At 41.6% G+C, this 107,749-nt stretch overlaps 4 protein-coding genes across 5 annotated transcripts; all 4 read left to right on the top strand.

The window, feature by feature from the left end:
• The first annotated feature begins 1,978 nt into the window (after positions 1 to 1,978).
• TBCEL (tubulin folding cofactor E like) lies at positions 1,979 to 25,039 on the top strand. The gene is made up of 10 exons (XM_083368636.1): positions 1,979 to 2,086; positions 6,255 to 6,390; positions 7,498 to 7,686; positions 9,059 to 9,198; positions 10,615 to 10,796; positions 12,306 to 12,562; positions 13,279 to 13,405; positions 15,313 to 15,429; positions 19,362 to 20,047; positions 24,935 to 25,039. The coding sequence occupies exons 3-9, from the start codon at positions 7,554 to 7,556 to the stop codon at positions 19,678 to 19,680; spliced, it is 1,275 nt and encodes a 424-aa protein (XP_083224762.1). The 5' UTR covers positions 1,979 to 2,086; positions 6,255 to 6,390; positions 7,498 to 7,553; the 3' UTR covers positions 19,681 to 20,047; positions 24,935 to 25,039.
• Positions 25,040 to 27,829: 2,790 nt separating this feature from the next.
• Positions 27,830 to 68,902, top strand: LOC310643935 (alpha-tectorin-like). The gene is made up of 23 exons (XM_083368635.1): positions 27,830 to 28,241; positions 30,253 to 30,386; positions 31,635 to 31,922; positions 37,397 to 37,534; positions 38,538 to 38,703; positions 43,389 to 43,801; positions 45,668 to 46,241; positions 47,060 to 47,652; positions 50,706 to 51,279; positions 53,941 to 54,551; positions 55,050 to 55,611; positions 57,446 to 57,645; positions 62,005 to 62,388; positions 62,664 to 62,950; positions 64,270 to 64,550; positions 64,966 to 65,076; positions 65,155 to 65,357; positions 65,875 to 66,038; positions 66,645 to 66,893; positions 67,000 to 67,162; positions 67,587 to 67,674; positions 67,824 to 67,940; positions 68,464 to 68,902. The coding sequence occupies exons 1-23, from the start codon at positions 28,178 to 28,180 to the stop codon at positions 68,562 to 68,564; spliced, it is 6,465 nt and encodes a 2,154-aa protein (XP_083224761.1). The 5' UTR covers positions 27,830 to 28,177; the 3' UTR covers positions 68,565 to 68,902.
• A 1,574-nt stretch (positions 68,903 to 70,476) lies between these two features.
• On the top strand, positions 70,477 to 82,581 carry LOC310643711 (lathosterol oxidase-like). 2 transcript variants are annotated; one of them, XM_083368232.1, is made up of 6 exons: positions 70,477 to 70,637; positions 75,569 to 75,680; positions 78,439 to 78,685; positions 79,319 to 79,451; positions 80,854 to 80,954; positions 81,291 to 82,581. In XM_083368232.1, the coding sequence occupies exons 3-6, from the start codon at positions 78,476 to 78,478 to the stop codon at positions 81,717 to 81,719; spliced, it is 873 nt and encodes a 290-aa protein (XP_083224358.1). In that variant the 5' UTR covers positions 70,477 to 70,637; positions 75,569 to 75,680; positions 78,439 to 78,475; the 3' UTR covers positions 81,720 to 82,581. The 2 variants fall into 2 exon arrangements, with proteins under 2 accessions (XP_083224358.1, XP_083224359.1); XM_083368233.1 differs by having other exon boundaries at positions 70,522 to 70,599.
• A 10,685-nt stretch (positions 82,582 to 93,266) lies between these two features.
• LOC310643712 (lathosterol oxidase-like) lies at positions 93,267 to 101,237 on the top strand (the record flags this gene model as incomplete). Its single annotated transcript, XM_083368234.1, has 4 exons — positions 93,267 to 93,476; positions 94,222 to 94,354; positions 99,455 to 99,555; positions 99,892 to 101,237. 4 exons carry the CDS (start codon positions 93,267 to 93,269, stop codon positions 100,318 to 100,320), a joined length of 873 nt encoding a protein of 290 aa, XP_083224360.1. The 3' UTR covers positions 100,321 to 101,237.
• Positions 101,238 to 107,749: the final 6,512 nt, after the last annotated feature.

Genomic DNA, 107,749 nt, shown 5'->3' with positions numbered 1-107,749 from the left:
TAGTCAACATTTACTCTTTTCAAAGAAAAATTGGAAGTGGGGCTCTATTCCTATGCCTTTTAGAAATTGAAAAACCAGGAAGGAAATATGGCTTATCCATCCATAGTTTATAAGTCTGGATCAATTATTGGAAGAAAAGTAAAGAAAGCCCAAGACCAGTTGTAAGACAGGTATAAATAATTTGAAGACTTTTGTGAATTTGAATACATACTGAATATCTTAGCTATTCATGCTTTGAAATTAGCAGAACTCCATCTATGTACTAATAAAACTCTCATTTCTGGTACTGGATGAAATGCTGCATAGTAGGGCAAAACATTTTCAACAAAGTTACTTCAAATGCATTGTAAGAATGCTGTAAGTTAACAAATTCAGAATAGGACTCAAGGGAATGAAATCTGGGGATTGTTTGCTTCGTCAGCACTACCGGGCTGTTGCTGTTCAGTGCCACTGTTGTGTTGTTGTGTGATCCTCATTTCCAACATTCCTGACAATTTCCCACAAGTCAAGGGGGAATCCAGGAGGAACTGAAATGGTTACCAACACTCCTATGCTCCTTCCCATTAACAAAGTCTTTGTTTCTGGGAAGCTTAGAAGGAGAAAGTCAATGGAGAAATGGCCCATTCCCTTTGCGGTAGCACCAACATTGGCCATTCACATAGTCCTTTGCTCACTCCTGCAGGGACAGAAAGAGAGGGAGGGAGGGAAGGAAGATAAAATGGGAGGGAGGGAGGGAGGAAGGGAAAATGGGAGGAAGAAAGGAAGGTACTTGGTGGAGAATTCTGAGTTGAAGTCTACCCAATTTAGTTTCCAATATTGAGAAACACCGGTTTAAGACACCTCGAATGTAGTGAAAGCATTAATTCATCTCATTCCAGGGTTAGTTAAACAAAAGCCAGTGATCAAAGTGTTGAAAGAAAAATCTTCATCAGGGTCCAGTCCAAGCCGGGAATAAACAAAAACGGAGGCTGTTTGGAAAGAAGGTTCTCTTTATTGAAGAGCAGAACCACAATGGGAGAAGGGCGGTATATAAATAAAATTAAATAAATAAAAATAAATAAACAGCATGTGACTCTGAAGCAGCCAATCATAGGGAGCTGGGAGCGGTGGGCTTTTATACCTCCTTTGGGCTTTGTATTTGAGCTACTTCCTGTTCCATATATTTTGACCTGAAGTTGAGTGTGCCCTTTTGGTATTCTAGTTCTGGTGGGTTAATCCTACTTATGTCCCAAAGGTCATGTTTCCTGTCCTTGGACTCTTTTGTTTTTCTAATCCCCTCAGCTCCAGCCTTCCTGCCCCCAAATTTCCTGAATGGATGATCAAATCTGCATTTCTAAGAGCTGGCCTCCTGAGTTTCCACTTGGGGGAAGACTGGGCCGTTTCTGCCTCTTAAGACATCCCTCCCACTCATTCCTTTGGCAAAAGACAATCTTCTGTCCTTTTTTAAATATCCCCCAAAATATTTCCTTCTGGGGGGGTGGGGGCTGACTTCCAACAAAGGTAACACTGCAGAATATTTAGGGGCAGCCAGGGCAAACGTTTTTGACCTTAACTAGGCCACTCGAGGCCAGCCAACTTTGTGGTTTACCACGTCTAGTCCAACAAATCATGGTTTCAGCAAGCCAGGAGACTTTCAAGAAAGTCTGAACCGGAACGACCGTTGTTTTCCCGCTTCTCCCTTCCCCTCCCCTCCCCCCCCAGCCCGCTCGCTCAGGGCGTGGCGCGGAGAAAAGGCGGGAAAAGCCGTTGGGTCGCGCGCGGCGGCCGTTAGAGAGGGAGGCCCGAGGGCGCATGCGCGCTCCTCCCGCAGCCCTTTCCCGGCGCCGCTGCGTCTCCCGGGCAACCGCGCCTCGCGCCCGCCTCTCACGTGAGCGGCCAGGCGAGGGAAGTCACGTGAGGTTTGTTTTCTATATTTTTTTTTCCTCCCTCCCCTTTCCCTTCTCGTTTCTCGCGCTCTCCCTCCTCCTCTCCGGTCGGTCGCGCGCTGCCTCGCTCCTTCCTCCTCATCCCGGGCGAGCCAGCGAGCTGTTTCCGGGTCAAGGCAGGACGCGGCCGCCGGACGGGGAGCGCGAAGCGGCGGGGCCCGGTGAGGAGAGAGAAAGGAGGGTCCCGTCCCCCTCCCGCCAAGGCGGCGACGGCAGGAGACGCCTCCCAGCCTGGTGCTGACAGGGTTGACGATGGCGGGGGGAGCGGGGAAGAAGAAGGAGGAAGAGGAGGAGGAGGAGGAGGGGAGAGAAACGAGAGAAATTGCCGTCCAGGTGGAGCCTCCTTGTGCGGCAGCAGTCTGGTTTGACCTCGGAAGCGCTGGGGACGACCCCCGGAGGAGGGAGGGAGGGGAGGGGAGGGGAGGGCCCAGTAAGGGGCAGTAGTGAAGGAGGAGGCTTTGCCAGGCAGAGTCTTGGGGGGGAGGGGAGACAAGCCTTGAGGGTGGGGGAGGAGAGAGAGAGATGCTGGTGGCTTTGGGAAAAAGAGTGGGGGGTCCTGATGGAAGCAGCCAGCAGTTGCAGCCGGGCCTCTCCATAATAATAATAATAATTAATTTAATTTAATTTAATTTATTAGATTTATATACCGCCCTTTCCCGAAGGACTCAGGGCGGTTTACAGGGTGTGTAAAATCAAACCAATACAAAATACAAAAGTTAAAAATAATTAAAAAGATTAAATTATCCCTGAAAATAAAACCCCCAGTTTTTAACCCCATCACTGCCCAGAAAGTGATACACTGGCTAAATAATAATAATAATAATAATAATAATAATAATAATAATAATAATAATAATAATAATAATCCTTTATTGTCAAAGTACAACATGTGTACATTGAGATTAGCTGAGCCTCCCCCCCCCCGCTCTCTCCCCCCAACACACAGATGTGCTTTAGAAGCACCAGAGGTGGCATTGGGTCCTTCCCAGGCCGGCTTCTGTCTCTTTGGAGGCTGCTGGTGGGAAGAGGAGAGGTCAGCATCCTAATAGTAGCAGTGGGTGAAAAAGAGGACTGGAACTGGGGGGGGAGGCTGGGAACAGGGGGGCTCAAAGAGGCCGTGTCAAATGCCAGGGCTGCAGCGGGTGAGAAACAACGGTGGCCTCAAATGCCTGCTTTCGTTTGCATTTTCACACATAACCACGGCTTCCAATACTTGATTATTGGAGGAAAACAAAACCCTCATAGAGATGTTCTTTTTTTTCCAAAAAACAAACACTTGATTGATTTAGGTACCCTGCCATTGATCTTCATTTTTGGTTTATTAACCTCTGAAGGCCTTTATGAGACTATTATTAAATTAATGCTTTTCCATAGGCCTTTCAGATAAAATAATATTGATATATAGATAAAATAATATTTTCTTTGGGGACAGACTGAGGCTGTCACATGTCGGTGACAGAAAATCGGGCTGATGCCTCTGGCCCCTCTAGTCTGAAGCAAGGTCTTCTAGGATTTGCAAAAACACTATAATACACAATCAAAATAGAGCTGGAAGGGATCTTGGGGGTCTTCTAGTACAGCCCCCTGCTCAAGCAGGAGAACATATACCATTTCAGACAAGTGGCTATCTAGTCTCTTCTTAAAAACCTCAAGTGATGAAGCACTTACAATGTCTGAAGGCAAGCTGTTCCCCTGGTTAATTGTCCTTGCTGTTAGGATGTTTCTCCTTAATCCCAGGTTGCTTCTCTCCTTGATTAGTTTCCATCCATTGTTTCTTGTCTTGCCTTCTGGTGCTTTGGAAAATAAATTGACCCCCTACTCCTTGGGGTAGCCTCTCAAATACTGGAATAATACTATCATGTCCCCTCTAGTCCTTCTTTTGTCTAGACGGGCCATTCCCAAATCCTGCAACCATTCTTCATATGTTTACATGCTTCTGTATTTCCTAGTGATGAATCACATGGCTGTGGTTTCCTTTCCATCTATGTTCAAATTGTTAATTTCCTTGAAGAAATAAATATTAAGAGCATGACTGATAGCATGTATTTGAATAATTTGGTGAGTTATTAGTATGTACCTTCAGCAATGTGAGAGGAGTTGCAGAAGTCTCGGGGGAAAAAAGCACAAGTCTCCTATTGTGTCATCCAAGGACCATCTGGTCCATCATTCTGTTTCTGTATGTAGAACATGGCATCTGGTTTTCAGAAGTATACAACCTCTGTTCTCAGGAAAGGCAGTACCTTAATGCTACCAAGCTTTTAGCATTTAAATGAGTCAAGTATAATTTTTTCCATATTGCCATTTATAAAAAGCAAGCTTATTGATGAGCTCTTTGCATTGCATGAAGGATGTCTTATGTTGAATTCTTCCATATGCTGCTTAGAAAAATTAGAGGTAACAGGAAATTCTTTTGTTAAAAATGCTCCTTTTCAGAAGAACAAAGGTTACTCTGTTTCCACATTTTAGAATTATTTTCTGTTGATGTTTTGAAGTATGGTTACTTTGATAAATCCAGTGATCAATACAACACGCCTTTCTAATGCTCAGAAGCTATTGTTAAAGTTCAGTCTATGGAATGCTTCCATGTTAAATGCTACTTTATGGACCTTTTAGAAATTTATGTCTGCAATAGACTGAAATAAACTGTTAGACTAGAATCCTTTTTTGAAAAGGTTTGATTTTAAAAGCATTTTGTTTCAAGCTTATATACTGCAAGCCCGCATACTATACAGCCTAGAGGCTACATGTGACCGGCCAAGCAGCCTTTAAAAAATAACTACTATAATAAAATTAGAGCTGTTACTGCAGCCCACTCTAGTGCTTCCTCTGCCATGGAACAGCTGATTGATATATCTGAAGCACATAAGAATTTTCAATATTACCAATGTAGCCCTTTTTCCATCAATGAGTTGTGTAGGTGTAACCAACATCTTAATATATAGCAGTTTATCTTTCTTCAGAAAAGCATCCAAAATCTACGTTTTAGATCCTACGGAATTATTTCATGAACCTTTAAAGTGGTTATCAACATCCTTGGGCTATTCAAATTGTGAATTCAGTTTTAAAACTAGGAAAGGATTTCCCTTTAAGTTTATATTCTAGTTCAGGGGAGTCTCAATTAGATCTGCATTCTTTTATGTTGGCTTTCCCATCCAGCTAATATTTTTTTATGTTCTTATTGCACTTTTGATTTTGATTTGAAGGCAGTGGTGGATTGTATTACTATTTTGCAAACTGACATGATTTACCAGAGAAGTTGAATATTGACATCTTTTTTTCCTTGTTGGCTAATTAGAGGGGAGCATAATGGCACTGTTGTACAGTGAAACTTCATTTATTAAACCTTGATACAACTAACATTGCACACAATGGAGCAAATTTACATGGACAATTTGTGTAATGGCATCACTTAAAAGATGTAATTAGTATAATGGTATCATGTCAAGAATGTAAATCACTACAGTGACTTAATTTCTGTGAGTTCTGTGAGTAACAAATCTTCCCCCTGCCATACTAATCCCTTAAAACAAATTTCCTCCATACTTTACCTCTTTCATTATCCCTCTTTTGATCAAATAATTTTCAGTATCATACTGCCGTTCAATCAGCAAAGTAGCAATCCATCATCACCACTTAGTTGTTTTTACAGTGCATATACACCAAGCTGAACAAGTCCACACATTAAAAAAAAATTAAAAATACAGAAATCAATCCCTTCAAGCCCAAACTCTGCAGTAAAAATAAAAATAAAATGTTAACCCATCAATAATGTCAACAAAATCCATTCATGTTATGTACCAAATGCCAATTAAGGAATATGGTCTCAAGTGCATTGCAAAGTACTCAGAACACAAGATATAGCTCTGGAGGACATACTGTTCCAAAAAAGGCCCCTGCTGTGATAGATGACCTTGGTGTCCACATAACCTCTGCTGTGAAGCAGGAAGGGAACCCTAAGCCTCCAAATGTTGCCTGGGTAGGCTGGGCAGATTCTGCTTGGAGGATTAAGCTGCTAGCTATTGCAGTTTTACCTGGAATACATTTTCTACTTCCTATTCACAAAACATTGAGATTGTAGGAGAAGAGCCGTGTTGGTCTATAAAACTCTGGAAGAGTCTGTTAGAGCACTCATCCTGACTCACAAATTTTATTCAAAGGCATTAGCTCTCGTGAGTTACAGCTTATGCTTTTAATAAAGTTTGTTACTTGGAAAAGGTGCTGTCAGATTCCTGGGGGGAAAAATATGCGAGGTTAGACAGCATTGTTTGTTGAATTCACTGATGCTGTTTTAAGTTCTCTCTTTTCTTCTGTCCTCTTACCCCCTTCCAGTGCAGGGAATTACATGGATGTGTGATCTTTTCCCCACCTCCGGAAAAATAAAATGAAGGGCTAAGAAGACCCCCTGGAACTCATACATGTAACTCCCGAGAAAGCTGATGCTGAGACTAAACAATAACCATCTTGTGTAAGTGGGGAACATTCTGCACTATTTATTTTTGCAGGATCAAATAATCCACCAGTCGAAGCTTCTTACGTAAGATACCCTCCTAAGATTTAAAGATTTTGGACACTTTTTTCCTTCAGTCACCTTGTGAATGTCCAGCAGGGTTTGTTTCACGTTTCCATCACTTCATCTGCTTTAATTCCAGGAATGGAGGGAAATAACTTGGTGGCTGCTATAGTTGAGCAGTTGGGTGATCCAATTGTACATCGCTCACACATTCACCTTCCGCCCACCTCTGGGGTTGATTAATTCTTTGCTGTCTTAATTTGTGTGTTATTTCTATTCCCATCTGTAAAATATTGACATATACAAACAAATTGAAACAACACAGACATATCTTAGAGATTGAATGTTTTATGCCCAGCATCTATTCACAGTAGAAAAATGAAAAAGCAAATGGTATATATGTATGTTTATAGGCCCTACAAATCAGAAAATACATCGAGTTTTTTTATTGGTCTAGTTGGTATATTCTGTACTGATTAAGTATTGAATATATTCCACACCAGAGATTTTGTGACTGAATTCAGAAATTCACAAAGCGTTACCCTCCGTTCCTCTTTTTTCCATAAGAGGAAAAACGTTTGAATGGTTTAAAGAGCTAAATTGCACAGGCTTCATTCTGCCCATTTGGATCCCACTTACCTATCCTGACCGGCCACAATAGGATGCTTTAAAGCCTCATATAAGCTCCTCAATAGTATTGTAGACATTTCAAATGCCTTCTTTCAAGCTTGAATATCCAGGCCAGGGGTGTTCAATCTTGGCAACTTTAAGACTTGTGAACTTCAATTCCCATAATTCCCTACCCAGCGTGGCTGGCTGGGGAATTCTGGGAGTTGAAGTCCAGAGGTCTTAAAAGCTGCCAAGGTTGGACATACTTGATCTAAGCCTTCATCTCAACAACAGCTACTCTGAACAGTTCCTTCACATTTGATTTTTGAGTAAACTTTTTTCTAACACCCTCACTGTACGAGGCTTTCCAAATGTTTAGTGAATTTAACACATTCCTTCACCCAGATTAAAATGGAAGGTGCTTTGTCTAAAGATATGTTTTACGTTTGCCAGAAGAAGGAAGGCATTTGTTTCCTATCCTTTGAACCGCAGCATTTCTGGAAAGGACAATGGATCAGCCCAGTGGGAGAAGCTTCATGCAAGTTCTTTGTGAAAAATACAGCCCAGAAAACTTCCCATATCGCCGTGGTCCTGGAATGGGCGTGCATGTCCCGGCTACACCTCAGGGTTCACCTATGAAAGGTACAGGTTTTGGCTGTATTTTCCTTTTGACTTCCCTAGAGCAGGGCTTGGATTAAAATTGATTATGTTTACTCTTTGTTTTCCCTCTTCTGTGAGAGGGATGGAAGGGAAATGGAGCTTCTTTCCGGATTGCGAAGAATTTCTGGGTGAACTGACTGCCTTGACTCCTTCCACCTCAGCCCCCACCGCCAATTCTGATTTTGAATTCCTGTCAGGTTGATTTCTATCACAGGCATTCCCAAAGAGGAAATACAAGCAGGTTATTTGGGTGGAATTGACAGTAACTGAATGTGACAGAATAGAACAAAAATAAGTTGAGTCAGTCGGGGACAAAATGTATTGTATGTCACTCAGAGTTAACCTTTCCAGAGTCACCTTATTCTTCTGATTTCTTCATTCAAGTACCTCAAAAAGATGGAAAAGCTATCTTGACCCCAAGTCAAGGTTATGTTTTTATTAAAATACTTCTATCTAGCAAAATGCCACTACAGTGTATGCCGCAGCCTACTGCTTCCTTATTCAATGTGCATACCCATTGCCTTTTGCTAATTAGCAATTCCCCTAATGAAAAAGGCAAAGATAGTTTTCCTTTATGCTGACAATCATTGCAATTGTTCCAGAAAACCATACTTTATATTTATTTTATTTATTTATTTATTAAATTTGTATACCGCCCTTCTCCCGAAGGACTCAGGGCGGTGAACAGGGCAATACATATGAAAAACAACATACAAAAATTAAAAACAATTAAACAAAATGTCCACGAATAAGTTAAAACACATTAAAAGTAGGTTAAAACACATTAATAAAACCCAACCCCATCCCATCAGGCCAGGCCAGCTTGTTCGAAAAGGTAGGTTTTGAGATCGCGCCGGAAGGAGCGGAGGTCAGGCGCCATCCGGAGCTCGACCGGAAGGAATAAGATCTTCCTATATGCTTGCATCTTTCATATTGCTTCCAAAGTTACTATTATTTTTTCAGATTTTTTTTCCAGAGTAATTTGGTTGCATTGATTTCTGAAATATTAATACTACTCCTGAGGTACCTATATCCTTAGGGTTGATCATAAGAAATTGTGAAAAGGGCTCAAGGACATTGGTTGGTATTCATCAGTTGCAAATGTTGATCCTAGAGAAAGATGCATAGGAGCAATTTATCGTGTGATCACTTTTTTGATGTCATCCTGCATCAAATAATCATCTTAATAAGCTCTTAGGACATTCTAATTCAGTTTTATTTATTTAAGAATACACATACACACACACACACACACATGTGATACATTGCTCTACAAAAACGAGAGACTTCTTCTAATGGCATCCTGTCGAAACGAGAGACTTCTAATGGCATCCTGTCGGTTCTGCTTTTTCAGACCGTCTCAATCTGCCAAGCGTGCTGGTGTTGAACAGCTGTGGGATCACCTGTGCAGGAGATGAGAAGGAGATAGCTGCCTTCTGTGCTCATGTGTCTGAACTGGATCTTTCTGACAACAAACTAGAAGACTGGCATGAGGTAAAGCTGCTTATGCAAACTTCATTCTGAGTAGTAACAAGAACAGCTGTCTTTGCTACAAGTTGGCTGCTCCGGATAGATTCACATGTGCCTCTGGAATTATTGGAGCAAATGCCCTTGCCTGGGGTAATCCAAAGACTTAATATCTGGAAGGCTTAGTACTTTCTCCTTCCAGTTCTTTTCCCAAACCTCAAGCTTTCTGAAGCAGACCATCTGTTCTTTCTTGCTCGTCTCTCCTCTGAAGATTTTCTTCAGAGCTCCCATCACCCAACTTTTTGCCTTTACCCACGGCTTCCACAGTTTCCTGCTCTCAGCTACCATCCCAAGAGTGGGAGGGAAGAAGATATTCTCTGTTTTGCTGTCATTTTTCTTTCCTTGGGGCCTGTTAAGGCCTGCATTAGAATGAGGTTTGGATGGGGCCAGAGGAGATGTAGTTTCAAGCATATCCCTCATAAAACCTTGTTGGATGGCACAGACTAATTCTACTCTCTCAGCCCAGCTAACCTTATCCACAGCTTCTTGAGGAGATAAAGTGAAATGAGATCCCTGTCTAACTCACCTTAACCTATTGGAGGGAAGGCGGAATGTGATTTTAAAAATGGAAAGTTCTAGTTGTTAATAAAACTTCTTGATTCTCTTAATTTTTATAACAGACGGTAAAATAGGTTCTAGTATCAGGAAGAATTGCACAGTAAGGCTTTTGCGGCTAAGAATTCTAATAGATCCCACTGACTCTTCGCTATTGTTATCCCTTTGTTAGCCCACGTGTCTTCAAAAAACGGATTCCTGTTTGCACAAAATTCTGCATTAATTTTTCTAAATGTTTTCCAGCAGTTTGTATATGTGTTTTCCTCCACGTTTCCTTGCGGCAAGGCTTTTAATTTTAAGGAACCATTAAAAGAAAAGCTGTTTTATTGTCTTTGGGGCATCCATTTTTCATTGCCAAATGATAAAAGAATTAAAACGTTGTTTGCAGAGGGGGAAACCCAAACATTAATCAATTCTGGGAATCAAAATTCTTTAGTAGAATGGTGTTTGGTGCATACAAGATTGCAGAAAAGATGGGTAACCCTGGATAAAATGGTCCTTTGAAAAATGTTGGCACTTGTAAGTTATTTCTTTTCTATAGTTGCTGTTCTTTTCTTTAGAAGTCTGCCAGGTATCTGCCTTTTTCCCTTATCAAGTCTTTTTAAGGGTGTAATTAACTGAACCATTGAGGAGAACAAGCAATTAACCAATCAATCCAAATCATCAAATGGCTACAGTATGAATTACAGATAACTATCTTGAATGCTGTTAGAATCCTTATCATTCTTTAACTCAGTGAAGTGGACTGGAAAGGTTGCTGGGAGGTTTTAATATTATTTGAGATCTGATTACAGGGTGTTTCTTTTTCCTTCTTCCCTTCTTTCCCAGGTCAGTAAAATTGTGTCCAATGTCCCACACTTGGAGTTTCTGAATCTGAGTTCCAATCCCCTGAATTTGTCAGTTTTAGAGAGGAGGTGTGCTGGATCTTTCTCTGGTGTTCGCAAACTTGTGCTCAACAACAGCAAAGCTTCCTGGGAAACAGTCCACACTATACTGCAAGAATTACCAGAGTAAGCCTAAAGGAAGTAGGATTTTGAGTTAACTGACAAGATACTAAGGAAGGAGAAGGATCACAACAGTTAATCTCAAAACACAAATTCCAAAAAAATGAAAGTGGGCTTTCTAACTGCTTTCCTCTAGACTACTAGTGGACGGGGCCCTCAGAAATGTATGATCTGCTTGACTTTTTGAATCTTACTGAACGGCTACATTTTGCACCAGCCGACAGATTCAAATTCTCTCCAAAGGAAATCCAACCTAAAACTCTAGGTTTTAGAACTGAACCTTGAATTCATTACAAAATCTGTAGTTCAGATTTCGCTGCCTATATTCTGGTTGACCCTATTTGGCCTCCTGTCTTGATTAGTTTCCATGCATGTCTGGGTGTGTTGCTATTTTTAATTTTATACCAGTGGCTATATTTCCATCAATTTATTACTCTACAAATTAACGGAGGAGTTAAGGCACTCTGCAAAAGCTAGTGCAAGGTTTACTAGCCCATTTGGCTACCACAAATGGCTATCCTATCTGATTGCCTGGACGTGATTTTAACAAAAAGCCACAATTTCCAAATCTGTTACAGTTACTATAGCAACTTCTTGTCATTCTGTAATTGTATTTACATGTTATTGAATGGTGTTCCCAGAGGTTCAATCTCCCTTATTTAGTTGTACTCCTTTATAATGACATTAGTATGAGATGCTCATTTAAGATTATAGCTTCAGTGTGTGTGTGTGTGTGTGTGTTTGTGTGTGTGTGTGTGTGTGTGTACTGAAACTTTGATATATCTTAAATTCCATATACTGGCATTGCAGTAGATCAGGCAAAGAACTAGGTTCTGTAATACACCATTTTTCTATTTGCATTGCTTTTTTCCCCCATCAAGAAGTATTCAATAGCATATCCATCACAAAGCCACTTGTGGCTTGCGCAGATCTATCCACTTGGAAAGTTTTAGACCACATTTGGACTGTGTTTTTGAACTACTACTAAGCTGCTTGGTGCATTTATCTCTAAATTTATCAAATTAACAGATAGTGCCAGTAAGGCAGTCCATGTTCTGCCTTTCTGTTTTTCAGTTATCAGATCAAATAGCTTGCTAATGGACATGCTGGCTTTTGATTGAGACTAAAAGGGGGTGTAGAGAGAGTGCAGGACAACTTCCAGTTAAACGTTCTGTTACATATTTTATAAGGCCTCGATTGTCTGGCAGAGCCTCCGTCCAGCTTGGCAGCTCTGTTTTCCTTCGTGTGGGACCAAAGCTTATTTAATTCAACCTTCTGCTCTCAGGCTAACTAACCAAATGCAGATGCCTTCAGAAATCCAGAGACGGGATTACAAAGGCAACAGCCTTTTTCCAGTAGTTTTCCCCAAGTAGGGAATGTTTTGTCTGCTACTGCAAGCAGTAGTGATATAGCCCATCTTCTAAAGCTCATCAGCGTGTCTTTTCCTTAAAACCAACATAACTGGATTGCATAGAAATGTTGCTGCATATTTTAACTGGAATTTTCTCCCTACAGCTTGGAGGAACTTTTCCTGTGCCTTAACGACTATAATACAGTGTCTTGTTCTCCAGTTTGTTGTAATTCTCTCAAATTGCTTCACATAACTGACAATAATCTCAAAGACTGGACTGAGATCCGGAAGCTGGGAATAATGTTTCCATCACTAGATACTTTGGTTCTGGCCAATAACAATCTGTTAACCATTGAAGACTCAGAGGATTCTCTGGCAAGGCTATTCCCGAACTTGCGATCCATCAGTCTGCACAAGTCAGGTGAGTCCTTGGATGAAATATAAGGGAAGGATATAAGAGGCCTGTTGGATCAGAACAGAGGCTTAGCTGATCCAGGCTTCTGTTCCCAAACTGCTCATGTAAATATTCTGGAAAGCCCATCCAGTGATTCCACTGGATGATAAGAACAGGGTTTTACTGGTTTATTTAACTTACTACATTCGTACTGCTGGGAATACGAGAATATGCCATAAATCAAAACCTCCCAGGGGTGAGATGGGAAATCTAATCCAGTATGTATATATAAGGTTTTGTTGCATTTCTACCAAAATATATCAGTCTCTTTCAGTAATTAATCACCAGTTTCGTTGGAGCAGCAGACAAAGGTAGACATGAAATGTCATTTTTCAGAAGACGAAAGTAATTTAACAACTCCAAAAAATAATCTAACTTTTAAAGGCTGACATTTTAAAAAATACCAAAATATAATTCATGTAAGTATAAGATACGCACGGAGAAATCTGTGTTCAGATATGATTCCCCGGTAGCAGTAATTTTCTATTACATTTGAGGGATGTTTAATAGAGATAGGTTTGAAAATGTGTGCCTGCCTGCAGTCTGAGCCATTTGCTTTTCTGTTCTGTTCCTCATCTAGTTTTGGCCTGCAAATAATTTTCACACAAGCACAACTTAGACCTATAATATGTTATACCTCTTGTCTGTTTTCCTCGTCTGAGCCTTTCCTTTCTTTAAAGCAGGTCTGCATTCCTGGGAAGATGTTGACAGACTCAATTCTTTCCCTAAGCTTGAGGAAGTGAGGTTGCTGGGAATCCCTCTCCTTCAGTCGTACACCAATGAGGAGCGGAGGAAGCTGGTAATAGCCAGGTCTGGAGATTTTGTTGTAGATCCAGCCTTAATCCAATTAAAAAAATGTGTGATTTGAGTCTGAGGTGCTCAGTCTGAGGGAGGAAATTGAAAGATATTGGACTCCTGTAACTTCATAGTTTTATGAGTGAATAAAAAAAAGATAAAGGGGGGGACCTATGTTGTGAATTAAAATTGATCCATGTAATACAGGTAGTCCTTGACTTAAAACAGTTCATTTAGTGACCATTTGAAGTTACAGCAGAATAAAAAAGTGACTTATGACTATTTTTCACATGACAGTTGCACCATCCCCATGGTCACGGGATTAAAATTTAGATGCTTGTGACTGACTCATATTTATGACAGTTGCACGTTATCCCCGTTTGTAACTTTCTGACTAGCAAAGTCAATTTATTTATTTATTTATTTGATTGATTGATTGATTGATTGATTGATTGATTGATTGATTTATATACCGCCCTTCTCCTGAAGGACTCAGGGCGGTGTACAGGGCAATAAAATAAGAATACATTAGTTAAATAATTTTAAAACCCAAATCCATCAGGCCAGGCCGGCTTGTTCAATGGGGTAGCCAGAATCATTTAACAACCGTGTTAGTAACTGAACAACTACAGCGATTCATTTAACAATTGTGGCAAGAAATGTTACACCATGGGACAAAAATCACTTAACAACTGCCTAGCTTAGCAAGATAAACTTTGGACTTAGTTGTGGCCATAAGTCAAGGACTACCTTTATAAGTGGCAGTTGACTGGCAGATCTCCTTAAGTAGCCCTATTTTATAGGACTACAAGCAATAGCCGTGGAAAAATCATAGATCTATTGTATTTGGAGACTGTTGAGCCCTTGTGCGAATTTTTGCTTGATTCCCAAGCCTGCCAATTTGGTATTTTTAATGTTTGCGATACTGCAGATACTGTTTTTTATTTATTTAAAACCATTATCTGCCATTTCCTATTTTAAAAAATCTCAGTCCCCTTCTTCACATCTAGCCTGGGGCGTCAGGGAGACCAACAAGACTTCAGTAAGGCCCTAATCTCAGATGAGTCATTTAACCTGCACTTCAGTATCTCACTTTACAGCTTTGCTGGCAGGGAGATGGCTCAGCATGTCTAAGGACAGGAACTAAGATAGGTCTCTGTCAGTCAGTGGTCAAGAGAGAGGACCCTGTCAGTGGGCCCACTTGGAAGTCTTCCCCTCTGGTGTACATTTTATGTTTTGCAGCGAGAATGTGTCCATTGCATCTATGCTGCTCATCTCAACTGAAATCTCACCGAAGCCACTGATGACAGATGTAAAATTAACTGCTGATAAATTTAGAGACTGTGGCTTGAACTGTGGTCTGATATGTACTAGCTGTGCCAATTTAAAAGAAAAAAAAACTTCGATCCCATATTCTGCAGGTCCGCATTCGTTATTTTCTTTAGTATTTAAAATGCCTGAACGCTGTCCTTTCAGTCGCTGAGAGTCAGCTATTTTTCTATTCCTTGGAATGATTGAAGTGACAGACTAACCCAGGAATTACAGAAAATCAGGCACACACACAAACACACACACACACACACACACACTGCAGAATGGGAAAGCAGTGCATGGCAAATTTCGACAACCTTTTCTTAAGTTACCAACATTTCATAAAATGCCTTGGAAAGTCCTCAAGAAGGAAGGTTTTTTAGAAAATTGTCAGATATATTTATAATCAAGTCGTCATGCACAATTTTAAATCAATTCCTCTCTGTATGGAGCCCAATAAAAATGCAATTTCCCTGACAGCTATATTTTTGGGTGTCAGTTTCTGCAGGAATCTACTGAAAAGACAATATTTGCTGCTGACTACTTGGGGATTTCCCCCCCCCCCCACCTTGCTCAGCTGTTAACATATTTTCTCTTCTTCTCTTTGGCAGGCTACCATCAATCACCAAGCTGAACGGAAGTGTCATAATGGACGGAGAACGAGAAGACTCTGAAAGATTTTTCATTCGTTATTATATCGACTTTCCACAGGAAGAAGCTCCTTCCAGGTGAGGGATTACCCAGAAGTTTGTGGAATGAATTAAAAACTTTGGCTGTTCAGCATAGTTTTGAAGACATGAACTGTAAACTGAGATGCCTCCAGTTCAGAATTTTTGCTCTAAGTCCCTTGCCTCGCTGTATCTCATTTATCTTCACTATGGAGTCTCATATATATTACTGACTTATCTTGCAAGAGTGTTACAGACGCTGCAGCGCAAATGAGTAAATTACCACTTGAACAGCTACAGATATCTGTCAGCACTTCCACCCTGATGGAAGACTGTAAATAACAGGCCGAATGCTTTATTACCGATATTTGCAACCCATTGCTAATGAATAATTAAGAGTACAGTCGAGCTTTGGCTGTCAGGAAGGTTGCAGCCTGAAAGAGAGATCAGGGGAAGCCAAGGGTAGAAGGAGAAAACTGATAGATGATATTATGCACAGGTACAGCTTAATTAACTATTAGAAGGGGCAGCTAAAGCCAATGGGGCAAAGAGTCATAACTGTGGCAGACTTCGCATGCATAGGCATAGGACACAGGCAACGTTGATTGCATTTTCAGCTCTTTGACCCCCACTTGCCCTTCCTAAACCAGATATTGAGACCCTTGAATGAGTTCAACAGTGAACTGTCAGGCAATTCCAGAAAAGAAAAAAAAAATAGTAAAATGTTTGGCACAGAGAAATCTTAAAACGTGTGTGGTATCTTGAACACTCAGCACCATTGAGTTTCCTGTGATTTTTGGTTTGGTTTTGTCCCAGCAGTTTTTGGCTATCGGTTCCCGGCAGGTTAATGCAGAAGGCAAAATTGCCTTTCGTCTCCCCATTTCCCCCCCCCACACACACACACACCATCCCAGTTCATAGCCTTTGAATAACCCTGGGCTTCCCTCCCCCAGCCTGATTGTTCAATGGCCCCTTTGTCTGGATGGCCTCATCTGTGTGGGGTCTTGAAGAGACCTGTGCCCTCCATGGAGTCTGCCTTTCCAGCCCACCAAACCAGCATGCCATTTCAGGTCCCTTTGAGGGCTGTGAATAGCTGAGATGGCGTCCCCAGTGAATCAGGCTTCAGGTTCCACATCCTGCATCTTTAGTTCATGCTTGAGGTTCATTCTCTGACTTTTCCCCCAATAACTCAATTTCTTCTCCCCCCCTTTTTTTTTCCTTCTCCATGTTTCCTTTTTTCTCTTTCCTGCCCTTCCAAGATTGACATTTTAGGAACACATCTTCCAAACAATTATTATACCTGTGACTATCATGATATTAATAATATTATAGCCTAATCATACAAAAAGAAGTTATTTCCTCCCCCCCCCCTTGTTTTGCAAACTGATGAACTGCCATCCTGGTGTCCAAGGTATTGATTCATCAGATCTTTACAGCTTCTTTAAAATTTCCATACGTATTTTAGTTTCGATAGAATGTCACAAGGGTGAGATTACAAATGAAATGATCTTTTGTGTTGCTTCTGACTGGTTAAATGCACTTGTTAGATCCGGAGACAAAAAGATGTGCTTCGCAGACACAACTAGAGTAAAGATGTGCTTAAAAGTCCTGCAATTTGGGAGCTTGGATCCAGTTATAGTTAAGATGCTGAGCCAAGGGACCATAAAATTTATACAGCAGCCTTGGACCAATTACTCATTTTAACCCAACATTGTTTAACCGAATTGTACCTTTGGGGGTGAAATTAGTGACCTTGTGCATACCAACTTGTGTGTTCCCAGGCAGGACATGAACTTGATAAATGGAAACTTTTTCACTTTGGAATTCAAGTTAGCTTTTAAAAACTAAATTCCAGCAGTTTTCAATCCAGTCGAGGAAAATAGTTTTGCTGGCCTTAATAATTCTGCATTTTTCTTATCTTTGTTTGATAAGAAGAGATTGGACAACCATTTGTCTGGGATGGTATAGGTCTCCTGCTTGAGCAGGGGATTGGACTAGAGGACCTTCCAGGGTCATCTTCCAACCCTGTATCCTGTTATCTGTTACCATCTGCTGAGAATGCACAGTTTTGGCCTTCGGTGAGAAAAGAGTTGTGAAATCTCCAACGCACTTGGATAGCCTTTTGTTTTGATCACACTGGCATTTCTACCTGTCCGGTAGCAGTGTCTGCAGTCACCTGAACGGAAAAACAGGGCGTTTTCAGAGTTCTGCTGAACAAGCCATGGATCCCACGATACAAGAAGTGATGTAATGAATGGAGGTGTTGAAACCCATCTTGAAAAAGCCGCCTTTCACTTCCCACTGTCGATTTTAACTGCTGTCAGCCATCACGGCGTTCGGAGAATGTGTCTTCCTTATCTCCCAAATCATCCTTAGCCAAAATGGACCCAAGTTTTCTCTCCGTGCTAATTGCAAGGCCAAGCACAGCAACCTCTTCTCCAAACACTCGGCCTCTGTGAAAGCTGGTTTTGTCCAAACCGTAGTGCGCTCCACCAGCCACCTCATATTGCAGACAGACAGAGGCTCTGCTGTTGATGGAATATCCTTACCTTTAACACTAGTCCCCTGAGGGGGCCTCCCTCCCCAGTTGCCAGGCCCCATCTTCCCCTGACAGGAGCAATGACACAGCAGCGATCACCGTTTTGGCCTGAGCCAAGAAGGAAACAAAAGGGGCTTTCAGTCCCGGGCATCCCTTAGAGACTCTGAAACGTTACACCCCCCCCCCCTCCATTCTTAACCACTCTTTGTTTTTATCTTTTCAGCTACCTTGGACTTTGGGTTGACTTTTTGCCACTTTCCCAGCCCAGCAGAAGAGATGCTCCTTCCTCTTTATTAATGAGAGATATCTGAAAAATGCTTGGGGGGGGGAGGGGGAGAGCAGAGACAAGGAGCAAAGACAGAAATCTCTAACCAGGAGCATAAACAAGAGGATGTTTATCTCGGAGGGTGAAGAAACTTGTTGAACGGGTTCGTGGCCATCCAGACAATGCTGCCCCACTTATTTTTTTTCTCTCCCATTCAGCCTTGTCCTCCATTTGCAAATGCCAAAACGAACGAAATTCAGACCTACCTGCTGGAAGCAGCAGAAAGGCAGAAGCTGAACCAAAGTTATGTAATTAATAGCTGTAAAAATTTCAGCTTGACTCTATTCCTACAAGCTACAACAGCAGGTTTCACTTGGGTGGTGAATGAATGCTACTAGCAAAAGAGAAATGGGGGTGTCTTCCCCCCCCCACCTCCTGAGGTTGGGACATTTATCTCTGCCTCATTCAGCAGGACCGTGTTGAAAGAACTACATCTTTATTACAGGGCTACCACAATAGTTCATGTACATTGTGAGAATTTGGAATTGCAACTGCACTGTCCCTAAATGTCTGTGGTTTACACATTCGACTTTCTCTTCATTGGGGGGTTGAGAATACTAGCTGATTGAGCCTGTGATTGGACACCTTTGCCAGGTTTGGGGAAATACAGATGGTGCCATGTCCTGAGTCAAGCCATTATGGGCCAGAATTAGAGATGGTACAGGCCACTGGCTTTCAGCTGATTATGATATCCAGTATTGACTTCTTCAAAAACTCAAAGCAGTGTGGATCCAGGACACTTAAAGTAAACCACCTCTCAGTTCATTCTTTAATCTCCATTGAGGCCCTTTTTTAGTTTATAATAGCTGACCGTTGCGTTTTCTACATTGTACCTGGGTCCTGAAACTAAGTGGTGCATTCAGCCCCTTCATTGTTAATTTTCTGGCTGCAAGTACATATCATTTGCCTGAAGGAACATTTTAGGTCTTAGCTTGTACAGCCCCCAAGGAGCAGAACTGATCTTCTGGTTGCTAAAAAGTTTTAAAACGGTTGAGGTTTTTTCCAGGTGTATAGGACATTGTTAGTTGGCTTTAAAAGGTTGGCACAAAATGCCAGAAATATATATTCTAATAAAGTATTAGGTCTATTCAGCAACCTTTGCCTGTTGTCTCCACCCCATTTCCTTAGGTATCATGAACTAGTGACAAAATACGGGAAGCTGGAAAAGCTGGCGGTGGTCGACCTGAAGCCTCAGAGCAGCGTCAAGGTCGAAGTTCACTTCAAAAACCAAGTGAGGGAGATGAACATCCGCTTAGATCAGACGGTGGCGGAATTCAAGAAAGAATTGAAAACGGTGGTCCAGCTGCCCATCAGCAGCATGCTGGTCACCTACTTCGATAACGAAGATCCTTTTGGCCCTGAAGAGCTGAAGTACAACTCCAGGGCCCTGCACTCCTACGGCATCCGGGATGGAGACAAAATCTATGTGGACTCCAAAGCCAAGTAGCCTCTCTGCTCCAAGAAGGCCTGCTCCAGAGTGCACATCTGCCCCACATAACACACTCAAGGGACTTTCTGACGGGGTATTTCATTTGGGTTCATTGGTTGAGATTTGGTGTTTAGAAGTGTGTCAGATCACTTCTCTAGCCCATGTTAGCAGGTCCAGATCTGTGAGATAAGCACCAGGATTCAGCACAGATGACAGGAGGCTCCCAAGAGGCGTGACATCAAGCAGGTGTGCAGTTTCCCTCTGTTATCTCCCAGCTGCTTCAGTATACTTGTGAATGTAGCATGACAGGCCGTCTTCAAAGCCCGGAGGTCATTACAACCACTCAGCCAGGGAATTCAGGCTTCCAGCCTGCATAAGCAGTAAGGTACGTGTGAAAAAGATTCTGTGCAGGTCTTGTTCCTGTGGCAGTTGGACTCCAATTACAAATGGCTGCACTGCTGTCCTTTCACCTGGGTGGTCTGTCATTTCTTTCTTCCTGGGGGGAGGGGGGGCTTTTGGAAGGAAAGAGTTCTTCAAGTCACGTTCTACCAGAGATGGGCCTGGAGGATCTCCAGCAGCATTCTGGATTTCAGATAGCTGAAGGAGATACTCAGAGAGGTGCTTAATGTGTGTGCATGCACTGTCCTTCCCTCTCCCACACATACATAGAGACAACACACACACCTACAGCTTCCAAAGCACAGTAATGAGGACACACTACAAAACTGCATTCCTTTAGATAACCCTCCTTGTTTGCCAGATCTCCAAGGTGGCATAGATAAACTATTTCTGCACAGGGCACGTCGGAAGTTAAATGGATGGCATTTTGACATGCAGCCAATGAGTCGGGCAGCTAAGCAGAACAAATGATGGATCTGTTTGATAGAAATCATTGCCTGGTTGGTTGCCGAAGCAGACTCCTTTCGTTCAACAGTTTGCGAAAAGATCATGAATCCCTTGCAGTGCTGCTATATGTTCGGTTCGTTATTATTATGAATTGCACTTAAGGTGGCTTAAATGCTTCTCCCTCTCATTCCTGCATCCATAATTTTATTCTTAGAATAAACCTGTGGTAGGATTAGCTGAGGGATAGACACTAGTTCTTACCAACTAGAAGCCTTTCATAGCCAATTTTAACCTGAATTCCAAATTTTGTATTATAATAGCTGGATGGAAACCAAAACCTAAATACAGCTGAGTTCATTTTTAAGTCAATTTTTAAGCCAACAGAAGCATGGAAAACCATCCGTGGTCCTCCAAGAAAGTCATCCCATTGGTTGGTCATTTTTATGCATGAGTCATTATTAGTCCCTTTATACGGTCCGTGATTCGTGCAGCTGTATTGGGATGAGCTTCTGTTACCTAACTTCAAAGCAATTCTTCTGTAATCAGAACTTTGAGAGACTGCAGCGAAGACCATATTAAATGTTCCCTCCTGTTTTCATAGACTCAAGTCTCTTGTACGGTTCTGCTTGGAAATGTGCATTAAACTTGTTTACTTTGTAAATCGGGCAGGTGCTGCCTGCCCTTCCTCGTGTCGGTTTGACAAGCTGGAAGCAGTTCAATCCATCCATTTTACACATGTACATTTAAATGTCTTGTTACCTGTGAACTTTTGACCTGAGTTGGTAGCTTTTATGCTTCAAAAGCAAGATTTTTTTTCTTTCATCCCTTGATTCTGCTATTCTCTCTTGGGGCTTCATTTTTATATAATTTGCAGAGTGTGGGGGTTTCCTCCCCTCCTTTCTGATATCTGTATTGTTGGAAAGCAAAAGAAAGTCCTTTTGTTCTCTCATTGGAAAGGAGACATTACCACCCTCTGCACGTTAAAGAGGGAGAATGGCTTAGACAGAAGAGCCTTCAGATCACCATCCGGTATGAAGCTACTGTTCTCCATCAAATTATGACTATTGAACGTCACTCCAGAATAATAGTATTCTGGATTTTATAACTATAGCAAGCTGAGGTTCTTTCCTCTCCATTTACTTAGCAAAATGCCCTTATGGTACTTTGTGATGCCATCCCAAATCAGCATTTTATTTATGATCGATGCGTGTGTGTGTGTGTGTTTGTGTGTGTGTGTTTACACATGCTGTGATGGGGAATGTTCATGTCAATAAGATATTTTATTATAAAGATATATGGAAAGAGAACTGTGTAATAATATACTATTATTTTATCGGTGTTCCTACAGTATAAAATACCCTAGTAAGGGTTGACAGACTGGTTGAATGCAAAGGGCCAGCCATTGAAATTCTATTGTATTTCTTCTCTTCTCCCCACTCCAATATTGATGCCATGATAGTAGTGTTCACTATCCATGTAGTTGGTATCTTAGAAAGAAGCATTAAATGGATCGGGGAGAGAGACAGCAAAGGAATTCCACTGAAGATTCATATTTTTGTGTGTGTTGTTGAAAGAGACCCTTAAATCCTAAACCTACTTCCTTAACCTTTTGTCTCCTGTGTTGCGACTCTTACAGACTTTGGGATAGCAGTAAGTTAGGAAAAAGCTGTATTTAATTTAGAAATGTGCAGGTTGTGTAACTTAGGCAATTCAAGAGTGCTTAAGTTGTCATTCTGCTAGGTATAATTTAAAGAGAAAAGGCTACAGCAAGGCAGAGCCTTTGTGCCTATCCCTTGGATTTTCTTCAACAATTTCCACTTTTGTTTTTGTTTTGAAAAACTAAAATGCTTTGGAAGCTGAGGTCTGCCTGTAATACATTCTGTCAGCTTTCTACAATTATATAGAATTGGCACATAACTATGGGCAAAAACTGTCAGCATTGGGAGAAGCCAAGCTACATCAAATATTTAATCTTTTAATTAGGTACATTATAGTAGGATAAAAACAGCATGAAAAGAAGAGTAATGTAATGGCATTCTGTACAAATGCCCTCTTTTTGTATTGGATTGAGCTGCTAAATCTGTGGATCATCCTGGTTTGCCAGCAGCATCAAATTCACATTCTCCAACTTTTCTGTGTTGGACTCATAGCACTGATTGGTTTGCTATTTGTGCTTTTTTAAACGCTGTGTACAAAAAGGAGATGCGGTATCACACTCTTTGCCTGTTTTCAACTCTGCTTTCATCCAATGCTGATGTCACACTAGATTGGATTTTGACCATTGATGCTTTGCTTAAAAGAAAATGTTAACATTAACATTCAGTTCATTTTTGGCTATTCATATGATGAGAACTGTCATAAGCCAGATGCACAGCTGTTGGCTGTTGAACTTGTGAACTCCCCTTTATGCTAGCGCAGGGGCATTCAACTTTAGCAACTTTTAAAACCTGTGGCCTTCAACTCCCAAAATTCCCCAGCCAGCCATTCTGGCTGGGGAATTCTGGGAGTTGTAGTCCATAGGCCTTAAAGTTCCCAAGGTTGGACACTCCTGGGCTAGAGGTTTTCTCCGCAGATAGTTAAGCTGGGAGACTAAATACTGTAGATATCATTTGCATTGCCCAACCGACTGGGCCATAAATTTATCCACATCCAAAACACTGGATAGAAAGAGCAAGACGATTGACTTCCTCTGTAGTTATATCTTGAACTGCACTATCAAGTTCACAGTAGGGCACTGGACCCCATTTATATGAAACTGCGATTCTCTTCAGGAGTCTGCCTGCCAAAAAAAAAACTACATTTTTGGGATGGTGGTGGTGATGGGGGCAATGTTCTGGTCACTGGAAGGAGATTATATTCTCCCCAGTGCTCTTTCCCCAAAGACCCCAGTTTACGAAAGGTGACCCTTTTTTAAGTTAAGTGGGGTGATGTCAGAAAGTCTTCCCTTTCTCAGTCAGGTTAATCTGTAGAGTTCACTGCATTAGAAAATAGTGTAATTATCTGCCATTTTTAATGGTCTTATGCTGAAAAACCTGGGGAACTGGGAACTATTAGCTTCGGAACTTGGGGTTGTTATCCCTGGGTAGCAAGCCATAGCAAGTAATTACCAACTCATACCTGGGTCTGGCAGTTGCTTGTAGTGGACAAAAAGAAGGATCTTGGTTGGCACTACTGTGGGTGACTAAGTTCTGTGCATGTTAGACCTCAATTTAGCATTCACATTATGCAAAATATGAGATTTATAGCTAATTCTGTTTCCATGATTACGTTGAGTGAGAAACTTGTAATCCCCCCCACCTTTCCAACATGGAATGCTGGGGTGAAGAATGGACAGGGTGTGTGTGTTGTGGTGAGACCCCAGCATGATTGGAGAAATAAAAAAATAACTAGCAAAATGACATAGTCCTAGACTAGACTCTGAATTCTCTACCCTTGCTTTGGCTTTTGAACTTCGTCGGAATCCACTACAGCTGGAGTTGAAACTGTTTATCAAAGCAGACAGTCTTTGCTGAATTCCATACGCCAGTGTTTCTTAACCTTGGCCACTTTAAGAACTGAGGACTTCCAACTGGCTGGGGAATTCTGGGAGTTGAAGTCCACGGGTCTTTAAGCAGCCAAGGTTGAGAAACACTGCTATAAACTGTTGAGGATGTTTACAGGTAGGGAGTCTAGGTCTGACTAAGATGCTGTTTCCTAAGTAGCCCTCATTTGTATTAATGGCTAGCCCAGGGGTAGGCAACCTCGGCTCTTTTATGACTCACGAACTTCAACTCCCAGAATTCCTGAGTCAGCTGACTCAGGAATTCTGGGAGTTGAAGTCCGTGAGTCATAAAAGAGCCGAGGTTGCCTACCCCTGGGCTAGGTAGAGCGTACTTTCTAGAGGGAGTTGCAGCTACTTTCCAGAACACAGATGAGCACCTGGCTGTACCCTGTTTGCCACCCTAGTTATAAAGATTTGGAGTAGGCACAAGGGCTGCAACTTGGAAAAAACTATCATTAAATTCTAGAGCTAGTTTTTGATCGAAATCTCTGTGTTTGGTTACACCAATGGAGCCACTTTGATGGTATACGCAAGGCAATTGAATGTAAGTGATAGTGTAACTTCTGTGTAGAATTACCATTAGAGAGTGTCTGCTTCTGAGGAATCTCCTACTCCTGTTTTGCTCTCTTGCTGGCACAGTGAGGAAGCCCTCATCACTTACTTCACTAACCGATGTAACATCTGGCCAAGATCCTTGGCTTGGCCATTTAAAAGGGCAATACATATCAACCTTGGGAGAGTTAGTAAGGCACAATGACATGCAGCGATCTCTTATTCAAGATACACAGGGCCTGAAGATTTTTCTGCATCTATTTACCTGGAAAAATATCTGACAGGATGATTAAATACAAATCTACTAAAGTTTCACTTTTGTTTATACTCCAGTTCATGTACTTTTGTGGACGAAAGACAATATCCCTTTTCCAAGAAACAAGCATTGTATTTCAGTGTTCAAGAACTTGCTCCAAATATAAGGCAGTCAATTGAATGATATCAATAAACTATAAGTTTTGTAAAAAAAAAAAAACGTGTGAAACTACTTTATTTGCATATTTTGATTCTAAGCTATAAATTTCGATGCTCATGGTTCTTGCTGGATTAAGATTTAGTTTCTCATCTCTACTTGTTGCTGTGCTCTGGGAAAACTACAGAACTGTCCAGAAAGTCTCGCAACCTCTGGCTGTTGAAATCAGGTGGTCCATTTCTTGTAACGTTCACAAACCTGAAATAATTTTCTTCGAAAAGGAGAATCTGAAGTAAGAAATCTATGAAAACCGTAAATCCACATGAATTCCTTCCTAGACATCAATTTGGGTATTTTATAAGCTTGGAAAAAGTTAGTTTGGCCCCAGAGGTCCTTCTCTCCTCTGTGAGTTTAGTTCTTACGTTCTTTAATGCTAATTTGGTAACACTATATAGACCCGACCCTCAGTAGTACAAAGGAAGGGATGCTTGCTTTTTCTCTACTCCACCCCCCCCCCCCAAGTGAAAAGTGATTCTGATCAAAACAGTCTCATACGTAGTTCTTCCAGCCTTGACATTTCCTTTCTGGATCTCCTGGAAAGTTTTCAGTTTTCAGAAAGGGATTGCTTCAGATTTGCAGCCTATTTCTGACTCACCTTTTGATCAGCGAACATACCGTCATAGATTTGAGATGCAAAACTGATTGGTTATTAATTGAAAAGCATTTATTTAGCTTTGTCTTCAGTTGGGGGCAAAAAAAAAAAGATTTTTGGAAGCATCAATCACTGTTAGCAGTTGTTTATTGACATGCATCCTTCGCTGACATAAGTTTTCCCAGAGTTGATCAAAACGTGGTTTCAGATTTCAGGTACAATTTTGCTTCGACTGCAAACCAGGTGGGTGATTTTGTTTTCCACATATTTATATGTCTCTATTTAAAATTTGTATTTTTTTTTACAATAGTTTTTTTTTTTAAATTTGCACTGTAAACTGTCTTTTGGGGATACAAATATGTCTTTGTGATAGCGGTTTGATGTGGTTTTTTTTTTTTTTTGTAGACCAGCCTTCTAGTTTGTGTTTATTTTGTTTGATATCTCAGAAGCCACATAAAAAGCAATACATGCTCTGTAGCTCTGAATGTAGCTGATTGCGAATTGGATGTGATAAGTACTAATATCGGCTTCTGTTCCCAATTACATAGAAAAAAAACGCTTTCAGCTCCCTTGTTCACTTATCATCCCACTTAAATGCTTCTGCGAGATGAGATATAAGTCCTTAACATATTAGAATTTCTATATTTTGTAATTAATGCGTTGCTGTCATGCATTTCAGGAAAATTAAGCTGCATGTCTAATGAGGCAGCTCATCTCTTTGGGCATGCACACACACACACACACACACACACACACACGTACATAGACAGGTTTTATGCAACATGATTGAAGAGTCTTTTAAAGACTGAGCCCAGGTAAGAGATAGTGGTGCATTGCAGGTGAAAAGGTGATTGTGTGCAAATGTGAAGCGTCAGATAGACATAAAAAGGTAGTTTTGGGCGCTGACACCAGTTTGATTCCCCTCTCTTGCCAGCCTTCCTGGACAGATATATGATAGAAATGGGCAGCTGCGAGCAGGTCCTACAGTGACAAAGATGGTTACGTGTCCGTGGAGATTCTCGATCATTCAGTCATAGATGTCCCAAAGGTGCTTTTCCAAAAGGCAACTGGACTTGCTTGGGTTTTTTCTTTTTTCCTTGAAAACATTTTGCTTATCCAAGAAGCTTCTTCAGTTCTTCACAACCGAAGAAGTGAAATTTTTTCAAGGAACAAGAAAAGCCAAGGAAAGTCCAGTTGCCTTTTGAAAAAGCACCCTTGGGCTAAAGATGCTGACTTTCACATTCACGATGCCACCACTATTCATGAACGAAATCCCATAAACATATTGGGTACAGATTCTGTGGGAATGAAATTTTCCTAGCTTCCTCAATGGTTATAGAGGTTACTAGCAAGATAACATGTTGAGTTGTGTATCAGTAATGTGTTGGTGTGTGCGCGTGTTCTGATTTCCAAATCAGGTAGAAGCAGAACTTGATTTGGGAATTCTGTCGAAAAACAAACATTTTTATTACTGTACATAACCACACATAACCCACACTTCTCCTAGTTTGGAACACAAATCGGCTTCCACAATAAAATGTTAGCTCTATTTATGCTTTACTCCCTCCAAACAATTAAGTGGGATCTTGTTAAAGGTAGTTTAGTTCTGCATTTTTCAGTAGAACACACATTTTGCCTCTCCGGTACTGTAACCTTTAGATGGGGAAGGTTGGCAAATAGTGATGAAATGGTGTGTACTTTACTGTCTCTTGATGTACTCAATAATGCATGAGAACTTCCACTGCTGCCCCCCCCAATAATTAAAACATCACCTTGGATGTTTGTATTATTTATGTAATTTTGCTTTTAGCTCCTCTTCCCTTGCCCGTTCCCTCACCTAACCCACATCTCTAACCAATTCTTTGTGAGATGGGTATGCTTATGGAACAGAAGATTAGCTTCTGCATCCTTGTTTATATTTTGAATTCCCAATCAAGAAATGTTAAGTATTCTTCAGCTGGTTTTGCAAGAGGTAGAGAGGGGGGAGAAGAGGGAATTAGTTTAATCGAGGTTTAAAGTCTCTGCAACGAGAGCACTCCATGCTCAATAATTGGCTCTCATTTTAGTATACAATGAAAAGCTAATCAGCCCAAAGCTTTGTACTGGAGAGATCACGGAGAAACTGTTTGGGGTCATTAAAGGATTGAATGTTTCCTCTGAGTGATGTTCCCATTAAATCCTATTTACTGCTGACCTTGGATCCTAACCCATCGTTAGATTGCAGTTTTCATTTGAACCCGTCATATAAAACAAGCAATTTACCTCTTCTTCCTCCTTTCCAGTTAACAAGGATGTTGACAACTCCTGGCTAATTGAGAAGGGTCTTAAGATCTGCAAATGTTTTTTGGTGTTTTTTTTAAACTTCATTCCCCAAATTTCTAGACTCATCAGTCAATTTGGACATTCCTTGATTGACATTTCTTTAATGGAGAACTGATGAACAGATCCCCGTGAATCTTTATTGGTTACGCTTTTCTGTTTTTTTTGTTTGTTTGTTTCTTCCCTTCCAAGGATGAGTCATCCATCATTGTTTAGAAGCTGGGTGGCCTTTACTTTCCTACTTCTACAACAGCAAGGTTAGTATTTCAGGTTTTCAACACTGATGTGCTCTCTGTTCATTCTGACAATCTACTGCATGGAAGACTTTAGGCAGGATGCCTGACAAGCAAGGAAGGTGTCCCATCAGGAATTCTTCCCTTCCTTGGCTTTGTTTCTACGATTCTACCAAAAATATCTTCAGACGTGTCTAAGGTTGTTTTCGTTGTGGTGTGACTTTACCCTGCTAGAAATACACGTGAATGAGACCGCCCACTTAGCATTGTGGATTCTCCGGCCCAAGCAGGATGGGAAAGTGATGAATAGGGAATGTGACAGATCCCACCTTCCTGGTTCTGGAATTAGCGCAGGTTGCTTCTCCAAGTGGTTGCTAATCCCAATTCTGATTTTTTATAAGACTGTCTTACTACATCATCCATTTCCACTTTCCTTTTGTGTCTGTTTTGGCAAGGTGGGAGGGAAGGGGCAAATCATTTTTCCTTCAATTCAATCCTGTCAAATTCTCAGAGAGTGGACGGGTCCCTGCCATTTTCTTGGCAAGGTTTTTCAGAAGTGCTTCCTCGTTGCTTCCTTTCTAGGGCTGAGAGAGAGTGATTGGCACAAAGTCACCCAGCCAGCATTCATGTCTAAGGCAGGACTAGAACTCACCATCTCTTGGTTTCTAGATTGGTCCCTTTGTCCCCGCCACACACACACACCGCCCCCAGTCCATGACTACAACTTACCATAAGTATTGACAAACAGACCTAATGCCATACCTAGAAGCGGTGAAGGAACATTAAAAAAATAATCCTACGTTTTAACACCTGCGAGTTGAGATGTTGCTGCAGCTATTTTAGTAGCAGTAGAATGCTTTTTTGTTATTCGTTGTCTGTCAAAATAATCCCTGCTACAACTCGCTAACACGGTCCGCATCCATATGCAAGACAGATGCGCCATCTGCCTGGTTCTCCAATTTTTATGACACCCTCATGGGAGGTTTGCGTGAGGGCATTTTGAACAATTCTTTGGAAGCAGACAGACTCACTGAGGCCTTGCTTTAGAGTGGAAGCCTCTGCAGCTTCTGCCGTTTGCCGAAGAAAAGAAACATCCGTGTTCTGCTGTAAGCTTGCAAAAAATCAGCGGAGAAGTGCTGATGATGAAGGAGCAGAAGAAATGAACGTTCTGTGCCCCATGGAAGGCATTCAAGTGGTGACAACAAATTCAGAAGGCCATCACAGCGACCTCATAAATCAGCATGAACTATCATATTTGCATAGCAAGGGCGGGGATGTGATGTATGACTGAGCTTGGGAAACATTTTCAGCCCGTGGGGAGTGAAAGGGGACAATCCTGGAATGACTGGTGACAGTGGGGGAGCATCACAGGGAACCAAATGCCTTTCCATTTTCAGAATCCAGAATCATTCAGGTACAGATAATCCTTACAACAGTTCCTTTACTGACCGTTCAAAGTAGCAATGGCACTGGAAAAAGTGACTTAGGACCATTTTTCACACTTACGACCGTTGCAGCATCCCCGTGGTCACATGGTCAAAATTCAGATGCTTGGCAACTGGTTCACACTTATGACCGTTGCAGTGTCCCAAGGTCAGGCGATCCCCTTTTGCCACCTTCTGACAAGCAAAGTCCATGGGGAAGCCAGATTCACTTAACAACCGTTGTTGCTAACTCAACAGTTGAAAGAGGCCTTCATCCGACTTCCGCAAGCCCTCAGCCTCATTCAACACCCATTCCACCAGTCTGCATGAGATGGAAAGTGTAGATATTGCACTGGCCCATTACAAGACCAGCAACCCAAGTCCCCTCTTCACCCTTCTGTGTGTCCAGCTGATTACTAGAGTATTATTGGCTATCTAAGACTGAAATAATATTATAGAATAGATAAATAAAGGTGAGCCTGGATTGCACTTTTTGCAAACACCTGCCAGGGTGAAAAAATGGAGCAAGCTTGGAGGAAGGAACAAGGTACGGCATGGGGTATGGTTGGCACTAGAATAATTATTTCTCTCTGTGTGTTTCTTTGTTGCAGCCCAGACTATGGGCATCGTATACCCTTTTTGGCCCAATGATACCAAAACCCCCAAAGTGGATGATGGCAGCTCTCCAGAAATCAAGCTCTCCTTCCCCTTCATTTTCTTTGGTGTGCCGTACAGGACCATTTTTGTAAGTAAAGCACCACTTGGTGAAGCCAAAGGTGCTTTTCCCTGCCATTAACAGCTGCATTTTAAACACCGCTCTCCGCCAGCCTTTCTCGGAGAAGAGGAAGATTAATTGTGTCCTCCCTGCCAAGTTTCTACACGTTATGAATGAACGCGAGGCTCTATTATTAACGAAAATCATGGGTGCGCTTAGGAGGCGAGTGTGCAAGGGGCAAGATTATAAAAGCCCAGCAACATCCTTGTGCAGCTGATTAAACACTCAAACGTTGTGCAGGCTTTGGCATGTTAAACATTATCTTGCTGGCATGAAAACCAGACTATGTCAAGAAGCTGCATATATATATATATATATATATATATGTGTGTGTGTGTGTGTGTGTTTTAAATGTTTGTTAAGCATTCAGAATACACTTGCTTAGTCCCAGACACGGGACAAATCTTATTTCCTGTTTCAGCCTAGCCCAAGGCCATCTACAGGCAGTAGCCACAGCAGTGGCAGCTCATATTTGTATAAACTTTTTGGCTTGCTAACAAAGAATAAAGGGAGACCGATATGATCATTTCAAACTTATTTGTTCTCATGGCTGACTGATGAGATAAGTTTGAAATGATCATATCGGTCTCCCTTTATTCTTTGTTAGCAAGCCAAAAAATTTACAGTCAGAACACAGCCCCACCGGCAGTTGGAAGGAAAGAAACAGCCAGACCACGCATTGCTCCTGGAAGCAGCAGGAGGAACACTCCGGCCTGATGATGACGGATGGGATTCCGTCGAAACGTCGCCCCTACACCTTTAGTTCTACGTGGGGGAAAACCCGAATAACCAAAGATCCATATATATATATATATATATATATATATATATATATATATATATATATATATATATATATATATATATATATATATATATATATATATATATATATATATATATATATATATATATATACAATATATATATATATACAGTGTATATATATATATACAGTGTATATATATATATACAGTATATATATATATATATATATATATATATATATACACACATACATACATACATACATATATACACACTCACACACACACACACATTATTTTTCCAAGGCAGGATTGAGAGGCACAAACACACAGGAAGAATAAATTGCAACTTCGGAATCTGGTTTCTAAGCAGACATTTGTCCAGGCATCATTTTGAGCTGACATTTTTGCTTCCTGCTAACCTATATCACACCTTCATCCTGCCTTGCAGGTCAACAACAACGGAGTGGTTTCCTTTAATGTGCTGGTCAGCCAGTTCACCCCAGAATCCTTCCCTCTAGCTGACGGGAGGGCTTTCATCGCCCCTTATTGGGCAGATGTCCACAATGGCATCCGGGGAGAAATCTACTACCGGGAGACCACCGACCCGGTGCTGCTCAAGAAAGTCTCGAAAGATATCAGGAAATATTTCAAGAACTTGCCCTCCTTCGCCGCTGTGTCGGTTTTTATCGCTACGTGGGATGAAGTTACCTTCTACGGAGGCAGTAGCACAACCCCGGTAAGATCCCCGTCTTGGTTCCTCTGGCCTAGGACACCTAACCTCCAAATTTGTAGAAGGAGAGTTACGTTAACCTGCTGTGCCCGAAGCCCAGACGGGAGTCCAGTAGCTTCCCACAAAAATAAAATGTCATTCAAAGTCATTTCCAAACTTAGCAATTTCAGAATCCTGAGAGTTGAAGTCCACCCATCTTAAAGTTGACCAGTTTGAAAAGCACTAGCCTAAAATAGCCCTTTAGTAAAATTGTTGATCGGAAAAAAGTGCTACCAATCTCCCGAGTTTTGAATCTCCAGAATTTTTTCCCGGTGGACGAGCTTTCTTTACTCAGGATGCAGGTGTAGAATTGGGAAATTTTCCTCAACCTAACACATGGAAAGCATCTCAGTGTAGCAACTAACGCAAACTCTATAGCTAAATGAGGAGTGGGACACTGCATTACCATAGATAGAATAGTATCTGCTCAGGATGTACTCCAGGTAGGTATGGATGAGGTCTCCGTAGGCGTGGCTACTCTTTTTCGTATGCTCCACCTTCCTATCATTCAGATGAAAACTAGCCAGCATCCCTTGTGATTCCCAATTCCTAATTCACCAAGCTCAATGACTAAGGAAATGGTCCATCACAGCTATGTGCTAGAGTAGACCTAGTTGAAATGGCAGCAGATTGCTGGTAGCTTATTGCAGTTTGCACAATCCAGTCCTTGTCTTTGTTGCATGTTGTGTAAAATAAGACACCACTGGCACATGGTGTTAAACCAGACGGTAAGGCCATTTATTTAGCAGAAGTTCTGGGTGCTCTAACATTGGAGGTTTTTAAGAAGAGGTTGGACAACCATTTGTCTGAAAAGGTAGAGGCTTTCTTGCCTGAGCAGGGGGGTGGACTAGAAGACCTCCAAGGTCCCTTTCAACTTTGTTATTCTCTTAGCTATGCATCTCACAAAACCTGGCAGTTGTGCTAATCCATTTTATTTATCAAAGTTAGATGATTGTGAAGAATTCATGCTTTAGATTTAGCCTGTTGTATGATTCCCCCCAGCCGCCAAACCCTGTTTGTGTCTTCATTTGGTTGTGGCAATCTGCGCCAAAGCAGCAGCTTTTAAACTATTTTTTTTCCAGAGTAGGGCATAGGAGTAGGGCTTGTTCTTTGAGCCGGTGATGAATGAACGGTGAATGATCTCAGCTGATCCACAGAGGACAGTAAATAAAACAGAGACATCACCCTGACAGATCTATAAAAGATTTTGGGGAAAATGGGCGGGGCATAGTCGTGGTGGTGGGGTGAATCAACCTCCCTGCACCATATTGAATAAATCCAGGGCTGCCATCCCTCTCTTTCAAATCTTGCAATGTAGGATGAGAAAACTGAAGTCTGGTTTTTTTTCCCCCAAATGAAAAATATTTATGCATTTTGCTGACCTCGTTTAATCATTACCTAAGTGACATTACATGTAACCCATGTAATGATGAAGAATTGCATCGGGAGCATCGTTAAGTATCATTGGCGTGTTTAAACCATGAGTTCTCAGAAATGTGCAGAGATTTAGCACTATAATGTCCAGCCCTCATCTATGTTTGCTAGATCAGGGGTCCCCAACCCCCGGGCCGTGGACCAGTACCGGGCCGTGGCATGCCAGCAAATGGCCCGCAGAAACAAGCAAAGCCCCATCCGCTAAATGAAAATCGAGGACTATCTGTAGATTTTTTTGTTTTTAAAACGAAACATCCTAATGTCAAGAGGACTCTTATGAAGCCACTGGGATATCCCCATAGAGGTTTTACTTATAATTACGTAGACTCTGTCAATATACCTTTACTTGTCTTCCGTCACACTCTCATCAGACGCTAAATAAATATTAATAACAGGACCATGACCGAGCCAACAGGAAATAAACACATATTTGCAAAAGCCCGGTCTTCCATCCCCATCAATGTGCCTCTTTCTGAGTTCCCTTTGCTGTAAAAACCTTGTTTTATGCCTCGAATTCAAAGATGGAGCTGGAAGCAGAACAGCATCAGACACAGTTTGGCTGGTGTGTGTGTGTGTGTGTGCGCGCGCGAGTTCCGTTTTTATCTGGCCCTGCTTGCCTCTGAAATGAAAGCAGAGGAACTCAAAACCTGCCAGGGTTAGCTTCAAAGAGAAGACACGTTGCATTTTTATAGGATTATCATTGTATTGTTCTCTCATCCATTTCCTGGGTGAGAATGAGTTATTTTCCAGGGGTGATGGAAGACAGCTGCCTGTATAATAAATGCACAGTTCAGAAGGAGCAGCAGAATTATTGTAATATCCCAATTTGAAGCCCAGCCAAAAGAGCTGGGTGAGCAGTAGCCTCCCACCGCAGAGAGGCAATGGATGAATGTCTTCTTTGCCAGGCAGCTGCAATCTTCCTTGATGGAGCAGAAGTTCCAGGTCCAACCGGATTCAGCCCAGCCTGTACATCTTGGCTTGTTCAACACATGTACAGCAAAGTCTTCAACGGTGTGGTTTCTCCTGAATCTCTCCGTAGTTTTTGGTCTCCCTTGGCCTAGAAGACCTCCTAACTCAGTCATTCTGTTATCTTCTGAAGAAGCTACCAAATCTTTGGGAGGGGGGGAGGGACGGGATTTGAATATTGCCCTCCTGTGGTCCTTTCCATACTGGCTGAGAGTTTGGCCAAGGGTTAGGCTGGCCCTCATCCCAAAGAGGAGGCTGAATTTTCCTGGCTAGGCTGATGTAGAGTTGGGTGCCATATCACACAGAGCCATCTGCATAGAGTAGTAGCTTCTCATTGGGGTGTGGGGGGAAAAACAGCCCTTGAAATTTCAAAACAAACCCCCAAACCCGGCAGTTGAAAACTTATAAGCAGAAAAAGCGATAGAATTCATTCTTGTCCTGAAAGGCCTAACAAACTAGTCCTCGACTTACGATCTCAACTGAGCCCAACGTTTCTGTTGCTAAGTGAGACATCTGTTAAGTGAGTTTTGCCCCATTTTATGACCTTTTTTGCCCAGTGATTGCTAAGCGAATCACTGCAGTTGTTAAGTTAGTAACCTGGTTGTTAAGTGAATCGGGCTTCCCCGCATGGACTTTGGTTGTTAGAAGGTCGCAAGAGGGGAACACGTGACCCCCGGGACACAGCGACCGTCATGAGTTAGTTGTCAAGCATCTGAATTTTTACCACATGACCGTGGGAATGCTGACATGGCTGTAAATGTGAAAAGCGGTCGTAAGTCACTTTTTTCAATGACGACATAACTTTAAACGGTCAGTAAACAAACTGTTGTAAGCCGAGGAGTTGCCTGTATTTCATCCTGGAGTGAAGGATCACTCATCAGAACAAATGGCCCTGATTCAGCTCTACAGTTTATCTCAAGCAAGCATGCTCTTCTACGCTTTATAACCAGAGATTACACTCCGTGGATTCTCACGAACCAAACCTTAGCTAAAGCTAAACCTTAACTAAAAATGGATGGGGTTTTTAAAAGATTCAATGAGCTTCAAAAGACCTTAAGTAAAACATAAGCAGGAAATCAATTCTCATCAGCTGAAACTTCCTAGGGAAAGTGCAGGATCTTCCTTCCTCCTTTCCTCTCAACGGACAGATTGACCAGGTTGGAAAACCAAGTCACATATGAAAAACACTTTAGGATCTGTTTTTTTTAAAAAAAAGCAGACATAATCATTTCTTACTTTGCCTCCCTTAAATATAAATGAGAGAGAATAGATTCGGGAGTTATGATGCGTAGCTGCTACACCAACCTGATTTTAATTGCTCCAAATGGTCTAATAATGCTATTAAATTCAGGGTAAGTAAAACAGTTGGTCAGTAAGTGAGGAGGGGGAACCAAGCTGTTGCATCAGGTGGCTTTAATGAGATTTTTATATAAGCGCTTGTCATGGAGAGACTGTAAGCAGAAAGCTACCTTCACCCAAATGGCTCTGGACTTCTTCCAGACCATATGCAACGTCCAGATTCTGTAGAAATTGAAATCACCTTTATTTAATTCTCAGAAGTTGAGTTGTCTCAACTCTGATCGTATATCTGACTTGGAATATCATCTGTCAGACTATTTTAAGGTTCCTTGATTCTTATTTTGAACTTTTATGAGGAGACTTTAAAATAATTTTACAGACTTTGATTTGTTCTTCCCGTCATCCTGAGGCTCAGCCGGACATCCTAAGGAAGCAAGACCAGGCTGGGAGGTGTTGAGCTGCCTTTTTAGAGCACCGTGTGATCCCATCTTTAGCATACTAATAATGAAAGCTAAACACAACATCAAGGGGTTTATTTGCACCCACAGTACAATCACCGTTATCTAATGCCATTGCTTTAATTATTGAAGAAATGTTCGTTCTTGATTGTTTACTTTCTGTAGGACAAACACAAGGGAAGGAAGCACATTGGAAATGGGCAGAGGGGCTGGTTGTCCTCTGATTTATGAGGATGCAATGAAAGTGGAACCGAATATGTTTCCCTCGGCTCAGATTTTCCTATTTAGATTTAGTACAGGGATCAGCACAATTGGTTGCTTGGAAATAGCAAGAAAAAAATTTCTAGAAAAGCAGGTCAGAACCACAAGAGATGGTCAAGGACCACTCAGTTCAACAGTTTTATTGTATCGCGTCTCTGTGCATTTGTACATGTGGATAAATTGTCACTAATTATGACATCACAGAATATCAAATCTTCTGGAACAAACTGTTGATAGGTATATTCGATCTGGTGCTTTTGCTGCTTGTAGATAGATTGTTTTCCGTATAAAATCCTGTGGACTATCCTAAAAATTAGGATGGTGTTACTGCACCATCTTCAGAGAGGAAATGGCCATATAAGATAATGCTTGGATAGATAAATGTGGAAGTTCAAGCAAACTTTTATTCATGCTTTTTCCTTTCTTACTCTAACACTGCCACCTATAGGACGAGTGAGGGACAGTCATTAAATGGTGAAGCTTTCATTGAGGTGACCCTTCCAAACAAATTGATGCCATCAAGCACAAAGGCTGCCATCACTGAATAATAGGAGTTTTTTTTAATAAGTTCATACTAGATAATAAAAACTCTTTGACAGACATATCATCTATTATATGTGTGTTTCTTGTGATTTGATTTGTTGTTGGACATTTTTTATTACTTTGTTTTTCTTTCTTCTGAACTAAAACTGTTATTTCAGTAGAAGATATGTGGATAGCTAAGAGCCACAGATCTTACTCATCGGTGGGATTTAGCTGTTGTTTCCAAAATTCAGCATTATTTCCCTAATATATTTTTCCTTTCTCGTTTTAAGATCCACTTAGGTTTATTTTTAAAGGAATTAATGATTTTTTTCCTTAGAAAATAAATGTCATTCAGATTAATAAAATTGGCTTCAAATTCAGAAATAAGATGTTGAACCAAATCCTTCTAATTTTTTTATTTTTTTTAAAGTGTTTTGGAAAGTAATTTCCTTTGGAAAGAAGAGTTGACCTCTGAGTAAACAGTTGTATTTTAAACAGGTGAACACTTTCCAAGCTCTCCTTATCTCAGATGGAACAGCCTCCTTTGCCATGTTCAATTATGAAGAAATTAACTGGACCACAGGAACTGCGAGTGGAGGAGACCCTCTAACTGGTCTTGGTGGTGTGATGGCCCAGGTAGGATAATTAGATGACCATACTGGGCTTCCTTTTCACACGACAGCTCTGTATGCAGCATCCATGGGAAAAGATTACTTACATTTTACCAAGAAAATAAAGACCTAAATAGCCAATCTTGGTTTGACTGTTCTTTGGGATGATCAGGGGATAGTCAATTATCACTGTCTGAGTGTGTGTTTGCAAGAATCCAAGCATTGTAAACTTGCTTGCACTAGAGCTGTGCAAAACATTCTGAAATCAATGCACTGAAATTCAGATTATTTTCAATATCCCTGGAATGGTAGGCCATTCCGAGGAAAGAAAGTTTCAGCTTCAAAATCTTTTTCCTTTCTCTGCTGAATATTATTGACATGAAGTATTTGACACACACTATTATTGCTGGTCAGGTGTTAAAAACAACAACACTAAAATCCAAGGGAGGTTGCCTGACTCCCGTCAATAAACACAGAAGGGGTATATGTGATGGTCTGCTGGAATGACCTTGGGAGACGTAGGAAGACTCAGCCTAGGAAATGGCTTGAGAAGAAGCAGTTCAACCCACAGGTGGGGAAGAACATGGGAAACATTTCCCAAAGGACCCTCCCTAGTTTTCCAGAGACTGAAAAGAGAGGAAGGGAGAAATGTTTAGCCTTGCAAGATTCTGTTAATGTAGCATGCAATAGAGATGGTGCTAGTGATCCTGGTTATGTTCGTTGCCTGGATTTACTACCAAGGGCTAAAAATACGCCACATCTTTTTCCTGTAATTTCTGGGTCTGCGGGAGGAGAGAGCTCTTTTCCTCCCATAATTCTCAGAGCCTGAAGTGCGCATGCCATTGACTCTATGGACCCCAGGCCACTTGAGGTTTTACCGTAATACAGTGGTGAGATGTTAAGGTGTGACAGGTGTTTTGTCTTCAAAAGAACATAAGTTCATTTGGGAGGAGAAAAGCATCAAAGATGAAACTCACCAGGTGACATTCCAGATAAGTTGACGGTGACTCTCCTTTTTGGTCTTCTAGGCTGGTTTCAATGGTGGAAACAGTACCAACTATTTTAGCATTCCTGGTTCCAGAAGCCCAGACATTGTCAACATCAAAGAGACCACCAATGTCAATGTGCCAGGTCGTTGGGTATTCAAAATTGATGGGAGGGAAATTGACCCAGCCAACGGATGCAGTTTTAGAGGTAAGCAAATATAGGAAGCTGCTTGTGTCAAGATGAATCATTTAAAAAAAATTCAGACAGTTTTGCCAAGAAATGTTGCTAAAGATGGAACTGGACATTGTATGTCTAATGATTCACAATACCTCCACTTTATCTGAATGTTTCATGTGCAACATTCTTCTCACATCCTTGTTCATTAGACCACATCAGCACCCTAAATATCTCTAACATGCTTAATAGAGCTGGCACTGCCTCCTAGACGATAAAATTAATTTTAGGGCGCACTGGAGGGTTTTTTTTTCCTGTGGGTTACTCTCAAGCTGAGAAAGCAACACAGCTGCCTCTTCTCAATTTGAAGTGAGTTAATAATGATTTTAAGTGTGCTCTCCCATTTGGATTGTTTACATTTTCTCTTCTGTGGTCGCATGTCTTGATTGTCTTCGGTGTGGAAAGGCAGAATATAAATGGAACATATAACCCCTTCCTGCTATTTAGTGACAAACGCAGACAGAATTTCAAGAGCAATATGACTTTTTTCTTCAAAGAATTCCTGGGGGAAATCTGAAAATGGTAGTTCTTCGTGGGAATTCTTCCCCAAATGCAATTTGTGTGACATTGTCGTCATTTATAGCTCATTGTCGCTATGTCTTAATGTTATCCATCGGCATTGATTGTCATTAGTATAAAGTGCCATTCAGCTTTTATCTTGCTAGGCCAGATAATGAAGAACAAATCTAGCTGAGGCCGTTAAGAGCTTTTCATATATATATATTTTTAAATGGTCTTATTAAGTGCAGTGTAGAACAACAGCTAATGACCCTCTTTTACCGGTCTACTATAGAGAGCGTCCTCTCATATGGTATTGTGGTTTGGTATGCTGGTCTGACAGCCACGGACAGGAAAGTATTACAGAGGGTAGTGAGCACAGCACAAGACATTGTGGGTTGTCCCCTGACACCACTGGATGACATTGTCAGGGCTCGTTGCCTTGGAAGAGTGAGGAAGATCCTCAGGGATGACTCACACCCTGGACGGTACCTCTTTACTCTCCTACCATCCGGTAGGAGATATAGGAGTATAGCCAGCCGTACCAACAGGCTGAAAAATAGCTTTTATCCATGGGCTGTTAGACTTTTAAATGGGACATAATCTTATGCAGAATTGACTTGGGAGGCCGGTGTGTGGTGTAGTTGGCTCACATGGTGTGGTAGGATGGAGGGTTTGTTGTCACTGTGTGTTGGGGGGAGAGAGCACGGGGCGAGGCTCAGCTAATCTCAATGTACACACGTTGTACTTTGACAATAAAGGTTTATTATATTATTATTATCATTATCATTATTATTATTATTATTATTATTATTATTATTATTATTATTATTATTATTATTATTATTATTATTGTTCTCTCACTTCCTATCTGTGCTAATAGTAGTTAACAGAGGCATGGATAAACCATATTACTCTATCAGAACAAAAGGTAGCCAAGAATCTGGCAATGTTTTAATAAATGTAATGTATTGTGATATTAGCATATCGGTTTCATGGGCTGCAAGAGAGAAGGGGTTAGTGTAAGCACTGCATACCACCAGTTAGCCAAGAAACATAACCCCAATCTGATCCATTTCTCGTAGATCCAAATAAATCCAAAATCCCAATGGAATGCTGAGATACAGATTTAACAAATTCTTTGTTGTTATTATTAGTATCACCATTGTTACCATCACCTTCCATTGAATTCATGGAAGCAGACCTCATAACCACCATTCATTTTATTCTCACCACAAATCTGATTTAATTTTTCCCAACCTGGGCAATCTCCAGATGTGTGGATTTCAGTTCCCAATGTTCTTTACAATGACCAACCTGGCTACAGAATTTTGAGAGGTGAAGTTCCACCTGCTTGGAGGGCATCCTGAAACCACATCAAGTCACAACATGGAGATGGGTTGTCATAATTACAAAAAACAAAACAAACAACCCCCACCCCCCAAATGCAGGCTATGAACAGGTACAGTGACAATGAATTTGTGAAGAAGTAAATCCATTCCTTATTCTTACTGAGTCCAGTTGCAAAGTGTCCATTTCTTGTATGAGTTTTAGCTCTGTTGCTTTGTAATAGAAATTTCTCTTGGACACCAGGGATGTTGAAATACAGAGATGTCACAAAGGCAGTCTCAAAACATCCGCCTGAGCTGCCCTTAGAATCTGCAACATGCAGAGTCCTTTCAAAAGAAAATAAAGTGATTCTTTTTCATTATTGCTTGCTAGTTAAAATTTCTTGTGTTAGGTCTTTAAAATAGCCACCCGGAGAGCCTGTTCATCTTCTCTTTACAAATGCAACTGTTCAGAAAATAAAAGGAGACTTGTCTGCCTCCAGGGAGGTGGTGGAAGGATTAAAATTCCTCCCAACTTCTAAATTATGAAGTTTTACAGCATTCTAGTCCCAATGTTCAAGTTCTGGTGCGAAAGTCTGTTTGAACTCCATGCAAGAGTATTGAGATTGTTTTGGAGCTTTCAATTTCATCAAAAGAGTTCCATTAATAAGAGGATCCCAAAGCAAAAGGAGTTTTGCTATCATTGGGGAGTATCATTTGCACAACCAGATGCTTGCAAATATGAAACAAATTGAAATTATGGAGACATTTGGGATGGATCCACCGCACGGTCATTTGGAGCCCAGGTTGGCCCAAAGGCTAGGTGCCGGTTGGTGGGGCTTTAAGTGAGGATGATGGAAGAGGGGATGAAGGCAAGAAAGCAGATGGAGAAGGTGAGCAAGTGAAAAAGAGAGAAGGAAGGAGTAAGAAAAGGGAGAGATGATCAGAGCTAGCAAGTCTCGGGATCAGTCAATTTGGAGTCAAGTACAAAATGAAGCATTTTGAATGACCAAAACTCCCAGTGTTTAGGAGTCTAATTCAGGCTTTCCAAAGGCCATTGTTAAAAAATAAATGGGAACCAAAGATCCTTACTCAGCAAGTTACGGTAACCTCTATCGACACAACCTGATAGACATTTTATTCTTGCTTTGTTTTATAATGATGGTTACAGGCACAAGCAATACATTATTTTTGTGTGTGCAATAATTAGCTATGTGTAAGACAAAGAGGCAGACACCCACCTCATTAAGAGTTACAGTCAAAACCATTGTGGCTGTTGTAAAATATGAAGTCTCCAAAGTTGCACTGTTTGATGTTTAATTAGTGCTAATTCATATGGAAGGAAAAACGAGTCTAAACAGGCAATTAACACCCCTTGAGCCGCAGACGTTACTCACCCATTATTAATAGAATTAAGTTATAGCAACCGTGGCATGTTTGGGATATAATTCATGCTGCATCCACCTGGTTGTTTTTAGAAGCCAGCCAGTTGTCATTTAACTGTGGTCAGTGCCCTGTGATTTAAACATGAGATTTCTTTTTCCAATTTTACATTTAGAGAGGATGCTGGCTCAACTCCTGTGCCTGGGCCTTAACACATTGAAGCTCTACTGAGGGGAGAAAGTAGAAAACCTTGGATTAAGCTGGACCTCCGATGGATGTGGTTTTCCTGGAAGCTATTCTGATACAACCTTGCCTTTTTCCAAGATGGTTTTCTGACTTCACCAACTAGTTTATAATCTTGGGATTTCTCCCATTCATGTCCTAACCAAGTTGGTCCTTGCTTAACCTGCCAAGAGCAGCCAAGGTTAGCTAGATTCTGTCACCAACTTTAATAAAAAGCTTAGCCTAAAGGAGGGATGTCCAACCATGACAATTTTAAGACCCATGGCCTTCAACTCCCAGAATTCCTCAGCCAGCCATGCTGACTGGGGATTTCTGGGAGTTGAAGTCCACGGGTCTTAAAATTGTCATGGTTGGACACCCCTGGCCTCTAGCCTTGATGGTCACCCCTGCATTAACCAGGTTTGATTTGTTTAGCCGATCCGGTGCGTTGATGAAATCATACATATATGGGAAATATGATGATGCAAATGCAATGGAGGTAAGATGTGCCTTAATATGCCAATGGCAAGGTGACTTAATATGTCACATTACAGTTTTGTGATAGTACTTCAGTGTCAGCGATTAAAGCTACTAGTTTCTCAAATACACATCCCACACTGGAAAAAAATGCTGTCTAATGCTCTTTGGGACACTTTCCAAGCTTTTAAAGCAGATTATAATATTTAAAAAGTAGTTAAGTCAGGGCTCTCTTGCAGAGTTAATAAACCACCCTCCTCTCCTTCAGATACTTTGCACAACACCTTGTCTCACTGAAGGTATATATGGCAATGAAAATGGGAAGTATGATCCAAAACATCAGTAGACTACCCTAGGAAGCCTAAGAGTAACCCTAGTTCTGGTCATCTCTGCTTTCACTTTTTGCAAATATGGATAGGCAGCAAATCGGACTGATCAGGGTTCAGTGGACTTGTGAATAGAAATATGTGTGCTCACCCTTTCTAGAAGGAATCTAAAATTCCAGTCTTTCTTGATTTATCTTCTCATTTATACCTCGGATTCTTGCTTGGAACAGTGAAGATGACCTTGTTCCAAAGGTGCATTTTCAAAAGGCAGCTGGACTTGGTTTTTCCTCCAAGACGTTTTGCTTAGACTTCTCGGATGAGAAGTGAAACATCTTCAAGGAAAAAGAAAGACAGTCCAGTTGCCTTTTGAGAAAGCTCCTTTCCATAGACATGAAGATGACCTTGATTCTATGGTTTGTTCTAGGCCAATTTCTCCGTCAAGGGGAGATCTTCTGGGAAAGCGCTAACTGCTCCACCAAGTGCCGTTGCCTGGATTTCAACAACGAACTCTTCTGCCAGGAGGTGTCCTGTGGCCCTTATGAAATCTGCGAGGCGAAGGATAAATTCTTCCAGTGTGTGTCAATGGAGAGCAGCACCTGTGTGATCTTTGGAGACCCGCACTACCATACCTTTGATGGCTTCCTTTTCCATTTCCAAGGGTCCTGCTCCTACTTGCTTGCCAGGCAGTGTTGGCCAGGATCCAGCTTGCCCTTCTTTAGCGTGGAAGCTAAAAATGAGAATCGTGGTGGTTCTTCTGTCTCCTGGCTGAAGGACATCTCCGTTGAGATCTATTCGCACAAAATCGTCATTCCCAAGGGCAGCTTTGGGAAGATTATGGTGAGATTCGCCCTCACGTACTGAGAGGATATGTACGTGTTTCACCCTCAGGATGCGCTTGTGGGAACCACAGCTGTAGAGAAAAGCGAATTCTCTACGTCTTTGGGGGATTTTCATAGAAGAAAAAATATTCACGCAGGAAAAGGAAGAGCTGTGCCTTCTTCACTTGCCCCTGTGATGGGTCTGAATATCCCAAAAGTCATTGCCTAGATGATGTCATGACATCATTCCATTATCTGGATGTATCTGGAAAGAAATTTTAAAGGGGGAAAAAGCAGCCCACAGTAAAAACATGCAGCAGTGAGCCAGCTTAGAAAATAGAAGTTTCTGTTAATTTCTGGGATGTTTTGATTATTATTATTATTTTCATCTAATGGCAATAATATGGATAATGTCACATCACAGAATCAGCTTTTTTCCAACTAATGCCCACCGTATAGGTTGGCTTTCATCTTCTGTAATCTTCCAGGCAGGCAACCAGGGACATTAGTAAAAACCTATGCTGGAAGTAAAATCCAACATAGTTTGAATGCACATTTTCTTTCACACAGTATCCTTTCAAGGTTATTATTTGGGATAATAGAAAAGTGTGCTTGTCATCTTCAGTCTGCCAGAAGTCCAGGTTAATCCCCAGAAATAAGCATCTGCTTAGACAAATCATTCAAGCTGTGATGTCTAGCCAACAATCCCAAGCGGGGACTGGCTTTAGAGCAATTTTCTAACAGCTGATCCCAAAAAAGGTTTGCAAGAAACAATAATTCAGTAATTGGGTGTGACATGTTGTGACATTGTTCTTCAATCCTCGGTGTTACATCATATGTTTATGATAGGAAAATATAGCTACTCTTGGGAGAAACTATGGCTGAGTGCATGTGCTCCATAATTTTGTAATGGTATGTGGGAATGATGCTGAGAGACATGGGGACAAGTCATAGGCAGAGTGACAGGCAGGTAAGAGGCTGCTTAGCTCACAACAGGAATGTGGACATGGCAAACATCTCAGAAGGACCCTCCCTAGTTTCTTGGCTATGAAGGAAATGGAAGACATGTATTTTCAAATTTGCAAGATTGATGTCAGCCTTTCCAGGTAGACCAGTTAAAAAGCACACTCTGAAGAACCCTGTTCTATTTATTATAAGCCTATATAACAGAATCATGCAAGTCTGAGTGTACGGATCTCCCGCTGTCTTTTTTTAGAGCCTGATAAGTCATGAGGAAATCTTTCTGAGATTTTTTTCCTCTGCCTGTTGTTCAGTTGCTGGCTCCCCTTCCTCTTATCTGATCACAGCCTCTTATTGGACTTTTTTTATTTATTTTTTATTTTAATTCCATTTATATCCCACCCTTCTCCTTGACTGCAGTGCTTTCCTCTGTCTTCCAAGTTCATACCCACAGGCCATTACAAATTCCTTCTACTAGAGCAGAGGTCTGCAAACTCGGCAAGTTTAAAACTTGTGGACTTCAACTCCCAGGATTCCCCAGCCAGTGTGGCTGACTGGGGAATTCTGGGAGTTGAAGTCCACAAATGTTAAACTTGCCAAGTTTGGAGACCCCTGTACTAGAGGGTCCTGAGCCTACTCAATTACTGTCTGGGGAATTGAGGTCTTGTTTGATTCTCTTTTTTTCCCCTCCTCTCTAACACAGACATCGTTACTGCCTTAGGATTAGACTTAGCAATTCGAAACTTTCTTTACATTTTTTTTCTTTTTGCACTACCTCAAAAAATATCAGCTGCTTAATTTGTATTGACAGTGATAATTATAGCAGTAGAAGATTCATCTACAATGATAGTAAATAAATCCATTTTTAATCATCTCATTTTGGACAATGATGATGATAAACATTAACTTTATATCCATGTCACAGATAGATGATTTGGTCATGTCTCTGCCTGTCTTCTTGGAGCTGGGAGCCATAAAAATCTATCAGAGTGGCATGTCAACCGCTGTGGAAACTGACTTTGGCCTTTTGGTGACATATGATGGCGACCATTATGCTGCCATTTCAGTTCCTGGTTCCTACATTAATGCTACCTGCGGCCTATGTGGGAACTACAACAAGAATCCTGAAGATGACGTTCTGCGCTCCGATGGGAAACTGGCCACTTCTGTCCTGGATTTGGGAGAAAGCTGGCGGGTTTACCATCCTGAATGGAAGTGCTCGCCAGGCTGCTTAGACAACTGCAGTCTTTGTGACATGGCGATGGAGTCTCTCTACTTTGGCTCCGAGTACTGTGGCTTCATCAACAAAACTGGAGGCCCTTTGTGGGAATGTGGGGCCATTGTCGACCCCACAGCGTTTGTGCACAGCTGTGTGTATGATTTGTGCAGCATCCGTGATAATGGCACAGGAGGACTTTGCCAAGCCATTCAAGCCTACGCCTTGGTTTGCCAGGCCTTAGGGATCCCGATTGGAGACTGGAGGGGGCAGACGGGATGCGGTAAGTCACCAAGCATTTGCTTTTCAGACAGATACAGACCCAGCAAAATTTCAGGGCTCACCTGCTTCGTGCAGGGATTCCAGTCCATCAACTTTTACTTGGTCATCCTGAGTTAGGAAGGAAGGACATGTAGAAAGGACATGAAGCATATGATTATCAGAGGCTAAGGAGAGAAACCAGCTCCTGAGGAAAAGTTCCTGGCTATAATTTGGCCAAACAGTAGAAATGGGAGGTTTAGTGTCCTTGAAGGATGCTTTTGTCCATATTTGAATCACAGAAGTCCCAGAAAGAGTAACAATAAAAAGGTTTCATAATAAATTATTCATTCATGACCTGAGGGACCCTCTCTTAACTTAGCCATTCATCTGGCCATTGGTCTATATCCTTTTAAGCTTTTTTTTAAAATTGCATCATGGGTAAATTAGACTACAATTAATGGTGAACAATCTGGTCATAACTTCCTGCCTATATTTCTTTTCCTTCATCACTTTTTGTCTGCGTTTCTTTCTGGTTTGTAGTCCCTTGGAAAAAATACATGTTCAGTAAGCCTCCCTTGATTCAAACTCAACTCTTGGTGACTTCACGCATAATTTTCTTGGCAACTGTGTAGAAGTAGTTTGAGGTTGCTACCTAGGGCTTGGGTTTTTTCAAAGGGACTCACATCCAAATAGGAATGAGACATAACCTTGTATAGCTTCTTTCAAGGTCAGTCAAAGTTGACTCAGTGCTACCACCAAATTGGAAACTCAATATGTCCATCATTCTGAATCGGCAACTGCTGTATCAACTAAATCGACTGTTCTGTTTGTCTTTTTCAGCAACAGCTGTAAACTGCCCAGAATTCAGTCACTACTCCATCTGTACTAGTAGCTGCCCAGCCACCTGCTCGGTCTTAACGGCCCCCTTGAACTGCAACTCTCCTTGCACTGAAGGCTGTGAGTGCATTGAAGGCTACGTTCTCAGCACCGACACCTGTGTCCCCGTTCAAGAGTGTGGTTGCGATGTGGATGGCCGCTACCATGCCGTGGGGGAATCCTTCTGGGCTTCTGTGGATTGCACAGTGCAATGCTGGTGTGAAGAAGGAGGAGATGTCAACTGCTTCAATGCCACTTGCCAGGAAGGAGAAGTGTGTACAGTTGAGAAAGGGTATCAAGGGTGTTACCCCAAGCGGGAGACTTTGTGTTTGGTATCCCAGGATCAAGTCCTGCACACTTTTGATGGAGTTGGCTTTGTTTATCCCTTGGACAATTCTTATACCTTGGTAAAAACATGCCCAGACAGGCCCACCTACCTGGAAGTGGACATCAGCAAAAAGAAACCAGACTCAAGTTCTGACTGGCTTCGTACCTTGATGATCCAGATTGCCAATCAAGATGTTAAGATTGGGGGTGTAGACAACTCTGAAATCAAGGTAGGGATTTTCTGTGGGTGGGGGGCTTAAGTCATTGCTCTTAATAGCAGGAAACCATTTAACAGCACAGCCTTGACAAATGTTCACGAGCCAGTTATATTCAGAGGGACCTTGTTACAAATGTGCAACCATCTGTAGGTTGGAGAACTAAAATAGATCAACTGCTGGCCAAATTATTTTCTTAACCTGAAGGGGAGAGGCAAGTCACTGAAAACTGACCAATATAGGAAACAAGCAGATACTATAAGCACATGCACGGCCATCCTTCTTCCCCCAGATGGGAAAGTCTGGAGGATAGTTGATGTCAGAGAATGTCGTCTGCTGGCCCCCAGGGGGAGGTCCTTCTCTGTGGGCGCCCCAGATTTACGGAATCGGTTGCCGGTCGAGCTCCGGATGGCGCCCGACCTTCGCTCCTTCCGACGTGATCTGAAGACCCACTTATTTGAACAAGCCGGCCTGGCCTGATGGGGGATGAGTTGGGATTTTACTGTTGTTTTTAATATATCTATTTTTGTTTTAGCTGGGCATTGTGTTTAATTCTTTTTAACTTTTGTATCTTTGTATTTTTATATGTTTGCCCTGTTCACCGCCCTGAGTCCCTCGGGAGAAGGGTGGTATATAAATAAAATTATTATTATTATTATTATTAAACCAACAGATAGGAGGGAGGTGACTGAAACAAACTCAGAAGATGAAGTGCTAATGGAGAAATCAAATTTTGGGAGAGGATGGTGCAGGGAGGATGATTCATGATCAAATGGGGTATTTTGTTGCCCTTCATTGTGTCTGCTACCCGTGCTTCTTTAACCCCGGTGAAAATTCCTCTTGGTTCTTTTTTTCTAACTCTGCAGAGGCAAAGCTTCACATATGTTCAGATGTCTCATTAGCTGCATCTGGTGCTGACATTTTCATGCCACTAGACAGTTGCCTGTCAATTTTAATGCTCATAATGGAAGATACAGGAAGAGTTTAGAGACATGATCAAACAACCTCTGTTTGGCTCTGCCCTTGCTGACCATTGAAATAATTGCTTGTGTCTTCAAGTTAAAAGATACCTTTGCTTCTCGGCTTTCCCCAAATGTGAGATTCTTTGACAGAGACAGAACTTCTCTGTTCTTTACAGATGTCCAGCTTTGATTCTCTCCCACTCCCCACCCAAAGGACTAAATCTGAAATGGCTGATAGTTGCAGGAGTACAATTAAAGAACTTTTCAAAGGACGAAACTAGTAGGCCTGCCTACTCTGGTCTGACAGAGCATTGGATTGTGGGCTTTAGAGAGAGATGCGTTTTGATTTGGTCCCCCAGCTTGAAGTCTTCCAAATGGCTGTGGGCTAAAGGTCTTTTGAAAGCTGGGGAGGGGCAATCTCCATGCATCCAGAATATTTCAAATTGAGAAACATTAGCTTGGGCTTTAATAAAGAAAGAATTAAACTCTTCTTGTAGCCTGAAGCCATCTCATTGACCAGAGCTTCTATTTACATAGCCAACAAAATAATGCCAGACTTGATGGGATCAATAACTATTAGACTTGATGGCAGTGGACTGTCTCTGAAGGCCATCTGTTGGGAGCTTAGTGTGCTTCCTTGTGCAGTTGGTTGACCATTAGGCATACAGACTTTTGGACTAGTCAGGCCAGGGGTCCAATCCAGCAGGGGGCAATTTATGTTCTTATAACCTGAAAATTGCATTCATGTAATGGAGTTGGATAGAGAACCTGGGCTATCTATCTCTGCTTTCTCTCTATGTTTTGGATATCCAAGCATGTGGATAATGGTCCCTTTGTGCAGAATTTCTGATAGAATATGATAAAAGGTAAATGAGTGTAAATATACATGTTTGTCTTGCTGGAATCTAGATGGCTATTCTTACAAGCAGCTGGGTCAACATTAATATAGGGTTCCCCTACAATTGATGGAAATGCTTTTCTTTTTGGAAAAATGGTACCATGTGCAATTTGTGTAATATAAATTCATGACTGCCCACTCCTCGTCTTGCAACCTTTGTGTAGTCAATAATGCTGGTGTAGATTACTTGATTCCTCGGGAAAACCAGCAGATCCCCTCCATTGGGGGAAAAAAAAACATGGAACAAGATTGCTTTCCTTGGTTTTGCAACCTTTCAAGAAACTCAGTTCTACTCTTCTAAATGCACAGCCCTGTAGAAATGTTGCTTTCCAGTGGCCTTGTGGGTGACACTGCCACCAGGCGGATAGAAGTGCTTTACCAAAAGGAAGCAACCGAGAGTTTATTTTAAACATATTTTCCACGCCAGCAGCACTGCTGAATGTGTCTCCTGGTATGTATGAACATAACACGTGATTCGAAAGCAGAGGAAAGATGTTTTCTATTCTATTGTCTCCTCTTGCCAATCTCATGATGACATTGCATTGTAAGAAAAAAAAATAAAAACCAACAATCTTGGATAGTATCTGCTCTAATTGCCAGAATCTTTTTTGTGTGTATGCCTTCCACCCATGTCAGTTGTGTTTTATGATCTTTCCAGTAAGTCTGTCTGTCTCTACAGCAACTCTTGCTTCTCTCATATTTCTATCAAATCAAGTGTCTCCTTCTCAGCTTTGGGTCATCTATTTTCTTTTTGAATGGCTGACATCTGAAGTTTTCCTGAGTATCAAAAATCTAGTACTGTCACTCTGTGATAACGGCATGAGCTGAAGGCAAAGCTTGGCTTCCAAGAAGAGCTTGTAATTCCTTTCAGGCAGAGAAATCCATACAGATCATCATCCCAATCCAAAACAGTTGGCATTTACTCTTAAATTTAATGAAAAATTGCTATATAATGGGAAAAACTTAAAAATGTCTTCAAGTCCTGCTTTCTGGGTAGCCCAAATTTAAATGCCGATAGCTTATGTTTGGCAGAAAACCTCAGCTGTAGACATACAATTTATCTCCACATGAAGTATGCCTTCTTGTTGACTTCCATTGCTCAAATCTGCTGATGCCTCAATAATCAAAGGAAGAACAGGAAGATACCGTGGGATTCTTGAGTTTCTTCATTCATTTGTTGCCTCTTCTTTTCCCTTTTTCCTTTGCAGGTGAATGGATATGAGGCAGATCTGCCATATTTCCATCCTTCTGGGCAACTAGAAATCTACCGAACTAAAAATGGGACAGTTGTTGAATTGGATGGACTCATCCATATCCACTACTCAGACTTGGGTATCTTGGAGATACGTCTCTCCACCACATATTTCAACTGTACTGGAGGCCTCTGTGGCTATTTCAATGGAAACAGCAGTGATGAATTCTGCTTTCCCAATGGGAAATGCACAGATAATCTGGTGGTTTTTATAGATAGCTGGACAACTTTCAATGAAATCTGTAACGGGGAATGTGGTGACCTTCTCAAGGCCTGCAACAATGATTCAGAGCTTCTGAAAGACTATCGCAGCCGCTCCAAATGTGGAGTCATCAATGACCCCACAAACAGCTCGTTCCTGGAGTGCCACTCTGTGGTGAACGTGTCCACATATTACAGGACCTGCCTTTTCCGTCTGTGCCAAAGTGGAGGAAATGAGTCAGAGCTCTGCGACTCGGTAGCTCGCTATGCCAGCGCATGTAAGAACGCAGAAGTGGATGTTGGCCAGTGGAGAAGCTTAAGCTTTTGCCGTAAGTTGGGGAGTGGGAGAGATATCTATCTTCATCTTGTTTCCCATACAAAAAGCTGTTTGAGTATTGGTCAACATCATGGACCTTTTAGGTCAAAAGGCCCTAAGACTTCAATGTTATTAAATAACAACAATCATCATTCTCAGTCTAATGGGATTCCCATTTTATATAGATTAGGACTGAATCCACTAAAAGACTTCTGGGCATTTATGGGAGTTTTCTAAGTTTTATGCTCAAAAAGCATAAAGTTTGTGGAGCCATTAATGAAAGTTAGAAACACAAATCTTAGAAACACTTGCTTGGGCTTACAAAAGTCTACAGTTGGTCCTTAGAATGGTGGCCTTTGACCCAAGAGTCAGGGTTTTATGCTGTCAGATTTCAGGACATGGCTATAAGTCTCTGTTTTTTCAAAAATGTAATTTCATATTCAGGCACTAGTCAACACAAGAAACTTAAGGGTGGGTAGTGCTGAATAAGTCACTTTACTAAAGACAAGGAAGTCACACATAAACAGACATTCCTGATGCAGTATGCAGGAATCAAGGGATATGGGACTTAAGAAGTAACAACAGAGGATAACTAAAATGTGAGAAGGAAGAATTCTTTGTTTTGATCAGCTGGGATAATATTTTTGCTGCCAGTGATACAGATAAAAGGTAAGGTAAAGGTTCCCCCGCACATGCGTGCTAGTCATTTCCGACTCTAGGGGCCGGTGCTCATCTCCATTTCAAAGCCAAAGAGCCAGTGCTTGTCCGAGGACGTCTCTGTGGTCATGTGGCCGGCATGACTAGACGCCAAAGGCGCACGGAACACTGTTACCTTCCCACTGTAGTGGTCCCTATTTTTCTACTTGCATTTTTACGTGCTTTCCAACTGCTAGGTTGGCAGAAGCTGGGACGAGTAACAGGCGCTCACTCTGTTATGCGGCACTCGAGATTCGACCCGCCAAACTGCCGACCTTCTGATCGACAAGCTCAGCGTCCTTACCCACTGAGCCACCGTGTCCCTAGTGATACAGATAAGATAAAGGAAAGATTTAAAATAGCATCTTGCAAAAGCAGAAATAAGTATGGAAATTGAATTAAGTTAAAGAAAATGTAAGCAATCGAATACAATGATCCAACAGGTCATGGTTTCTGTAGAGACTCAAGTCCAGGAACTTAACCTTAAAGGAGTAATAAGAGGCATATTAATTAGGGGCTCCTTTAAAATGGAATATGCAAAAGTTTGCTTCTCCCCATCCCAGAACTCTGATATGTAAGAAGAAAATTCCTAAATCAGCACAAAATCCTCATTGTGCATCTCAATGGTCCATAAAACTCACAAGTCCAGCATAGAGGCAGTGACTTTCTCTATTCTCTGTACCTGACAGCTGGGTTTAAATTTATACTTTAGTGGGGGAAAACTTCATTAGTAACAAAGGATGAGCCTCATGGCTGTAAATGAAATTAAAAGGTTTATTGATAAGCAATGAAAAATAAAGCCATCATGGTGCAAATTTAAAGCTGCAAGGAAATTTCATTGAGGTTCAGGCAGCGTAATGTAATACAATGTATAATCAATGCAAGAAGAGTAATAAACACAGCAGGGCAGGGTTAAGAAAAAACTAAAACGCCTTTCAGCTGTTTGAATAAGTATTCAATAAACCAATAATAAAGCAAGTTGCATTTTTAAAAAATCATGCCAGCATATTGACAAGTCTCACATTGTATCTTCTGTAAGGATAAATAATAAAACTCCTTCCCTCCATCTCCCTGCTATTCAAAGATGTACGGTAATATATTAAAGGAAAGAATAATTTGTAACAATCAATCAATCCTATTTCTCACTTTGTGGAAGTCCTTCTCTATAAAGATCAGATCGTTCGTTTCACAACCATCTGTAGATCTGATTTGATAACCCTTCCTGTCTTCCTCTCAACCTGGTTGGGAATTTCTGTATGGGATGAGGGGTTAAGTATGGGTTCTCCTGATTCTAGGCGTGTCTGTGACAGATGTCAAGATGGTAGCTTGGGACCTCCTGACCAAAGTTAAGAGACCAAAGTCCTAACTCTTTTTAAGCGTGTTATGCAAAATAAGGACAGAGCTTTGATTGTGCAAATGGCTACCATCTTGAAATACCTCTATGAACGCCTCTGCTTGACTCAGGTCAAGGCGGCTTCTGCCTCACCCAGAAGATGAGCGCCTGCCCTGTGGAATCAGCTTCCCCTTGAGCTCCGGGTGGCCCCGGATCTCCGGTCCTTTCGTCGTGACCTCAAAACATTTCTTTTCCATCAGGCTGACCTGGACTGATAGGGTTTTTTTTTAAAAAAAATGTTTTTAATATTTTATCACTGGGGCTTGTTAGTTTAATCTTTTTTTAACTTTTGTATTATTGTGTTTTATTGTTGTTAGCCGCCCTGAGTCCTTCGGGAGATAGGGCGGCATATAAGTCCCAAAAATAAATAAATAAATAGATAGAGAGATAGAGAGATAGATAGAGAGAGAGATAGATAGAGAGATAGATAGAGAGATAGAGAGATAGATAGATAGATAGATAGATAGATAGATAGATAGATAATAAATAAATAAATAAATAAATAAATAAATAAATAAATAAATAAATAAATAAATAAATAAGATGGCTTCCATCTGACCACTGACTCCCTTCCTTTTCTTCCAGCTCTTGCCTGTCCTGAGAACAGTCACTTTGAGGAATGCATGTCCTGCTCTGAATCCTGTGACACCCTGAGCATGGGGCCTGTGTGCTTGGACAGTTGTGTGGAGGGCTGCCAGTGTGACAAAGGCTTTGTGCTCCGGGGCACCCAGTGCATTCTCCGTAGCGACTGCGGCTGCAGCTTTGAGGGCCACCATTTCTCCACCAACCAGTCCTTCTGGATGGACATTGATTGTCAGTACTTCTGCTACTGCAATGGCTCCGACAACAGTGTGCGCTGTGAGAACCTCCCTTGCAAAGAGGATGAATATTGCCTGGAGGACAGTGGCCTATATTATTGTCAGGTCCGCACAGATGCCTCCTGCATCATTTCTGGCTACAGCCATTATTTGACCTTTGATGGATTTGCGTTTGACTTTCAGAGCAGTTGTCCTTTGGTCCTTTGCACAACCATTGATCACCAGAGGTCAGAGAAGTCAGATACTTTCCCTCAGTTTACAGTTGTTGCCAAGAATGAGGATCGGGACCCTTCTCTGGCTCTGTGGGTGAAGCAGGTGGAAGTGGACGTTTTCAGCTACAGCATTGTTATCCATCGAGCCTACAAACATACTGTGCTTGTAAGCCAATAGAGAGTTCTTTCCTCCATTGCCTTAATCAGGATAAGCGGTTGAAACCATCCCAAACAAGTTAATTTGGGGGGTTTATGTGTGAAAGTAGAAAGTCCACCAGGTTGAAGTTGACTTTATGGCCTCCTCTTGACCATGTCCATGTCTGTGTAATTTTCTGTTTGTTATTATCTTCTAGTGGGTTTTCTTTTTAACTTTCCTATCTACTCTTAGTTTTCCCAGTGGCATTTCTTCTCGGTATTAATCAGGTCTGACCTAGCTTGGTTGTCCAGGATCAGCTAGGTGTCCAAGTACTATGAACTGAGCTGGATTTTTAACCTGACTGTGAGAAAATCCTGCAGAGATATGGAGACCTTACCAAAAATAAGTAGCAAGCTTCTCATGAGGAGTGAGGGTTTAAACCTGGATTTCCTAAGTCAGCTGGTCTTTTTTGAAGTGTGCCTCCTTCAACTGCCCTCTTTCACTGACTTTTCTTGCATCTTTTTGCAGATCAACAAGGAGCGTCTTTACCTGCCTTTGAAGCTGGGCCAAGGGAAGGTCAACATATTCACCTTCGGATTCCACATCATTATAGAGACTGATTTTGGGCTGAAGGTAGTATATGACTGGAGGACCTTCCTCTCCATCACGATTCCACGGAGCCTCCAAAATAGCACATACGGCCTTTGTGGGAGATACAATGGCAGCCCAGATGATGATCTTCAGACCTCTGGTGGCCTTGTTGTCTCCAGCATTAATGAGTTTGGCCATAGCTGGGCCAAGCGGGACCCCTTTTGCCAGGCTGGTTGTGGTGATAGGTGCCCAACTTGTCGTAAGGTAGAAGGCTTCTGGAAGCCTCAGCAGCTGTGCAGTTTGATTCCTAGCAAGAGCGGTGTCTTCTCCAGGTGCCACAGTAAGGTCAACCCAGCCTTCTTCTACAAGAACTGCTTATTTGACACCTGCATTGATGGTGGTGCAGTGCAGACAGCTTGCAGCTGGCTGCAAAATTATGCCAGCACTTGCCAAACCCAGGGGATAGCAGTCACTGGCTGGAGGAACTTCACCTCATGCTGTGAGTAGAATCTTCTTTCTCCTTCTCCTTCTCCTTCTCCTTCTCCTTCTTCTCCTTCTCCTCCTCCTCCTCTTCCCCCCTCCCCCTCCTCCTCCTGACATTTTGTCTTGATGTCTGGGTTTGCTGGGATTTTCATAGTGCTATTTATTACAGTTTGTATTACAGGCAAATCTAGACATCCTTTCCATCTTAATAAATAAGGTTCAGAAGGCTTGGTTGGGATTATCTTTCTGACTTGTAAGGAGAGATAGAAGGCAGAGCTCCTGGTTTATTTAATCGCAAAAAGAATGAACACCACTAGTTAACTGAATTCCATGCTTCAGTCAACAAACTCCATGGTTATAGTCAATAAGGCACATAAAATCAGCCCATCATCACACTGCTGATTTTGAACAGGTTCATACAAGTACAGCCTCAGTCAAAACAATAAGGTCAGATATAATTGTGGGTTGAGGCTGAGATTGCTTGGGTAACAATTCAGGAAGATCAGAGAGTTGTCCTATGTTGCTTAGTTGCCACCCAGCCTTCTTAATCCTTTCCCAAGATATCTTTGGCCTTCACCCAGTAACTAGAATCCAGATTTGATATGCATTGCTTAGGCAGATCAAAGCATGTATTTTTGGCACACTGCAGTTCTTGTCTGGAAAGATAAAGGTTTAATTTCATCTACCTAAGGCAATTCTTCATTTATCAAATGCAAATGTTATTAGTTTATGCAAGTGAGCAGGAAGCGCATCCATTTGCTGTGAAGAGCTTCTCCTGTCAATAGGTTACCATGCATTGTTCAATTATTCTTCTCACAAATGAAGACCCAGAGCATCTCAGGCAGGCCAACCGTCTGGCAAATCCATTGAAAAGTTGTTTTCCTCACTAATCAGATTTACAGATTAAATTAGTACCGTTTTCTCTCTCTGCAGATTGACAGCCTCCATCAGCCTGGCCTCCTCCACTAAGGGATTCATTAACAGCCCTGAGAAAAATGGAGGCGGGTGGAAGAGAAAAGCTTTGAAATTAGGCATTTCTCTGCTCTTGTCTTGGCCCTTTGGAAGGCTGGGCGGTTCTTCAAATTGTCTCTTTGGCTGGAGAAAGGGAAGAAGTTTTTGAGAAAGCTACAGTGATGTTTTGAGAGCAGTGTAGCATTCAAGCGTGCAGGGATTTCTGTTTTCCAGTTGTTTCTGGACGGAGGCTTTGGTTTTGATACAGCTCAGAAATTCCTTGTTCAAACACAGTGGCATTTTTTTTGGCGGTTTCAAGAAAGGAGTAAGAGTGGTCAAACCCTTGCTACCAAGTTCTCTTTCTCTACTTATCTCTCTCTTATTTTTAATCCCTGGAGTTGATGAACTGGGAAGTAAACATCACCCTCCAAAGGCAGGATTTGATTTCAGGCCTGCCACAGGAGGACAGTGAGGGCAGGCAATATGGACAACTACTTCATATTGCCACCAACTCTCTGAGAAACTTTCACTTTCTTCAAACATTGTAGATTTGGAGACATTTTCTCCAAACCAAAGACCATCTTTCTTGTTCAGGCTTAGTTTATACATAGTAGACCATCTTTTACTAAACCACAGGTAATTCTAGTTGCTCATTCTTAGCTAACCAAGTCCAGAGGAATCTTTGCCCATCACTTGTGAATGCCAGTAAATATGTTTTCCCAATTTAGCTTGGGTAGATGGTTCTCGAGACTCTCAATTACCACAACCAAGATGTTCTTGAGGATTTAAGCTCCTTGGGCATATTATGTCATATAGATGTATATGGGTTCACCACGTTAATATATGACTTCCAGACCAGGATGCACCCATGTTAAGACGTTTTGTCCCATGTGTTCTAGCGGTCAGCTGCCCTCCCAATAGCCACTATGAAAGCTGCGTGAGTGTGTGCCAACCTCGTTGTGCTGCCATCCGGCTGAAAAGTGACTGCAACCATTATTGCGTGGAAGGATGTCAGTGTGATCCAGGGTACGTCCTTAATGGCAAAAGCTGCATTCTTCCTCACAACTGCGGCTGTTACTCAGATGGCAAATATTATGAGGTAAGCCCAGGGTGTCAAAATGGGGTCTTGGGCTGTGAGGATTTTCTGAGTCAGTAACTGGAGGCCTGGGAGATAGTGTTGCCAAAGCAGAGAAGAGATGGGACATGGGTGTCCAGAAGGGTGGGAAAGGGCACGACCACAGCCATTGCACAAATGCCATGATTCAGTATTAAGCATTGCATCAGTCATAGAGATGCAAGTATGCAATGGTGGTGTTTCTGTGACAATGTCACAACGAGTATCTGTGTGTCGTTCTGGCATCATTGTGGCTTGTTTCAGACTCTCCTGGAGTAGGATATGTTTTCTGGATTAGGCATGGCTGGAATTCAACAGTAACAACATAGTTTGGTCTAGTGTGACTTAGAGGTCCAACAATTTGGTCTCATTTCTTTTTGTCTAAAAGACAATATTGGCAGTGAGGTTCTGGAAGAACGTCAGCCAAATAAAGATCTAAATACAATCAGTCTCTCTTTCTCTCTCTCTCTCGTTTTTTAAACAGGATTTCTGTAATACATTAAGGGAGAACATTTTTCTGTCCCCTGTCCTGAGTAGCTTCCATTAAGAGTGTGGGTCTACAATCTACATGAATTCTTCCTATTCTTGCAATAGATACAAAAAAGCAAGATACAAAAAAGCTATTTTTGTTTGTTTTAAAAAAGAGAGTCACTATGTGAAATTCTCCTCCAAGCCTCCTTTGCTTGGTAACGATGCTTTTCTAAACAGGCAGCTGTAAATCTGTGCAGCTTAGCGGCTGCCCCTTTCCAGTGCCCTGTTTCTTTCAGGAGAAATAAGGAGATATTTGCTTTTACACCATCATCTCTGTTTCTTGCGACCTTTAGTATCCAAATCAAGATGCTCACTTCATCTGTACTGAAGGAGCCTTCCTCATCTATATTCATCCAAACAACAATAACCACAATGAGCAAAAAAAAAGATGAGAAGCCTTGTAGAATTTGTGCAAATTATAGTTTTTTTTCCTGCCTTAAACTGCCTGTGGGATTGCTTAGTAAAGAGGTTCTAAATAGGAAGAAAGCAAAGGAAGAGAGATGGAATGTTCTTGGCCTGTTATTGTTTCAACAATAATGCTCCATAGCAGGTTGACTTTGGGGGACGTAAACACAGTTTTTTGGGGAATTGGTTCACGGAGCTTTAAAAAAGGGATTTTGTTTTTTGCAGATAATTTTCAGGGACTGAATTTTCCCCCTCCTATTCCTCTACATTGCCAGTCAATATTGCTGTCAGATTCAGTCTCCGTAGAATGACCTCATAAAGGACAATTCTGGAATAATGCACTGGGTGCTCCTAATAGCGATATAGTTCTATGCAGGATGCAGTACCATTTTAGCATCGGTTTCATCCTCACCATGCAGTGGCACCAGCTCTCAATAATGGGATGATACGTTCAGTCTTTTTTTTCAAGGGAGAGAGGGAAATATAAGAAGATAGCAGCTTTGTCATGTTCTCCGCATCCCTTGATGGACCCAGAGGAGATCCTTACCTGTCGTTTTCTGATTTCTGATTCTCCAGAATTTATTCTCTCAGATTAGTGCAGAAGAGGCCATAAATTCATAGAAAAGACATTTCATTCGCAGAGGAAAACTAATAAATGAGAAACAAAGGGGATTAATCAAAGTGAAAGATGATTGTGAGTAGGTTTTATTTTGACATGGGGATATTAAATGTTATTTCTGAGTTAGTCATCAATCTGGTGATTATTTTTCAATGGGACAAGTTGATATTTCTTGGTTCTTGTCCCAATAAATTACTTACCTTGTCTTACATCTTCTAGGGATCAATCAATAATCCGCATCAATTTTCTATGGTTTCATTCATAAAGCTTTTTCTCCATTACCCTGTCTTCTTCTCCTCTTCATTTTTTTGCCTCAGTTTATGTATATAGGTTTCCCCAATATGCACATTTTTCTTTCCTAAAATATTAATTTATATACCTATTCTAACCAAAGGTCTGCATTTTTATGTGCTTTCCAGTATGGCATTGATATATTTATTGCATCATATCAAGGATGCTGCTAATCCAAGCAAGGCAACAATGGGCCACCAACACAAATATCAGACCAAATAAGTAGTTGTTTTTTTAAAAATTCCATTTATATCCCGCCCTTCTCCGAAGACTCAGGGCGGCTTACAAGCTTATCAGTAGCCTTCATTCTATGTATATGCCTGCTTGTTAGGGCTTTCACACACACCCCAAGCGGCATTATTACAAAGTCAGCTTATTGCCCCCAACAATCTGGGTCCTCATTTTACCTACCTCGGAAGGATGGAAGGCTGAGTCAACCTTGAGCCTGGTGGGATGCGAACCTGCACTAATTGCAGACAGCCGGTGTTACTTAAGGAGGCATTAACCCACTGCTCCACCAAGGCTCTTTGGTTTTCCATGTTTGGAGAAGACAGCTTGGGTTAAAGATGAGCATATCCCTCTTTTTTATTTGTGAAATGTTAAATGGTACGAGATAGCTTAGAAATGTTGCCAAGGAATAACTAGGCTTCTTAGAAGTAGCCTTTAGCTTCTTGTCTCTTCAAAATAACAAAGTTTAAGAAAAAATCATTGGCTGTTCCCATCCAACGGATAGATAAAGCCAATGTGAAGAATCATTTCTGGTGCCAGTTTTGTCTTTCTACTTCCTGTACTTGGCTTTTTACTTCTCAAGTAAAAGAAAAAAAGTAGCTGGATTTATTTGATCAGTCTGAGCTTGCTCTCCATTATGCTATAAATCTGATAATGAAAGAATGGAATGCAATATGTGATCCTCTGCAGAGCTACACTTCAGCAGTCAAAAGGCTATTGGTATCACTGCCCTTTGGAGGAGTGGGCAGAGATGTTGCTATGGCAACTCTACCTTTGAATTTCCTCCCTTTTACAGGTCATGAGCATAACAGGTCAAGGACACCAGTCAGGAACTTTTCACAAGTCTTTTGATCTGCCAGAATTAGGTCTTCAAGACATAATATGCGTTTAAAAAAAAAAAGATCCCAAGGAGATTTTAGGAACTGTTGCTTTTAGTAGGTTGGTCACAATCATTTCTTTGTAGTAAATTGTGATTTGTGGTTACACTAAACCACAGATTGTCCTAGGATTTCAATTCTTTTAATTTTACTTTTTGGGGGCCACAGAGTGGTTTACATAAAATGTACCGTATTATGTTTGGATGCAACAGAAAACTATAGCATGCTAAACATTCAGAAATAAGTTTTCAAGTTGCATCAGTCAAAACGTGGTTGAAGAATAGAAGAAAATTAAGGCTCTACGCTTTTCTTTCACATCTTTCCAAATCACTCTCTGCTGATGCAAGCTGAACACACACTGCTTATCAGAAATGGGATGATATGCTGAACATGTGTGATCTGACCTGTTTCTAGCTTAGCTAGATATTGGTTTGCTGCTGTCACCAAATGATAAACAGAATGTTTGAATGCATTTGAATAGGGGATTGAAATGGGTTATCTTGCCCTCTAGAAAAAAAGACATTCTAAGGTTTTGTTTGGAGAGAATTATACTGATCCAAACCCCACAGATTTTCCTTTGCCCTAGAGCTTCTGACAAGAGGACATGTTAGGCTATCCACTAAGAAATGCTCTACACAGCCTCCCTCTCCTGGTGAAAAATAAAATTTTCGAGGAGCCAGCTAGTTCCTGCATGGTTCCACTCTGCAGCCAGCCTGATGAACTGCAGAAAGATTTAGTAGTTAGGCTACTGTCTGGTTCCTAAAAGAAAGAAAAAAAATCTCTATTTAGTTCACTGTGTATGGCAATTGTTTCTTGTATAGCTGAATTGCATGTATCATGTTACATTATCTAACTAAAAATGCTTTAACTCAAGTCAGGAAGAACTGTATATTGAAACACCAGCACAGTGGAATGAATGTTTATCTCATACGTCCTACAAATCAGCAGCAGACACTTGACAGGGGAGTTAAAATATACAGTATGTTCTCTGCACAGAAAAATATGTGCGTCTGTGTTTGCATGCATGAATGCTGCTTTCTCTTAAAAATAAATAAGAAATTACAATCATAAAATAAACCAGACAATCCATCCATAAGCAAATAAGTTATTATTGGACAAGGCAAAGAATTGGAATAAGTGTTCCATTGGAACAAGAAGCAAAATAAAATAAATGAAATTGCAGCAAAACAAAGAATGCCATGGACAGGTAAAGTCTCTATAGGTCAAGCCCAGCAAGAAGGCACAGAGAACAGGGCAGGAGTCTCAGAGTTGGGCTTTGGATCCTTGTTCCATTCTCCAGGGTGTTTGGAGGGGCTTTAGAGGTGTTGCTTTCGACACTTGGAACAACTGTTTGCATCCTATCTCTGCCTTTCCCTCCCCCCTTTTGTACAGCCCAAGCAGCTTTTCTGGAACAGCGACTGTACACGCCGTTGCCGTTGCTTTCGGCGCAACCTGATCCAGTGTGACCCTCGGCAGTGCAAATCAGATGAGGAGTGCGCCCTCCAGAATGGAGTTCGGGGTTGCTTCAGCATGAAGAGCTCCTACTGCATCGCTGCGGGAGGAGGGGTCTTCCGCACGTTTGATGGCGCCTTCCTCCGCTTCCCTGCCAATTGTGCCTTCGTCCTCTCCACTATCTGCCAAAAGCTCCCTGACATCTCTTTCCAGCTCATCATCAATTTTGATAAGTGGACTTATCCCAACTTGACCATAATTTCACCAGTTTACTTCTATATTAATGAGGAGCAGATTCTTATCAGCGATCGAAATACAATTAAGGTACAGTATCAAGTCATTAAGAATCTTTTGGAGCGGGGGGGGCCCTCTGGGGTGTGGATGGGCTGTAGCTGTCAGTAGCCTCCCAATTTTGCCAATCACTTTGCCGATGTTTGAGATGCCACCAAACAAAGAAGAAAAGGCCACAGAAGGAGGGTTTGGAATATGCATGACCCAAAGCCAGACTTCCAAACTTGGCTTTAGAAGGGCATCTACTCTGCTGAAAAATGGGAGGAGGAGCATCTTACAAACTAAAGTATTTTTACCTCCACAATTAGGTGAATGGCACATTAGTGAGCATTCCTTTTGTGACTGGTTTGTCAACTAAAATCTATAGCCTGGAGGGTTTCCTGGTCATAGACACAAGTCCAGATATCCAGATCCACTACAATGGATTCAACGTAATCAAAATTGCCATTAGCGAACGCTTGCAAAACAAAGTTTGTGGGCTTTGTGGAAATTTTAATGGAGATCACACTGATGACTATGTCACCCTGCGAGGGAAGCCAGTCGTCAGCAGCGTGTTCCTGGCACAGAGCTGGAAAACCAATGGCATGCAGAAGAGGTAACGAGCTGGGCCAAGTGAGTGATATGTCCAGAAGAACTTGGTCATTTTGCTGGCTGCATCAGCCACATGTTCACCCACCTGTGGGCTTCCAGGGGCCACATTTAAAAATAGCAGTTTTGTTTACAATGTACTTTTAAATAATCACTGCACAGACAAAGAAGGCATCAAGGATAGTTTGGATGGGCCTATTTGGGAAGTTGGGTGGATACATCAGTGCAAAGAATTGCTGGAAAAAGTTGGTGATGAGGGGAGTATCTTTTTTATGGCAGTTCACCAGCTAATTTTAGCAGCAAATGATTTTCCCAGCTTCTGTTATAGTTTTAGATGGACACTGAAAGACTCACAGTGGGATTGGTTCTCCTATCTTATTTTGCCAACTCTAGGAAAAGAAGAAGAATCCAAGCCTTTTGCAATAACTAGAAGAATGTGGAGAATCCAACCACTAGTTCCTTTCCCATAAATTGTTTAGGTTTTAGTTCTGCTTTCAAAGGCTAGGAAGGATATGTCAAATAGTTATGATGCTCAGTGACCTGAAAAGGCACTTCTGTGTCTGAAGGGCTGACCATTGGACAGCAGTTAATTGAAAGTCAGGAACTGGAAACCCATACAATTAGGAAAGGGTTAGAATTTAAGCAACTGACCCATGTGAGAATAATTCAGAGCTGTTCACGTCTCATCTTCGATCAAAACCTCTCTTGTCCTTTCTGATGAGAGTAGCTAATGGCCAATGGGAGTGGAAATAATTCTTTACCAGAGGGATGGTCCAAGGTAGAGTCTAACCAGGGTGGGTCACCATTTATGGTAAGAACATGTGAAATCATAACGCTGTGATTACACTGATGTTGTAAAAAGCCATGCTTTATTTAACAATAGTTTAGTGAATAAACCTAAGATAGCTGTAATGGTATTTGGAATGACCTTGGGAGATGGGGAAGAACTACAGCCAGGGCAACCAACCGATAAAAGGCAGCTTAGCCCACAGCAGGAAAGAGAAGAAACAGTCCCCAGTTTCTTGGCTGTAAACATGGCAGGGGAGAAATGTAGCTTCAGACTTGTAAGATTGATGTCAGCCTCATGAGGTAGTCCAGACAGAGTTCCTTCTAAGAAATTTGCTACATCCACATTGCTGTTGAGGGCTAAGCTGCCTCTTACCAAGTCATAGCCTTGGCTATGGCTCTTCCCTGTCTCTTAAGATTATTCTAACATACTATTACACTGGCAGAGTACAAACCACATGCTAAGTTAAAAATAATGGTTTTACAAACCATTATTGTTATATCCTTTTGGTTCTGTAATTTTTGTGTTTATGATTCCAGCTGCAATGAGCTCCAGTATTCACAATATGCTGCTGCTTGTGACAACGTTCAAATCCAAATCCTGCAGAGTGACAGCTACTGCCTGAGGCTCACTGATATGAAAGGTTTCTTCCAGCCTTGTTATGGATTGCTGGACCCATTGCCTTTTTATGAATCATGTTTTCTTGATGGCTGCTACAATCAGAAGAAGTATCAACTCTGTGGATCCTTAGCAGCATATGGGGAGGCATGTCGCTCCTTCGGGATCCTCAGTACAGAGTGGATTGAGAAGGAAAATTGCTGTAAGCAAGCTTGTCTTAGTATAGTTTAGTTCTTCTTCAGTGTCTTCATTGCATTCCCCTCAGTAGAGAATAAAAAAATGTAAATATGGGCATATTAGATGTGGAAGAGTCTTCTCCTTGCCATGGTTTTCACCATAAATGCTTCCTTGATTGCTAGCATAATAAAAGGTTTCCCCACTAGATGGTCATCAAAAGAATTTTAGAGCATTCTATGAATGCTGGAGAGATACAATGTTTTATCAGGGGAAGAAGCCTTTGAAGACATGGTAGGGAATATTTCAGTAGTTTATTTTTCTGCTTGGAGTTTGCCTCCTGTCTTTCATGGAAATCTCTCCCCCCCCCAAAAAAAAAGGAACATAAAATAAATCAGTTACCCTTGTCTGTTTCCCACCCCCACCTTTTTATCTTTTTTTAGCAGGAGTGGTTGAAGATCCCTGCATGGGAGCAGACTGTCCCAACAGAACTTGTGATGTGGACAATGATGGAGAACTGTGTGGCTGCATTGAACCTCCTGTCTATGGAAACAGTGAGTGCTTTACAAGTAGATCCTGATGAGAAATGCCCTATGAGGTTTCTGTGGTAATCCTCTTCCTTCTTCTCACAGACACACATGATATCCTAGATGCTGAGGTGACCTGCAAAGCTGCCCTAATGGAGGTGTCCATCTCAAAGTGCAAGCTATTCCAACTGGGTTTTGAAAGGGAAGGTGTCCGCATCAATGACCGCCGTTGTCCTGGCATTGAAGGTGAAGATTTCATCTCCTTCCAGATCAACAACACAAAGGGAAACTGTGGAAACATTGTGCAGGTCAGAATGTTTGAGGGACTGTGGGTTTATTTCCCCCCTTGTGGCAATTGGTTTCTTATGAAAGCTTCTGGATAAGGTTCATTTTTGTTTTCCGATGGATGTGATTTTCATCTCTCATATCAGAACATCACCACAGAAATTTAATTTTTTGGAATTTTTCCTCTATGATCAAATGAGCAGTGTGAATAGAAACTTACAATGCCAAACACATCAGTGGCAAATTTTAGACATTGCCATTAGCCCTTTATTTCTTGGACATGGATGTCTTACTCTACATGTCTGGCTTCCCTTTCTTCTTAGCTCATAGAAGACATGAAGTAGTTGGCCATCACATAGTTCCCTCCTTGAAGAATGGAGGGAACTTTTTTAACTGGTCATGTCAATTCCGATAATGAAATGAAGTTTACAGCATAAATTTGAGAATACAAGTGAGGACAATCCAGGATCTGAGGAAATAACTGTATTAGACAGGCTGTTTTCCTAAGCATGTGCATTTTTTCTCCTCTTCATACTCTAGTCTAACAGCACCCACATTATGTATAAAAACACAGTCTGGATTGAAAGTGCAAACAATACTGGAAATATCATTACTCGAGACAGGACCATCAATGTTGAATTTTCCTGTGCATATGAGCTTGACATTAAAATTTCTTTGGATTCTGTTGTTAGACCAATGCTCAGGTAAGAAAACAGTGTTGACTCTTTGGACATTCTGAAGAAATGGAGAGTTGGGTGAAGGGATTACGTTATCTCATGGATTTTATTTGGAGGTGTACAGCTAGCTAAGATTCTGGGAGTTGAAGTCCACAGTTCGGTCAAAATGTAAACATCAGGATTTTTTTTCTTAAAAAAAGAACCCTTGCTTTATTTATTTCCTTGAAGAATGAAGATCTTTTATTTTCTGAGTTTGATCCAGTTCTTAAAAGAAAAAATCTTTTCCTTCTTCTCAGCCATAGCAATAATATTTGACCTTGTCTATTCTCCTCTTTAACAAAATGGTGAGATCCAAAATAAATTACTTCCAAGCATTAGCTTTGCAATTTTTGGAAATCTGTTTTAATTGCATGCGAATTATATAGAGTTAATATTTCATTCATTAAGTTTGGTAATGGCTAACTCTGGTAATAGAGTGTAAATGAAGTAAAAAGATGGAAATAAATTAAACAAATCAATAAATAACAACCATAGTAACCAAATAGATAGTTTTAAATTCTCCAACAGCAGATTTATCCCAATGGCATTTTGGTATAACAGTTATTTTCTCTTCATCTTGTTCCCTCTTTGAAGTGTCATTAATCTGACTGTGCCTACAAAGGAAGGCAGTTTCACTACCAAAATGGCCCTATATAAAAATTCATCCTATAAGCATCCCTACAGGCAAGGAGAAGTTGTGCTAACCACCCGTGACATATTATATGTTGGCGTCTTTGTGCTGGGAGCAGATTCTACTCACCTCATCCTCACTCTGAACAAATGTTATGCAACACCTTCACGAGACAGCAATGACAAGCTCAGATACTTCATCATTGAAGAAGGGTGAGCCACAGTTTTTAAGTGCCCAGTGTTCAAAATTCTAGAAAAAAAGCTTGTCAGTTCTTGGCTGCTCTGCTGGAAATAATCAGTGCACTCCTCTTTCTTGCAGTTGTCAGAATATCAAGGATAATACCATTGGAATTGAGGAGAATGGGGTCTCCCTCACCTGCCGTTTTCATGTTACTGTTTTCAAATTCATTGGAGATTATGATGAGGTTCATTTGCACTGTGCAGTCTCGCTTTGTGATTCGGAAAGATACTCATGTAAAATAGTAAGTGGCACACACCTTAGATGCAGTTAACATCAATGTGCTATTTAAGGCTGTCCTCAAAAAATAGAAATCTGTCTCAGAGCTGATCAAAAAGTTGATTTTTGAAGAACAATATAATCTAAAATGCATGTACTTCAGATACGACTTTAATGATAGGGACTGGAAACTTCTGCTTTGTAGCTCAAAGAGGTTCTGTTAAATATTTGCACTCTAATACATTTTAAGATAGGAGAAAATGGATACTTTAAATCTTGCATAGGATTAAGGTACCTATTTTATCCCTTATACCTTTGGCTGTATTGTCTTTGGTTCTGCCTATTCTTAAAAATTGCTATTGACAGATTATGCAAAGTACAAAGTATGCTCTCAAGCCAACTGTGTATCAAAGAAGCATTTCTATTTTTTTTATTTTTGGCTTGATCAGAATTGTCCACAGAATACCCGGAGGGCCAATGATTATTCCAAAGTTCTCAATGAGCAAATAATTTCTGTGGGACCAATCAGAAGAAAACGTAAGTGTGATGTTTCTCCAGGTTTTCATTCAGAAATCAGGATCAATCTTACTGCATGGATGCATGATTAAACAGTGAAAGAATCAATCTTCAATACTTTATTCCCATCCAGGTTTCTGGTTTTTTTTACTTTGACTTCTGCCTTTTAGGCCTAGACTGGTGTGAAGACAATGGAGGCTGCGAACAGATATGCACAAGTCAGGTGGATGGGCCACTTTGTAGCTGTGTAACTGGAACCTTGCAGGAAGATGCCAAGAGCTGTCGAGGTGAATGAATTCTTTGTCAAGGACTGAAATTTTCTATAGGCATTTATAGGCATCCGGGATATTTGAGGGAACACCTGCTGCCGGCATCAAGCTCCCTTCTCAGGGTAACAACTAGGGGGAGGGCCTTCTCTGTGGGTGCGCCTGCCCTTTGGAACCAGCTGCCCATAGAGCTCAGGACTGCCCCTGACCTTCGTTCATTCCGCCGGGACCTGAAGCCCTGGCTCTTTGAGCTTTCCGGCCAGGACTGAGAATTTTAATTGTAATTTTATTTTAATTGGGTTTTAATTGGAGTTTAATAGGGGTTTTGTTTTATTCAAGGACTAAATTTAATTATTTTAATTGTTCTTAACTTTTGTAATTTGTATTGTTATTTTAAATTCCTACGGGAGAAGGGCAGTATATAAGTCTAATAAACATAAACATAAAGAGACAGACAGAAACAGCATGTTTCTGACTGAAGTTTATATTATTTTTTAAAACATGCAGTTTCAATGTTCATTGTCTCTTCTATTTTTCTTTGCAGCAACCAGCTCTTCAACTGAGGCTCAAGCCAGCCTTTTTCTGCTCCTTGTCAGCCAGCTGTTCTTATGGTGTAGTCTCTCTCAGTCCGGCCCAGCCACATAGTTTATCAAAGTACTGGAATTTTCTATAACCACCTAGGTCCCTATAAACACATACCACTCTTGAATCTGCAATCCAGATGACTGTCCAACACCATTTGTAATGCCAGATTTTTGGGGAGTCTGTTTCAGCATTGGTGTTATTGGCCTCTTTAAATGGTATTAATGTTGTAAAAATGTCAACAGGATATCCCATTCTTTCTAAACTATCAGAAGGAGATCTGCAAGTTGAATATCCAATAGTTGATTGTTATGTCTTCCTCTTCTGAGAGTCCACTTTTGTCTTCCTATTTACAGAAATCTCTGTATAATCTGAATTATTAAATTTTGCAGGAAAACATCTGGGCAGCTTGCCTACTTTCTAAATTTGGGATGGGGAGGGAAAGTAAGAGGCAAAAGTAGCTCAGCCTCTGGGATTAGACACCCTGAAGTTTGCTTCTTAAGCCATTCATTGCTGAGTTTAAATCACCCTAGAGCTGTTTCTTTTATTTAGGTTTTAATGAGTTCTGCATATCCAACACTTGATATCCAGTATTCACTTCAGAAGACTAAAAAACCAAAAGATGGAGAAAATCTTTGATGTGCCCTGAAATACGCACCATCTCCATTACAGTTACACTATAGCCATTCTTGCATTTTTTTTGTATGAACAAAATTTTTACTATTTAAATTTAGGGTAGCCTCTTTCTTCTAGAGGGACGCGGTGGCTCAGTGGGTTAGGATGCTGAGCTTGTCGATCAGAAGGTCGGCAGTTTGGCGGGTCGAATCCTGAGTGCCGCGTAGCAGAGTGAGCGCCTGTTACTTGTCCAAGCTTCTGCCAACCTAGCAGTTCGAAAGCACGTAAAAATGCAAGTAGAAAAATAGGGAGCACTACGGTGGGAAGGTAACAGTGTTCCGTGCGCCTTTGGCGTCTAGTCATGCCAGCCACATGACTGCAGATACGTCCTCGGACAAACACTGGCTCTTCGGCTTTGAAACGGAGATGAGCACCGACCCCTAGAGTTGGAAACGACTAGCACGCATGTGCAGGGGGGGGGGGAAACTTTTACCTTTCCCTTTCTTCTAGAATCTAGATGTTTATTGACCAATTTTTAAATTAAACATGGGGAACAAGATCTTGTTTCTTGGCAGCCTTCTGTTTTGTGAAGTTTGCTTAGATTTGGGATTTGGAAAAAGACCTGTAGTAAGGTTAGGTATAATGTTTTTCAATAAAAATGATTTGAATATACTCTGCTGTAAAGATTTGGAAATACCATAAGTTACCTATGTTATTGATTGCGGTTTGAACAAGCATCCTTTCTTCCCAGAAAAAAAAATTGAGGTGTTTTCTTTGGGGGGGGGTGTTCTATAGGAGATCAGCAAAGATCTCTCCAAGTCCTATCCATACCAAAATGAGTGCCAACACTATGAAGGTAAAATTTAAGAATTTTGCATAGAGAAAACGCAAAGATAAGAAGCGTCGGAAGCAATGGAAAGGGCTGGTCCGGGTCTCGGTTCTTTCTGTTAAGTTAGCCGCCTTCTCATCTCCAGGAGCCCAAGACGGCTCCCTCTCCTCCCCTTTCCCCTCAAGAGAGTATCGCAACCCGGCTGAATGGAAGAACCAGTTCGGGAGGGACGTTTCTATGGCGGGAAGGAGTATACTATCCCACTCCACAGGGATCAACTCCCTCGCTTCTGAAGTAAATAACGAAACTTTCCGCCGCCGGCTCTGAGGTAAACGACAACGACGACGGTGTGCCCGTCACTCCCTCAACCCCGCCCCTGAAATCGCCCCGCTTTCGCATTCCTTGATAGGCTCGTCTCACGCCGCTGGCCGCGTCCAATCTGGGCGTCGTACGACTCTCGACCGGCGGTCGCTCGTGACGTTTGCAGCCAATCCCTGCGTCTCTTGCCGCCGAAACCCCGCCTCCCCTGCCCGATGATTGGCGCAGGAATCTTCGCGGTATCACCAGAGGCCAGGCTGACCTGTCGGCTTTCAGGGACCGCGGAGCCGATGCCCGGGTCTCTGTGGAGGATGTTCGCGGAGTGGCGGGATCCAGGTGGGGAGAAGCGCGGACGAGCATTCCGCGGTTCCCGGGTGAGTGGGGCCCGGTAGTGACTCCCGCTTTGGCACTCCATTTTTCTTACCTTCAGCACCTCAGGAGCCTGGACTTCATTTCTCAGAATCCTCCAACCTGTGCGGCGATGGCTGAGACTCCTGGGAAATGCGGTCTCCATACCTCAAGCGCCCCAGTTGAGGGAAAGGTGGTGGAAGGCGACCTTCAAAGGCTGTTTGCCCTTCTCCCCTCCCCCCCCCCAGCCAGGATTATTTTACAGCAGGGGTGTTCAAGCTTGCCCCTTTTATGACTTGTGGACTTCAACTCCCAGAATTCCTTAGCCAGGCAAACTGGCTGAAGAATTCTGGGAGTTGAAGTCCACAGGTCATAAAGGCCAAGTTTGAAGACCCCTGTTTTACAGTGTTGTTATTTCCTCGTGGTCTCCTTTCCAGCACAGCTTGTTCTCTTTCTAAGCAAAGCTAAGAGGGTTGGGTGGGTAACCATCAGCAGCTTTGGGTTAACTCTGTTATCAGTGATATTTATAGTACTGCCCGTGTTTCCTCGAAAATAAGACCTGGTCTTTTTTTTTTTGTGGCCTCCAAAAGAGGCACCAGGTCTTATAAGCAGGGGTGTCTTAGTCACCTCATGCACCGACAGCCCCACCTAGCTGCTCCACTTTTTCTGTGGCCAAAACAGCTTCAGCTGCATTCCAGCTTGCATTTTGCAGTCAGGCCTTTCCGGAAGGCCACTGCAGCCGACTACCGAGCTATGGAGTCAGTCTATGACTGAGAAATGTCAGCCTGGACTTCCAGTTTGCCACCGCAGCCGCTTGGAAGACAAGCTCTGTCTTCCACGTCTGATTTCTCTTCGCTGGGGGACCCTGGAAAGGGTTGAAGGTTGCCCTATAGGGGCGATGAGCAAGGAGGGGACCCTCGTTTGATGGTGGGAGGGCGGCAGTCCTTCCGCTCGATCTGGGGCAGCCCTCCAAACTGGTGGAGAAAAGACCGGCCATAGCAATATGGCCTGTCATTAGGCTGCATACAGCCAAAGTCAAATTCACCATCAAGCACTTCGAAAGCAACGCAGATGAAACTGGTTGACATCTGATCTTCTCTTTACTGTAAAAGTTGCCTGTAAAAGCTGCTCGAAATATTTATCCCCCTGTGAGGAGAGAGGGAAGGGAATTTCTATTCCACCCTCTAAGAATAGCGGCATCTGACTACCCAGGGGAATCAAACATTAGAAAGAACAATTTTAATCTAATTGGATCTATATGTTCCTGAAGCTTGGGGACAAAATTTTTTCCTATTTTTAATGGAGATTCTTGTTTTTATCTACAAAAAAGAAATAAAATTGGAAAAAGGATTAGAAAGGTTTTGAACTTAAAAAATCTTAAGTGGCATCGGTGACATCTTGTGGCAAAGTTTGGCATTACAATTTTTTATTTTCCAAAAGAGACTTGACTTGGAGTCCAGACGTTAGATAAGACTTTCCTGACCTTGGCACCACCTGTGAGAGACTTAGCTGTAAGAGAACAGCTGGACAGCATAATTTGCCTACTTGAACCGTGAATGTAAACCTTTACTGACTTTTGCTTGACAAACAACTTTTACTAGAAAGATTATTTATAAACACGGGAAAGAGATGGATGAAGACCAGGAAAAGGTTCTTTCCATGTTGAAAGCAATACATGAAACCATTCTTTCAGCTTGTGATAAAATAAGACCTAAAATAAAGATCAAGATGCCAGCTTAGATACACAAATCCAAACTTTGACAACACTGAAAAAGGAAATGACTTTCTATATAAATCAGAAGAAATTTGAGAAAGAAGAACAGATTGAATCGAAGACAAATATATCAGAGCAAGCATGGGAGACTGGAATAACAGGGAGACAATTTAACGAATACAAATGGGCTAGTCCTTCCAGAAAACTGGCAATTAAATAGTCTCCTTTATTTCAATTAACATATATAAGAATAGAGGGAGATCTATTTGACAATCTAAAAAACTGATATGGAAGCCTAGTTGGCAAAGGAAGAAAGCCAGAATAAGGTTGAAGAAAATTGGGGTTTTGACTTATTAGAGGGGATTTTATATTATCAATTAGAGGGTTAAAGGGAGATGTTGAGATAAGGGGAATTTTGGTCATTAGATTTAAAATACTTGGGAAAGTTGAAAATAAAGATTTTATGTGTTTAATATTTAAAATTGTTAAACAGAAATATTAGACAAGACACAGAAATTAAAGGCTGGAGATAAAAGGCGAAACATATAAACTACAATCATTTGCTGACAATCTAGTATTTATCCTAGGAAAAACCTTTGGAGATGATCCCTAAACTATGGGGAAAGATAGAACCGTATGGAGAAATGATGGGATTAAAAATAAATAGAGAAAAAACCAAGATAATAGTTAAGACTCTTACAGATAAGCAGAAAAAACAAATGTCAGAAACAATAGAGGTACAGATGGTGAAAAAGGTCAAATACCTGGGTATATATTTATCAGCCAAATGCTCAACAATAAAAGAAGATAACTATATAAAATTATTGAAACAAATAAAATCGGACCTTGTCAATACTAGGAAGAATTGCTACAGTTAAAATGAATGTACTGCCAAAGATTCTATTTTTATTTCAAACAATCCCGATGAAAGTTGAGAATTTTTCCCCCCAAGATTTAAATTCATTAATTTTGAATTTTGTTGAGCAAGGAAAAAAGCCAGAATTAAGATGAAAATGTTACAAGATGCTAAGGAAAATGGAGGTTTTGGGTTACCAGACTGGGCTTTGTATTATCAAGCATCTCTTTTAACATGGGTGAAAGAATGCATAACTCTTAGAAATAAAAGGTTGTTATATTGGAGGGACATGACTTACAATTGGGATGGCACGCTTCCTTATGGTATGGGAAAAATAGAGTTCATAAGTATTTCCAAAATCACTATATAAGAAATGCTTTGTTAACAGTATGGGGAAAAATTAAAACTAAATTAAAAATTAAAATTAAAAGAATATATTTAAAAATTCCAGGGTGGTTATCAAGAATGGAAGCTTTTGTACATCTGAACTTGGTAGACTTTGAAAAAAATTGGACATATAGAGATATTCTAAATATTGATGGGAATTTAAAATCTAAACAAGTACTGGAAAATCAGGCTATCAACCTGTTGTGGTGGGTACATTTACAGATGCAAAATAGATATGAAAAAGACGTGAAATTGTATGGGTTTTATAAAGAACAAGTTGTATTTGATAAGATTTTGTTAACTTCTGATGAGAAATTAAGAAAATGTATATTTTTTTGTTAATCTTGGAAATGGAAAGTGAACAATGATAAGGTGGGCGAAAAAAATTGGTTTCAGCATAGAAGTAGAAAAGTGGCAAAAGTTATGGAAGAGAAATTATAAATTGACAATGTCAACTTCGTACACACAAAATTTATATAAAATATTTTAGAGATGGCACTTGCAACCAGCAAGATTAGCAAAAATGTTTAAAAATATTGGAAAAATGAAGGACTATCACCAGAGAAAGAAATAATCAAAAAAATATTGGAATGCGTAGAAATGGACAGATTAACTGAAATGGAAAGATAAAGAAGACACAGAATATAACCAAATCTGGGATTCATTTTATAATTGGCTAGATCAGGGGTCAGCAACCTAAAACAGTGAAAGAGCCACTCGGAACCGGTTCCCTCACAAAAGGAAAAACTGGGAGCCGCAAAAAATATGTGCGCATACGCATACATTCACGCATGCGCAGAACAGGGTTTGACTGAAAAGTGGAGCCAAGGCGAGATATGCACCTACCCTGCATATTTGAATTGATTGGTTGAACTTTTTTAGTCCCACTTTTTTTTTTTTTTGGACTGCACATGGCAAAGGACCGGGAGCCGCGGGAGAGAGCTGAAAGAGCCGCATGCAGCTCCGGAGCCGCATGCGGCTCCGGAGCTGCGGGTTGCAGACCTATGGGCTAGAGGAAAGAACTAAGGATTAGGAACTGAATGTATATTAGTGTTTTTGAATCCAGATAGCACACTGGTTGAAAAATTAATAAAATTAAAATTAAAATTAAAATTAATATATGTATGTAAGAGAAAATTAATAAAATCTTTTTTAAAAAAAGAAAATTATTTTGTCCCTGTGGAGGATGGTCACAGTTGCAAGAGTCTTATCTATAGTCTTGGCTTCAAGCCAAGTCTCTTTTAGACAATAACAAGTTGTAATATCAGGTTTAGCCACAAGATGTCGCTCAGACCATTTAAGATTTTTTTAAGTCCAAAATTTGTATAGTCCTTTTTCCAATTTTACTTCTTTTTTATAAGTAAAAATCTAAATCTTCAATAAGAATAACAAATCTTTTAGTACTCAAATTTTAGAAGGATAGAAATCCAGTTAAAATCAGGCGATTCTTTCAGCGTTTTAAACTCCCCTGGATAGTCAGTCGCCACTGTATTTAGAGGGTGGGATAGAAGTTCCCTTCCCTCTCTCCACTGGGGCGGCGGGGAATTACTTTGGGCAGCTTATACAGGTAGAAAAAATAGTTAGGATTGAAGGGGTTCAGATCTCACCCAGTCTCATCTGTCCTGCTGTATAGGTGCCCAGTTTGTTTCTCTCTCCCTCTCATTTTTTTCCCTTTCCATGACTGAGATGTTTTTATAGAGCAGTAGTTTAGAGTGATTTTCCACTGATTTGACAGAGATGGGTATTGGCATGGTTAGGGGTGACTTAGATGTGTTGATGTTGAGGGGAAAGTCCCTTTTCTCTCTTCCATCCTTAAAGCATGGGGAAGCGGGGTAAAGCTCTAGAAACAGGAGACCCGGGCTGTTAGGTTTTTCGCCCATGCCTTGCACCGCTCAATTCCTTTATATTAAAGCTTTCTTCTCAAATGGACAAAGGAGATTGGAAAACTGCAAACAACAACTTGCCATTCCTGGAATTTCCTGATACACTTTATTTTTTAGAACTTTGGACCATCCCTGAAGTGACTCTGAACTGAGATTCTGAAAACAAGTGATCAATGTCCCTTTCTTTACGCTGCTAATAAGAAGTGCATCCTCCATATTATTTATTCAGGTAAACAACTTCCTGGGGTTAACAGATCTTTGGACTGGGTTCATGGGAAAAAACACTTGGCATTGGGATATAGTTCAGAAGGATGCTATAATTAATTTCTTAAAGAAATTGCCAAAAAATGAATTGAGTGCAAAACAAAGTTTATTAGGGTTATTTAGTCAGTATGAATGTTTGTTTATTTAAAAGTAAACACTATTGGGATGATGCACTTTTAAACATTTAATTAGAAAATCAATAACTTTAAAATAGAATAATTTGTTTAAATGAAAATAAATGATAATTGGTTTTTTGTTTTTTGTTTATTAATTTTCAATATTACAATTATATCTTTGAAAAGGAACATGGTGTGTGGGTTACAATAGTTCCATTTCATTCAGATGTATGTTGTTACAAATCTCCAATTTATTGCAGCCAATATTCCCTCTTTTTTCCTTTAATACATATTGTCTCTTATATAAATTAACATGCTTCTTATTCTATCCATCAGGTATTTAGTAGTTTTCTTACATTTGTGAATAATTTTATATATATATTTTATTTATTTTAACAATTTTTAGACCATCAATCACTTTATAAATTTTCCCAGCTTTAATTTTGCATTAATATTTAAGTTAAACGTTTGAAATTTATCATTTCCAAATTTCTGAGTGACCACACTTTCCTTTGTCACAATTCTCTCCAATACCTAGTAATCCAGATACATATCTATCTCATTTCCATATCAACAGATTAGTAGTGCAATATAATCTTATTTTCATTGTAATTTCCACATATTGTAGATTCAATAACCAAGATTTCTCCCATTTCAGCATTTAATACATCCTCTCTTCTCCTTTGTATCCGCTCTCTCGTGTTTAGGCTTATAATTTTATTCTTATCACTACATCCAGATATATTAATTACGTTGCATCACTCTTAACATATATGTGTCTTAGTCACCTTCATTTAACCTTTATAAACAACTCAATATTTCAATTTATCTATTGATATTCATACATCTAAGTTTTAATTAGCCAACATTTTTCTTTATCTTCACATCATAACAAATCTCATATTCAAGATACAAATCCTATCTACTTAGATATATTCTATTTTAGGCCTCTTAGATATGTCCACACTCCATTCTTCTTCAGTCTTATTCTGGCTTTTTTCCTTTGCCATGTCATTTTCTGTGTCCTTGCTTCAGGGTCATCAAAGATTTCTTGTATTGTTATATCATATTGAGGTGACCCTCCAATCTCCATTTTTAGAGGGTTGAGAGGTCTGGCAGAACTACCAAAACTTCTCATTATTTTCTCCTCTTTGCGTAGTTGTCCTGGACTGTCTGTTTTTAATTCCATCTGTTTCTCCTTTTGATCTTCAAATTCCTTCTGATTTATGGAGCAGGTTTTTCCCCCATCCATTTTTTCCCAAGCTTTCTCTTATCTGTACTTGTTGAGTGGTTAAATCTTCTGTTCAATTTCTTCTGTTAAGTTCTGTACAGATAGTTTATTAGTTGTAGTCAAAATTTGGGTTTGCTTATCCAAGACGCTTTCTAGTTTTTTTCCCAAAAGCTCTTATTTCATCACCGGTTGTAGAAAAAAATTGGTAAGTTTGTCAGGTTGTTTTCATCATAGCAGAAATTTGTTTTTGCATTTCTTCCATGGCAGACTCTCACATCTGGTGCTCAAGGTTACTCTTATCTTGTTTTCTAAAGTATCAGCCAAGTCTCTCTCTTTTTTTAAGAGTGACAGATTGCAATTTCAGGTTTAGCCACAAGATGTCCCCCAAGTGCTTAAAAATTCCTTTCAATTATTTCTTCTGTTTTAGGAGAACAAAGCCAAACTTTCAAATAAGAATAGAAAATAGAAAGTAGATAATCAAAAGGGTTTTTAAAAAAAAATAAATTTCTAGTTGAGATCCAATTATTTTTTCAATGTTTTTTTTTTTAAATCTCTCCTGTAAATTCAATCGTTACTGTTTCTGGAGGGAGGGCTAAAATCTTCCTTCCCTCTCCACAAGGGGGAAACTACTTTAGAAGCTTATTTAGGTAGAAAAAAAAGTTGGAATATAAGAGAGGTAGATCTCACCCAGTCTCTTCCATGCTGCTTTAATGTTGCCTGGTGGTAAGTGTGACTTTGGCTGTTTGCAGCCTAGTGGCTGGCCTTATTGCTATGACCGGTCTTTCATCCCCCGGTTCAAAGGGAACATACGCACTAACAGGAGAGTTGCAGCTCTCCCGCGTTTCTGCGAAAGCCCTTTCTTGCTGGTTGCCTCTACGGGGTGACTTTTCAGCCCTTTTAGGGGGCCCCCACGATGTGAAACTGGACATGGAAGATGAGAGCCGTCCTCCAAGCGTCCATAGTGGCTGCGACAGCAAACCGGAAGAATAAATGAAATATTATTATTACACAGTAATAGGCTTGTACTCAGAGCTTGTAAGATGTTAGGCCAGACCTGGACGTTTTATGGCTCGCCCCAGGCCACATCCAGCCCTTTGGCTGTCCTTGTCCAGCCTGTGTGAGGTCAATCAGAAATTAGAAATCAAATGTAAATAAGTGTATACCATGCACACAGTACAACTGCATTGCTTTTATTTTTAAAATGCTTTTTTTAAAATTTTCATATGTGTGAGGGTGCCTATGTACAGTCACAGGCCTTTTGGTGTGACTCTCCACACCATTGCCAGTTTCTCATGTAGCCCCTTGAGAAAATTAATTGCCCACCCCTGTGTTAGATTATTGAAAGATAACCTTTTGTGTTTTTCCGTGTTTGACAGGACTCTCCTTTCCTAGAAGTCTCCTGCAGGTGCCACAATGGATCTTATCCTGGATTATGCAGATACTTATATTTTGACACCTTATGTTTATCCAGTAACCTGGCCGGAAGACAATGCTTTTCGGCAGATTATAAGTCTCTCTGTTATAACAAACCTGGGGGCATTTGCCGTATATCTTCTGTTTGCCACTCTCAGCTACTATCTGCTTTTTGATCACAAGTTAAAGAAGCATCCTCAGTTTTTAGAGGTGAGTGGGGTACATCAATGCGGCAGAGCTGATGTTTCCTTTAATGACATTTAATTACTCACAAGGGGTCCTATCTAAAGAAGAATCCTAACTCTATCATGTTGTGAATTGTGCCATGCTTAAGCCTCTTCTTAAATTTGTGAATGAAAATGTTACAGCTATAAAGCAGAATGAAAACCTTGTGAAATGGGAGAGAGGAAATTTTCTCCTTGCTATATCTCTATGGTACTTTTGGTGGGTGGGCATATTTCATCTTTTCTTTCCTGATTTAGTTAGCCTCATCTTATTGAGGAGTTCTTTTAGCTGGAATTTGACCACTTTTTTTCATTTTGGAGGATGATGCATTCATATGATATGTAGAATTGTGAGGTGATGTTGCATGGTGAACAATTAAGCAGAATTGTTGCAGATTCATCCATTAGCTTTAGGGAAGCACTTTTCCTGATGTTTGATGGGGAGTGTGAGGTCTATGCCAGGCTCTTTCCAGCCTTGGCAGCTTTAAGACCTGTGGACTTCAACTCCCAGTATTTCCCAGCCAGTTGTGAGGTGCAGTCCACAAGTCTTAAAGTTACCAACTTTAGGACTGGGTGATTTTAAAAGGCCTTTTGACCCATTGTCTGCTTTTGTGTTCAGAATCAAGTGCAGCGGGAAATAAAGCACGCCTCCTTGGCTCTGCTATGGATCAGCATTCCCACCGTGGCCATCTTTTTTGCTGAGGTCAGAGGCTACGGCAAACTCTACAGTAACATTGGGGATTCTTCCTATGGTAAGCACCCCTGTTTGCCACGCCCTCCAGAACTGACTCCTCTGTCCCTTTTTATCTCCCAGCTTGCAACTCTACATAGCGTCAGAGACTTTGCAATCCCAAAATATATCCTGGCCCTGATTATGCAAAGTAAAGTGGTTGTGGTGCAATTTAACTGCCACTTTCTGGAGTACATTGGTTTAGGGAAAGATATTTTAAATTATGTCTGTTTGTTGTTAGCTGCAAAGTCATGTTTGACCTCTATGGACTACTTTATGGTAAATTTAGGTTTGGGAATTTAAGGTTTTGGAATGTAAAATGCAAGGTAGCATTGGAGAAAATCCCCTATAATTATGATTTAATCACAAACACAGTGTTATTAAATTTGTTAGTAGCCTGCCCATCCATATGTTTTCTTAATTATGTCCATTTGTCAGTGAATTATCTTTCTAGTCTTAAAGGGGGTCATAAGGAAGTGATTGTTCAAACAGATCTGTAAAGTTTGCGTCATTAATTGATCAGGCAATGGAACATCCCAATATCTGTGCAAATTTGTAATACCTTTGAATGGAAAAGTGATACCATTCAATTTTGCAGGTCTCTGATTTTTCTTAAGATTCCTTAGAAACACACAACGGAGCATGGCTCTGCTCTCTCTTTTCACAGGAAAAAAAAGGAAATCTGGAAGCTCCTTTTCCAATTAAAAGATTAGCAGTGTCAGGGTTCCGACAGATTCAAAGGCATCAGCTTTCATGAGCTGCAGCTCACTTTGTCAGAGGATGAAAAGTACATCTGACAAAAGCCTGTGAATCAAATAGATTAGTCAGAAAATTCCTGATTTTTTTGCTCCTGTAGACCAACATGACACATCACTTACATTATCTACAGTGGTGTTTCTCAAACTGGACAACTTTAGGACATGTGGACTTCAACTCGCAGAAATCTATACTGGTTGGGGATTTCTGGAAGTTGAAGTCCACATGTTTTAAAGTTGCACAGTTGGAGAAACACTGATCTACCAGAAATGGAAGCAGTCTTAAGGAATCCTTTTTTTTCCATTATGGGGAGATATGCACCATTGCCTCATTACTGCCAAAATTTGTCCCAAAATAGTTCCAGAATAGGAGGACAGCTACGTAAATTCTGACAGTGACATAACTTATTTTCCTCCTGTTAAGTAGGATCAGAATAAGGAAAAAGAAATATGTCCATAAATTTAAGCCATGCCCACCCACCTGAAAATCTTCCATTCCTGCCTGGCTTGCACTTTGACTGTCGTGTTCTTAGATTTGGTACATGCCAATGTTGCTCAAGTAGATAACAGATACAAACATTGTCAATAGACTTGACAAATGTCTTTGTTCTTGTGACTTGGATCTGCTGGAATTCTTTCAGTCCCTAATTTTCTTCCCTCCTTATCTAGGATGGTTTGGCGTGGTCTTCAGCATGTTTTCATTTCTGTTCTTCACCGATATGTGCATTTACTGGATTCATCGGTTTGTTCACCACAAGCTGTTATATAAGGTAAGGTCAATAATTGGCAGGTAAGACTGTGTCCTCACACTTAGGACTATCACAGCATCCCCAAGTTATGAAATCAAAATTCAGGTGCTTGGAAACTGTCATGTCCTGCTGAGGGTTGCAATGATTAGCTTAACTACGGCAAAAATGATGGTAAAATCAGGCACACGTCCTTAACAACCATCTAGTGGAAAGTCTAGCCCTAATTGTGGTAATAAGTGGAGGACCACCAGTAGGCTACTTTTGTAGCTGGTGGAGCCCTCATCAAAATGAAGTCAAAATGTTATGATCTGTTTCTCTCTTCATTCTAAGGATCTGATCCTTTTCTCTCTTCCGCAGCGTTTACACAAACCCCACCACACGTGGAAGATCCCAACTCCATTTGCTAGCCATGCTTTTCACCCCCTAGATGGTTTCCTTCAGAGCCTCCCTTATCATATCTATCCATTCCTTTTTCCGCTTCATAAAGTGACCTATTTGGGCCTCTATGTCTTCGTCAACATCTGGTCAGTTTCCATTCACGACGCAGACTATCGCGTTCCTAATCTGCTGAAACCCATCATCAACGGAGCAGCCCATCACACTGATCACCACTTGTTCTTCAATTACAATTATGGCCAATACTTTACCCTCTGGGATAGAATTGGGGGCTCTTACAAAAACCCCTCTTCTTTTGAAGGTGAGGGGCTGCATGCATATTTGAAAAAGGTGGCGGACGGCCCTGAGGAGGAGAAACTACAAGGAGGCAATGAAGTGAAAAATAAATAGCAACTGCTTGTAAGGAAGAAATGCTGTGGTTTTATGGTTAAGGTGCTGGTTAAGCACTGGGCTGGCTTCTCCATTCCCAGCCATGGAAATATACCTGGTGACTGGATTTTCCTTCCTTTCCTGGTTTGTTGCTGGGAGGGAGGCATGGAAGGTGGAAGAAGGTGACGACCTCCTGAAGGAAAGACGGCATATGAATCCAACCACTAACTAAATAATTAGAATGAAAAGAAGATCAAAGAAGTGGAAAAGAGAGAGAAAAAACTTTATTACACTACCACTGGAGAGCAGAGAAATTTGCTTGAGATTTACAACACCCTCTGGGCCTGCCAATTAAATGCAACTCAGCCGTTTTTTGTAAAAAATAAAATAGGGGGGACTCTAAAGGACTAAAATGGACAGTCCCATGCAGGAGAGTTTTTTTTTAAAGTTAAGACTTTATTGTAATATAAAATACATTCCTTGCTCTTTTTCCCTCTGATTTGTAAGGTAAAATATAAAAAACCCAGTGACTTCCATCTCTTTTCGGTACAGTAGTATACAAAGTATAGTAAAATATACAAAGGAGAGAAAGAAAGTGGAATTAATGAGAAACTTCCTAACAGTGAGAACAATTAACCAGTGGAACGTCTTTCCTTCAGAAGTTGTGAATACTCTAACACTACAGGCTTTTAAGAAATGACTGGACAGCCATTTGTCTGAAATGGTGTAGGTTTTCTTGCTTGAGCAAAGGGTTGGACTAGAAGACCTCCAAGGTCCCTTCCAGCTTTATTCTGTTTGAAATATAGTTAAAGCCTCTACTTTTTGCTTTGCATATCTGATAGATCCCAACCACTTCTACAACAATAAACTTACTATGTAATCCTCAAAATCTAAGATTAAAATTTCAATTTTGTATGTCTTTTTTCAAGCATGAAGTCCATAAGATGGCAGTACGTTCACACGCAGCAGCTCTGAGCTCCTGGTACTGGTGTGTGGTGCTTGGATTAATGTGTGCATGGATGAATGTGCACAGTGTAGTGCAAGGGGCTACATTAGCCTACACACGTATAGAGCTGTTAAACATCAGGCTTGCAAGGCAATCTGGATGTGGTGAAACAGCAATATAAACATAAGGTGGAGAACCACTTAGCAGACAACAATCCGAGGCAAGTGTGGCAAGGACTTCAGCAATTAACCAACTACAAGGGCAGTATGAGGAGCATGGTTAACACTGATGCCTTGTTGGCTGAGGAGCTGAATATCTTCTTCGCTCACTATGAGGTAAAAAGACCAGACCCCGTAGCCTCTGTTGGCCGGCCTTCTGATTTTCAGCAACTCACCCTATCTGAAGACCAAGTGAGAACTGTATTGAAGGCTGTGAATCCCAGCAAAGCCGCCGACCCAGATGGGGTGCTCGGGATAGTGGTTAGGAATTGTGCTGACCAATTAGCAGGGGTCCTGACAATGATTTTTAACATCTCCTTGCAAACAGCACGTGTACCATCGTGCTTGAAAGCAGCTATCATTGTCCCAGTCCCCAAGAAAACTGCAGTTGAGTGCCTGAATTAATTTAATTTTTAATTTTGATTCCATTTATATCCCGCCCTTCTCCGAAGACTCAGGGCGGCTTACAAGCTTAGCAGTAGCCTTCATTCTATGTATATGCCTGCTTATTAGGGCTTTCACACACACCCCAAGCGGCATTATTACAAAGTCAGCTTAATTGCCCCCAACAATCTGGGTCCTCATTTTACCTACCTGGGAAGGATGGAAGGCTGAGTCAACCTTGAGCCTGGTGGGATGCGAACATGCCCTAATTGCAGGCAGCTGGTGTTACTTAAGGAGGCATTAGCCCACTGCTCCACCAAGGCTCCTCAATGACTACAGACCTGTTGCATTAACGTCTGTAGTCATGAAATGCTTTGAAAGACTGGTTCTCCAACATCTTAGGACATGCCTCCCACTGGATTTTGATAAACATCAATTTGACTATAGGGGGAACAGGTTGACAGATGATGCCATAGCTACTGCTTTACACTCTGTAGCAAGTCATCTTGAGAAACCTGGAAGTTATGTCAGGATGCTTTTTGTTTATAGCTCAGCTTTCAACACCGTTTTGCTGAACATTCTCATTGAGAAGCTGGCTGACTTGAAATTCTCCCCCTCCATCTGCAATTTGGATTCAAGACTTTCTTAGGGACTGGTTACAAACAGTGAGGGTCGGATCTGCTTTGTCCACCCCCCTGAACCTTTGCACCGGCTCACCACAGGGCTGCGTGCTTAGCCCCTACCTGTACTCTTTGTACACATATGACTGTGTATCATCCGATCCATCTACTGCGATAATTAAGTTCACAGATGATACGACCATAGTGGGTCTTATTATAGGTGGGGATGAGACAGCATACAGGGCGGAGGTACAAAAACTATCCATATGGTGTTGTAACAACAACTTGCACCTGAACATCAGCAAGATGAAAGAGATGGTGATAGACTTCCGGAGGAAAAAGGAGAAACCTGCCCTACTTTACATCTGGGAGGATTGTGTGGAGAGAGTTTCCTCCTTTAAATTTCTGGGAGTCTACCTCTGTGAAGATCTGACCTGGAAAGTTAATACAACCCAGGTGGACAGAAAGGCCCAACAGAGGCTTCACTTTCTCAGGGTCTTGCGGAAGAACACGGTAGAACAATGGCTAATGACCCTCTTTTACCGGTCTACTATAGAGAGCGTCCTCTCATACGATATTGTGGTTTGGTATGCTGGTCTGACAGCCGCGGATAGGAAGGCATTACAGAGGGTGGTGAGCACAGCACAAGACATCGTGGGCTGTTCCCTGACACCACTGGATGACATCGCCAGGGCTCGTTGCCTTGGAAGAATGAGCAAAATTCTCAGGGATGACTCACACCCTGGACGGCATCTCTTTACTCTCCTACCATCGGGTAGGAGATATAGGAGTATAGCCAGCCGCACCAACAGGCTGAAAAACAGGTTTTATCCATGGGCTGTTAGGCTTTTGAACGGGAAATAATTTTTATAAACTTTATGCATAATTGACTTGCGAGGCCAGTGTGTTGTGCAATTAGTTCATATGGTGTAATAAGATGGAGGGTTTGTGTCAATGTAAGCTGGGGGGTGGGGGCACGAAGGGAGGCTCAGCCAATCTCAATGTATACATGGTTGTACTTTGTCAATAAAGATTCATTCATAAGTACAATAGACGTATTGAGGCTTTCTGTGATTGTCAGCTGGGCAATGTTAATCCCCTCCAACCTTTGTTTCAACCCTAGGTAGCTTCCTTATCTGAAAATAGTTCCCCAAATGAAAGCAGGCAGTTGTTGAGTTGCAAAAATGAAGAGGTTTTGAGCCTCTTTGGGCTTTAGGAGGAGGAGAAACATCTGGTTATGGCTTCAAATGACATTTTGGAACTTGTAAAATTCGCTCTATTGTGTTGGTCAAATTGTTGCTGGTCGGAAACCGCTTTCTTCTTGAAAAACATATGAAGCTGCGATTTTTCTTGTTCACAACAGAAATGGGCATCAAAAGTGATTCCTTTAATTGTAGCCTCACAAGTGGAATTGTGAGGAATTGACCAAACAAATGACTGTGGGACTGAGTTAAGCCCATCTGTGATTGTCAGCTGGGCAATGTTAATCCCCTGTGTTACGATTTTATTTGGTTCTGCTTCCATTTCTCACTAAGTTAGCCTGAAAATTGTTAATGGGCCCATGCTCGCTGGTGAATGTGTAAAACGTGGGTCTAAACGTGGATTTCATAAGCATTTATTGGTGTGAATTTACTAAATATTTAACTTCATGCTTAACGATTGTTTTGTTATTAAAACATCCGTCACCAATTAATTGGATGGAGCAATAGAAAAACCCTATCAAACATCTCATTAGATCCATGTAGTCCTCAACTTACAGCCATTTGTTTAGTGACCGTTTAAAGTTTTAATGGCTCAGAAAAAAGCAACTTATGACTGGTCCTGACACTTACGACCGTCGCAGCATCCCCATGGACACGTGATCAGAATTCAGGCGCTTGGCAACTGGCATGTATTGACGATGGTTGTGGCATCCTGGGATCAGGTGATCGCCGTTTGTGACCTTCCCAGCCAACTTCTGTCAAAATCAGTGGGGGAAGCTGGATTCATTTAGTGCCCGCATGATTCACTTAACAACTGTGGCAAAAAAAGGTCATAGACTCCAGTGCGACTCATTTAACTGCCTTGCCTAGCAATGGAAATTCTAGTCCCAGTTGCCATAACTTCACTACCTGTGAAGATGATCTCATTCCCAATTTGGGGGCGGGGGTGTTGTTTTTCAGTTCACAGGCTCCTGGTTTGAGAATATTTTTGTGAAATTATCCCGACCAGAATCTCCTGCTTTAATCTGCTCCAGTGAAGGGTGCAGTGCAAAAGGAGCATCACCACGGTTGTTTAAGACGGGTGCAGAGAGACCACCATGGACCAAGTTGAATGTTTGTTACCTTGCTTGTAGCCCTCTCACCAAGGGCTTGGATAGCCCGGGATGCTGGGTTTCTCAGGGGAAGGTGGTCTGGAAAAAATCACGCACATCAAGCCTGCTTTGCAGTTGGACTTCATGGTCTGTTGCTAGAAGAACTGGAAATCCCAGTTTTTATGGGACTCATTTGTTGGCTGTTTGCAAACAATTCCTATCAGGACTCTCATTTCCTTGTTGGAACCTGCAGCTGTCCAGATTTGAGTCCCAAAGGTGCTTTTTCCGAAGGGCAGCTGGACTTTCTCGGTTTTTGCTTTGAAAATGTTTTGCTTCTCGTCCAAGAAGCTCCTTCGGTTCTGATATTTCCCACCAGACAGCTAGAACTGAATAAGCTTCTTGGATAAGAAGGGAAATGTTTTCAAAGGAAAAATCTTTTAAAAATTAAACTCAATATATTCCAGAGCTGGCCTGTTCACCTGCCTGTGGCTTTGCGGCAACCCTTAAATTTGGTTTGGAGGTTATGAGACTAGAGCAGCCAAATTAATGTTGAGAACATGACAATATCCAACATAGAGTTGATAGAGCCCCTCCACACCATACACCAGGCAGGATGATTGCCTCTTGAGCTGCTTTCTAATTCGTAGAATAATGACTTTCCTGACCTTGGCACCACCTGTGAGAGACTTAGCTGTAAGAGAACAGCTGGACAGCATAATTTACCTACTTGAACTGTGAATGTAAACCTTTACTGACTTTTGCTTAACAAACAACTTTTACTAGAAAGACTACTTACAAACACATGAAAGAGATGGATGAAGACCAGGAAAAGGTTCTTTCCATGTTGAAACCAATATGTGAAACCATTCTTTCAGCTTGTGATAAAATAAGACCTAGAATAAAAGATCAAGTCGCCAGCTTAGATACACAAATCCAAACTTTGACTACAACCAAAGAACCAACAATGCAGAAGATAACAGAAGAAGTGGGACAATCAAATATTAAGACAGAGGACTCAATTGACCAACAAATACAGCTCATGGGAAATCCAGAAAAGGGACAACACTGAAAAACGAAATGACTTTCTATATAAATCAGAAGAAATTTGAGAAAGAAGAACAGATTGAATCGAAAACAAATATATCAGAGCAAGCATGGGGGACTGGAATAACAAGGAGACAATTTAATGAATACAAATGGGCTAGTCCTTCCAGAAAACTGGCAATTAAATAGTCTCCTTTATTTCAAATAACATATATAAGAATAGAGGGAGATCTATTTGACGATCTAAAAACACTGATATGGAAGCCTAGTTGGCAAAGGAAGAAAGCCAGAATAAGGTTGAAGAAAATTGGGGTTTTGACTTATTAGAGGGGATTTCATATTATCAATTAGAGGGTTAAAGGAAGATGTTGAGAAGGGGAATTTTGGTCATTAGATTTCAAATACTTGGAAAAGTTGAAAATAAGGATTTTATGTGTTTAATATTTAAAATTGTTAAACAGAAATATTAGACAAGACACAGAAATTAAAGGGCTGGAGATAAAAGGCAAAACATATAAAGCAAAAATGTTTAAAAATATGTCAGATAGATGCTGGAAATGTAAACATAACTCAGGCACATATTATCATGCTTGGTGGCCATGTGGCAAAGCTAAGACCTTTTGGAAAAAGATACACGCTTGGTTAGAAAAAAGGGTGGGAGAACATATTGAGTTTAAACCTGAACTTTTATTAGGTATAATGCCAGAAAAGATTAATAAACAAAGTCTATATTTGATTCTATATGTCACAACAGCAGCAAGAATAATGTTTGCGCAATATTGGAAAAATGAAGGACTACCACCAGAGGAAGGAATAATCAAAAAAATATTGGAATGCGCAGAGATGGACAGATTAACTATGAGATTGAAAGATAAAGAAGACACAGAATGTTACCAGATCTGGGATTGATTTTATAATTGGCTAGAGGAAAGAACTAAGGATTAGGAACTGAATATATATTAGCATTTTTGAATCCAGACAGCACGCTGGTTGAAAAATTAATAAAATAAAAATAAAAATTAATATATGTATGTGAGAGAAAATTAATAAAATCTTAAAAAAGAAAAAGAAAATAATTTTGTCACAGTATAAAACACAGCTGGGCTTCTCACAGCTGATATCTGTCAAGGTTGCAAAGTCTCATTTATAGCCCATACTGAGAGCTTGAAAGAGAGAGGGGTGTCTGTGGCTTCAGAGGAATGTGGGGAAGAGCAGGCCGAGGCAGGCCATGGCCTTTCAGGATTGGGACAGGATGAACACGAGAAACAGAGGTCAGGGGATGAGCAACGGCCACCCCTTCCTGATCCTAGAGCACAGAGAGTGGAGAGAAGGAGGCAACAACGCAGGCAGGCTCAATTACGTGGGAGAACACCCTGCCCCTCTCCACAAGGCACACCTGGAGACTGAGACTTAAGGAGACGTTTGTCGTGAACAAACACTGATTTCCTGGAGTTTTGTGTGCTGTTGCTGATCTTGGAAACAACTCTCCGATCTCTTGTTCTGTGTTGTGATTTCTGCTTGGAAAACCTGAAACTCTGACCATTGGATTGGCTGACAAACGTGATTTGGTGTTCAAAGACCTCAGATTGAATTTTGGCTTCTCTTCTGAAACTGCTCAGGCAAGCTTGTATTTCCTTTTTTTTTAATGTTTCACTGATTTTCTAATTTTACATTTAAGTATTTAAAAAGCAATGTGCTGAACTTGCCAAAAGACCCGGGCAGCAAATGTTGCACAGGCACGTTGCATCAAAGGCAGGAACTTTGCACTCCTTCCTGCTCCCCAACTACACCATCTCAACTAGGTAAGTAAGATATTATTTGCAAATAGGGGCTTCCTGTTCCGGTTTTCTGCGTAGCAGTTGGAGAATCTGAAACGTCGGATCCTCCGGCTGAAATTTCTTTTTGCTGGGGACCCTAGGGGGCCAGAATCCACCCTGGAGGGGTGGACTGAAGGAAGGAAATCCCAGGGACTTAGGAGAGATGGCGGTCTCTCTGAACAGTTCAGGAGAAGCCTCCCAGAAACCAATGGAAGAAAAGGCTGGCCAACGCCCTGTCCAGTCATAGCTGAACCAAAGGGAAGTCACAAGCGATTAAACTAAGCAAATAGCAAAGCAGCATGCTTGAATCTGGGTAAGAATATTGATTTTCTCTATCCTACCTACTTTCCTGAAGAAGAAAATCCCCAAAATAAGAGTTCTCCGAAGAAGGAAATGGGGAGGGGGACTTTGTTCCTTCTCCCTCACTTGGGCAGCGAAATTTGCTATTTTAGAGAAGGAAAATAACTAGAAAGACATGAAAAATGAGCAAATGCTGACCCCTGCTGATGCAGGAGAATTTTTTCTTTTCTTTTTCTCCCCCTTTGAACTCTTAAGCTTTGAATACACCTGTTTAAAGAAATTGGATAACACAGCTGAAGCAATGAATACTCTACAAAAGGAAACGTGATGAGCGACAACAATTCCAAAGGACAATTACTTTAAACTACATAGAAATTCACAACAACTTTGAAAACATGAACCAACATATTTCCAACCTAATTTCACTCCAAGAAATCTCTCAAAATACAGTAGAGATGACTCAAAGAACCTCTGAATATAGAGACTTGAACCTTATAAACCACACATTTCACAAAAGGAAACATGATAAGCAGCAAAAATTTCAAAGGACAATGACTTTAAACCACCAGGAAATGCAGAAGAAATTTGAATGCATGAATCAACTTATTTTCAATTTAATTTCACTTCAAGAATGTTCTCAGGAAAATATAACAGAGATGATTAAATATAATTTTGAGGATGGAAATTTGGAGATGGAATCACATAGAATAAAGAGTTATGATTTAATCCAAATGGGAAACAACTTTGAAGATAAGGAAGAGATTGAGAAAAAATTCCCTGTAGGGAAACAAAGGATGATGAAACAGCAGGGAAAGGATGGAATATTTCAGAAAGAATATTTCAAAAAGAAACATTTGTTTGAATATAGCTAAGAAATGGGAAAATTTTTAATATACTACTCTTAGAGGGAAATTTTTCTTTCTTTTCTTCCTCCAAATCAATATAATTGTGTTTTTTCTCTTTGTTTTTTTGTTTGTTTTTGTTTTTTCTATTCTTCTGAGTTGAACTGATGTAAATAAAAGCAAATGTTTAGCTACTTAAATGTGATGATAAGAAAAATATAAAAACAATGTGTTTTGAAATTAAAGCATAAGAGGGTCTATATGGAAAAAACAGAAATAAATTCACTAATGTAAATATAATGGAATGTTGAAATGATTGTTATTTGTAAGAACATCTAGAATTTGGAGGGAGAAACAAGCTGTTCTCTTTTTTGTTGTTATTGTTTCTTTTTACTTTTTTAACTTATTGATTGGGAATTATAAAAGCATGAGAGGGTTTGCCTGGAAAAAAAACAGCATGAAATCCACCAAAATAAATATAGTTAAGTGTTAAAAAAGATTGTTGCTGGTAAAAGTATTTAGAATTTTGGGGGAGAAATAAGCTGAAATAAATATGGTGACAGGATTTATGATAAGGCAACTAAAACGATACACAGGAGTACCAATACTATATATTTAACTGTTGTTAAGCAAACAGAACTGTCTTAATGTAATGTTTTGCAAAGAAAGATGTGTTGGAGAAAGGGGAAATCAAATGTAATTAACATATGGAATATAGATTATAGAATTTGTTAAGGACTGTTTTATAAATGTTACCCAGACAACATTCTGTTTTATAATGATTTATGTTATGTTAAAAAATTTCAATAAAATATTGAATTAAAAAAAAGATATTATTTGCAAATAGGATATCGAAGTATGACTCAAGGAAATTTTCCCTGCATGGAGGGAGTAATGGTTTGTTTCACTTTGTTTTACTTTTCAAATTGCTGTAGGGAAGAAATGATGATTAGAAAAAGGCAGGAAGTTATTTTTATTAGGAAGAATTCATTTATCCCATGCTAGATCTTTGGGAGCTTAGTACCACCAGCACAGAACATTTGCTTTTCTGAAACTTCATTCAAATTCAATTCCTGATAGGGGCATTTGGAAAAAAAATGCTATTTATTAAATTTATATGCTGACTATCTCACCAGGATGACTCTGAAGTCAACTGTGAATCCATGCACAGTGGGACCATTAAGCCCATTTTTTCCACTTTATCAAAAAGGAGACTGATTTACTTTATCAAATCCCTTTAAATTAACTTCGGCCCTTACAATTGCTAGCAACCCTGGCTCTCAATTATTATGAGAGGCTATTGTATTGTGAAAAAGAAAGGAAAAATCCGTATTGAATTGCTTTAACACACTGCATTTAAAAGTTGATATATCCAAAAAGAAAAACAAAAAAACAAAAACCTCACAAAGAAAAATAACAGAAGGAAAAGTCCAAGAAACAGAAATGGTTCATCCAATGGAAAAGTGAATTATACATTAGCTCAGAAGAAACAAAGTTTCGGAAACAATAACGACAAAGAACAACAGATTTGTTCCAGGTTCAAACAAGCCACATTAAAAAAAATGAAAGACACCAACTCAGCCCTAAACGTCAGCTGACGTTATGTGTCAGGAAGTGTTCCCAAAAGCACGTTAAGTCCTTGCATAGATCTTCCATATTCTTTGTACATTTCAGTTAAGAATCTCTTCTCTTTCTCTCACTCACTCACCCATAATGTCTTCTATTTTGAAAATGCTGTTAGAGAAATGCCTAGTTTATAATGTTATTATAGAAAAGTAAAAAGTTGAGGTTCAATGTTAATGCTTCCTTCTACTCCAGCAACAGAGGAAGTCAGAAGTCAGTGCCTTTTCTTTTTTCCTTCTCCCCCTCACTTTTCCCTTTTTCTCTCACCCTTCGCTCGCAAAAGCCCCCCCACTCACTCACACTTTGCTCACAAAAGTCTCCAGTCACACTCACTCCTCCGTCTCTTTCAAAGGCACCTCGTTCAGTCTCTGCCCCGCTCACTCCGTCTCTTTCAAAGGCCTCTTGCTTGCTCGCTTACTTACTGCCCCATTGCTTCCAAATGCCATTTGCTCATTCACTCACTCACTGCCCCGTCGTTTCTAAATGCTTTGAAACACCACTTGCTCGCTCACTTACTGAGTTTGGAAGTGACGGGACAGTAAGTGAAGGAGTGCCGGGGCCAGAGGCCATCAGCTATTTGGCGCGGGAGACGCCGGGTGGCCCAATGCAGCACTCTGTGGCTGGGGCGTCTTCAGCTGGTGTCAGGGACGGTGCCGGAGGCTGTCAGCTGTTCAGCACCGGAGACCGCTGCCACGAGGAACACAGCTCTGGGTCGGGGTTCGGAGCAGCTCTGGGTGGGGGCTCAGCATGGGCTGTGGCGTGGCAACTGCAGGGAGGGGAATCCCCTTGGCATGTGGCTCCATGCCACAGGTGTGGGGGTGCAAAGGACAGGCGGCGACGCTATGGCAAGAGGGGGTTCTTACAGATACAGGCATCGCTCCCACTGACAGCACCTCTGAGTTCCGGCACCTTTAAAAAAAAAAGCCCTGAGTACAAATCTGGTCACCTCTACGGGGTGACTTTTCAGTCCTTTTAGGGGCCCCCAACAACTGGACATGGAAGACGAGAGCCGTCCTCCAAGCGTCCATAGCGGCCACGATGGCAAACCGGAAGAATAAATGAAATATCATTATTACACAGTAATAGGCTTGTACTCAGAGCTTGTAAGATGTTAGGCCAGACCTGGATGTTTTATGGCTTGCCCCAGGCCACATCCAGCCCTTTGGCTGTCCTTGTCCAGCCTGTGTGAGGTCAATCAGAAATTAGAAATCAAATGTAAATAAGTGTACACCATGCACACAGTACAACTGCATTGCTTTTATTTTTAAAATGCTTTTTTAAAAATATACATATGTGTGAGGGTGTCTATGCACAGTCACAGGCCTTTTGATTTGAGTCTCCACACCATTGCCAGTTTCTCATGTAGCCCCTTGAGAAAATTAATTGCCCACCCCTGTGTTAGATTATTGAAAGATAACCTTTTGTGTTTTTCCGTGTTTGGCAGGACTCTCCTTTGCTAGCAGTCTCCTGCAGGTGCCACAATGGATCTTATCCTGGATTATGCAGATACTTATATTTTGACACCTTATGTTTATCCAGTAACCTGGCCGGAAGACAATGCTTTTCGGCAGATTATAAGCCTCTCTGTTATAACAAACCTGGGGGAATTTACCATATATCTTCTGTTTGCCACTCTCAGCTACTATCTGCTTTTTGATCACAAGTTAAAGAAGCATCCTCAGTTTTTAGAGGTGAGTGGGGTACATCAATGTGGCAGAGCTGCTGTTTCCTTTGTTGTTGTTGTTGTTGTTGTTGTTGTTAATTGCGGAGTCGTGTCCGACCCATCGCGACCCTATAGACAATGTTCCTCCAGGCCTTCTCTACCATCTTCTGGAGTCCATTTAAGCTCAGCTGTTTCCTTTAATGACATTTAATTACTCACAAGGGGTCTTATCTAAAGAACCCTAACTCTATCATGCTGTGAATTGTGCCGTGTTTAAGCCTCTTCTTAAATTTGTGAATGAAAATGTTACAGCTATAAAGCAGAATGAAAACCTTGGGAGAGAGGAATTTTTCTCCTGGCTATATCTCTACAGTACTTTTATATTTCATCTTTTCTTTCCTGATTTAGTTAGCCTCATCTTATTGAGGAGTCCTTTTAGCTGGAATTTGACCAATTTTTTTTTTCCATTTTGGAGGATGATGCATTCATACAATATGTAGAATTGTGAGGTGATGTTGCATGGTGAACAATTAAGCAGAATTGCCGCAGATTCATCCACTAGCTTTAGGGAAGCACTTTTCCTGATGTTTGGTGGGGAGTGTGAGGTCTATGCCAGGCTCCTTCCAGCCTTGGCAGCTTTAAGACCTGTGGACTTCAACTCCCAGCATTTCCCAGGCAGTTGTAAGTTGCAGTCCACAAGTCTTAAAGTTGCCAACTTTAGGACTGGGTGATTTTAAAAGGCCTTTTGACCCATTGTCTGCTTTTGTGTTCAGAATCAAGTGCAGCGGGAAATAAAGCTCTCCCTCTCAGCTATAGTATGGATCAGCATTTCCACCGTGGCCATCTTTTTTGCTGAGGTCAGAGGCTACAGCAAACTCTACAGTAACATTGGGGATTCTTCCTATGGTAAGCACCCCTGTTTGGCACGCCCTCCAGAACTGACCCCTCTGTCCCTTTTTATCTCCTAGCTTACAATTCTACATAACTGCAGGAGATTTTGCAATCCCAAAATATATCCTGGCCCTGATTATGCAAAGTAAAGTGGTTTAGAAGTGGACTTGTGTGGTGCAATTTAACTGCCACTTTCTGGAGTACATTGGTTTAGGGAAAGATATTTTAAATTATGTCTGCTACTTTATGGTAAATTTAGGGTTGGGAATTTAAGGTTTTGGAATGTAAAGTGCTGGTTAGCATTGAAGAAAATCCCCTATAATTATGATTTAATCACAAACACAGTGTTATTGAATTTGTTAATAGCTTGCCCAACCATTTTGTTGTTGTTGTTAGTTGTGAAGTTGTGTCCGACCCAATGTGACCTCATGCACAACGTTCCTCCAGGCCTTCCTGTCCTCTACCATCTTCTGGAGTCCATTTAAGCTCACGCCTACTGCTTCAGTGACTCCATCCAGCCACCTTATTCTCTGTCGTCCCCTTCTTCTCTTGCCCTCCACCTTTCCCAGCATTAGGCTCTTCTCCAGTGAGTCCTTCCTTCTCATTAGATGGCCAAAGTATTTGAGTTTTAGCTTCAGGATCTGGCCTTCTAAAGAGCAGTCAGGGTTGATCTCCTCTAGGACTGACCGGTTTGATCGCCTTGCAGTCCAAGGGACTCGCAGGAGTCTTCTCCAGCACCATAGTTCAAAGGCCTCAATTCTTTGGCGCTCAGCCTTTCTTATGGTCCAGCTTTCACTGCCATACATTGCAACTGGGAAGACCATAGCCTTGACTATACACACTTTTGTTGGCAGGGTAATGTCTCTGCTTTTTAGTGTGCTGTCTAGATTTGCCATGGCTTTCCTCCCCAGGAGCAAGTGTCTTTTAATTTCTTGGCTGCAGTCCCCATCTGCAGTGATCTTGGAGCCCAGGAAAATAAAATCTGTCACTACCTCCATTTCTTCCCCATCTATTTCCCCTATCTAATTGAGAGGGCCAGATGCCATGATCTTGGTTTTCTTAATGTTAAGTTTCAACCCAACTTTTGCCCTCTCCTTCTTCACCTGCAACAAGAGGCTCTTTAGTTCTTCTTCACTTTCTGCCATTAGAGTGGTATCATCTGCATATCTTAGGTTGTTGATATTTCTCCCGGCAATCTTAATTCCAAATTTTGATTCATCTAGCCCTGCCTTTCTCATGATGTGCTCTGCATATAAGTTAAACAGGCAGGGCGACAGTATAAAGCCGTGCCGGACTCATTTCCCAATTTTGAACCAATCAGTGGTTCTGTGTCCAGTTCTCACTGTTGCTTCTTGACCCGCATATAGGTTTCTCAAGAGACAAATAAGGTGGTCTGGTACTCCCATCTCTTTAAGAACTTGCCACAATTTGTTGTGATCCATACAATCAAATGCTTTAGCATGGTCAATGAAGCAGTAGAAGATGTTTTTCTGGAACTCCCTAGTTTTCTCCATGATCCAGCGTATGTTGGCAGTTTGATCTCTAGTTCCTCTGCCTCTTTGAAATCCTGCCTGCACTTCTGGTAGTTCTTGATCCATATAGTGCTGGAGTCTAGCTTGTAGGATTTTAAGCATAACTTTACTAGCATGTGAAATGAGTGCAATGGCGTGATAGTTTGAACATTCTTTGGCACTGCCTTTCTTTGGAATTGGAATGTAAACTATTTGTCACCTCTACTGTATATTCTTCTGCTTCATTGACTATGCTGAAGCCTTTGATTGTGTGGATCATAACAATCTCTGGCAAGTTCTTAAAGAGAGGGGCATACCAGACCATCTTATTTGTCTCTTGAGAAACCTATATGTGGGCCAAGAAGCAACAGTGAGAACTGGACATATGACTATTGTTTGCGCAGCGGCAGTCTCTGGGTTGACCAGGAGCTGTAAATAAGCCTGAGCGAGATCCAGCTTGGCAAAAATGCCCCCTCCCTGGAGTGATGCTAGGATGCTGCTAATTGTGGGTACTGGGTATGCATGGGGGTTCAATGATTTATTGATTGTGCATTTATAATCAGCGCAGATCCTGACGTCACTGTTTGCCTTGAGCGGGGTGACAATTGGGGTCTCCCACTCTGCCCCCTCTACCGGGTGCAGAACCCCCTGCGCAAATAGCTTGTCAAGTTCCCGCTCAATTTTATGTTTAAGGGCGAACGGTACTCTCCTGGGCTTAATTCTGATTGGTTGAACGTTGGGGTTCAATTTGAATGCAATCGGTGGACTTGTGTATTTTCCTAGCATTCCATCGAATATGTCAGCAAATGCCTTGCACACGGATTCGATGCTGGGCATCTGAGTCTGTGTCTGGTGAATTCCCACGATGCGGATTCCCAGTGCTTTGAACCAGCTTAACCCTAACAAGCTGGTTCTCTGTCCCTTGACCACTAGAACGTCCAAGGGCGCCTGGAACCCCCTGTACCTCACAGAGAAATGGCCTCCCCCCAGACTTGTATCGGGGTATTCTGGAAATCAGTAAGGGTAATGCTATATGGCCTCAAGGGAACCTGCTGGCCGCTCCGACTGTAGATGAGCTTATAAGTCTCATGTGAAATGACTGAGATGGCAGAGCCTGATCCAGATCCATTTTACATGGAACCCCTTTGAGGTGCACCTGTAGCTTAATTTTGGGGGTGAGGGATTGAGAACCCCCCGTGTTACAAACCGCCCATCTGCTCTTGGTATAGCTGATAGGCACTCTGTGCTTCGGACCCCCAGTACCTGCTGGCAGGTGAGTTTCAGTGTTCACCTCGTGTAGCGCGTCTCTGCTCCGGCTCCGGCAGATGGACGCGATGTGTCCCGTCTTGCCGCACACTCGGCATTTGGCCCCCCGGAATTTGCAGGTAGAACGGTGATGGTTCCCCCCGCAACCAGCACATTTTTGTCAGGACATGCAGCTTTTGCACCCAGAGCATCTCTTGTCCTGGTTGTTGGCGGCTGGTGTTGATGCTGGTCGTTGTCCTTTTGTGCTTCCGTGCCGTCTGGACGGATGGGGGGGGTCGTAGATGAACCGCATCTACTTCGGCCGCTAATTCGTCCTCGCTGGTTCCTTCTTCCTCATGCGTCTGATGGATGGCGCTCCCCTGGCTGCTGCGGCTGGCGTCGGACGTCTCTGGCTTCTCAGCTAGCTCCCAGGCCAATACCTCTTCTTGTAGTCTCTTGAGGATTAGACCCGGTCTGGCAAGCAGCTTTTGTCTCAATTTTCGGTCTCTGAGCCTGCAAACAATTCTGTCCCGCAATCTCCTCTCTAAATTGTTGAAGTTGCATAGGCGAGCCGCCTGCCTGACTGCAGCCATGAATGCAGACCCTGACTCCCCCAGCCGCTGGTTCCTTTTTTTGAATTCGAATGTCCATGCTACTTCCGACATGTGTGGGTTAAAATGCTGATTTAATTTGTCCATAAGGTCATCATACTTCACCGCCCTGATGGCTGTAGGCGCGCACAGGCCCACGGCTAATTGATAAATGTCCTTCCCACATGTGCTGAGCAGGGTGGCTGCCTTGATCCTGTCCTCAGTAATATTATTAGTGATGAAGTAAAATTCTAGCTGCCCCACGAATGCCTCCCACTCTTCGGGACGAGCACTATTAAAAGTGGGGGCTACACTGACCGGTGCCGTGGGAGCTTGACTGACCTGGGAGCTGGACCTGCCTGAGCAATTTGAGCCTGACCGTCCTGGGACATCTCATGCGTTCCTTCCGTTCTGTTCTGATGCAGGTGGTGATTTTCCAGTCATTTGGGATTCCTACCACCTTTCAGAACAAAATCCCACCTTCGTCGCCAGTTGATAAGTTGGGTTCCGGAATCAGAGATGACACAGGTTCAGGAGCTAAGTTGTTTATTGAGGAACATGGCCGAACTGGGGAACAAAGGATTTCAGCCTTCATTTATACCTGGCCAGGTAACTGCCTGGCCAATGGGTTAAAATCCAGGCGTCCCGCCGGCTGGTCAGCCAATCCCTTTAAATCCGGCTCTCCCGCCGAACGCTGTCTCTTTGTTCTGGCTTCCCGCTGAACGCTGTTCTTGCTTGCTGTTCCTGCGCGGAGCTGTCCAGCTCCACGCCTCCTTAATTCACTGGCCCACACGTGTATGCAAAACCTGCATACACTACAGTCAGGCAATACAACGTCCCAATATTTGTGCAAATTTTTAATACCTTTGGATGGAAAAGCGATACCATTCAAGCTGTTGCCTGCTCAGTTGAGAGTTTCATGTTCTTTTCAAATGTTGCAGGTCTCTGATTTTTCTTAAGATTCCTTAGAAACACAGAACGGAGCATGGCTCTGCTCTCTCTTTTCACAGGAAAAAAAAAGGAAATCTGGAAGCTCCTTTTCCAATTAAAAGATTAGCAGTGTCAGGGTTCCGACAGATTCAAAGGCATCAGCTTTCATGAGCTGCAGCTCACTTTGTCAGAGGATGAAAAGTACATCTGACAAAAGCCTGTGAATCAAATAGATTAGTCAGAAAATTCCTGATTTTTTTGCTCCTGTAGACCAACATGACACATCACTTACATTATCTACAGTGGTGTTTCTCAAACTGGACAACTTTAGGACATGTGGACTTCAACTCGCAGAAATCTATACTGGCTGGGGATTTCTGGAAGTTGAAGTCCACATGTTTTAAAGTTGCACAGTTGGAGAAACATTGATCTACCAGAAATGGAAGTAGTCTTAAGGAATCCTTTTTTTTTCATTATGGGGAGATCTCCACCGTTGCCTCTTTACTGCCAAAATTTATCCCAAAATAGTTCCCAGAATAGGAGGACAGCTACGTAAATTCTGACAGTGACATAACTTATTTTCCTCCTGTTAAGTAGGATCAGAATAAGGAAAAAGAAATATGTCCATAACTTTAAGCCATGCCCACCCACCTGAAAATCTTCCATTCCTGCCTGGCTTGCACTTTGACTGTTGTGTTCTTAGATTTGGTACATGCCAATGTTGCTCAAGTAGATAACAGATACAAACATTGCCAATAGACTTGACAAATGTCTTTGTTCTTGTGACTTGGATCTGCTGGAATTCTTTCAGTCCCTAATTTTCTTCCCTCCTTATCTAGGATGGTTTGGCATCGTCTTCAGCATGTTTTCATTTCTGTTCTTCACCGATATGTGCATTTACTGGGTTCATCGGTTTGTTCACCACAAGCTGTTATATAAGGTAAGGTCAATAATTGGCAGGCAAGACTGTCTCCTCACACTTAGGACTGTCACAGCATCCCCAAGTTATGAAATCAAAATTCAGGTGCTTGGAAACTGTCATGTCCTGCTGAGGGTTGCAATGATTAGCTTAACTACAGCAAAAATGATGGTAAAATCAGGTACACATCCTTAACAACCATCTAGTGGAAAGTCTAGCCCTAATTGTGGTAATAAGTGGAGGACCGCCAGTAGGCTACTTTTGTAGCTGGTGGAGACCTCATCAAAATGAAGTCAAAATGTTATGATCTGTTTCTCTCTTCATTCTAAGGATCTGATCCTTTTCTCTCTTCCGCAGCGTTTACACAAACCCCACCACACATGGAAGATCCCAACTCCATTTGCCAGCCATGCTGTTCACCCCCTGGATGGTTGCATTCATAGCCTCCCTTTTCATATCTATCCATTCCTTTTTCCGCTTCATAAAGTGGTCTATTTGGGCGTCATTGTCTTCACCAGCATCTGGTCAGCTTCCATTCACAACGCAGACTATCCTGTTCCTAATCTGCTGAAACCCATCGTCAACAGAGCAGCCTATCACACTGATCACCACTTGTTCCTCAATTACAATTATGGCCAATACTTTACCCTCTGGGATAGAATTGGGGGCTCTTATAAAAACCCCTCTTCTTTTGAAGGTGAGGGGCTGCATGCATATTTGAAAAAGGTGGCGGACGGCCCTGAGGAGGAGAAACTACAAGGAGGCGATGAAGCGAAAAATAAATAGCAACTGCTTGTAAGGAAGAAATGCTGTGGTTTTATGGTTAAGGTGCTGGTTAAGCGCTGGGCTGGCTTCTCCATTCCCAGCCATGGAAATTTACCTGGTGACTGGATTTTCCTTTTCTTTTTAGCCCAACCTACTTCACAGGTTTGTTGCTGGGAGGGAGGCGTGGAAGGTGGAAGAAGATGACGGAGCTCCTGAAGGAAAGACGGCATATGAATCCAACCACTAACTAAATAATTAGAATGAAAAGAAGATCAAAGAAGTGGAAAAGAGAGAGAAAAAACTTTATTACACTACCACTGGAGAGCAGAGAAATTTGCTTGAGATTTACAACACCCTCTGGGCCTGCCAATTAAATGCAACTCAGCCGTTTTTTGTAAAAAATAAAATAGGGGGGACTCTAAAGGACTAAAATGGACAGTCCCATGCAGGAGAGGTTTTTTTTAAAGTTAAGACTTTATTGTAATATAAAATACATTCCTTGCTCTTTTTCCCTCTGATTTGTAAGGTAAAATATAAAAAACCCAGTGACTTCCATCTCTTTTCAGTACAGTAGTATACAAAGCATAGTAAAATATACAAAGTAGAATACAAAGTATACAAAATATACAAAGGAGAGAAACAACCTGGAATTAATGAGAAACTTCCTAACAGTGAGAACAATTAACCAGTGGAACGTCTTTCCTTCAGAAGTTGTGGATGCTCCAACACTCCAGGCTCTTAAGAAATGACTGGACAGCCATTTGTCTGAAATGGTGTAGGTTTTCTTGCTTGAGCAAGGGGTTGGACTAGAAGACCTCCAAGGTCCCTTCCAGCTTTATTCTGTTTGAAATATAGTTAAAGCCTCTACTTTTTGCTTTGCATATCTGATACATCCCAACCCCTTCTACAACAATAAACTTACTATATAATCCTCAAAATCTAAGATTAAATTTTCAATTTTGTATGTCTTTTTTCAAGCATAAAGTCCATAAGATGGCAGCACGTTCACACGCAGCGGCTCTGAGCTCCTGGTACTGGTGTGTGGTGCTTGGATTAATGTGTGTATGGATGAATGTGCACAGTGTAGTGCAAGGGGCTAAATTAGCCTACACACGTATAGAGCTGTTAAACATCGGGCTTGCAAGGCAATCTGGAATTACCAGCGATTTTCAGCAGTCCCATAACATACTGAACTGCATAGCGAGGCCTCCAGGATCTCCATGGATTGTCTTTGGGCCGGGGAGGAGACAACGTAAGTGAAAGAGAAAGGAGTTAAAGCAAAAACGTGGCTGCAGGGCTTGAATTCTGATTCAACTTAGAAAGCAGCCTCATAGACCAGCATTGCTGAGTCTTCTTCTGAGCAATGCCAGATCCTCGTCCATAAAATTGACGAATTACAGCTGCAGTTGGCAGCAAGCAGGCTTCTCCGTGAATACTGTGTGATGGTTGTCACGGAGACCTGGCTACATCCAGATGTACCGAATACAGCAGTGGAGCTGACAAGGCGAGTCATTGACTGCTCTGACAGAGATAAAGGCTCCGTTAAGAGCAAAGGAGGAGGACTCTGTGTGTATATACATTGTGACTGGTGTGCCAACAGCAGATTAGTGTACATGTATTGCTCCCCAGATGTGGAACTGATGACTGTTCTATGTAGGCCTTTTTATCTGCCTAGAGAAATTACTGTGGTAATTATTACAGCTGTTTATGTTCCACCTGATGCCAATGTCAGCACGGCACTTTCCAAGCTGTATGACGTCATCACCTGGCAGCAGCAAACTCACCCAGAGGGCGCTCTGGTTGTGGCTGGGGACTTCAATCAAGCTTGTCTGAAGACAGTTCTCCCCAAGTTTGTACAGTATGTGCAAGTTCCCACCAGAGGGAAGAACACTTTAGACCACGTGTATTCTAATCTGAAACAGGCATACAGAGCTTTCTCTCTCCCCCACCTGAGTACATCCGACCATTTTTCACTCCTGTTGTGCCCAAAGTATGTCCCTCTCAGGAAAAGAACTCAGGCAGTCACAAAAAGGGTCAAAACCTGGCCAGTGGGTGCTCTCAGCCACTTGCAGGACTGCTTTGAAACCACTGACTGGAGTGTATTCGAAGAACAAGATCTGAATGCATATAGAGATGCCGTACTCTCTTATATTAGAACATGCACTGATAGTGTAACAACAGAAAAGTGCATTAGAGTTTATGGGAATTGTAAACCCTGGATGACCGCAGAGATACGAACACTCCTGAGAGCCCGGGATTCTGCCTTTAAGGCAGGGGACAGGGACACATACAGAGAGGGCAGGGCAAATCTCAGAAGAGGCATTAGGATGGCGAAACAGCAAAATAAACATAAGGTGGAGAACCATCTAGCAGACAACAATCTGAGGCAAGTGTGGCAGGGACTGCAGCAATTAACCAACTACAAGGGCAGTATGAGGAGCATGGTTAACACTGATGCCTTGTTGGCTGCGGAGCTGAATATCTTCTTCGCTCGCTATGAAGTAAAAAGACCAGACCCCGTAGCCTCTGCTGGCCGGCCTTCTGATTTTCAGCAGCTCACCCTATCTGAAGACCAAGTGAGAACTGTATTGAAGTCTGTGAATCCCAGCAAAGCCGCAGGCCCAGATGGGGTGCTGGGGATAGTGGTTAGGAATTGTGCTGACCAATTACCAGGGGTCCTGACAAGGGAGGATTGTGTGGAGAGAGTTTCCTCCTTTAAATTTCTGGGAGTCTACCTCTGCGAAGATCTGACCTGGAAAGTTAATACAACCCAGGTGGCCAGAAAGGCCCAACAGAGGCTTCACTTTCTCAGGGTCTTGCAGAAGAACAGGGTAGAACGACGGCTTATGACCCTCTTTTACCGGTCTACTATGGAGAGCGTCCTCTCATACGATATTGTGGTTTGGTATGCTGGTCTGACAGCCGCGGATAGGAAGGCATTACAGAGGGTGGTGAGCACAGCACAAGACATCGTGGGCTGTCCCCTGACACCACTGGATGACATCGCCAGGGCTCGTTGCCTTGGAAGAGTGAGCAAAATTCTCAGGGATGACTCACACCCTGGACGGCATCTCTTTACTCTCCTACCATCGGGTAGGAGATATAGGAGTATAGCCAGCCGCACCAACAGGCTGAAAAACAGGTTTTATCCATGGGCTGTTAGGCTTTTGAACGGGAAATAATTTTTATAAACTTTATGCATAATTGACTTGCGAGGCCGGTGTGTTGTGCAATTAGCTCACATGGTGTAATAAGATGGAGGGTTTGTGTCAATGTAAGCTGGGGGGTGGGGGCACGAAGGGAGGCTCAGCCAATCTCAATGTATACATGGTTGTACTTTGTCAATAAAGGTTCATTCATTCATAAGTACAATTGTATTAAGGCTTTCTGTGATTGTCAGCTGGGCAATGTTAATCCCCTCCAACCTTTGTTTCAACCCTAGGTAGCTTCCTTATCTGAAAATAGTTCCCCAAATGAAAGCAGGCAGTTCTTGAGTTGCAAAAATGAAGAGGTTTTGAGCCTCTTTGGGCTTTAGGAGGAGGAGAAACATCTGGTTATGGCTTCAAATGACATTTTGGAACTTGTAAAATTCGCTCTATTGTGTGATTCCTTTGATTGTAGCCTCACAAGTGGAATTGTGAGGAATTGACCAAACAAATGACTGTGGGACTGAGTTAAGCCCATCTGTGATTGTCATCTGGGCAATGTTAATCCCCTGTGTTACGATTTTATTTGGTTCTGCTTCCATTTCTCACTAAGTTAGCCTGAAAATTGTTAATGGGCCCATGCTCGCTGGTGAATGTGTAAAACGTGGATCTAAACGTGGATTTCATAAGCATTTATTGGTGTGAATTTACTAAATATTTAACTTCATGCTTAACGATTGTTTTGTTATTAAAACATCCATCACCAATTAATTGGATGGAGCAATAGAAAAACCATATCAAACATCTTATTAGATCCATGTAGTCCTCAACTTACAACCATTTGTTTAGTGACCGTTTAAAGTTTTAGTATTTACTGTCTCATGTTTCAACTAATACGATTTTTATTATATCAATTAAATAAAAATAACATTCTTACCTTCATCAATAATTTTTAGCTTATACATATCCTGATTATTTTAACATTCAGTCTTTATAGACAATCAATGTCCTAATTAGTTTTTCCCAATTTTTAGTTTCCCATTAATATTTAAATTTAACATTTGATATTTATAATTTCCAAGTTTTAAGTAACCAAAGTTTCTTTATCACAATTCATCCCGAAGTCTAATATTCAGGATACACGTCTTATCTGTTTGAATATATTCTATTTCTCACCATCTTACATTATCTAATTGATAATACAGTATAACATTATTATTTTCTATTAATTTCCAAATGTCTTAAATTTAGTAACCAAAGTTTCTCTTGTTTCAACATCAAATACTTCCTCTCTTTTTCTCTTAATGTCTACTATCTCATTTTTTTATTAAAGAGTTTTACAAAAACAAGATTTTACAATATATCCCCAAATCCCCCCCACCCCAAACCCGCCCACTTCCCCCCCCCCCACTTCCCAGAGCTAAATACAGGATTATAGTTATAATAATCATATTCTAAATAAGAATTATGCATAATATACAATTAACCAAATTCATAATGTGCTTTAACTCCCCTTTAACATAACTACATACAAAGTACCAATAACAATATCCTTCTAAAATCTACTCATAAGCTAAATGGAACTTTTTAGTCCCATATTTATTCTGAATATAATCTATCCATCTCCTCCAAACTGAAATATATCTTTCCTGTGAATGATCTTTCAAGTAAGCAGAAATCTTAGACATTTCTGCAAGATTCGATACTTTAAACACCCATTCTTCTATAGTAGGCAAACTATCCTTCTTCCAATATTGTCCCACCAGTAACTGTACTCAGGGTCCTGTTTGCAATGCATGGGCTTCCTAATGTGATAGTATCAGATAACGGAACACAGTTTACTTCATCGGACTTTCAGGTGTTCCTGAGGACCTTGGGGATTAGACATGTCACCTCTGCCCCCTTTCACCCGGCCAGTAATGGGTTGGCAGAACGCTTTGTGCGCACCACAAAGGACGCCCTCAAGCACGTCATACAAGGGGACTGGAAGCAATGACTGACCACCTTCCTGTTTCATCAACATTCCACACCCTGCACAGCAACAGGTAAAAGCCCAGCAGAACTCCGATGGGGCAGGCATCTAATAACCACACTGGACAGACTCCACCCAGACAGAGTGGCCGCGGACGCCGGAATCCCAAGCCTCAACAGAGTGTTCAACCAGGGAGACACCATCTGGGCTAGGAACTATGGCACAGGTCACCCAGGGGAGATATTGGACCAAACAGGGCCCCTTTCCTACAATGTAAGGGTGGAGGGGGGACTCCAGTGGAGAAGACACCTGGACCAATTGAGACCAAGGGCTCCTGAAAGGATCCTGGAGGGAAATCAGGAGGTGGGGGCTGATCAGGAGCCTGAGGAAATGGAGCCACCACCACAACAACCCAGGATGGACACAAGGGGGTCACAAGGTCAAGCCTGCTCCAGGCAGGGGCAGGACAATGGGAACAGGGCAACAGAGGACACAACCACAAGGAGGACACCTCAACATTGCATAGCCATACTCGCAACTCCCAGCCCACAGAGCCCACAGGAACCACGTCACCCACACCAGCACATAGCAGTCCACCACACCAACAGGCTCAGCCAGACAATAATAAAAAAGACTCAAACAACAATACACCAACAGGTGGGCCAAACCTGAGGAGATCTAGCAGAACACATAAGGCCCCAGCCTACCTCTCTGACTATGTACAGAAATAAGGGGGAGGGCGAGGAAAATAATAAAAAAATTGTAAATAATAATAATAATAATAATAATAATAATAATAATAATAATAATAATAATAATAATAATAATAATAATAATAATTTTATTTATATACCGCCCTTCTCCCGAAGGACTCAGGGCGGTGAACAGGGCAAGAATAAAAAATACAAAGTTACAAAAGTTAAAAAGGAATTAAATATATGCCCACTAAAAACAGTAAATACAAATATTAAAATAACAATAAGAACCCCACCAATCCCCCATCAGGCCAGGCCAGCTTGTTCAAATAAGAATGTCTTTAGATCGCGGCGGAAGGAGCGAAGATCGGGCGCCATCCGGAGCTCAACCGGTAACTGATTCCACAGCTCTGGGGCGCCCACAGAGAAGGATCTCCCCCTGGGGGCCACCAATCGACATTCTCTGATCGGTGGCACCCTGAGGAGGCCCTCTCTGTGGGAACGCACAGGGCGAAGGGAAGTTGATGCCGGCAGCAGGTGTTCCCTAAGGTACTCCGGACCCCTGCCATGTAGGGCCTTAAACACCATTACTAGTACCTTGAATCTCACCCAGAAGACAACTGGCAACCAATGCAGCTCATGGAGCAGAGGTGTAACATGGGAGTATCGGGAGACACCCAACACAACTCTCGCGGCTGCATTCTGTACCAGTTGGAGCCTCCGGGTGGTCCTCAAGGGCAGCCCCATGTAGAGAACGTTGCAGTAGTCCAGACGAGAGGTCACGAGTGCGTGAGTGACCGTGCATAAGTCATCCCGGCTTAGATAGGGCCGCAACTGGCGCACCAGGTGAACCTGGGAGAAAGCCCCCCTAGTCACAGCCACTATGTGATCTTCCAAAGTGAGCCGTGAATCTAGGAGGACTCCCAAGTTGCGAGCCCTATCTACGGGGGGTAATAGTTCACCCCCCATAGAGAGAGATGGAATGTCCGGAATAACCCGGGATGCAGGTATGCAAAGCCACTCAGTCTTGTCGGGGTTGAGTTGAAGTCTGTTCCTCCCCATCCAGACCCGAACCGCCTCCAGGCAACGGGACATCACGGAGAGGGCATCACTGGGGTGGTTTGGGGTCGAAATGAAAAGCTGGGTATCATCAGCGTACTGATGATACCCAACTCCAAAGCCACGAATGATCTCACCCAGTGGTTTCATATAGATGTTGAACAGGAGAGGCGAGAGGACCGACCCCTGAGGAACTCCGCAAACGAGAGACCTCGAGGTCGACCTCTGCCCCCCTGTCAACACCGACTGCGAACGTCCCAGGTGATAGGAGGAGAACCACTGCAAAACCGTGCCTCCCACTCCCAATCCCCTGAGACGCCGCAGCAAGATACCATGGTCGATGGTATCGAAAGCCGCTGAGAGGTCTAATAGGACTAGGACAGAGGAATATCCCCTGTCCCGAGCCCTCCAGAGATCATTCACCAGCGCGACCAATGCCGTCTATTGTATTGTATATAGTTACTGGGAAGGAAATGGGCAGGGGATAGCTCCTCACTATGGGGGAAGGGTTGTAGTGTATGCAGTCCCAGCATACACGGACTGTCAGCACAGCAGGAGGCACGGGGCTGGACAGCTCC

The sequence above is a fragment of the Vipera ursinii genome (assembly GCF_947247035.1).
Source record: "Vipera ursinii genome assembly, chromosome: 8".
Taxonomy (NCBI): Eukaryota; Metazoa; Chordata; class Lepidosauria; order Squamata; family Viperidae; genus Vipera; species Vipera ursinii.
Note: the sequence above shows the minus strand (reverse complement) of the source record. Positions and strands in the feature narration are given on the sequence as shown.

Bases quoted from the DNA above. Each gene is read 5' to 3' on its own strand.
- TBCEL (XM_083368636.1), top strand. From the start codon at position 7,554: ATGGATCAGCCCAGTGGGAGAAGCTTCATGCAAGTTCTTTGTGAAAAA. The intron at 7,687-9,058 runs GTACAGGTTTTG...CTGCTTTTTCAG, and splicing joins TCAGGGTTCACCTATGAAAG to ACCGTCTCAATCTGCCAAGC. The intron at 10,797-12,305 runs GTAAGCCTAAAG...TTCTCCCTACAG, and splicing joins ATACTGCAAGAATTACCAGA to CTTGGAGGAACTTTTCCTGT.
- LOC310643935 (XM_083368635.1), top strand. From the start codon at position 28,178: ATGAGTCATCCATCATTGTTTAGAAGCTGGGTGGCCTTTACTTTCCTA. The intron at 62,389-62,663 runs GTACAGTATCAA...CTCCACAATTAG, and splicing joins GCGATCGAAATACAATTAAG to GTGAATGGCACATTAGTGAG. The intron at 65,077-65,154 runs GTGAGTGCTTTA...TTCTTCTCACAG, and splicing joins ACCTCCTGTCTATGGAAACA to ACACACATGATATCCTAGAT.
- LOC310643711 (XM_083368232.1), top strand. From the start codon at position 78,476: ATGGATCTTATCCTGGATTATGCAGATACTTATATTTTGACACCTTAT. The intron at 78,686-79,318 runs GTGAGTGGGGTA...TTTTGTGTTCAG, and splicing joins AGCATCCTCAGTTTTTAGAG to AATCAAGTGCAGCGGGAAAT. The intron at 80,955-81,290 runs GTAAGGTCAATA...TCTCTTCCGCAG, and splicing joins ACCACAAGCTGTTATATAAG to CGTTTACACAAACCCCACCA.